This window comes from Lactuca virosa, chromosome 8 (assembly GCF_052849685.1).
Source record: "Lactuca virosa cultivar CGN04683 chromosome 8, Lactuca_virosa_CGN04683_v6, whole genome shotgun sequence".
In the NCBI taxonomy this organism is placed as follows: Eukaryota; Viridiplantae; Streptophyta; class Magnoliopsida; order Asterales; family Asteraceae; genus Lactuca; species Lactuca virosa.
The window spans coordinates 210,953,925-211,098,103 of NC_136433.1; the positions used below are offsets into that span (position 1 = coordinate 210,953,925).

At 39.3% G+C, this 144,179-nt stretch overlaps 2 long non-coding RNA genes across 2 annotated transcripts; both read left to right on the forward strand.

Annotated features, from left to right (window-relative positions):
* The first annotated feature begins 47,634 nt into the window (after positions 1-47,634).
* LOC145128322 (uncharacterized) lies at positions 47,635-48,771 on the forward strand. Its single transcript, XR_013716808.1, has 5 exons — positions 47,635-47,713; positions 47,865-47,981; positions 48,063-48,143; positions 48,359-48,533; positions 48,610-48,771. It is a non-coding gene; the product is annotated as an uncharacterized LOC145128322 (long non-coding RNA).
* Positions 48,772-50,607: 1,836 nt separating this feature from the next.
* On the forward strand, positions 50,608-51,278 carry LOC145133734 (uncharacterized). The gene is made up of 2 exons (XR_013718718.1): positions 50,608-50,966; positions 51,056-51,278. It is a non-coding gene; the product is annotated as an uncharacterized LOC145133734 (long non-coding RNA).
* Positions 51,279-144,179: the final 92,901 nt, after the last annotated feature.

The following is a 144,179-nucleotide window of genomic DNA, read 5'->3' on the forward strand; positions in this document are numbered from 1 at the left end:
GTTATAAAACGTATTGTCATGTATAATTTGATGAGTAAAAGATACAAGCATATGAGTCAACGTTTATTCGTTCCTTTTGCCCTAACCGGAAAAGCGATATATGTGGGCCCCTCGATGATTTGGTGTTGACTTGTATGCTGGGCCCAGCCAGGACTAAATTGATGTGTTCGATTAGAAGTCCTACATCATTACAAATCAGAAATCGGGAAACATAGATTCTGGACAAAGAGATTGATTACATTCCATGTCTTGTGTCTAGGGATATCTTGCAGAACGAAGGATTATATGATTACTTATCTTAGGACATGTAACTGACTGGGTCAGAGTTCAGCAGCAGCTTTTGGAAGCTACAATTTGCTGGTCAAATTTAGAAGTCATACTAGCAATTATAGTTACAGACTTATCCAAGTGGGAGACTGTTGGATTAGGTGTCTAAGCCCATAACTATAATTGGTATATACTTGAATTGATAGCAGCACAGTCCTTTTGGGTTGCCCTCAAACCTAGCAACTGGACAAGGAAATTATGAAAGGAGAGATATTAATTTATAAGATTAATAAATTAATATAAATGATTTATTAATATGTTAAAAGATTAATATATTAATTAGAAATCATTATGTTTAATTAATAGTTAGCCAGAAATTAATCAGAATTAATTTTGGGGTTAAAAGTATTAATTATAAAGTGCAGAGACTAGTTTGCAATTATCTAATAGTTGAGTGGAAGGCTCCAGAACCTCCTTGGAAGGAGGTGGATGAAATCTATAGGGGAAACCCTAAGGATTTCTTCCAAGGGGGCTTGGATAAGGCCTTTGGATTAGCTTAGGCCCTAAGCAAAGGAGTATTAGGGTTTTCCCTAAACCCTAGATACCTCAGCTATATAAGGAGCCTCCCAGCTCCCAATTTCGGCCACTCCTTGTTTGGTGAAACCCTAGGGCCGAAAATTGCATACCCTCTCTCTCTCTCTCTTTCTCTCTCTCTCTCTCTCTCTCCTTCTAGTTTCCTTCTTGCTAGCTTTTGGGTGTGATTCCATTAGAGGCATTACATTTGTGGTGCTAGGCTTCCAAGAAGATCAAGTTCAAGAGGATTATCAATTGTTTACTATAACAATTGAAAGGTATGTAATTCTAAAACCCTAGTTTGTTAATTTCGAAATTAGCCTCTCTCCTCTAGGGTTCTTGTTTTGCAATTCAAAGTTATATGTTCAATAGATAAACATAGATCCAAAGTAGGTTGCATGTGAACTTAGGAATTGTTTTCTAGTTTATTTATTTTACCTAAAACCCATCAGAGGTAGCTGCGGTGTTATGAAATAAGCCTTATGTTGTTCGTAAGGAATCTCCAAAGGAGATCGAAAAGATGAAGCTAGGGAAGATTTACAGTGGGGAATGGTTCGTGGTCTATCAAGCTAGGGAACGAACTGGTGCAGACTTTCGCAAAGGGTGCTTCTTTCTTTCTGACAAACATTTATACACTACGCCCTTTCTTGAGTATATATTGGATTTGGTGAGTAAATGCAAAGGCAACAGTAAGGATGACCTCAAGTGCTTCTCTACTATGGTCTTGTGGTATATTGAAATTCGTCAGGCAATTTTTGGCATCATTCCAAAAGTTTACGAAGTACAGAAGCGAATCCAAGCTAATGGTTCCGTGCCACAATTGACGCAAAGGGGGAGATTGTTGGGTATTAGATGTTGCGTCATTTGGCTTTTATTTTAGTCTTTTATGTAAACGGGTTGGGCCTGTCCTCCTATAGTTATCTACTAGGGTTAGAGTATTTAAGATGCTTGCATGCATCGTATTTTTGTTAACTCTGATAATTATTCTGTAACCCTAATCATGCCTCTACAGTAGCAATTCTCTGTTGAGTTCTTCTGAGGCGTGACACTTAATCATTCAGCATTATTTGAGTCATCATTGTGTTCTTGCTTTTACTTGTTTTGAATCTAAACAATCTTTTCAAGGATTAACATCCTAACAAAGGTTATAAATTACAGAGTTTGTGGTTTCTCGAGTTTCTCTTGAAAAGCACTAAATCCCACCCTCTTTTAACAAAACAAACTGAAAGGTGCTTGTTCGATTGTGAAGGTGGAACGTGGTGAGAAAAGAAAAAAAATATTGTCTATTTCTTCTACAAAGTAAGGTTTAGGGTTCGTTTGCTGAGAAAAGTGGTGGTTTCGTTGTCGGTCTGGCTATGGAACGAAAATGTAGGAGCGGTCGATAGAGGTGATGGCTTTGAGAGTTTCAACAGTAGTAGGCGTCGATCTCATCGGTCGATTAGAAACCAACGATGGGAATCAAAACGGATGAGTTATGAATGGAAGAAAGTTGTAACGACCTCAAAATCGAGGGTAAAAGTTTCATTTTAATATAGTCAAAACATAAATATCATTTATTCCAACATCCAAAACATCGTTAATTAAAACATTTATCATAGCTCATCCCAAAATTATTGAATGCGGAAAACATGGGTGTGTGCACTGCGATCAATCTGAGCCCTTCTTTTCCAAATCAATGATACCTGAAACCAATAAACAAAACTGTAAGCACGAAGCTTAGTGAGTTCCCCAGAGCATACCCCACACCATCCACATAACCACATAATCCACATCAGCTATAACAGCTACATAAACCATATCAATCACATATACATATCAATCACATATCCATATCAGTCACATAACCATGCATATAAACATATACGAATGTCGTGGGCTCCCCCCTGGGTCTTACTCTAGGATGCCATAGGCTCCCCACATGGTCTTACACCTAAGTGCCATGGGCTCCCCCATGGTCTTTAATAGGAAAGCCATGGGCTCTCCACATGGTCTTACATCCGAGTGTCATGGGCTTTCCCATGGTCTTTTAGTAGGAAATCCATGGGCTCTCCACATGGTCTTACATCCAGGTGCCATGGGCTCTCCCATGGTCTTCCATGCAAGTATCACAAAGACAACTAGCATACCACATAATCACTAGCATACCACATATACATGCATACCAGACATATCAATAGTGAATCTAGAATAAACACTACAACTAACTGAATGGGCCGACCTGGTGCCTTAGACCCATTGGTATGGTGAGGAGACTCACCTGGCACTGCTGAAGTCCCGTGGATAAAACTCTAGCTACTGGTTGACAGGTTCCCGAACTGTCAATCATCAAAACGACACCCAATTAATAATTGGGTTCCAATACATAACCATAAATCTACACTTGGGGTAAATGGACCATTTTACCCCTAACCTAGCTTGGTTCAAATCCAAGGCCCAAACTCACACTCTGAAGGCCCAAAAGCCCAATAATCAACTTAGGCCCAACATATGGCCCAATTTTCCAAATTAGGCCCAAACCTCTACACGGGCTTAGCTTAAGGCCCAACCATTTATTCTGTTCCAAACAATTGGCATTCTGATGGCCCAATAGCTAATAATCCTCAAGGCCCAATTATTGCCCACTTATGGCCCAATTTTCCAAATTGGGCCCAAGCCTCTCCAATGGGCCTTATCCTAAAGCCCAATAACTTCCTTAGTCCGTAAATATGTTCCCAATTGGCCTACAAAGGCCCACAGCAACTTAGTCCAATAATTGGCCCAATAAGAACCTAAACCCAATTAGGGTTTTTCACATAAAATGACGATTAGGGTTAAGTCTTCCTACTTAACCCATTAAGGACTTAATCCATTAAGGACTTAATCCATTAAGTCCAAACATATAATGAAATCGGGCTTGAGTCATATATTCACTCCAATGGTCCCGATAAGTTCAAACCTTTAATTCCAAAATTAGGGTTTTCTAAACGCTAATTAGGGTTTCCATCCCATTACAATCCAATTAGGCCCAAAAGCTAAGTCCTTAGTCCCATTAGGGTTTCATTAGGACAATTAGGGTTTTCCTAAGTCGGGCACCACCCACTACCACCTCGGGTAGTGGTGGTCAACGACGACACACGATGGCTCACGGCGGCGGCCACCACCTCACGGTGGTGGTTAGGGTTCTAGTCCAATCGAGTCCAAGCATCCCAAAAGTAATCCAAACACATGCAAAGCACACCGCCACCCAACATGGCGGCAGGAGGCGGCAGCCACAACCCTACGGTGGTGGTTTTGAGTTTTCTTTTCATCATTTCAGTTACAAATTACAATAATACACACAATATCCCAAAAATAAACACCCAATAAATACACACACAACCACCTTGTGGTGGCCGGCGGTGGTAAATGGTGGCAGCCACCACCTCACGGTGGTGGTGGTGGTGGTTGTTCTCGTGGATTCCGGCCAAACAAACACCACATAGATGAAATAACACACAAGACACGTCTTTTGCTTGGAATGAACACGACCACCCACCTCACGGTGGCGTACGGTGGCAACAACAACGACCCAGTGGTGGTTGTGCAATGTAACAGTGGAGCAAGGCAGCAGTCTCTCAGGAGTTTGGCGGTACCGGTGGCGTGGCTGACGACGGAACTGCATAGGAAGTGAAGAGGGTGGCGTCGGCGACAACAAGCCACAACGACAGCGCATCGGCAGGAAAAAGAGGCGCCTGCTCGTGTCCTTGTCGGTGACTGGATAGCGACGACGCTTCTCGGTGGTCTTCGGCTTCCATAACGGCGGCGCATGGCAGCAGCAACCTCCGACTGCCTTGCTTGCTTTCCGACATAGAGGGGTTGGCTCCGGCGGCTGGAAGGGAGTGGGAGGCATAAGGGTGGAGAGATGGTGGTTGTACATCTTTTTAGGGTTAGGGTCTGATACGCGGTGATGCTGGGGTTATATACCCGGTATACGAAACTTCATACCATAATGACATAAATAGTCCCTCCCTTCAGAAATATTTTTGAAACTAACCCATAATTTACCATTTCAGCTCTCAACATTAAAACCCATTACAATTTAGGTAGAATATTTACCATTTACACCCCTGCTTCCATAATTCCTCTCAAATTCGATCCCTAGTTTACCAAACAACCCCTTAGCCTCCAAAATTTCTTCAAATGAAGTCCCAATAATTTACCAAGTAGTCCATGCCTTCATAATTATTTACGAAGCCAATCCGAAACTTACACTTTTAGCACCCGACTTCTAAAATTATGACAATTAGCTCCACGAGGCCAACACCTTGCTATATTACTATTGATTTTAAGGCTACTATACATTCATTAATTTATTTATTTCATTATTAAATAATCAGGGTGTTACAACTCTCCCCCACTTAAATTAGATTTTGTCCTCGAAATTATTCCTTACCATTCCTTTCATGCCAAACCACTTAAGTAACATGGCCACAATCGTAGGTACACCCTAGTCTACCGAGGGTAACCTTAACCAACCCTCGCAGGGTTCTAAAACCACAGATGAATGAATTTCTTGCAACAAGATACCGTTTACTCCGTATGAGATCTATAGTCTCGAGATGGTCTGATTCCCTGACATACCGCTCATACTGAATCATTATCGTTGAATCCAGTCCACTTGTCCCTCAACTGACCACTCAACTTCTGATAACTCGAGGTTACCACTATAAAACAGGATCACAGACCCAATTATTCCTGCAGATCACTTATGCTTGGCCAAGGCTCAGATAATCCCGTTGTGAGTGACTCAGCATAACCCAAGCAATTTGTTACCCATCCATACCTGAAATTCTAAAACACTTATACAAATATTGCTAAAACACTGAAACTGCATGAGACGGTATGCTGCCACATGGCTGCTTCCAAAATCTACCGAGACCTTCCTGGTCTCAATTCATTCGTCAGTCAATCAAGATACTGGGTTCCAGCCCGGTCGCTGAGCTAAAAGAGCTCCCACACAGACATCCCCACATGACTTTCGAACGAAATCCTCTTCTGTCAATAATTGCCATTAGATATCTTACCACTATGGCTCTAACAACTTCCCGATCCAACCGATCGAGTCTACGCGTCGAATCCTGACGTCACCAAATCCAAGGCTAAAAGTGATTGCTACATGACCAATGGTAGCCTTATATCACAAACAACCTTAGCAATCTATTTTTTTCCTTGTTCTCATAACTGCAGTGGCGTTCCTATGATCTTATCACTGGATCAACCAGGTCTAATCCATCTGGGGAAATTCGTAAACCAATCCGTGGACTTGCCACGTCATCACTTTTACACCCGAACTGGTGGGTACTATTGTTCCCTCCGTGATCTAACAACACACTCACACTATGTACCAACGTAGTGAATGGTACGGCTACACCCGCAGTCTCACGACACTCTATCACCATCTGCCAACCTCATGAATGCTACGACTACACCCACAGACTTACAACATTCTATCACTATCTGACCGCTAACGAATGATACGGTTGCCCCCTTAGTCTTACAACACTTTCCATACTATCTGACCAATAGTGAATGCTACGGCTTCCCCGTAGTCTTACAACAGTTTCATCCTAACTGACCATTAGTGAATGCTACGGCTCCCCCGTAGTCTTACAACACTTTCATCCCAACACAAACGCAACCCAATGCCTTATCCCCAATCTATCAATTCGAAACGCATACAGAGTCGAGCAAGCACTAGACCGAACACCCGAACTGAACTCAATTCATGACTGGAGTCCCGACCTGCTTTCCCAAATTCTGTTATCAAGCCCCCAAGAAGACGCGATTCGCACGCTGGGAAGTTTTACCGAACTCCAAACTCACACAACCCTCAAACCAAATAGCCACTTGGGCCGGCATTTTCCTCGATAAGGATGAGAAACCCATCCCGGTCTCATACCTGCCCCTGTCCTGAATACCTACGCGATTCTCCTCCACTTAGATTCGACTAAGTCTTCGCAATACATGAGATTTGAAGGATTCCCAATCCTTTTTACTCTTTAATAACCAACTACTGACAACCTGTTTGTTACCCGTGCGAGTGTTCTATTACTGACCCAAACCCCAAAGACCATACAACTCCTAAATATCTGACAAACACCTTCCGAATCCTAGTGAAACTAATAATCTCAGATGCCTTGAAATGATGCCACACTCATATATTGAAATCTAAATAACCGATGTCCAGACCAAAGCCTCTGCAGTAGACCACTTCCCTTGGTGCTTCCAAACCAACAAAGAGGGAAACGACCTTTCACTAACCTCCCCCTAACCCACGTTATGCAAATGGCATATGACAATGTTTGAAGGTATAACCCAAACACAAGTAGGGAAACAAAACCAGAGATACACTTACTAAAACCCTTGAAACGAAAAACTCCCTCGTGCAGTTTCCCACAAGTATTGCACTGAATTCAGCTCTGCTGGCCTCTTAAAAGCTGACCCGAACTCTTGGGTCTCTTTCCGGGACCCTCCAATATAGGTACCCGATCTGGTCCCCTCTTCCCAATGTGCTTCAAATCAATCCCTGCTCTCGATCTCTAGAAATCATATCACTCAGGGTCTCGCACCCTGACACACTCACCAGCTCAATCGTCCACGACTGAACTGCAGTAGCTGAAGCAACCTCTTCCCTAAACCGGGCTACAAACTACCCCCAAGACATAGTCTCTAATCCCGAAAGTGCAATAGATCGCACAATCAATCCTTGCCGCCTGATATACGAGATCCAAGGCGAATTCAAAATCCTGGCAGTCCTTCCGCTAACTGGCTCACCTCCGGAGCCGGGACCAAACCCTGGTCCTTCCTCATGTGTGCTCATCCTCATCTGGCAAAGCAGCTATCCTCACTATCAGAGCATGACCGAGAATTCTCCTTCCCATGAACTTCTTAGATTCTCCAAGACTCTCACCGATTCGAGTATGGATCCTGTGCTTTCAGTAGTACGGGCCCATACTACCTTCCACACCTATCCATACTTTCCTCAACAATCCTCCTGAATCCTCTAAGTCACCTAACCCACTGGTGCACCAATTATCCGCTAAACAGAAACACAATACCCACCAAAGCAATTCCTAGGCTCCCCCTAGGTTCCCAACCTCATCGAACCGCCCCACTAAACCCATTGGAGCATACCCTAGGTTTTCCTAGGTTCCCAAACTCACCCTGCCATCAACTGCTGAAGAACTCCCCATGATGCCAGCCATCCACCTCCTGGATATCGTCATATCCACTTAGTAGCTGACTCTCATCACTCAAGAGTTCCACAAAGCACAAAGCAAGCAGCATTCGTGCAGTAGCACTTTGATCCAAAGGACTATCATAGAACATTCAGCACACCTATCGCAACTCGCGTTATCCACATCCATCCATCCTCACTTTCGGTTACCTTATGCATGCAAATTATACACAGAACAGGATCTAATAGACTGTCGAATAATAGACTCTACCTTAGGACCACAACCAGACAAGGAACAGGAAATAAGGCCAAATCAATTATTCTAAGGCTATAAGATCCTAACCGTATACAATTTTAAAAGCACACACTTAGCAGTTACTAATATCAATAATCATTCTCATTCAAGCATGGCATACAATATTTCCAACGCTACAAGCATCACATATCAGGCCAATATATCGCTAACTACTCAGCACTAGCATGCAAGTCTACCAGCTCATACAACATATAGAGGCCAATATATCCCTAACTAGCATGCGATTCTCAGATTCATAAACCAAGTCATAATATATAACATATATGGGTATTCTGGGAAACGTACTTGAGATCGGCTGATTGCATGCACCACACCCTTTCTTGTCATAGAAAACTTTTTCCTTGAAAACATTTTTATTTTGAAAACTTTATAGATCCTCAGTTTGAGTTCAGACACATCCAAAATTATGTCTGGATCCCTCAAACCAAGGCTCTAATACCAACTTGTAACGACCCAAAAATCGAGGGTAAAAATTTCATTTTTAATATAGTCAAAACATAGATATCATTTATCCAACATCCAAAACATCGTTAATTAAAACATTTATCAGAGTTCATACCAAAATCATTCAATACGGAAAACATGGGTATGTGCAATGCGGTCAATTCGAGCCCTTCTTTTCCAAATCAATGATACCTGAAACCAATAAACAAAACTGTAAGCACGAAGCTTAGTGAGTTCCCCAGAGCATACCCCACACCATCCACATAACCACATAATCCACATCAGCTATAACAGCTACATAAACCATATCAATCACATATACATATCAATCACATATCCATATCAGTCACATAACCATGCATATAAACATATACGAATATCGTGGGCTCCCCCCAGGGTCTTACTCTAGGATGCCATAGGCTCCCCACATGGTCTTACACCTAAGTGCCATGGGCTCCCCCATGGTCTTTAATAGGAAAGCCATGGGCTCTCCACATGGTCTTACATCCGAGTGTCATGGGCTCTCCCATGGTCTTTTAGTAGGAAATCCATGGGCTCTCCACATGGTCTTACATCCAGGTGCCATGGGCTCTCCCATGGTCTTCCATGCAAGTATCACAAAGACAACTAGCATACCACATACCACATAGTCAATAGCATACCACATAATCACTAACATACCACATATACATGCATACCAGACATATCAATAGTGAATCTAGAATAAACACTACAACTAACTGAATGGGCCCACCTTGGTGCCTTAGACCCAGTGGTATGGTGAGGAGACTCACCTGGCACTGTTGAAGTCCCGTGGATAAAAGTCTAGCTGTTGGTTGACAGGTTCCCAAACTGTCAATCATCAAAACGACACCCAATTAATAATTGGGTTCCAATACATAACCATAAATCTACACTTGGGGTAAATGGACCATTTTACCCCTAACCTAGCTTGGTTCAAATCGAAGGCCCAAACTCACACTCTGAAGGCCAAAAAGCCCAATAATCAACTAAGGCCAAACATATGGCCCAATTTTCCAAATTGGGACCAAACCTCTATATGGGCTTATCTTAAGGCCCAACCATTTATTCCAGTCCAAACAATTGGCATTTTGATGGCCCAACAGCTAATAATCCCCAAGGCCCAATTATGGCCCACTTATGGCCTAATTTTCCAAATTGGGGCCATGCCTCTCCAATGGGCCTTATCCTGAAGCCCAATAAGTTCATTAGTCCATAAATATGTTTCCAATTGGCCCACAAAGGCACACAACAGCTTAGTTCAATAAATGGCCCAATAAGAACCCAAACCTAATTAGGGTTTTTCACATAAAATGACGATTTGGGTTAAGTGTTCCTACTTAGCCCATTAAGGACTTCATCCATTAAGTCCAAACATACAATGAAATCGGGCTTGAGTCATATCTTCACTCCAATGGTTCAAAATGTGGGTCCTAATAAGTTCAAACCTCTAATTCCAAAATTAGGGTTTCCTTAACCCTAATTAGGGTTTCCAACCCATTACAATCCAATTAGGCACAAAAGCTAAGTCTTTAGGCCCATTAGGGTTTAATTAGGACAATTAGGGTTTTCCTAAGTCGGTCACCACCCACTACCACCTCGGGTAGTGGTGGTCAACGGCGACACACGGCGGCTCACGGCGGCGGCCACCACCTCACGGTGGTGGTTAGGGTTCTAGTCCAATTGAGTCCAAGCATCCCAAAAGTAATCCAAACACATGCAAAGTACACCGCCACCCAACACGGCGGCCGGTGGCGGCAGGAGGTGGCAGCCACCACCCTACGGTGGTGGTTTTGAGTTTTCTTTTCATCATTTCAATTACAAATTACAATAATACACACAATATCCCAAAAATAAACACCCAATAAATACACACACAACCACCTTGTGGTGGCCGACGGTGGTAAATAATGGCAGCCACCACCTCACGGTGGTGGTGGTGGCTGTTCTCGTGGATTCCGGCCAAACAAACACCACATACATGAAATAACACACAAGACACGTCTTTTTCTCGAAATGAACACGACCACCCACCTCACGGTGGCGTACGGAGGCGACAACAGCGACAAAGTGGTGGTTGTGCGATGTAACAGTGGAGCAAGGCGACAGTCTCTCTGGAGTTTGGCGGTACCGGTGGAGTGGCTGACGACGAAACAGCAGAGGAAGTGAAGAGGGTGGCGTTCTCGAAAACCAGCCACGACGATAGCAGCATTGGCAGGAGAAGGAGGCGCCTGCTCGTGCCCTCGTCGGCGACTGGATAGCGACGGTGCTTCTCGGTGGCCTCCGGCTTCAACAACGGCGGCACATGGCAGCAGCAACCTCCGACTGCCTTGCTTGCTTTCCGACGTAGAGGGGTTGTCTCCGGCAGCTGGAAGGGAGCGGGAGGCATAAGGGTGGAGAGATGGCGGCTGTACATCTTTTTAGGGTTAGGGTTTGATACCCGGTGATGCTGGGGTTATATACCCGGTATACAAAACTTCATACCATAACGACATAAATAGTCCCTCCCTTCAGAAATATTTTTGAAACTAACCCATAATTTACCCTTTTAGCCCTCAACATTAAAACCCATTACAATTTAGGTACAATATTTACCATTTACACCGCTGCTTCCATAATTCCTCCCAAATTTGATCCCTAATTTACGAAACAACCCCTTAGCCTCCAAAATTTCTTCAAATGAATTCCCAATAATTTACCAAGTAGTCCCTGCCTTCATAATTATTTACGAATCCTATCCGAAACTTTCACTTTTAGCCCCCGACTTCTAAAATTGTGACAATTAGCTCCTCAACGCCAACACGTTGCTATATTATTATTGATTTTAAGGCTACTATACATTCATTAATTTATTTATTTCATTATTAAATAAACAGGGTGTTACAAAAGTCGAAATATGGAAGGCGATAGCAGATGATTGGATGATGAGGTAGTGAGCATAAAGAGACGAAAATGTGTGTCGGTGGATGACGATGCATATTGAAGCCGTAAATCCAAAATCACTATAGATCGGCTAACGGCTTAAAAACTTACTGTTTATAAGCCATACCTAAGATACACATTTATATATAATGAATTTTTTGTTTTATTGTTCACCAACAACAACCTGTTTCGTTAACAAACACATAAATTATGTTGTATTGAAGAGTTTTTAAACCAAATTTGGTGTATAAAATGAGTCTTGGTGTATAAAATAAGTTTCAATGTTGGGGGTAAAAAAATAGCACAACTATTCACATTGTACCATGTAGTGAAAAGAACGGGGAGAGTGGGCGAGGAGTGTGCGGGCACGTGATCTCTTCTTCCCTTTTCATCATCTCGAACCATTTTACCCATCAAGCATTTACCCTTATATGGAAAGTTCATAGAAATTACAAAAATATCACCACCTGATTTAAAAATCGAGAAGATATATATTGATATCAACTATATTTGGTATGACCGGTAACAAGAGTTTTGCATAAAATATAGTTCGTATAATATACGATTTTTGGAATAAAAAAATATAAAAAAAGATTGGTACGGTACCATGTTCATCCCTACATCGAAATCTTAAATGTCTTTGGTTTTTGGGTTGTTGCTGTAAAAGCCCTCAATTTTAAACAAAATGTTTTGTTATGCCTAAAATCAGATTTTTTGTGCGTTAATGTCTCAAATACCGGAAAATTTGTTCACTTTTTCCCCTTAGCCAGATTTGACCTTCTAGGGTCGGTTACACCTTTCGTGGCCGGAGGGAAGTGGCTGAGTCCTTTTCTTCTTTCTTTGGACGGGAAAAACATAAACTATCAAAGGAAATTGAGGCTAGGAGGATTGGAACCTAGGTCTCCAACTCTACAAAGAAGAGCTTCATCTAGTGGCATAGGCATATAGGTTTAAAGGTGGGATTTGGCCCACCCCACATGAATTTACTTTCTTATGTAGTTATGTATAATACATATTTATATAAATATTAATCCTGAGGACCCTTAGTGAACAGTTCTTTACTGTCATTGGTGGGTATTTTTTTTTCATTTTTTTGTTGGTCTACTTTTGGACCACTTTTATATTTTTTTTCTCCAACAGTCAAGGATACTGTTCATTGTGTACACGGGTCGTCTTATGCTTTACCACCACTACTTTCATTGGTTAGGTCCTTCCACGTAACCATCCACCGTCTCAAATCTCTCGCCTCGTACATTCCCATATTTCACATTCAATCTTCGGTCTTCTCCCATATGCATCTTCCATCGATTTTCTGATTTCAATCGATGGAACCCTCCGGAGTTCTACAGGGGAACATCGGCAATAAGGAAGATGACCCTCCCTGTTGCTGTTTGGATTTTGGGTATATTGTCTCTTTCTTCTATTTGATTTTCAATTTCTGTCTGTTGCTGTTGGATTTTGGGTACGTTGACTCTTTCTTCTATTTGATTTTTAATTTCTGTTCAATTGCGTCAGCATGAACACCTACATTGGAGTTGAATCTGTGATTCATCTTTCGCTTAATTTCTAATTGGATCACATTGACGCATGCCTTATCACCGATATTGTGTCCATTGTTTTGATTTACGAAAGTGTGCAAGAAATCAGTGTAGTTACAGGCGCACCAGTGATTATCGGGTAGAGATCGTAAGGTGTTAAAATGAATAATTAGAGAATGCTTCCCACTTTCTTCTGATTCGGACCATGGAACTTTAATCTCCTATAAGGTTCGTCCTATTTATATTGTGTTTTTCTTGAATCGATTCTTACAAAACAATAATTAACATGGGGTTTCTTTTTCTTTTTATTGTAATGATTCATTAGAAGTTGGTTTTTGTAAATAATTGATTTAGTTCTAGGGAGGCTTCCGATCCAATTTCATATGGGTGGAAGTGTATCGATTACTCTAGGAGAAATAAGTTGATTGAATTGGGATCCCCTTTAAGTGTGCAGTACCAGACTAACGATGTGCGTCACCGCCGCTTCCGTCCAAACCCGCTCCTCCCACTCGCCTGCCTACCGCCTATCTTATGCTTCACGAAGGTCACTGGTTCTATGCCTACAGCTGGATCGATCCATGGCAGAATCTGATAAGCCCAGCTCTCTGTCTGAGTTACACTCAACATGATTCTTCTATTTTTGTAGATTTTAGCTAGCATATGTTCCGTTTTCACTTCTTCATCTGATGCGTGTTTAGGTTTTTTTGAAACCTTTCCACCGATTTGTTGTCTATTCCATTAAGGGTCAAACAATTTCAAGGTTAGTAATTTTTTTTTCCAATTGTATGTTTTTTTATGTATGTTGTCATTGTTTTTGTGGACGCTGTCCAACTTCAAATGTATTGTGTTGATGCAGTATTTTGGTAAGCTATGTCGGAAGAAGAGGCTTCTATTCATGAGGAATTTCACATACCAAATCAATCAAAAATCAACACAAATTAGTAGATCTAAATAATGTTGAACGGGCTTAATTAGACGCACAATCAACACCAATGAAACCTATAATGAGAAATTCAGCCAAGTATTTGCATCATGCAACTAATATAGACGTAAATTCATATCATTATTGGTGTTATCATGAGTTGTAGCTACATAAAGTCACCATCTTTCGATCCTGTTGCACTTAGGTACTCGGAGTGTATTTTTGCAGATATGTGATCTTTTTTACCTGAATTGGAGTGGGCATATCAACTTCAATAAGTTTGTCCATTTGTTGGGTGTATTTCATCCAAAAGTTCCTCAAGCAGACAGAGTTTTGTTTAAGAAAGAATGATAAATACTTCCTTTTCGTTTTACTTTGTTATTTGTATAACAGGTTTTCTTGTAGCGTTATGGAATACGACTGGATATTTTGAAAATATAGGAGGATAATTTCATCTATAAATTTGTTTTATATCTGAATAATTATATAAAAGTCATGTTACCATCCCTCATTTCCCTCTAATTTTCAATGAGTTTTCCACGAGAGTCCATACACGTTGATTTTCCCTTTTACTGATTAGCAACATTATCAGCCACCATATAAGAATGTTCCATGTCTTCTAATACTGAGCTTTTTCTTTGGTGTAGGAAAATTTCAAAACTGCATATTCAAGTAGCGATTTCTGCCATGAAGAAGGTCGAACTGTGATTTTTTAGTGTGATTAGATTATCTCTATGTGTTTTTTCTGTAGTAGCAGTTTTATATGACAGTATACTGATTTGACTCTTTTGTTTTTGTTGATTGGTTAATTAATACAGAAGACTGAACCTGGTGATATGAGGCAGTTATTTGAAAGACCGATGAAGGACATTGGAGAACCTCAATAAACCATTCCACATACAACCTATGAAGAAGAAGTGGTGATTTTTCTCTGTGAAGCCAGAAGTTGGTATTTTCATACTACCTATGACCATTTAGTTATTTAGTTCTTACAATAGTGCTAAATATATGTAACACCCGGTTCCTGGTATGTATTTAATTCATAATTATTCATTTTTGTGTAGAAACTCGACAAGTTGGAGGCCCCAAACTCGTCGAGTATAGATGGATTGGGACGTGGGTTAAGAAGTCTACTCGACGAGTTGAGAAGCCTCAACTCGACGAGTAGGCTGGCAAAATGAAACCCTAAATTTCAGGGTTTTGCACCCTATTTATACACCTTAACCCCCATAAGTTGGCCTCATTTCCAGCCTCCATTGTCCCAAACTCTAGCCTTTCAACCCTAATTCATTTTTGAGAGTTTTGAGCCAACTTTTGTGCATTCTTTGTGATTTTGAAGAAGAAGGTTCTTGAAGAAGGAGCAAGGACGTGTAGGAGGAGAGTAGATCCAAAAGGTGGGCTTCATTTCTGGTTCATCTGAGGTATAAAGCTCCTACCTCATCCATAGCATGCTTAGATCTAGTTTTAGGATGCTTTCTTCATGTTTTGGTCCAAGTATGTTAGTTTTTGGGATTTGGATGTCCCATGTGGGCAAACCCTTCAGATCTAGGGTCTTGAGGGGACTTCATGGCATAAAGGTGCCAACTTTATGGCCATGGAAGTCTCATGCAACATTTAGACCATCTTTTTGGTCTCTTGAGCCAAGTAGGTCATGCATGCAAGTAAAGATAGGAACTTTACATGACCAAATTGTCCCTAGAGTCCAGATCTATGACCTCATGGTCTATCTTGAAGTTTCGATGGCTTTTGGAGTTGGATCTAAGCCATTTTGAGTTAGGTTTAGAGCTCATTTCTTCTAGGATGGGTTTTGTAACGCCCGTGTTTCTGGACTAGGCATTAATATTGATGTAATAGTCTAGGTTAACCTTTGTAACTTATTTTGAAATATTAAGAATGTATTATTTGAGTATTATGTGTTCTATGCTTAATTGTGTGGCTTAATTGAATAAAGAATAAAAATAAGCGTAAAAATAAAATGTTAGATAAACCCGATATCGATACATGAAGACGAAGTGGTCGTGACAAGGTTTCCGAATATGCCGAAATCCGAGTTATAACGGAGAAGTTATGACCTGTCGAAGTTTCGTGACAGAACCGGCACGACACTGTATGCCATAAAATACGAATTTAAGATAGAGCGATATCTAGCCTTGGTGATCCAAATGAAAGTCGTAGAATACGTTAGACCGAGAGCGTGCATAAAAAGAACGTCTAAATCTGACTTCGTATGAGGAAGTTATGATTTTTTTAAGTTTCAGCTTAGCAGTATGCAGCCCGAAGTTCGAATATGAGATCGAGTGATTTCTAGACGAAACAATCTAAATGAGAATCGAAGATCTCGTCGATAGTAGTCCAACGGTAAAAAGACAGACGAAAACGGACGTCGGATGAAGAAGTTGTGATTTATAACGGAGTTTTCCTGTCCCGGCCTACTAAAAATAATATAGTAAAAATAAAGGCAAAATTAGCCAACGGAGTCTAAATGAAAGTTGTGGATCATAGTATCACCTACGCGTGGATATAAAGAACGTCGAAAACGGAGCTCGCATGCGAATGTTATGAATTTTTGAAGTTCGAGGCACGCATACCAAATCTTATCCGAATGGAGCCTAGGGATGCGAGGTACGCCCATCGTACGAGGGAGTTACGTGCAGCGTACTACTGCATTATGCGGTCTGAAGAAGAGCCACGTTCCACCACCGAGATTTCGCCACCTGGCACCTTATCCGAAGTACGCCCAGCGTAGGGCCTCGGTACGCCCAACGTAGTTCGAGGTCTCGCTGCTATAAATAGAAGGCCGAGGCTGCCGATCTTTTTTGCTCAAAATCTTTCTCTCTCTCCCATATTTCCTCATTTTGCGTGCAAGAAAAACCCCTGAAGCCCCGGTATCATTCCCGAGACCCGAAGCAAGTCCCGAAGCCCGAAGACCCCGAGAAGTAAAAGTTTTTGAGCCAAAACTCTGCCCACGAGAAGCCCGGTTTTCAAGAAAAGCATCCCGGTTTTATCGAAAACAATTGTTTTAAGAGACGAGGTGCTGTCCGATCATCGTCTTATCAAGTGAGTGTATATTTGTTTTCTTCTAACGCATAGATATGAAGTATTCTTTATAAAATACGTGCTATGTGTTTATATATTATTTGTTTATTTGAACTAGTTGTTGAATGGATGTTTTGTACAGGTTTTAAGCTGTATATAAATGTATATATTTTATCTACTAATATGTTGGGTAGAACATGGGTAGATAGTTGGTGTATGATGAAATAAAATGATGAGAGGCCTCGATGTTGTTGTTGATCTAGTTATCTAGCGGAGTATGGATGACGACCACGGACTCTTTCTAGACAGTCCAGTGGAACGCTAGCAGGCTCATAACCTGTAGGTGTTGTGAACGATGTGTTCACTGGTGTACTCCATCCCCCTCATGGTTGCCTTTAGGACATTTATTGTGGAGGAAACCCCTTCGCAGTAATGTCCACCCCGATGAAAATCTTTAGACTAGGTCCCTTGTGATAGTTGTTTTAGGGACATAAAGTGAGGATAACGGGAATGGGTAATCGGGTTATTGTTGGTTGATGAGCTAAATATAATTATTTATTGTGGGTTGAAAACCCTATATGCTCACCAGGCTCCCAAGCATTTGTAAATACATTCAGCAATATCAAAACCGGTACGAGGAGGAGGAACATGCATGAAACTCAATACGCGTTTCTGTAATCTGTAAGAAAAGGTTGAGATACAAAATTAAAAATGAAAAAGTAAATATTAAATTTGATAAAGTCGTTAAACCTCCAATTTTGATCAATGAAGTGTCCAGTAATAACCATATACTAAATTTTTTGATGCGAGGACTTCCAACAATCAGTTGTTAAACATATTTTCGAGGCAGCTTTTGTAAGGGCTTTCAACTTCTTCTTCTCGTGCTCATATACCTTAAAACAGTCTGATGTAGCTGTAACTCTGCATATTTTTTCAAACAATGGATTGGCAGTCTTCATCATCTTCACATACATGTCATCTTCTACGGTTTTAAAAGGTTGCTCAGTACACAGTAACCAATTAGCTAGGGCTTCCCTCATCTTGTTAGCATCATATTTTGCATTTGGACCTATTAATATTTGAGGCTTACCAAATTTTGAATCCACATTAGCGTCACTTGGCGGAAAATTTAACAATTTTTGGTTTTTTTCGTGTTCATTATGAGGTAAGCAGCTTCTTAGGTGTCTAGCCATTGTGGATGTAGGACCTGATCCAACCTTAGATAATCTTGTTTTATAGTGCTTACATTCGAGTTTTTGCATACCATCTTTGAGGGTAACCACAACAAAATCATTCCATACTTCTGCTGTTTTCTGCCGCTTCCGCTTCAACTGCACTTCATCTTCACCGGTTTCTGGATGTTCTTGTCTCACATTTGCATTTTGAGTGGATGTATTTACATTTGGAGAGGTTGTCTGCTCCTCAACATCAATACGGGCACCAGTTTCACCCACCCCTTGCATTGGACTTGATGGATTTGAAATCACACCATCATCCATAAGATCTGTCAAAAACAAAACTGATTAAGCAAAAAAATGCACAACTTAAAAGTTATGGGAGTTTGGCAACATTTGTGTAAAATGGAAATCAAAATTAAGTCACCTGCAATCTTTGTGTTAATTGTTAAGTGGAATTGAATATTGTAATTTCATTAATTTGGTCACTTTTTGATCAACTAAAGATTATACCGTCAAGAGTAAACAAGAGAAATACAACATACTTGGATACTGATTTGCAACAAATTTTTGGAGGTTTGATTAGAAATACTAGATAATATACGTATAGAACTAATAAGATATTGTAGTTACTGTTTGGGAATCGAGATGATAAAACAACATGAAATCAACTAATTGAAAAATCATACCTCGAGAATGGAGAATGGATACTGGAGTGGCGTAGGCTGGAGATGATCGTCGTTTTCGGTAACGAGTACGGGCCAAGCTTCAACAAATGATATTGAAAAATGGAACCGCGAGGAGGGAAGTCAGGAACCCTAACCCTTTTGCGTGAAAATGAGAGTGAAAATTGAGAAGTTAAAAGCGTAACTCTTAAGTCGTAAAGATCTCTCCTACATTATTTGTATTTTACATAAATGATAAATTGAAAAATAGTATTTAGTTATTTACTTTTTGATATATCATAAAAATATAATATTAAATTATAAGAAAGTAAAATAACGTGAAGTCATTAGCATTACTAGACTTCTAAGTTATATATAGATCATAAACTCGTAACTAGTATTATTATTTTGATATATAAAACAAAAATATATTTTCAAATTATAAGGTATAGACTAGTATATAAAATAAAAATACAATTTTAAAAATATACTTAGGCTCGATTAGGCTCACGAGCCTATACGAGCTTGACAACAAAAGTTCGGGCTCGGCTCGTTTAATAAATGAGCCTTCAAGGTGAGCTCTAGCTCGGCTCAGGCTCGTTTAACTCGAGCTCGAGTCGAGCTATTATCGAGTCGATCCCGAGTAGCTCATGAGTAGCTCGGCTCACTTACACCCCTACCTGACCCACTCAGTTTTCTTTGTATTACAGGTAGTGGCACGAGAACATAAGTTGGATGACATTGTCAAGATATTTTTGGATTATAGACCAGTAGTTATATGTAACTGTTGTAAGGTCTATTTTGTATTGTTTATGCTTTTGGTCTGTATCGGAACATGACATCCCGAGGTTTTGTTATATAATGAAAATACATTTCTTTATGAAATGCTTTGATAAATTCTTATCATATTTTGTTTTGGGAACAAATTCCGCAACTCTTTTAATCAAAGGATTACTCTGATTTTATTTAAAAGCATAAATTAAACCGGTCTTTTCTGGCCGTGATTTTGGGGATGTCACAGTTGGTATCAGAGCATTAGTTTAAGCCAACTAGGAATTTTTAGGATTTCTAGACTTAATCTTAGAATGCTAAGTGATGATCGTGAGATGAGTGTGTACCATATTTTTAGACACAAGCACTAGTTTATTTTAGGAAAGATGCCTAAAATGCTTTTATGTGCTAAATGCGGTATGCTTGCCATATATGATATTATTTGTTCGGATCTATGGTCTGTTGCCGACCGGATCTGGAAACCTTATGTGTTTAGGATTCTAAGCGTGCGACTACGGAATTAGAACTAGCATGTAAACGTTTCGGAATGATTTGGATAATTTAATTATCTATCGTGAATAAGGATCTAAATTCACCTTATTTGGTGTATAGATCAACAATGGCAAGAACAAGAAGCGGAGTTGGAAATGTGAACGAAAACAAGAATCAACCACCTGTAATCGAGCAAATACCTATTGTAGCAGCAGCACCCGAGCCAATGACAATGGCTGGTGTACAATTGATGATGCAGACGATGTTGTATCGTCAGATGGAAGAAACTAGACGTCTGCTTCAACAAAATCGTGAAGAACTTTCAATTCAAGTTGAAGAGCCCGAAGTGAATGGAGGGCCGTCAGAAGGAGGAAACTTCAGTGGGACTGTTGGTCAAGCCAACCCACCGATTGTTAGACAAAACAACCATGATGGAGGAAATGATGGAAGAGGATGTAAATACAAGGATTTTATGGCATCTAAGCCACCGTGTCTATCTAGAAGCCCAACGCCGGTGCAAGTTATGGACTGGATCTCCGAAATGGAGACAATGTTTGAAAGTTGCGAATGCAGCAACAGGCAGAAGACCGCTCTTGCTATCCCTTTGTTAAAATCTGGCGTGTTGAATTGGTGGAAGCTGTTAGCTGACTCGATGCCCAAGGGAGAAGCGAGCAAGATGTCTTGGGAAGACTTTGTAGAACAACTGAAACTGCAATACTACTCAGAGTAGGACCTTCTGGAAATCAATAATGAGTTTCAGAATTTGAAGAAGGGAAAAATGAGCGTTACTGAATACGCTGCAAGTTTCACAGAAAAGATGAAGCTTATCCCATACCTAGTTCCAACAGAACTCTCAAAGGTCAATAAGTTTGCCCTCGGATTACCAGCGGACTATGGTCCAATGGTTAAGCAAGCAACCACATTGAAAGCCGCCATCTGGGCTGCTAAGAATGTTGAGACCCAGATCAGGTAGAAGGGTCTGGAGAGATCAGAGGTTGGTGAGAAGAGGAAGTATGATGGGCCTTCGGGTCCAACAAGAAAAATAAATTCTCAGAGTCTAGTTCGAGAAGAGGAGGAGGCGAAGCGAAGTGGTGCGAAAAATTCAAGAAGAAGCTGATGGGTTTTGAGCATTCTAACACTTCCTAAGTGTACATGCAACCCTAATAACCTTGAATCTATGTTTTCTCTATATACATGCAAATTTCTTTTTCAAGGTTATTTCCTAACTAGCATGGCATGGGGATTACATAAAACATAAAACTAGTAGAAATACATACCTTGTTGTTGCTTGGATTCCTTCAAGACTTTGTGAGCCTAGCACCCCAAATGTTGTGCCTCAAATGCTTCACACAACACCACAAGACTTGGAATAACTTGAGAGAATACTTCTAGCACTCAAAATTGGTTATGCCCTCTCTAGTAACACTATGTCCACTAGGTCACCATTTTGCTAGCCATAGGGTCCCTTTTATAGTGGTGTCACAATTAGGGTTTCATCATGAAGACCCATAATTGCCATGACTCTTCATTTCTCATGACCCATGGGTTTGTAACTCCCATGGACTATCCATGGAGCTCCAAATGGTTACATCCATAACCCATAAACCATGGATCATTTAATCCACCATAAAAGAATTGATGATTATCATAATCAACCCTTATCTATTTAATTAGTCTCACTTTGATCACCAAATTAATACTAGATTAATACTTGATCAATACTAATTAAATAATACTATTATTAATATATTAGAACTTATAATATATTAATAATCATAAGTGCCTTATTCTCTCATTTAGTCTATCCAAGTATTGCAATGTCATGCAACCCAAATGGACCATGCCGGGTCGGGTCAAGTACATACCAAATAAAGTTATGGACTTAGACACTATATCCAACAGTCTCCCACTTGGATAAGTCTAATAACTATATTTGCAAATATGACTTCAAAATCCGACTAGCAATCGTAGCTCTTTCAAAGTCTCAGATGATGATGATACGCCATTTAAGATAAGTGATCATACAATCCTCTGTTCTCATGATATCAGCCGGACAAACACATGGAACATGGTCTTACTTATTGTCCAGCATTTGTTTCTCGATCTCTGATTTGTTTCGACATAGAACTAAATTGAACACATCAATTAGGTTCTGACCGGGCCCGGTACATAAGTCAAAACCAAATCATCGAGGGGCCCAGATATCGCTTCTATTTCTAGAAGGAACAGATAAACTTCGACTGATATGCTTGTACTAACTACTTGTTGAATTATTCACAAAGGCACGTTTTATAACATCGAGTTACCAATGCGTTTTCGTACAATCAATGAATAACCAACTCATAGTCAACAACTCATATCTCTAGGTTTGAAGATTTATATGATATTACCGTCTCACGATCACTCGAGATAAATTCCATGAAGTGATGCAAGTGAGCGTGGGTTGGATCCAATACTCAGCCCTTATGAGTACTCATGAATGTTGTAGCAACCATTGCATTGTCTAAAGCACTTTAGACAAATCATACAACCCAAATTCATGACAGTCTTGATTCATATCTACTTCCAACATATGACTGACTGTGGATGGTTTGAATAATATGATATATACCATAACATAATTATTCTGGAAGTCAAAACATGCAAAGTGAAACACAAGAATAATACTAATCTTATATGGCCCCAACACTTTGAGTGTAAATAAAACACCTTTTATTTAAGCACCATATTGATTACTCATTATTTATGTTTCGATTAATCAACTTTATGCTTGAATTAAAACATTAGTTGTCCCATGCTCCAAGCATGTACACTATGGTTTTCCAAACAACAATTATGCCATACTCCAAGTATGCATACTATGTTTACATATGGTCCTCTCTTTGTGAAATAGATCAATTGACAATATTCCAATGATGCTAATTTCACAATTCCAATCCTCGTTGTAAATGAAAGAATACCAAACTCTTACCATCTACTGTAATCTGTTAGATTCTAAACTTATATGCAATGATCCCCTTGTAATGACTATGCACAGAAGTCACAAAGACTTGGCAACAGAAATTACAAAGTATTCCAATGGAAAACAATTCCATGGAAATGAAGTCTCAAATTCAAAGTACATTCCTTTGAACATCCTTCTTAGCATTAAGTTCTTTAATCTTACACAGATTCAAAGAATAACTTCCACCTATGGAGACAATTCCATATTACCATTTTGACCATCACTTCTGAACAAGAGTTGCCTCTTTTCAAAATATGTCAATATGGTCCTTACTCTATACTTCTAATTGTCCATGAGCAACCAATCTTTGGTAAACCTCAGATTGTCCTCGACAACTTTGCTTAATCATTTTAGTCATTTCCAGTTCTATTTCTTTTTCCATCTTAATGCCCTAGGCATTTGGAAAATTTAGAATGGATGAATATTATAGCACATTTAATCAAACCTATACCCAAAGCATATGGGACATGATTTATGCTATAAAAATTTTTATTTGCCATGTTTTCATAATTCGAACTATGAAGAGGGATGCCGTAATCATAATCGAATTTTGAGAACGCAACATATATAGAATTTCCTTATGTTAAACCATTCCAACATAACATTCATATATATTCTTGACTAAAGTAGATTAAATTCTCAATCTAAGCTTGTAGAATTGGAGTGAAGTATAAAATCCTCTCCCTTAATTATAGCAAAACAACTTTTTCAAGGCGAATTGAAACTTTTGTTTTCTATAATTAACATTGCTAGCCTGCAATATTTAACATAATCGTCATGCTCCCACTAGCATAATGATTACCAGCATAACACTTTATGCTCCCACTAGCTTTGACATGTACTCAGAAATCTACTGGACTTCTAGAAATCAATACTTTATTGACTTTCTTACCAAAGTTCATATTTCTGATACTAGATTGCTTTGATAAGACTTTATCAAAAACATACACCTTTCCTTAGATAGCTCGCATGTTTGTCTAGACCTTTTGCAATTCTCACTAGTTAGTGTGCCGGTTAACCACACACGCTCCACTAACTATATGAGAATGCAAATATCACAACCGCTATCTACTTAAAATCTTCTTAGTGGAAGCGTTTCCTCACCACCATTTTCATGAATCGAAGAGAAACCTTATGACACTTAGATTTTGTGGTGTATGTGTTCCTATCCATGTGAATTTGTCATAACCATAATCACAGGACTAGGTTAGTGACACTTCCAAATTCATAGGGACTGAACTTGTGCAATCTTAATTTCTTGCCACCTGGTAGCACAATGCCCACCATTGCTTCCGGGTTGTTATGCAAACAATTGAGAACTCATAGAACTCACAAGCATAATCAACTTTCAACTGGAACAGACACAGAAACAAGAATATGTCAACACGATAGGTTACAAACCTCAAGTCGTGGGCTAGTGATTAACAAAACTCTTGATTTAGTTCTTGAAACTATTTCAGAATCATTTAGACTCCCACTATCCTCTTGACATATAAGACTTCTCTTTGTCAAGAACCATTCCTTGACAAAACAAATATTCAAGATCTAGTGCGGATTCTTATCAAGTTAAACACTTCTCACTATTGGTCTTAGCTGGTCTTTGTTTTATCCAAAACATCACAACTTACCAATCTCAAATGTACAAGAATAGGAAACATCTTACTCTACATTTGACAAGTGTTGTGAACTTTCTAAAGACTATGTCACTCAAGTTACAATCTTGGAGTATAACTCCAGGATTTGTTTTTGGCACGAAGTATGAATTATCTTTTGATTTAACCATTTCAACAATTCACGATTCCTCTCCTCAGGCAACAAACACACTAAGGTGTCCTTAGAGGATCAATTGTGATATGGTTCCATAATCACTAAGATAATCATAAAACAAAATACACAAGTACTCTCCCATCTCTTCAGATTGGAGAAACTTTTATCTTTCTGCCTTATTTGATTCTTCTTATTCATTCTGCCATACATTGAAACTTTTCCAATGTTTCAGAATTACACTTAAACTCGTAAGCATAACCATATTTACTAAACTTTAGTAAATCATAACGAATAATCTTATCTATCTTTGTGGTGGACCTGACCAGCACACAACCAAGTGTACCCAATCTTTTAGTCCTTCACTTGACTCACATGTACATGTGAACAAGGAATTAGTCTTAATTTCCCAAAGACGAAAACTTCTCATTCATCATACAATACAAGTTGCATGATTCCAAGTTTCTATCTAACTGAAACTTGGGCGATGAGAATCTTTCCTTATTTGGTAAATTATGATACTACCACAAATGAAAGAATCAAATCCATTTTCAAATATTGATATTAATGGAAACATATAATCAACAATTTTTCACAAATGCCATTGTAAGGATACTTAAAATAAATAAAATCAAAACTTTTCTTTATTTTAAAACTTTGCGGAAAACTTATCCTTACAACCCATATGAAAACCTTGTTGTTATCTATTCCTAAGCAATATGTCTCAACTCTTAAGTAATAGCTCAAAATTCTGATCACCGAACCATGCGATCAAAATCCCTCTTCGAGATCAGAATCAGCATATACTTCCTTTAAGTTTCTTCACTTTTCTTTGATTCTTAAAACATCAACATGTGACCCAGTCACATCATGCAATAAGAATCTCAGAATAGAAACTTAATAGAGTTAGACAATGGACTTTACCTGAAGTAGAGTCAAACATTTGACTTTACTATCCTTATGGACTTTTAGGTAAATTTGGCAGCTTCGCAACCAATGCCCTTCCTTTGGCAACAGAAACATATGGACTCTTTGGAAACGGTACACGGGACTATCACAGACTTAGCCTTTCTCTTTACCATTTGGTCAACCGAGTTGACTATGGCCAATCCCTTTCAATTGGGAAGAGAAAGTTTTTCTGGACTTCCAATGTTACCATTGTCAATGTCCATGGATGTGTGGGAAGTTGATCTTCCAATCAAATTTTGCTTTACCAATGCTCCAAATCATTGCTGATTCAGCATCATCAAGCAAATAGGTAAGATCATTAAGGGTCATGTCGTGATATGTTATCAGGGAGTGACCAAGTCAACAGCCAGCTACCTTGAGACTTCGACACCCGACTCTCCCGGCTTGTCAATATGTGACTTAATCTCCAAGACCTAAGCACATATAGACTTTGTTTGCCAATATGGATTGAGTGACTTAGAACTTATCATGTCTTGAAACTTGTGGGATAAGAAGATTTATTGGAGGAGGTGGAGGAAGTGAAGTATGATTTCCAGTCCCACTAATGCATAACAAAGGGATTGATCTTTCACCTTGATTGCCATTCGGGATATCATCTTCATTAGAAAGCTTCTTCCTAAAGATTTGGGAAGACCATAGCTGTCTAAACTAGACATCTATAATGGGAGAAATTCAAGTTAGTTGATTTAAAGTCCTTAATATAACACCCAATATGAAATATTAAGGCTAGGACCCAACAACCTATTTATAACTGGAAGAGGGATGCCGTAATCCAAATTATAAAATAGTTGAAGGTAGGTAAATGACGATTTACCAATTTCCTACCATAAAAACGAAATATAATTAAGTTTTTAATTGGATTTGAAACTCCTAGATCTTTTGAGATACATTGAACTTTCAATGGCATGTTTGAATCTCGATTGTGCCCTCTCAAGTTTGTGACTGGGATGCCGAGGATCACAAACAAGGTGTGAATAACCATACAAATTGACTTGGTACCCTCAACAATATTACCTAATCGATGTGCCGGTTAACCACACACGCTCCACCGATCTATAATAAAGTCAAGTTACCCTTTGCCACTCTTACTAGTCCATGTTAGTGTGCCGGTTAACCACACACGCTCCACTAACGACTTGGTAAGGTACAAAGTGTAATTTTATGGGCTAGCACCAATTTCACATTTTCCTAAAGTAACTAAGATTGGGAATTTATAATGTATAGTTACTTTATAATTCATTATACTTTTAACGAGTATTTAAAGTCGTATCCTACCCGTTCGGCTAACGACCCTCCACCGATCAAGGAAGCGGTGGGTGAGAGTGGACACCCATTAAGTCACCATTTTATAGGCAACAACCTTATACCCCCCTTATAGACCGGCTTCGTGAATGAGGCCTACTAACGGTAAGAATGACATATTCTTATACATATCTATATAATTAAAATTATAATAATAGTATAAGGGTGTATTTTAAACATTTAAAATACTTGGTGGTTTAATCTATTAATTAAACTATACTTAATTTAATTAAACTTAAACCATGTCTTTATGGAATTATTAACTCTTTTAATTAAACACTTTAATTAATTTAATGAAGTCCATAAAGCTTGAATTTTACCTTTAAAAATTCTAAGAGTTCAATTTGGAATTAAAGTGTAAGGCTTTTCAAATTCCAAAACTTGAGGGCAAGAATTGAAACTATTCCAAGTCTCTTCAATTTGTAACTTATGAGTTTTAATGGTTCATAAAATGAAGACTCTTCATTTTATGAAACCTCTTTAGTTCTTTAATTACAATTTAAAGAAGTGACTTTTGGTTATCCATAACTTGAGGACAAGTTATGGACACCATCATTGCCATTAAGATCATGAATTAAACACACATGGAGGTTACACATAATTTCTATGATCTTCTAAAAACTCATAAGAACAAATATTCATATCAAACAATTTCAAGAAAATCATATAAACATATACAATACTTGAAAATTGATATAAGTCATGTAAAATGGGTTAACATAATCATTATCATTTTGAAAAACAGATTTTACAAGTCCAAAACAGATTGGGATAATGATCTTAATCCATTTCCAGCAACAAAACTCGAAAAAACTGCCCAGCACGCTCCTACTCGCTGAGTGCATTATTCTACTCGTCGAGTAGGATGAATTTGTTCATGGACTCGGCGAGTCCTCCCCATGGACTCGGCGAGTCCAGTTGTCAGAATGCAGAATTTTTCGATTTTTAAGCAGTTTTGCATCAAGTATACAGAAAACAATCCTAGGCTCTGATACCACTGATGGGTTTTGAGCATTCTAACACTTCCTAAGTGTACATGCAACCCTAATAACCTTGAATCTATGTTTTCTCTATATACATGCAAATTTCTTTTTCAAGGTTATTTCCTAACTAGCATGGCATGGGGATTACATAAAACATAAAACTAGTAGAAATACATACCTTGTTGTTGCTTGGATTCCTTCAAGACTTTGTGAGCCTAGCACCCCAAATGTTGTGCCTCAAATGCTTCACACAACACCACAAGACTTGGAATAACTTGAGAGAATACTTCTAGCACTCAAAATTGGTTATGCCCTCTCTAGTAACACTATGTCCACTAGGTCACCATTTTGCTAGCCATAGGGTCCCTTTTATAGTGGTGTCACAATTAGGGTTTCATCATGAAGACCCATAATTGCCATGACTCTTCATTTCTCATGACCCATGGGTTTGTAACTCCCATGGACTATCCATGGAGCTCCAAATGGTTACATCCATAACCCATAAACCATGGATCATTTAATCCACCATAAAAGAATTGATGATTATCATAATCAACCCTTATCTATTTAATTAGTCTCACTTTGATCACCAAATTAATACTAGATTAATACTTGATCAATACTAATTAAATAATACTATTATTAATATATTAGAACTTATAATATATTAATAATCATAAGTGCCTTATTCTCTCATTTAGTCTATCCAAGTATTGCAATGTCATGCAACCCAAATGGACCATGCCGGGTCGGGTCAAGTACATACCAAATAAAGTTATGGACTTAGACACTATATCCAACAGAAGCATCATGGGAAATGTGCCGGGGAAGTCACATGCTTCAAATGTGGAAAGCCGGGTCACTATGCCAACGAATGAACCCTCGCTAAGAAAGTTTGTTATGGGTGTGGGGAGGAGGGGCACATCTCGAGGGATTGTCCGAAAAAGAAGGAAGCAGTAAGACCCAACATTCCACCGAAGGCGAAGGCGAGAGCCTTCCAGATGACACTGGAAGCTGCCAAAGAAGAAGCTGATGTTGCTTCAGGTACCTTTCTCGTAAACGAATTGCCTGCCCAAATTTTATTTGATTCTGGAGCCAACTACTCCTTTATTTCTCATGAATTTGGTAGAAAACTAGCTTTGCCTGTCGATAGACTAGATAATGCCTTATTAGTCGAAGTTGCTAGTGGCAAGTTTGTACCTGTTAGCCATTGTATGAAAAACATCTTAATTGATTTGAATGGGAATAAGTTCCACGAGGAATTATTGCCTATTGAGTTAAATGGTTTCGACATTGTGCTGGGAATGGATTGGCTTAGCGCCAATGATGCCGAAATATTGTGCCGGAAGAAGATAGTAAAAGTAAACCTGCTAGGGAAGGAGTCATTTATGGTGTATGGGGACAAACGCAGGGTAAATACTGGAATCATTTCTTTAATGAAAGCCAGAAAGTGTTTGGCCAAAGGATGTACATCATATTTGGCATTCGTGATTGACGCAAAGAAGGAGAAAAAGGAGATGCAAAGCATTCCTGTCGTGTGTGAGTATCCAGAAGTATTTCCCGAAGATCTTCTTGGATTACCGCCTGATCAACAAGTGGAATTCCGTATTGACTTGTTTCCAGGAACGACGCCAATAGCAAAAGCACCTTATCGATTAGCACCAACGGAGATGAAGGAGCTGATGATGCAACTTCAGGAGTTATTGGACAAAGGTTTCATTAGACCTAGTTCATCACCCTGGGGAGCTCCGGTGTTATTTGTGAAAAAGAAAGACGGGAGTATGAGAATGTGCATTGATTACAGAGAGCTGAACAAGGCAACAATAAAGAATAGATATCCGTTGCCGAGGATTGATGACCTGTTCGATCAACTACAAGGTTCAAGTTATTTTTCAAAGATCGACCTAAGGTCAGGATATCATCAGCTGAAGGTGAGAGAGCAGGATATCGAGAAGACTGCATTCAGAACACGATATGGACACTATGAGTTTTTGGTTATGTCGTTTGGACTAACCAATGCTCCAACAACATTCATGGATTTAATGAACAGAGTTTGCAATCCATTCCTTGATAAATCTGTGATAGTGTTCATAGATGACATTCTGATTTATTCGAAAAGCTAAGAGGAGCATGGCAGACACTTGCGAGAAGTGTTGGAAGTCTTGAAGAAGGAGAAGATGTATGCAAAGTTCTCCAAATGTGATTTTTGGATTCAAGAAGTCCAATTCTTGGGTCACGTGGTCAACCAAGAAAGGATAATGGTTGATCCAGCAAAGATTGAAGCTGTGATGAAGTGGGAACAACCGAAAAGTCCCACGGAGATCCGAAGCTTTTTGGGATTAGCTGGATATTACCGAAGGTTTATCCAAGGCTTTTCTTTGATCGTTACTCCATTAACAGCTTTGACTCACAAAGGAGCTACTTATGCTTGGAGTGATAAGCACAAAGAAGCATTCGAGTTTCTAAAGAAGAAGCTATGTGAAGCACCGATTCTTTCTCTACCCGATGGAGTTGAAGACTTCGCTGTCTATAGCGATGCGTCTGGTGTTGGGTTGGGTTGGGTTGTGTTTTGACCCAAAGAGAAAAGGTGATAGCATATGCGTCTCGACAGCTGAAAGAACATGAAAAGAACTACCCCACCCATGATTTAGAGTTGGCAGCGGTAGTATTTGCTCTGAAAATATGGAGGCATTACCTCTATGGCTCGAAGTGCAAACTTTTCACTGATCATAAGAGTCTCCAATATCTCTTTAGTCAGAAGGAATTGAATATGAGGCAGCGACGCTGGCTAGAATTACTTAAGGAATACGACTGTGAGATACTTTACCACCCCGGTAAAGCAAATGTTGTCGCTGATGCTCTCAGTCGGAAAGTCAATCTTGAGAGAAAAAGGCCAAGAGCGTTGAGAATAGAAGTTGTCTCGACAATTGTGGAGGGTATAAAGAAAGCTCAAGAGGAAGCTTCTGAAAAGAATGACCGAAAGGAGGAACGTCTGGGCAAAACGTTAGTGTTTGGTACAAACAGTCACAGACTGAAGGTATTCCAAGATCGAATTTGGGTGCCGAAGTCAGGAGGGATAAGAGATCTTCTGATGGAAGAAGCTCACAAAACCATGTACTCGATACATCCCGGTAGCACTAAAATGTATAGGGACCTAAAACCCTATTACTGGTGGTCGACGATGAAGCTTGACATTGCGAAGTATGTGGCGGAGTGTGTGACATGTGCGAGAGTCAAGGCACAACATCAGAAACCATACGGGAGTTTAGAACCTTTACCTATGCCTATGGGTAAGTGGGAAGACATCATTATGGATTTTGTCACTAAACTGCCCAGAACGAAGAATGGTCACGACATGATTTGGGTGGTCGTTGATCGCTTCACTCAGAGTGTGCACTTCATAGCATCCAATGAGAAATGGTCTATGGATAGGCTTGCGAATTCTTACGTGAAGGAAATTGTGAGGCTTCACGGTGTTCCGTTAACGATTGTGTCAGACCGTGATAGCCGTTTCAACTCGCGATTTTGGAAAATTCTACAAGAGGAATTGGGTACCAAGTTGTGTTTAAGTACAACTTACCATCCACAGACTGATGGTCAGAGCGAACGAATGATACAAACGCTTGAAGATATGCTGAGAGCATGTACCATGGAATTCCAAGGTAATTGGGATGAACACTTACCTTTGGTAGAATTTTCCTACCATAATAGTTTCCACTCGAGCATAAAGATGGCACCTTATCAAGCTTTGTACGGACAGAAGTGTCGTACGCCGTCTTGTTGGCTTGAGGCTGGGGAAAAGCAGTTTATGGGACCGGACATAGTCCATCAAACTGCTGAAAAGCTGAAAATAACCAGGGAAAGAATGTTAGCAGCTCAGGATCGTCAAAAGAGCTATGCTGACAAGAAAAGACGACCGATGAATTTTGAAGTTGGAGATTCGGTTTTGCTTAAAGTCTCGCCGTGGAAGGGACTTATAAGGTTTGGTAAAATGGGAAAGTGTGACATCCCCATTTTCACTGCCAGAAAAGACCGATTTTGTTTATGCTTTATAAAAATCAGAGTACTTCTTTTAATAAAAATCTTGCGGAATTTGTTCCCAGAAAAACATGATAAATACGTTATCAAAGCATTTCCGAAGAAATGTATTTTTATTCATTTTAAAACATTTGGGATGTCATCGTTAATACAGAAACATAAGCATAAACAGAACTTACATTCATTTACACTAGTGATCTACATCTCTTTTAAATCTCTCAGTGTAATGTAACTTCATATCGACACCTGTGATACAAATAAACTGAGTGGGTCAGGTTGGGAAACCTGGTGAGTACATAGGGTTTTCAACCCACAATAAATAATTATTATGTTTAAACATCGAACAATCAACCCAATCACCCATCCCCATTATCTTCTTTACTCTTAAGGATCTACCCTAAGAATCAATTATTCCTCGTTCATTCATTCCTAAGGATCATCCTAAGGAATCAACACGAAGTCCATCGTTGTCAATGACACAGCTGTCAAGCACACCTGCTAGTTCTATCACTTAGGCGCAGCTGCCAGAATTGTGACATTCTATGTGAGGCACAGCTACCAGTATTGTCCTTCGAGCACAGCTTCTAGGCTTATCTCGTTTATTGATAGTATCGTTTTCGAGAGTCCACTCGCAATACATGTCAATGGGTTTTTAGAGTACACCGGTGAACACATCGTTCACAACACCTACAGGTTGCGAGCCTTCCAGTGTTCCACTGGACTGTCTAGAATAGTTTGTGGTTGTCATCCATACTCTGCTAGATGACGGGGCCATCATTTGGGAAAGGCTTCTCACATCGTCCACCTCTCACACTCACCTCGTGGTCTATAACACCTCTCAACTCATCATCCAACTCATATTCCATCTATTACATCTACCCATGTTTTACCCAACATATTCTCGTAGATATATATATATATATATATATATATATATATATATATATATATATATATACAGTTTAAATCATTTAAAACATGTATAAAATCGTTCATCCAGCATAGATAGCAAGTATACAGATAATATGCACACATAGCACGTAATTTATTTAAAATACTTCATATCTATGTGTAAGATGAAAGTAACTATGCACTCACTTGAAAAGGTGGTGATTCCGAACTCAGACAGCGCTTCGCTTCTTAAAAATAATTTCCTTCGACGAAACCTAATATTATTACCACTAGAGTTTAGTATATTATTCGCCGAGACTAATTAATAGTCTAGCTATTATTACTATTATATAAGCGTTAAAAAATACTTATATAACCCATAATAATAGCCCAATTACCTATTATAAGTTCCTAATAACGTTACTATAATTAAATAAAAGCTATATTAAAAATAGCGTAGGTGTAGCTCACTTACATCGGGTTTAATAGAAAAACGGGCTTTGCTTGGAGCAGCGTTCCTGAGCCGAAAAGCTCTTCTTCTCGGAGCCGTCGAGCACTCCGGGGCTTCCGCCTCGTGCTAGGGAGGTTCCCTAGGCTTTGCGGGGGGTTTCGGGGCTAGAGAGAGGTTCTAGAGAGATAGTAAAGAGAAGAAAGAATGCGAAAAGTGTTAAGAAAATGAGGGTAGGAGAGGTTCTATTTATAGGGTGAAAAATGGCTGAACTTGGTGCCACATGTCACCATCTAGTGGCAAGACTTGGGGAGAAAGCAATGGCCAAGATTGTGCCACATCACCCATTTTCGCACAGCACACTTCCGACTTCTAAAATCCGTAACTTTCACATACGACCTCCATTTTTGACGTTCTTTATATCCACGCGTAGGTAAAAATAAGATCTACAACTTTTATTTTGACGCCGTCGGCTAATTCTCGACCGATCTTAAATTTAACAGTACGAGAAGATTATACTGTTAAATGTCCGCGTAAAATTCATAACTTCTACATACGGACTCTGTTTTCGTCTGTCTTTTTACCGTTGAGTTCCTATTAATGAGATCTTCAATTCTCATTTAGGTCGCGTAGGCCAAAAACCGCTCGATCTAAAATTCGAGTTTCGGGCTGTGCACTGTTAAGCCAAAACTTCGAAAAATCATAACTTCCTCATACGAAGTCAGATTTGGGCGTTCTTTTTATGGACGCTCTCGGTTTAACGTTTTCTACGACTTTCGTTTAGATTGCTAAGGCTAAAAGTCGCTCTATCGTAAATTCACTATTTACGTTTCACGGTGTCGTGCCGGTTCTGCCGTAAAACTTCGACGGGTCATAACTTCTTCGTTATAACTCGGATTTCGGCGTTCTTTATATGTACGGAAACCTTGAGACATATTCTACAAATTGGTTAAGATTATTTATTCTAAATAATCTTTTGTCGAAAAGTCGTTTTCGACCCCTATTATCTCTAAATTGACTAGCCCGGATCTACAGGCGTTACAGAAAGTTAAGTCCAAGGTTTATTGGACCGTTTAAAGTTCTTCAGAGGATTGGGGACCAAGCTTACAATCTCAAATTACCCGAAGAACTGAATGGAATTCATAACACTTTCCATGTGTGTTACTTGATGAAATTCACGGGAGAAGTTCCCGACATGATCCCACTTTCGGAATTGAGAATTGATGAGAACAAGAGGTTAATTGAAGAACCAGAGGCAATCGTTGACCGAAAGACTAAGAAGTTGCGACGCAAGATGGTTGAGTTAGTGCTTGTCCGATGGAAACATACGAATGGGCCAAATCTCACCTGGGAAACGGAGAGTGACATGATGAGTCTCTATCCGCATTTGTTTATTGATGTGTGATTCCGGGGACGGAATCATTCTAAGGTGGAGAGAATTGTAACGCCCGTGTTTCTGGGCTAGGCATTAATATTGATGTAATAGTCTAGGTTAACCTTTGTAACTCATTTTGAAATGATAAGAACGTATTATTTGAGTATTATGTGTTTTATGCTTAATTGTGTGGCTTAAGTAAATAAAGAATAAAAATAAGCGTAAAAATAAAATGTTAGATAAACCCGATATCGATACATGAAGACGAAGTGGTCGTGACAAGGTTTCCGAATATATAAAGAATGCCGAAATCCGAGTTATAAGGGAGAAGTTATGACTTGTCGAAGTTTCGTGACAGAACTGGCACGACACTGTATGACATAAAATACGAATTTAAGATAGAGCGATTTCTAGCCTTGATGATATAAACGAAAGTCGTAGAATACGTTAAACCGAGAGCGTGCATAAAAAGAACGTCTAAATCTGACTTCGTATGAGGAAGTTATGATTTTTTTAAGTTTCAGCTTAGCAGTATGCAGCCCGAAGTTCGAATATGAGATCGAGTGATTTCTAGACGAAACAATCTAAACGAGAATCGAAGATCTCGTCGATAGTAGTCCAACGGTAAAAAGACAGACGAAAACGGACGTCGGATGAAGAAGTTATGATTTTATAACGGAGTTTTCCTGTCCCGGCCTACTAAAAATAATATAATAAAAATAAATTCAAAATTAGCCGACAGAGTCTAAATGAAAGTTGTAGATCATAGTCTCACCTACGAGTGGATATAAAGAACGTCGAAAACGGAGCTCGTATGTGAAAGTTATGAATTTTTGAAGTTCGAGGCACACATACCAAAGCTTATCCGAAGGGAGCCTAGGGATGCGAGGTACGCCCAGCGTACGAGGGAGTTACACGTAGCGTACTACTGCATTGTGCGGTCCGAAGAAGAGCCACGTTCCACCACCGAGACTTCGCCACCTGGCACCTTATCCGAAGTACGCCCAGCGTAGGGCCTCGGTACGCCCAGCGTAGTCCGCGGTCTCGCTGCTATAAATAGAAGGCCGAGGCTGCCGATCTTTTTTGCTCAAAATCTTTCTCTCTCTCCCATATTTCCTCGTTTTGCGTGCAAGAAAAACCCCCGAAGCCCCGATATCATTCCCAAGACCCGAAGCAAGTCCCGAAGCCCGAAGACCCCGAGAAGTAAAAGTTTCTGAGCCAAAACTCTGCCCACGAGAAGCCCGATTTTCAAGAAAAGCATCCCGGTTTTATCGGAAACAATTATTTTAAGAGACGAGGTGCTGTCCGATCATCGTCTTATCAAGTGAGTGTATATTTGTTTTCTTCTAACGCATAGATATGAAGTATTCTTTATAAAATATGTGCTATGTGTTTATATATTATTTGTTTATTTGAACTAGTTGTTGAATGGATGTTTTGTACAGGTTTTAAGCTGTATATAAATGTATATATTTTATCTACTAATATGTTGGGTAGAACATGGGTAGACAGTTGGTGTATGATGAAATAAAATGATGAGAGGCCTCGATGTTGTTGTTGATCTAGTTATCTAGCGGAGTATGGATGACGACCACGGACTCTTTCTAGACAGTCCAGTGGAACGCTAGCAGGCTCATAACCTGTAGGTGTTGTGAACGATGTGTTCACTGGTGTACTCCATCCCCCTCATGGTTGCCTTTAGGACATTTATTGTGGAGGAAACCCCTTCACAGTAATGTCCACCCCGATGAAAATCCTTAGACTAGGTCCCTTGTGATAGTTGTTTTAGGGACATAAAGTGAGGATAACGGGAATGGGTAATCGGGTTATTGTTGGTTGATGAGCTAAATATAATTATTTATTGTGGTTTGAAAACCCTATATGCTCACTAGGATCCCAAGCCTGACCCACTTAGTTTTCTTTGTATTACAGGTAGTGGCACGAGAGCATAAGTTGGATGACATTGTCAAGATATTTTTAGATTATAGACCAGTAGTTATATGTAACTGTTGTAAGGTCTATTTTGTATTGTTTATGCTTTTGGTCTGTATCGGAGCATGACATCCCGAGGTTTTGTTATATAATGAAAATAAATTTCTTTATGAAATGCTTTGATAAATTCTTATCATATTTTGTTTTGGGAACAAATTCCGCAACTCTTTTAGTCAAAGGATTACTCTGATTTTATTTAAAAGCATAAATTAAACCGGTCTTTTCTGGCCGTGATTTTGGGGATGTCACAGATTTTAATGGGTAAAGTTGGAAACTTTTCCCTCCTAGGTGTGTTTCCGACCTATATATGGAATATGGGACTTAGATTAGAAGAATGATGGCTTAATACATTAAGAAAGCTTAACAGACTGAAGAACTCGACGGGTTCATAGAGGAACTCGACGAGTTGGGTCGAAGTGTCCCGATTATGTTAAAAAGAAGAACTTGACGAGTTCAAGGATGGACTCGACGGGTTGATTTGAGAAGTCCCGATTCTGTTGATAGGGAGGAACTCGACGAGCTCATGAAAGAACTCGACGAGTTGGATCGCGATTTCAGGGTTTTCTGATTTATGGAACTCGGCGAGTTGAAGGGCCAACTCAGAATGTTGACTTTGACCAGAATTTTGACTTTGACTTTGACCAAAGTTGACCATTAAGGGGTTATGAGTATGAAAGGGGAATTAAGGAAATCTTTTATGTGTAGGGACTGCGTTGGGTAGATTTCAGAGCCGGAGATTTTTCAGCCACATTACAACATTCGAGGTGAGTTACCTTCACGTAGAAGTGGGTCGAAGGCACCAATGTCGGCCCACTAGTATTTGATTATAGTAGAGACGATGTCTTTGTGATAATTGTCTAGTATGCCACTATCTGTAATGCTTTATGTGCTAGTATGCTATGATATTATGTGATAGTGGTAGGAGGGGTGGATTAGACCCCGTGACCGGTTGCGATAAACCGGAGGGTAGGTCGAGCACCCAGATATGCCTGACAATATGGTTATGATATGTTATTATGTGGTAGTGGTAGGGGTGAAATAGACCATGTAGCCTGTTGAGATAAACTGGAGGGTAGGTCGGGCACCCAGATATGCCTGGCAGGGTAGGTCGGGCACCAATATATGCCTGACAGGGGTAGGTCGGGCACCCCGTGTTAGGGCGTGTCAGACCCAACAAATAAAGGGGTACGGTATACTCCAAAAGAATCCCACTATATTGCACTAAAAGGTAGTACAAGGCAAGCAGGGTCGATCCACAGAGACACGTGATAATTAGTCTATACCTCTTTGCGCAAGGTACTATGGTCACCAACAGTAAAGAGGGGGGGGGGGTTTAGAATGAAATAATTAAAACAAACAATTAAAAACACCAGTAATCAACTAAAAGAGTGAATTAAATTCAGAAATGGTAAGGACTCCAACCTCATGTATGACAACTTAGCAATGTGATTCCAAGATAACACGATATTTGCTCAATTCTATCTAAGTTGGTACTTGAAAGTGTTAACAAGCTCTAACACTTCCCATTCACCACATTAATTAACCAAAACAAGCTCTTTGATTAACCCTAACCTTACTAACCTAATCTAAACACGCTCTTAGAATTAGATTGAAAGATTGCATTAAACTTTATGTGAATGTTCCCAACAACACCCAATACTCCTCACAAGCTCGGGAGCGTAAGAGTGTGTGAATAAGATTTACACTAAATTCATTCAATGGAAATCAGTTTAGTGCTTGTTACTTGTTCAATTTCACAAAACAATTACGGATTTTGTAAAAGAGATAACTTGAATAACCTAACCCTAATTCAAATGGCCAATAAGAATCACAATTAGAATCAAACATTCGCTTAAATCAAAATCAAATTCACTAGATAGAAATTAAAAGCAAACATCAAGTCATATGATTAAAATCACAACTAAGAAGTCAAGACATGAAGTTGGAGAAACTAGGGTTCTAGCCACACATGGCTAGAACAAGATCACAAGAATAAAAGATGGAAATAATGTGCAATTACAACTTACAAATACTAGAAATAATGTTTCCAAATGATTACTGATCAAATCCTTGCAAAAACCTTTGAAATCCCCTCTCAAAATGTGCTCTGGTATGTTGTGTGTGTGTAAAAATGACCAAATTCCCGTGATATGAAAAATAGGAAAAACTGTCAAAAGGCAGTTTTTGGGTCGAACACGGCCCGTGTTAAAATAGGCTAAACTGACACGGGTCGTGTTCAGCAGTCAACACGGCCCGTGTTGATTTGCACTAAACTGACACGGCCCGTGTTCAGCATGGTCAACAGCTTCTTCTTGGTCAAACACGCCCCGTGCTCACTTTTCAGTGTAAATCCAACACGCCCCGTGTACCCCTCTGACTCCGAATCCAAACTTGATTTTTCCAACTTTTCCGTTCTTCGTCCGATCATCCCGAAATCTTCACCAATGCTTCCCGACACCTCCCAAAGCGCGTTCTAACCTCCGGTTTACCTGAAAAGAACATGAAAGTGTGCAAATAAGGTTGTTCTAGAGACTAACATGAATATGATGAAATGCAATAAAAATGAAGAATAACTATGCTAAATAGATGCATAAAAAGGGACTAAAAGGTGCACAAAATGCACCTAACAAATCTCCCCAAGCTTATACCTTTCTTGTCCTCAAGAAAGAACAAGATCCGGACAAACATGACGATTTCTAGATGGCAAAAAGAAACCTAGAGCAAAAGGGAAAGAAAGATCCTAAAGGCTGGGAATGAATGCATGCAATGAAAACCATGAAAAAGAAAAATATGTACAAAAGCACTAAAGACACAAAATGAACCAAAGAGAAATTTAAGAACACAAGTAATTTATCTATATAAGTACGATCAGACTTTACATCAATGTGGCTCCAATCATTAATACCTAAGCAACCATCTTGCTTCCTTCCACATATCACAGACTCCCAAAGTGAGGAAAACCCGAAACGGTGTAACCCAATAATCCAACCATAGTTTTATTTAAACTTCATACCTTAATTAGTTTTATGGGCGAAAATAACACAGTCCGGATCTCATGTCCTTAAGACTAGATGGCCAAGAATCAGAATCGACGCATCCTTAAGAACCCGTCACGGCGAATCAGCTTTCGCTGAAACAGCGAGCTCACCCGAAGGGGCCCAACTCCTATGCTTTCACTTTTTCAAGAGCCACAAGTATCATATCACATAGTTCTTTATTCGCCAGATTTGACTTTGAATTGGCTTTTGATTTGATTGAACTTTGATTTGTACTTCGTTTTGAACTTGGATTCTTCAATCTTCATTTTTGGAATTTCTTGAGATTTCTTCGTTTTGGCACTTGAAATTCTGATTTGGGTACTAGATATGACAGTTGTACCCTTCCTTCTTTCTTGACTGTGTGGATCTGATACTTAAGCTCTCTGTTACCGCGGGGGTAACGCGTGTCAACAAATAGGTCCGTGTTCTGTGGGTCCAGAGTTGTCGATAAAGATTCTTTTTATATATTCAGAAGCAAATCATCCTAGAGCTGTTATTACCGCCCAAAAAACGTTTCAATATAAATTATTTTTATTATCTAAGGCTAGGGTCTCGAATTACGGTGTTTGGGTCCCCTAGTTATGACAGCTGATTCTACACTTTCGGTAACTATCTGGTTGCTTCAGTATTTTTTTCATTTTGATTTTTCGTTTTCCCACTTCATGGAGCACTTGTATGTAAAGATTGTCTCATCTCGTACTCCTTTTTTTTTTTTGAAATGCATGCATGAATATGAAATATGAAAATGCAGATGCATGAAAATAATGGAATGCGAAAACTTGAATTTTTTTTTAAATGCATGCATGAATATGAAATATGAAAATGCACCTAATGTACAACTCTACCCCTCCCCAAGCTTAAAGATAAGCATCGTCCCCGATGCTCGGAGAGGGCGGAACAACCTGTTACGGAGGAGGAAACGGGTGGTGCCCGGTTGGGTAAGAGTCCAAACAATCACAAGTGCACACAAATTGAATTTTTAAGCAAAATATAGACGATTAAAGATATGGAAAGAATTTACCGAATCGTTCTTGGAGTCTTGCAGTTGGTGGTGAGAACCTCCTCTTCAACCTCCCCAAGTTTGCCTACATGAAGTATCAAGCCCAAAAGCACAAAACAAATTGTGAAAATTTCGGACCTAGGGGTTCTTGGAAGAGAGAAATTGTTTTGGGGGTGAGTTATGGGTGTATGGGGTGATAAAAGCCGATTTTTATACTTAAAACACATTTGTTCTGCAGCACTACACGACCCGTGTTCTTTTAGTGTAAAATCACACGGCCCGTGTTGGGGGTTTAAAATTCTGAAAATGGCTGAACACGGCCCGTGTTGGGCATAAGGGAAAAATGACACGGGCCGTGTACCCCTCTGACTGCGAAAATGTTTGCCTCGCTTGAACACGACCCGTGTTCAATATAAGGCAAAAATGAACACGGGTCGTGTACGGTTCTGTTTGCCACTTCCCACTTTTTGAACCCAAAAAATCCCCTCTCATTCAAACGAAATGGTTTTGCATCCGGAGGTCCGCTTGGTGATTTAAAAACATTCTTAAATGCATTTGGAACATTAAAAACCAAAAACTCAAAGAAATGGAAATGTTTTTAAAGAAAAAGACAAAAATACCCCCGGGTTGCCTCCCGGTTAGCCGCCCTTGTTTTAAGTCGTTGGCTCGACGTTGCCCCCGAATATGCTTCGTTCTAAGTATGTGGGCCTCTCCAACACATCAATCTTCTTGCCACCTCCTTCAACGGAACCTTCAACCTTCCTTTGGCTTTCTTTTTGCGCATAAACCAAAAAGGACTTAACCCTTTAATATCAGAGATTGTCCACTCAATCCTTTTTTGGTATTTGTTCAGCAGGGTTATCAACTCACTATCTTCCTTCTTCGATAGTTTATTTGAGTTGATGACCGGTTGAGTGCTCTTCTTCTCGACATGTATTAGCTTTAAAGGGTCCGGTGGAGTTTTTGCTCCCGAATCTTGTGCTTGCTCTACCGGTGGAAGGAATTTGGCTTTGGTGGTAGGTGGCTTGGGTTTCATATCATCAGTCCTCATATGCTTCTTGTCATCAATAAACTCCAAAATTTCCAGCACCTCATTATTCATATCAAACTCCTTTGCAATCTCCTTGGCTTTGTCCCTGTCTGGTTTTTGTGACAAAACTAACTCTAGAAATTCATTGTTAGACAAATATAAGCCCTTTTTAGTTGAGGGCTGGATCAAATTCACAAGATTGACAGACTGAACATCGGAAGGAACCTTTTTTGAGTCATGAACATTGAAGTTGATAACTTCACCATCAAATTCCATACTTAAAGTTCCATTGTAGACATCAATTTTTGTTTTAGAAGTTTTAAGGAAAGGTCTACCCAAAAGTATGGAACTTGAACTTGGAGAGTCATCATCTCCCATATCTAAGACATAAAAATCAGTCGGGAAAACAAATTCATCAACTTGCACTAACACGTCCTCCAATACACCTTTTGGATGTACTAAAGACCGGTCGGCAAGTTGGATGATCAAACCGGTTTTGCTCAATGTTCCTACACCCATTGATTTAAAAATAGAATATGGTAGGACATTTATGGATGCACCTAGATCGAGCATGGCTCGAGGTACATAAAGATTCCCCAATTTGCATGGCACGGTAAAGAAACCGGGATCATTGCACTTTGGGGGCATCCTCTTTTGCAAAACCGCGGATACATTTTCCCCAAGTTTTACAATTTGGTTTCCTTTCAATTTCTTTTTAGATACACAAAGATCCTTAAGGAACCTTGCATATCTAGGTACCTGCTTGATGGCCTCGAGAAGTGGAATGTTGATTTGAACTTTTTTGAACATTTGCATAATCTCACTTTCCTCCCGTTCTTTCTTCGTGCTCTTTAATCTTTCATGAAATGGAGCAGGTGTGGCTTTATACTCAGTGACGAAGGGTTTCTTTTCCGTGGTTTTATCTTCCTTCTTCTCTTGTTTGGTTTCCTCTTCGACCACTATTTCTTCTCCCTCTTGATCAACCGACACTTTTGGACCATTGTAACTCTTTCCGTCTCTCAATATGATGGCACACACGTTATTTCTTGGGTTCGTTTCAGTTTGGGCGGACAACTTTCCTTGAGATTCTAGTTTGCTTACGGAAGTAGCAAGCTGTGAAACTTGTTGCTCTAAGTTCTTTATGCTTGCTTTTGTTTCTTGTTGGAAAGCTTGTGTACTAGTTGCCAAACTCTTCACTATGTTCTCTAAGGACATACTTGATGAACCCGATTGTTGAGGAGGCTGTTGTGGCTGCCTTGGCTGAAAGTTCTGTGGTGGAAAAGGAGGTCTTTGTTGGTATTGATGTGGTTGACTTGGTTGATAACTTCCCTGTTGATTTCCTCCCCAACCTTGATTGTTGTTCCATCTTTGATCACCCCGTGGCTGCTCATATCCTCTCTGATTTGACCCGGAATAGCCTCCCATGACTTTTGCTTCTTCATAATCTTCCTCTTGAAGTTGAGGGCACATATCGGTTGGATGCCCCACTTGAGTGCAAATACCGCATGTGCGGGGTGTGGGTTGCACACCTTTGTATTTGGCCAACATCATTACTACTTTTGTGAGCTCGGACAATTGAGCTTCAATCTGAGGAGTTTGAACTTCCTTTACACCTCGGGGTGCATCCGTGTACCATTCTTCATCATGGCTTGAATGTTTAGAATCTTCAGCCATGTTCTTGATTAAGTTGCGGATTTCGGTTGGAGTCTTATCGGGTAAAGATCCGCCACTCGAAGCATTAAGAAGCCTTCTTTCCATTGGGGTCATTCCTTTAATGAAATATTGGAGGAGTTGGTACTCGGTAATTCCATGCTTGGGACAACGAGCACAAAGCTTTTTAAACCTCTCCCAATATGTATGAAAGGCTTCTCTCTTGTGTTGTTTGATTCTAATGATTTCCCTCCGTAGGGCTGAAGCTTTCATCTCCGGAAAATATTTGTCCAAAAACAACCTCGCAAGATCTACCCAAGTAGTTACCGTCCCCGGTGGGAGGTCATAAAGCCAGTCTTTTGCTGCATCTTGCACCGCAAAGGGGAATGCCCTAAGCTTGATTTGATCCTCCGTGACATTGTGTGGTTTCATACCCACACATACTACATGGAACTCGGTGAGGAACTTGTGAGGATCTTCATTCTCCAATCCTCTAAAAGTTGGGAGTAAGTGGATAAGCCCGAATTTTAGTTCAAGGTTTGTGGCAGCTGGATATGTGATACAAAGAGGTTGTTGAGTAACCTCTTGTCTTGACCATTGGCAGAGGGTTTGTTCGGGTGGTGGGTTTGGAGGTGGGTTTCCTCCATGGTTATCCCCCATGGTGTGAGTAGTGGTTGAAGTTTCTGTGGGTATAGTGTTTGGGGTATTATAGGTAGGTGAAGATGGTGGAGTGGTATTTTTGGGTGAGGATGGTTGTGATGAGAGTGAGAGACTTTCTGTTTCTGATGCGGATACACTTGAGAGGGGTATGTCCTCCCAAATGTTGATGACCGGGGGAGTAGATGACGAAGAAGTACCGGAAACCGGTTGCCTCTTACGAAGCTTGGCTTGCTTCCTTAACTTCTTTGCAGTCCTTTCTATCTCCGAGTCAATTGGCAGTGGTGTACCTGTATGAAAAGATCTAGGCATAAACAATTAGTAACACCGTGTCCCCGGTAACGACGTCAATTTGTTAGGGCGTGTCAGACCCAACAAATAAAGGGGTACGATATATTCCAAAAGAATCCCACTATATTGCACTAAAAGGTAGTACAAGGCAAGCAGGGTCGATCCACAGAGACACGGGATAATTAGTCTATATCTCTTTGCGCAAGGTACTATGGTCACCAACAGTAAAGAGGGGGGTTTAGAATGAAATAATTAAAACAAACAATTAAAAACACCAGTAATCAACTAAAAGAGTGAATTAAATTCAGAAATGGTAAGGACTTCAACCTCATGTATGACAACTTAGCAATGTAATTCCAAGATAACACGATATTTGCTCAATTCTATCTAAGTTGGTACTTGAAAGTGTTAACAAGCTCTAATACTTCTCATTCACCACATTAATTAACCAAAACAAGCTCTTTGATTAACCCTAACCTTACTAACCTAATCTAAACACGCTCTTAGAATTAGATTGAAAGATTGCATTAAACTTTATGTGAATGTTCCCAACAACACCCAATACTCCTCACAAGCTCGGGAGCGTAAGAGTGTGTGAATAAGATTTACACTAAATTCATTCAATGGAAATCAGTTTAGTGCTTGTTACTTGTTCAATTTCACAAAACAATTACAGATTTTGTAAAAGAGATAACTTGAATGACCTAACCCTAATTCAAATGGCCAATAAGAATCACAATTAGAATCAAACATTCGATTAAATCAAAATCAAATTCACTAGATAGAAATTAAAAGAAAACATCAAGTCATATGATTAAAATCACAACTAAGAAGTCAAGACATGAAGTTGGAGAAACTAGGGTTCTAGCCACACATGGCTAGAACAAGATCACAAGAATAAAAGATGGAAATAATGTGCAATTACAACTTACAAATACTAGAAATAATGTTTCCAAATGATTACTGATCAAATCCTTGCAAAAACCTTCGAAATCCCCTCTCAAAATGTGCTCTGGTATGTTGTGTGTGTAAAAATGACCAAATTCCCGTGATATGAAAAATAGGAAAAACTGTCAAAAGGCAGTTTTTGGGTCGAACACGGCCCGTGTTAAAATAGGCTAAACTGACACGGGTCGTGTTCAGCAGTCAACACGGCCCGTGTTGATTTGCACTAAACTGACACGGCCCGTGTTCAGCATGGTCAACAGCTTCTTCTTGGTCAAACACGCCCCGTGCTCACTTTTCAGTGTAAATCCAACACGCCCCGTGTACCCCTCTGACTCCGAATCCAAACTTGATTTTTCCAACTTTTCCGTTCTTCGTCCGATCATCCCGAAATCTTCACCAATGCTTTCCGGCACCTCCCAAAGCACGTTCTAACCTCCGGTTTACCTAAAAAGAACATGAAAGTGTGCAAATAAGGTTGTTCTAGAGACTAACATGAATATGATGAAATGCAATAAAAATGAAGAATAACTATGCTAAATAGATGCATAAAAAGGGACTAAAAGGTGTGCGAAAAGGTGCATAAAATGCACCTAACACCCCGGTATGCCTGGCATGGGTAGGTTGAGCACCCATGTATGCTCAGCAGGGTAGGTCGGGCACCAAAATATGTCTGACAGTATGTCTATTTTATGGTATGTGGTATGATGGGGGAACTCACTAAGCTTTGTGCTTACGATTTTCAGTTTTGGTTTCAGGTACTTCTTTTTCGAAAGGAAAGGAGCCGATATGATTGCAGCGCATCACACCATGATTTCCGCACATGGGATCTTTGGGAGTTGTACTCTGATGTTGTTTTATCATGATATGTTTTGATTACTGATACATTGGTTTTGATATGAGTTGACACTATGGATGTTTTCAGACAATTGGTTTTATAATTATTAAATCAAAAATGAAAATTTTGGTCTTAAATTTTGGGATGTTACAATATAATTAATACAATAATTAGAAATATTTAACTATAAATAAAATTAAAAAATTATTCAATTTTATTATTAAATTCCATTCCATTCTCCCGTAAACAAGTACCAGAATATATCATTTTTGAGGTTAGCCAAGTAAAAAATAGCAACACTTTCATTGATTTGTTTCTTACATCCTTCTATTTTCATTAATTTTTGTTCTTACTAAAGCATTGTACTTTGAAAATACAATGCATTAATAAGAAAAAATATTAATGCAACTAGAATGACTGTAATAAGGAAATCAATAAAGCTGTGCGATTTTTTATTTGACTAAACTCAAAAATGGTTTTCATTTTAAATGCAAGCTATAGCAACTTACTATTGTAAATTTCATGTTTTTTTACACACAACACACATAAACAATGATGTTTCAGTTCCACTTCTGCCTCTATCTAAATTCGAGAATGCATCAGATTGTCATAAAAATATTCTTGCCCTTTTTTAAATTTTTAATATTTTTAACTATGTAGAAACCATGGTTAACAAATTGAAAACCCTTTTCCAAAATAACACTTTAGTAATAAAATAATATTAAAAATAAAAGAATATAAAAATATCCGGTTAAAATTTTGATTTGTACGTTATGGTTTTCTTCAAAATAATGTTAAATTATCATTATCAGTTTTTTTATCTGTTAAAAGTATCTACCATTCGTATTTATACATACTTGAAAACTAAAAGGTTAATCTAGAGATTAACATAATAAAAATTTGATGTCATTTATAATATTAATTTTGATCTCAAATACTTCAACGAATATGACCTGATTTACTATACATGCACATCAATCTAAATGATTTGTTTTCACTGTTTTGTTTATATCACCCAATTTGTTTTCAATTTTATTATTTGCTTAAACAATAATAACAAAGTTTTGAAATTATGTAGCTATGATTGGTAGATGGGGACAATTGCTTTTTCAGATAAAATTTGGTGGACACATAATGATTCCATTAGTGTTCCTTTTGGAGGTATGTTTGAAAATATTTGGTTTTAGAAGTTGTCTTAGCAATATAGATGTTATATTTGTTTGTGTTTGATTTTTTTAGATTTGTCATATATTGTGAAATAAACTCATCAAGTTATTAGTCATCAAATTGCGATGTGTTTCATGCTATATAGGTTGTGAAAATTCCTCTCATTAGATACCAGGGCTGCCAAATCACACGGTAACGGATGATGAAGCTCTTTTTTGTTAGAACATGTTGGAATATGAAGGTATACAACAGATAACAAAAGGTGACTTAATATCTTAATCCTTTTCTGTTATATGGATTTTACTTTCATAGTTTCATATCCCTGATTTGGTTCTTAAAACAGCTTAAATGACCAAGTTTATGAAATTGTTGTTGATTAGAAAGATAAGAGGGAGAACCTCCAGAACCTTTCAAGGGGTTGCAGGTGTAATATTTTCACTACTCTTTTAATTTAATATTTTCTCAAAACGAGAATTGAAGTTTGTTGTGGCTTGTTCTTAGTTTGGTTATTTTCCTTATTTTGTCAATTTTTCATAAAAAGTTTCAACTTACAAAAAAATAGTCGGTATAGCACTTTTTGTTGTAGTTTTAGTCCTTAAAATGAACACTACTAACCAAAATTTGTTAAGTCTGCTCCAGATTGGGGAAAAAGTCAGATACATAAACGATTGAGAGGTCGTTTTTGTCAAGGTATTTTCAACACAACCGAGTCAAAAGGGTTTATTGAATGTTTTTATCTGTTGAAGAACGAAGACTCCCTACATGCCATCAAACGAATTTATGATATTTTTCAACTTTGGTTGGGGTTCAATTGGTATGTTGGAACGAAATCTTTGGTTTCAATTGTTCTGTGACGAGATACTTTTACTAATATTAATATCTCCTTGAAGGCTCGAAGGGCGTTTTGGTCACTGAAAGGCATTATAAGGCTTCAGGTCTACAAGAACTTTTGGTAACTCATCTTATTCAAGTTCAACTTTTTCTTTTTTAAATATAAATGGTTTCTTTGTAAACACTTTCGTTGTAAGTATGGTGTTTAACAAAACTCTTGACTGGGTTTTTTCATTGATATACTTGGGATTGACTTTTTTATTCTACATTCTTTCCATTATTTTGCAACTTTGATTATGTATATAGTCAATATGTACTTTTGTTGTTTGCGGAATGTTGTTTGTGTGAATTGAAAAGCCAAGAGTACAATTCAGTAGTATCAGAGAAAGGGATTTATTCTTCTCATTCCAAAAAAAAGCCTTTCTCACAATGCTAAAATACCCTCTAACCCCCACAACTCCAACACCCACAAGCAGGATTCTTCCCTACTTTTTGTTAAGCGAAAGGAAGTTGGGCTCATACTGCCCACCCCATAACAAAACATAAAATTTCATATGAGAGAATACAACGAATTTCACTTTGACGATTAAATACATTTTGTTGAATTTATGTTGCCCTTTGCTTTTTGAATACTACGCTCACTGTTTTCTTTTTCTTTTTTTTTTCTTTTTTTTTTTGTTTTTTTCGTTCATCGTTATTCATCAGCCAACCAATCAACTTAGTATATTATTTTTTTTACTATTAGCTTAATTGCTTAATTACTTCATTATTGTTTTTATTTTCATTATAGATTTTATAATTTTAGTGTAGGCTTCTAATAATTTAGATTATTACTTCTTGTTATAAATTAATTATTTGTATGTTGTATTATATGTATTATTGTTGATAGTCTGAGTCCGTTTTAGATTATTTTAATGATCTAAGAAAACGTCGTGTGCAACTTAAATGAACAATTTGCTTTAGAATGCGTATATTCAAGGCCGGTCCTGAGGAATTAAATATCCTCAAAGGCCCAGGACGAGCCAGAAAAAAGGGTCATTATAATTATTATAAGTTTTTATTTTTAAATAAAAATATATAATGAAAAAATTGGGTAATGTGCAACTGCCTACTTTGCCCCCTCAACGCCCGATATATTGTCACATTTTTTTTTCATTTAAAGTAAGTTTCTATTCGTTCATATTTTGTAAATTATTTGGTCTATCGTAAAACAAAATCCTAGCTATGTCCATTGACTTCATCTATGTGTGTATGTTGCTTCATCTATGTGTGTATGTTGTTGGGGCAATTAAATAATATGTATTATTATTATTATTATTATTATTATTATTATTATTATTATTATAATTATAAAAAACTTATTTATATATTGAATTTAATGCCAAACACGATCAGAATATCTTACATTCATGATTTACATATTTCATTAAGATAAACGTATCTTACACTCGTGGTTTGACTTATTTGGTTCATTTCTCGAGTCATATATCACTTTTTTTTAAGTCTATAATATTATGTGTCCCACGTCATGGAATTAAACGGTGCTATTTTTCTTGATGCTTACATATCCTATTTTGTATTTAGCCAAATATATAAAGTTTGACTATTTCATTATTTATATGAAAATGTTCTGTAGCCGGATAAAAAAAAATTCATAATTAAATTCCACGAGGGTATCATAATCCAAAATTTTAATTATAAAAACTTGTCAGTAACTGTTGCCTTTGTTTCAAGTAGTGGAATCCATAAAAATATAAAAGATATTTGTTAAGTTTCACATGTGACTAGCCATTTGGTAAAGGCTTTATCTTTTAAATTGAAAGCCTTCGGTTCTAATCTGACGAATTTTTCTAGTTAAGATTTTACATGTTCTTTTTTTATTATTATTATTATTAATTCTGATTAGATTTTGGTTTCTAGAGAGCCATATGTCACATTCACAAATGTCTTAATGGATTTGGTAGTACAACTCCATCTAATTAATATTTAACTATTTATAATTAGGTCAGCAGAATATCCTTTTATCTTTATCACATCCTTTTTATTCCATACAAACACCACTTCATTAAGCTCTAATTTGATAAAATTCCCTACAAATTAACTGACCAAGTTAGTTATGTCCTCCTCGATTCCTCAAAACAACAACACTACAGACTCTTCCGAACCTGGCCAAACCGGTTTTGATACAAACACTATTGTAGTTCTAGCAGCCTTGTTATGTGCACTTGTAGCTGCACTTGTACTGAACTCAGTTATACAATATGCTTTGCGAAATAGGCGTCAATCCTTAGAAGCAGCAACTACTACTGATAAACATTCCATAAAGAAGATTCCTGTGGAAGTTTTTAGGTGTGGAGCAGAGATACTAGCAACCGAGTGCTCTATCTGTCTAGGAGACTTTGTAGATGGAGATAAGGTAAGAGTGTTGCCTGAATGTAACCATGAGTTTCATGTCAAGTGTGTTGATAAGTGGTTGGTTGATCATATGTCATGCCCGAATTGTAGGCATTTAGTGGCTTTGCCACCCGGAGGCAATCGAGTAGGTGTTAATCAGAGTGAATATGATAGTGTGGTTATTGATTTCATGGTGTGAAAGAACTCCATTGACAATAATGGGTCATGGTAAATGCTTTAGCTTGTAGAGGTGACGTTTTTACATATTTCATTGTCAAAGTTGCTTTTGTAAATCATCGATCTTTAGCTTTTTATCAAACACCTTTTTAGTACATGTATCTTGTTTTTATTAATATACTAATTTAGCTAACAAATTCATACTTCCCTTGAGTAAATAGTTTAGAGGTGATAAAATTAATGGGTAGATTTGGATTTCGGCACGAGTAAAAACCATTCAAATCACAATGACAGTTCCCAATTGATTTTGAATTTCTTAAATCTTAAATAACCCAGACTAATTGTTAACTTTGATGAATGAAGATCGATGAATGAAGAGAGAAGAATTGAAATTTTTCATTAAGTTTCAGAAACAATTACAGAGATGATTATATACAGCTGATAAACAAGAAGGTAATCTAAGGAACAAAATAACTAACTCAGTGTTAAATTACTGAAATACCCTTGAACAACTATAACAGAATCTAACACCCCCCCCTCAAGCTGGAGGATGTGAAAAGAGTCCAAGCTTGGAAGTAGCTTCTTGATGTTGTGGTCCATATAACGATTTTGTGAACACATCTGCTAATTTCTGTTTAGTGTTTACATGAAATAGTGAAATCAATCCAGCTTGAAGTTTTTCCCGGACAAAATGACAATCCAATTCAATATGTTTAGTGCGTTCATGATAAACAAGATTGTTAGCAATGTAAATCGCAGCTTGATTATCACATTTAAGAGGTATTGGGGTAATATTGTCAACTTGAAATTCAGATAGGAGTCGACTAAGCCAAGCCAATTCAGCACATACTCTTCGCATTGATCGATATTCTGCTTCTGCAGATGATAAGGACACTGTCACTTGCTTCTTTGACTTTCAAGATATTGGTGTATTTCCAAACATAATGAAGAAGCCACTCACACTTCGTCTGGTTATAGGACATGAAGCCCAATCTGAATCACAAAAAGATTCAATATTGAAAGTAGGATTGTTATTGAAAAATAACCCTTGAAATATGGTGCCTTTAAGATATCTCAACACATGAAGTGCAGCTTTATAATGAGCATGACAGGGAGTTTGATTAAACTGACTTAAATGTTGAACTGTGTATGCTAAGTCAGGTCGAGTATGAAGCAAAAAATTCAATTTTCCAATGAGTTGTCAGTAGGTTGTAGGATCTGGTAAAACATCATCCATTGAAGGCAATAAATGAGTTTTAGATGGTAAAGGAGTAGTAGCAATAGGTTGATCTTCCATGTTATAAGCAGACAATAACTCCTTGATATATTTTTGTTGATGAACGACCATCCCTTGATCAATGTTGTTAAATTCGAGTCCCAGAAAGTAATGGATATATCCCAAATCTTTAATTTGGAATTGTTCATGAAGGGATTGCTTTAAAGATGTAATCTCTGCTTCATTATTTCCTGTGACTAAGATGTCATCGACATATATGGCAACAATGACAATATGATGAAGAGTCTTCTTAATGAATAAAGAGTAATCATTTGAAGATCTATAATATCCCTTGATAATAAGAGCAGATGAAAGCTTATCATACCACTGTCTTGATGCTTGTTTTAATCCGTATAGAGATTTTTTGAGCTTGCAAACCAAAGAAGGAGATGAAACAGAATAACCAGGAGGAACACGCATATATACTTCTTCATGTAAATCACCGTGCAAAAAAGCATTGTTAACATCAAACTGATGAACATGCCATCCTCTTTTTACTGCTAAAGCAACCATACATCGTACAGTGGTGAATTTGACAACTGGTGAAAACGTTTCATGATAATCAATGTCTTGTTTTTGAGTAAAGCCTTTGGCTACCAAACGGGCTTTATGTCTTTCAACACTACCATCTGCCCGATATTTGATTTTGAATACCCATCTACAAGCAATGGGTCGTTTTCCTTTAGGCAATTTGACCACATCCCAAGTTTGATTATCATGCAAAGCTTTTAATTCTTTCTGCATAGCTTTTAATATGTAATTAACGAATTTAATTATAAAATCTATTGCTTGTTCATAAAGATAACTTTGTATAGAAATGATTTCTATGTAATAGTAAAATTACCGAAAATGTCTCCCATTAATGGTAGGAAATAAAAATTATAGAAATGATTCATATTTGATAGTAAACATACACAAATGTCCCTGTGAAATAGTGAAAAACAAAATTACAAAAATGGTCATATAACGGCAAATCAGAGATGGGTAATAGAGATGGTCATCATGTAATGGTAAAATTACAGAAATGGTAATTGTATAATGGTAAGAAAAGAAAAAAAAAATACATAAATGGTCCAGATATGTAATAGTAAAATTACAAAAATAGTCACCGCGTCTTTATTTTTTGTAGGAAATTTCGATAGATAATAACATTTTAACTTTTTGTATTAATTTGTTCAATCAAAAATAATTTTTTTTACATATATGATTAATAAACTATCCTTTTTTAAAACTCTCGTTTAAATAAACAGGGATCTTTCAAATTATCATTTAGAATTTAACAAAATAAAACCAATAAGCACAATATTAATATCGAACATATTTGTTACACATATAGGCCAACAATGAGAATGTTGTGCCTTGCGGGTTCTTGGAACCATTATACAAAAGCTAAACAAAAGCTGAAGGTACTAAGAGGGTGTTTGAGATTGTTTTTTAGCCTAAAAAGTCATTTTCAACAAAATAACTTGTTGACTTATAATTTTTTCTAAAAGGAAGATTTAAAATGTGTTTCGATGAACTTTTGAGGGAGGAAATGTCAAAAAGCCAAAAGTCACAGATTCCTGACTTTTAAAATCACTTATTTTTCTACTTACAAAAAGTCATTTTAAAAGGACTTTTAGATTACACATTTTCAAACTTTTAACTTTTTAAAATAGCCAAAAGTCCAAAAATCACTTTGAAAAGGAATCTCAAACACCCTCTAAGTCTATATAGTATGGGGTTTAGTTTTTTTCTTATGGTTTTATTATAATAGATATAGTTAACTTTAATTACTTAGATTTCATTAATATAAAAATAGAAGAAAGTTTTACATAGAAATAGCTAGTAAACGAGCAACAAGCTGTGCCGCAACCCAATATAGGTATGGATAGAAAAGGAACTCTAGTTTTCTTTTTTTCTTTTTGGTCAAAATCACAAATACGAGAGAAAATATAGACGAAGATGTTAATCTTACACCTAGTTCCTGAGTTTTAGTAAAGGAAAAAAAAAGGGGATGAAAAATATGGAGAGAAAAAAGAAAGGGAGAAAAAAGAACAAAACTTGTAATTTGATGTTCCCAAGTTAGAAAGAAAGGAAATAGAACAAGATAAACCCTTATTCAAAATCCGTAAACAAACACACCCTTACGTCTACTCCCCCCCCCCCCCCCCCCCCCCCCAAATCCATCACATTTAGGAGGGAGATTAGGAGAGAAAATCATCCCTTATATTCTCTTCACTTCTTTACAATTCCTTCTAAAAAATAATATGAGCAATAAGATATTTTTTATTTTCTTTTTAGTTTTGTTCATTTGCATTATCTTCTCTCCTTAAGATGGACCCGAGAACAAGGTGTCAGGGTTTCATGAATAGAGTGTGATTGTTGGTGATGGTAAAGACCCATGCCTAGGGATTTTTATAATATAATGAAAAGAGGATCATATATAAGTCCATTAGTAAGATCAAAAACTTAAGAACCATAGTTTTGTGTTATTGATCATTTAAAGGCCATATGTATTGATTTTGTTATATATTGACTTGAAACATTGCTTGAGGACGGCATAAACAGCCTCATATGCTGATAAATCATTGTTTCTATTCAAAGGTTGAGTTTGGGGTCGAATTATGATTTTAATAGGATTCTCTCTGATATTCATCAATCATCCATTATGGTAGTAGTCCTTGATTTTAATAGGAAAGTCCATCAGCCGAGAAGTTAGTCGAGATCTACATGAAGTAGGTGGTTGTACGGCATGGAGTTCCGGTTTCTGTTGTTTTGGACCGTGATGTCCATTTTACTTCCAGGTTCTGGAGGAAGTCTCATGAGGAGTTGGGTAGTTGGCTGCTTTTCGATACTTCTTACCACCCTTAGACCGATGGTCAGAGTGAGCGGACCATTCATACTCTTGAGGATATTCTTTAGGCGTGACTTTTGGATTTTAGTGGGAGCTAGGATACCTACCTTCTTTTAGTTGAATTATCTTACAACAACAACTATCACGCCAACATTTGTATGCCTCCCGTTGACTTTCTCTATGAGAGGAAATATCGGACCCCGATTTGCTGGAGTGAGGTTGGTGAGCGAGTGATGAGCACTGAGGTAGTGCTCAACACTACATAGATGATACAGTTGGTGCATGATAGATTGTGGACTGCGTAGAGTAGACATAAGAGCTATGCTAATCGACGTTGTTCCATTCTCGAGTTCTAGGTTGGGGATTTCGTACTTCTGAAGGTGTTACCATGGAAGGGTGTCATCCAGTTTCGAAAGCGGGGCAATTTGGGTTCCAGATTCATTGGTCCTTTCAAGGTTATTGCCCAGGTTGGCAAGGTTGCATATCGATTGGATCTTCTTGTGGAGGTTAATTAGATCCACAACACCTTTCATGTTTCTCAGTTGCCAAAGTGTTTAGCTGATGATTCTGCAGTGGTACCCTTGGATGACATCTAGGTTGATGAACGCTTGAATTATATAAAGAGACTGATTGCTATTATCGAAATGAAGACGAAAACCTTGCGCAACAAGGTGATTGGTTTGGTCAAGGTGCAATGGAAACACCGGAAGGGTTCAGAATAGATGTGGGAAACTGAAGAGGGGATGAGGGAGCATTAAATCGAGTTATTTACAGTAGCGGATTTTGAGAACAAAATCTGATTCAAATGGGGGGGGGGGAGTTGCAACATGTCACACCCCCAAACCAGGATGGCTGAAACGTCTGGGGGTGGATGACTTCACGAATTATATCACAACATAATGTACAATAGTGACCAAAGCAAACACAACCATCATAAATATAATTGAAATTGTTACAATGTTACCATGTATTGTATGTTTCAAACCAATTACATTATGATGACAAAAATGAATAATATGACGTCGTAACGTCCCGTCCTCAAAAGCCTTGTGGTTACCTGTTTAACGGTTTCCTGAGAATACAAGTAGTTTTGAAAGTGTCAACAATTAAGTTGGTGAGTTCATAAGAATTTTGTATGTGAAAAATCTCTAACTCTTTCCTTGTAAAATGATAGTGTTTGTTCGTAGAAAATCCAATATTTTCTTATAAAATGAGTTGTAGTCTTAAAAACCCTAAGACCAAAAATGTATAAGTATTCCTATACTTAAAATAGTATTACGTAGTTTTATTCTTTTATAAAACCATTTGAACGCATATTACCCCGTAAAATAAATGTATTGTTGATTCCCCATGTGAGTTATTACAACCATGCTAAAACCGTAGTGGGCCTGCTACGACGTTCTTCAGGCGTCAAAATGTTAGACAAATGTCACCCCAGACATGCCGGTCTAGCTGTAGCTCGCAGCTTAGGTGCGGGATTGTCAGTCCCATATAGATCTATACACAAGTGTCACCCTCTCTTACCGAGATTTTGGTTATAATTGAGGACTTTAGTGTGTACTTTGGTAGGTACGGTGAAGACTATGTCTTACATAATTGTATCAACAAGTTTACGTATAGTGTAATGAAAACCCTTTTGTAAGTGAAAATATCACATTTCCATAGTATTTACATAGTGTAAAATAATTATACCTTTATATAATTATCTGTTTTGTCTCAAAACGTTAAAATAGTACTAATGACCCATAAACTATACCCATTATAGTTTATCTTAAATGTTTTGTTGTCCCTATATATACACACACACACACACACACACACACACACACACACATATATATATATATATATATATATATATATATATATATATATATAAGATAACAAGTTTAGATGTTCATAAAAACATATATTATACATCTAACACAAGTATATGAACTATTTGTATGATCAAGTCAGTTTTCTAGTTTTTAGCCTTTTCACGTCATCAAACAGTAAATATTGAGTTATAAACTTTGTAAAGTTTATTTTACCGTTTTGTGGAGACTAAGTCAAGCTATCATTGTATGTTTAAAACATCATATTTTAGGTCAAATTTCACAAAACTAGTGTCATGGCCTAGTCATGACCATTTTTGCTAGAAAACCCATATAGTGTTCATAAAAACCATAGTTTTTATAGTTTTGTTTTTATGACATCTTCTTAAGAACATATAGCATGTTATACTCATTTTTCATACTTTTGCATTTTAAACAAACTTACCACACAAAAATTCTCATAATACTAGGTAAAAACATTATTTCATGCAAATAATACTCTTACAGAACATAAAGAAGAAGCATGAATAACAACTTGTGTTATTATACAAGTTTACTTGTATCCCCCCCCCCCCCAAAAAAAAATTGGATAAGACGAAAATGAGGGGTATGAACTCACCTTGAGTGTGTTTCTTGGTGGATAAAGAGGTGAAGATGAATGATTTTAAGCCAAGAACACTTGAACACACCTAAAGAACACTTGAAGATGGAATTACCCTATGGATATTAACACATATTAATGTGTGTAATTGTAACAAAACTAGTATATTTATGTGTAGAATCACTAGATTAGTGAAGAAAAGCTTACCAAAAGATGAAGAACCAACTTATGGAGAATTAACCTTGAGAGAAGTGACCTTGTTCTTGAGGAAGAAGATGAAGAATGAAGAAGATGGAGAAAATGATGAAAATGAAGTGAGAAGGGGGGGGGGGGGGTAGGGTATGGGGTAAGGTGGTAGGGTGTGGCCTATTGAATATAAAATTCAAGTATGTTCTTTTCACCTTTTTATTAATTCTTTTACAAAAAGTGTGATAATTAAGTAAAACAAAAATGGTCTCTTTTATTTTTATAAAAGAATGGTTAATTTTTATAAAAAGTTGGTGATTTTTTATAAAAAGTGTGGTAAAAGGAAGTATAATTACTTAATTTGAATCATTTACATTCAAATAATTATAAAAATCAATATTATCAAAGATAATAACACCTTACACAAAAGCTAGGATATTTCCTAATTCTTTTCGTTAACTTTTAAGTGTTTAAGCCGGATATAGAATCTGTCGCATTTGGTGACGAATTCACCAAAAATATGTATATGTAACCTATGTTATGAATTTGCCATGTAGCATAAAGTTTACGAACTCAACTACATTATGTTACAGATATTATTTATACCTAAATAATATATAATTGAATTATCGAATCTTTACGATACTAACTCCAATTAGGGTTTAGACTCAATAGTTGGCAATAAGAGAGGTACTTTGTATTATAACTTGTTAATAGTACATTAGAAGCATTAGGGAATATCACATTTCTCCTAAAATTCTAATACAAGTTGAGTTGACCTGATTGACTTTTTTTGACTTTGTTTGACCAAAATTGACGGTTGTCACATCATCCCCGTGTTAGAAGGAATTTCGTCCCGAAATTAGCATTCCGAGTGGGTTCTCAAGGGTTAGGGAAAATATGTAGGTATTTCTGTTTCATTTGGTCCTCACGTTCCCAAGTAAATTCAGGTCCTCGCTCCGCGTTCCAACGAACCTTTACTATTGGTATGCGGCTTTGCTTCGTCCTTTTGACTTCTCTGTCCATGATTTCCACGGGTTCTTCGATGAAGTGGAGACTCTCGTCTACATCGATTTCGTCAAGTGGAATGATGAGGGTCTCACCAGTAAGACACTTCTTTAAGTTGGACACATGGAAAGTGGGGTGCACGTTGTTGAGTTCCTGCGGTAGCCGAAGTATGTAAGCTACCGGGCCGATCCTGGCAAGGATCTCGAATGGCCCTATATATCTTGGATTTAGTTTCCCTCGTTTTCCAAAACGTATCATACCCTTCCAGGGTGAGACTTTCAACAATACACGATCACCAACCTGGAATTCCAAGGGTTTGCGTCGTCTATCCGCATAACTCTTTTTCCGATCCCAGGATGCCTTTAGTCGTTCACGGATTTGAACGATCTTCTCTGTCGTTTCCGTATGATCTCAGGGACGGTAAGGGTGTTGTTAGGAACTTGTCCTCTAGCTAGCTGAGTGTCACCCACCTCAGCCCAGCATAGAGGTGATCTGCACTTGCGCCCATAAAGGGCCTCAAATGGAGCAACTTTAATGCTAGAGTGGTAACTATTTTTGAATGAGATATCGATGAGTGATAAGTGGGTATCCAAATCTTTACCGAAGTCTATCACACAATCTCTCAACATGTCTTCCAACGTTTGAATAGTTCTCTCGCTTTGCCCTTCGGTTTGGGGGTGATATGTTGTACTCGTGTCGAGACTGGTTCCCAAAGACTTTTGTAGTGATTGCCAAAACTGTGAGGTAAATCTGTTATCTCTTTCAGAGATAATGGATATTGGCACACCATGTAATCGTAAAATCTCCTTGACGTACTTCCTTGTGAGTTTCTCCATTTTTTCTGTCTCCTTTATTGGTAGGAAGTGCGTGGATTTGGTTGACCTATCGACAATTACCCATATGGTGTCATGCCCTCCAGTTGTCTTGGGCAATTTAGTTATGAAGTCCATGGTTATCCGCTCCCACTTCCACTCGGGTATATACGGTTGTTGTAGCAAACCCGAGGGCTTTTGGTACTCTACTTTGACCTTGGCGCAAGTCAAACACTTGCCCACATAAGTAGCAATTTCCGCCTTCATGTTTGGCCACCAATATTGTTTCTTGAGGTCTAGATACATCTTATCCGACCTGGGATGAACAGAGTACTTGGTCTTGTGAGCTTCATTCATGATAATATCTCTGTACCCGCCGAATCTTGGTGTCCAGATTCGATTCATGAATTAACGAGCTCCGTCATCCTTGACCTCAAGGTTTTTATCCATTCCTTGAAGAGCTTCATCTGCGACATTCTCAGGTTTCAAGGCTTCAATCTGTGCCTCCTTGATCTGGGTGGACATATGTAAATGGATAGTCATTGTTAATGATTTTACTCGGTGGCCCGAGTACTCCTTTCGAGTTAGGGCATCTGCTACTGTTGGGTTTTAAGCACTATAACACTCCTATGGTGCACATGCAACCCTAGATTCTTTGGATCTATGTTTTCTCTAATTATACATGCAATTTGAATTTTCCAAAGCACACATCCTAACCAACATACAATAGAGGATATACCATATAAAACTCATAGTTAGATGAATGCCTCTTGATGTAGTTTGTAGTTCTTGGCCTTTCCAAGAGCTTAGCACCTCAAGTGTGATTCCTCAAATGGTTCACAAACACCATGAACAAAGGAGGACTTTAAGAGAGAGGTTAAGCACCACCAAAATCGGTTAGGGTTCTCTTAGAACTCGTAGAATGCTTCTTGTAACCGATTTTGGCTAAGGGATAACATATATATAGTGTAGGATTCCAAGAGTCATGGGTAAACCCTAATCCATACACTTAGGTTATGATCCATATCTCATGTGGGCTAGCTCTTCATGGATACTTACATAAAACTTAGCCCAACATGGATTAATAGCCCAAACACTATATATATCACTGATTTACATAACCAGTCCCCGTTAATTTAATTAGTCTCTTTTGATCACTAAATTAATTCCAAATTAATTCTTGATCAATACTAATTATATAATATGATTTCACAATTAATATATTATAATTGTAATATATTAATTAAATCATAAATAACCTCTTTCTCAAATATCCTTCCTATCAAATTGTTCTGGTGAAGGCAACCCAAATGGACCATGCTACTCTCGGGTCGAGTACATACCAATTATAGTTATGGGCCTAGACACCTAATCCAACAGTCTCCCACTTGGATAAGTCTAATAACTATTATTGCAAGAACGACTCCAAAATCCCGACTAGCAATCGTAGCTCTTAAAAGCCGCTGTCGAACTCTGACCCAGTTAATGACGCGTCCATTAGATAAGGTTTTAGGGGCATTTTGGGGTTGTAACTAAGGAGTTGTTTCTTTTTAGTGGTTGAGTAGAGCTTATACGTGGAGCCGGGACCTAGTCAGCTATCATTCAATATTCGAGGTAAGTCTTCTCACTACACTCATGGGTCTAAGGCACCAAGGCCGGCCCATTAATTGATATGAAATGTTTAGTCATGGAATATGTAATGGTTGTTAGTGATTTATATGTGAATTGTGTGGAAACCATGGGAGGAGCCCATGGCACTTGGCAAGACCATGGGAGGAACCCCTGGCCCGGGGATATAATACCATGGGGGTAGCCCATAACATCCTAAATGAAGACCATGGAGGGAGTCCATGGCAAACTTGTATGTATGTGTGCATGCAATTATGTGATTATATGTTTCATGTGTTTTGGGAAACTCACTAAGTGTGTGCTTACAGTTTTGTTGGATGTTTCAGGTACTTCTAGCTCTAAGGGCAAGGGCTCAGCTTGATGGCGTAGCGTGCACTCTCCAACATTTTTCTCCATTAGTTATTATGGACACTCTGATCTTTCTAAATAATATATCGATGTATTGGATCTTTGGGAACAATTTATGATGGGAATTTCTAATCATTAAGCATGTATTGTTAATATTTAGATGAAAATTTTACTTACAAGTTGGTATTAGAGCCTTGGTTTAAGAGATTCGGGCACACTCTTGGCTATGTCAGAACTCAAACTGAGGAGTTGGTAAAATAGTTTTTCAAAAAGAAATCAAAAGTTAAAATTCTCTTGAAGCCGATTTTTGTAAGTAAAATGGGAGAGTGCAATGCGCGTAATCGGCCGAGCTCAAGTAAGTGTTCCTAATGTTTTATCCATGCTATGATATATATGGAAATTGATGTTGAGTGGAGTATTTGCTAAGTGTATGCTATTAAAATTGTAGATGCTTAGGATTGCATAGTCCTAGAATGAGGAAATCTGCATTATTAATGTTCCTTGTCTGGTTGTGGTTTAGGGTAGGGTAGAAGCTTTATTTGACACTCTATGTGATTCTCTTTGTGTATAACTTGAATGCATAAGGCAACCTACTATGATTGAATTGAATTATGATCTGATGAGAATTGAGAATCCTATAATAGTTTAGGATTGAGTTAGTGTTGTATTTGTGGTGGATAATTTAAAGATATCAGGTATGGCCTTGGAGAAGGTACAGGTAGGTGTGGAAGGTAGTATAGGGCCCGTACTACTGAAAGCACATGACCTATACCCGAATCAATGGCAGATCTGATAGCTCTTAGGAGTCTGGCGAGGATGAATCTCTTTCAAATTCTTCATTATTGTTGTCTGCGATGTTTTCAGTTGAGGATGGTGATGATCACATGAGGTTCAGGATCAGGATCGGGATCAGGTTCAGGCTCTGGTACGGAGCCCGTCGATGAGAGGCTGCGCGATCTTATCGCAACTGAGGTTACTCGTGGCATCCTTGATGCTACCCCGGTGATCCTTGGTACCATTAAGGAAGGCATCATGGAAATCATGGAGGAGAGGCTCAGGTCTTTCTGAGCCGAGATTTTTGCGGGGCGGATTGAGGCCCGAGCTCCCTCATTTAGGGAGTTCAAGGTGTGTGAAGCGCCTGAGTTCTTCGGGATCAGGGATCCCATCACTAGTCGACGTTGGGTGGCATACATGGAGAATGCCAAACGCACGAGCTTTTGCTCTGAGGTGGCAAAGGTGGGGTTCGTATCTTGTATGTAGAGGGATCGAACACGAGACTGGTGGGAGGAGGTTACCCGCGAGGTGGGATCAACAGGTGTGGCTAAGATGACTTGGGAGGAATTTGTGTGGAGGTTTGATCATGAGTTTGTACCATCCATCGAGGTGCAGCGTTTAGTGAGGGAGTTCTAGGATTTACAGCAGACTACCGAGACTGTGGCGGAGATCACCACCAAGTTTCGGGAGAGGGCACTATTGGTTTCGCAGTACGATGCGGATGAGGAGATAAAGAGGACGAGGTATCATTCCATGTTGAGGGATGATATTCGGGAGTTTGTGAGCTTTTCGGGGTGCAAGACCCTGAATGGCATGGTGGAGAAGGCTCGAGAGCGGGAAATTAAGTTGGAGCTTTGGACCGAGCGGAAGCCGGAGCAGGATCAGGCAGCTATAGGTCAGGCTAAGAAGCCTAAGACCTCTGATCCTCCCAGCATGGGCCAGCAGGGTCGTGGCTGGTGTGCCAAGTGCGGTAAGCCGCATAGTGGAGCCTGTCGAGCAGCAGGATCGGTATGTTATGCATGTGGCCAGCCGGGTCGCAAGATTCGGGATTGTCCCAAGAAGGGCTTGATTTGTTTCCACTGCAACCATACCGGTCATAAAAAGGTTGATTGTCCGAGGTTGGATAGAGGAGTAGGAGCGGTGGCGGCGCCTGCGCCCGCCACGATGAGGATTACTGATGGCCGCCCGATCAAGGCGGAAGATCATGCGGTGAAGAGCCGTGCATTTCAGTTGACTACCGAGGAGGTCCGAGCAACGCCAAACGTTGTGACTGGTATGTGATCTACTTCTGTCTTTTTTATCTTATTGTTATGCTTATGATGTTATGATTTCATATAGGGACCCTTTTGGTCAATGGTATGCCGACTCATATTCTTTTTGATTCGGGGGCTACCCGGTCATTTTTATCTCTTGCACTCAGCAAGAAGTTCCAAGATGCTCTTGGGACTTTGGATTCCCCACTTGAGGTGGAGATTGCGGATAACCGCACCGTGAGTGCTGCGAGGGTATTTCGGGGGAGTGTTCTGAATATGTTCGGGGAGAGATTTTCTATCGATTTGGTTCTGATTCCCTTGCGAGGATTGAAGGTGATTATCAGGATGGATTGGTTGGGGCCCAATGGGGCCATGATAGATTGCGAGCGTCAGCTGGTGAGAGTTCGAACCCCAAGTGGGGGAGAACTGGTTATTCATGGAGAGAGAGCCTTGCATGGGCCAGCTCTCTGTTCGGCCGCGACGGCTAGGAGACTCCTTCAGGAGGGTTGTTCTAGGTTTTTGGCTTATGTTATGGATAAGAGGGAGGAGGCCACGCCAGATGTGAGCAGGGTACCGATTGTGCGGGATTTTCCTGATGTATTTCTAGAGGAGTTGCTTGGGGTGCCTTCTGAGAGGCATGTGGAGTTCTGTATAGATTTAGTGCCTGGCGCGGCTCCTATAGCTAAGGCGTCATATCTTCTATCTCCGCCTGAGATGTAGGAGTTGTCTACGCAGCTTCAGGAGCTGCTAGATCGAGGATTTATTCGTCCAAGTAGTTCCCCGTGGGGAGCACCGATCCTGTTCGTGAAAAAAGAAGGATGGGTCTGATAGGATGTGTATTGATTATCGGGAGTTGAACAAGCTGACGGTGAAGAACCGTTTTCCACTTCTGAGGATTGATGATTTATTTAAGCAAATTCAGCGTGCATCTTGGTTATCCAAGATTGATCTTCGGTCGGGGTATCATCAAATGAGGATTAGGGATGAGGATATGCCAAAGACGGCTTTCAGGACTCTTTATGGTCATTATGCATTTGTGGTGATGCCATTTGGGCTCACCAATGCTCCGCGGCGTTCATGGATCTCATGAACCAGGTTTAAAGACCGATGTTGGATCAATCTGTGATTGTTTTTATTGATGATATCTTAGTATATTCTAAGACCAAGGAGCAGCACAAGCAGCATTTGAGGGAAGTATTGGAGACCTTGAGGAGGGAGAGGCTTTATATCAAATTCTCGAAATGTGAATTTTGGTTGCGTGAGGTAAAGTTTTTGGGGCACATCATCAATGAAGAGGGTATTTTGGTTGATACGGCCAAGATTGAGACGGTAATGCGATGGGATGTTCCGAAGAAGGCATCCGAGATCCGGAGTTTCTTGGACTTAGCAGGGTATTATCGGATATTTATCTAGGATTTCTCCAAGATCGTCGTACCCTTGACCCGTTTGACCAAGAAAAGTGTGATTTTTCGGTGGGGTCCAGATCAGCAATCGACTTTCGAGACATTGAGACAGAGATTATGGGAGGCCCCGATTCTAGCGCTACCGGAGGGATTGGATGATTTTGTGGTGTATTGTGATGCTTCTACCTCGGGGTTAGGAGTTGCTCTAATGCAGAGAGGGCATGTGATTGCTTATGCCTCAAGGCACCTTAAGCCTCATTAGGCGAATTACCACACACATGATTTGGAATTGGGGGCGGTGGTTTTTCCCTCAAGATTTGGAGACATTATTAATACGGGGTCCGATGCACCATTTTTACTGATCACAAGAGTTTGAAGTATTTGATGGATCAGCAAAATCTGAATATGCGAGAGAGGAGATGGCTGGATATAGTAAAAGATTATGATTGCGAGATTTTGTATCACCCCAGAAAGGCCAATATGGTGGCCGATGCTTTGAGTCGTAAGGCGGCAAGTGCTCCGATCCGAGATGTATGCTTGAGGATGACAGTGATTTCACCTTTGTTGTATATGATCAAGGAGGCTCAGGTGGAGGGTTTAAAAAGGGAGAATTGGAAGATTGAGCGGATTCGGGGTCAGATTATGTTGTTTGTTTGAGATAGTTGGGGTTTATTGACACAATGTGGCAGAGTTTGGGTTCCGCCATTCGGGGGTGTGAGGCAGAAGATCTTAGAGGAGTCGTACAAGTCCAAGTTTTCTATTCATACGGGGGCCACAAAGATGTACCGAGACATGATATTGAGTTATTGGTGTCCCTGCATGAAGAGAGAGATTGCATGGTACGTCGAGCGGTATGTGTATTAGAGTTTGGAGGGAGTTGGGATACTTATCTTCCACTAGAAGAGTTCTCTTATAACAATAGTTATCATGCGAGTATTGACCGACCCCCGTTTAAGATGTTATATGGTCGGAGGTGTAGAACCCCAGTTTGTTGGGGTGAGGTTGGACATAGAGTTATGGGAAGCACCAAAGTAGTACTTAAGACTACTGAGTTGATTCAGCAGGTGCGTGATAGACTGAGAGTTACGCAGAGCTGTCTGAAGAGCTATGTTGACCGGCGTCGATCAGATCTTGAGTTCCAAGTGGGTGATTTTGTGTTGCTAAAGGTATCAGCTTGGAAGGGTGTCATTCGGTTTCATAAGAGAGGCATGCTGGGGCCCCGATTTATTGGACTGTTCCGGATTTCTGCCAGAGTCGGCATGGTCGCTTATCGCTTGGATCTTCCGGATGAGCTGAGTCAAATCCTAACACTTTTCATGTGTCTCAGCTCCGGAAGTGTGTATCAGATGAATCTGCAATTATTTCATTGGATGACATCCAACAGGATGAGAGCCTGAATTATGTTGAGAAGCCTATTGTAGTTCTGGATAGAAAAACTAAGGCTCTTCGGAACAAAGAGGTGAAGCTGGTGAAAGTGCAATGGCAGCACCGTAGAGGCTCCGAATGGACCTAGGAGTCGGAGGACGAGATGAGAAAGCATTATCCTGATCTTTTCGCATCAGCAGACTTCGAGGATAAAGTCTAGTTCAAGTGGGGGAGATTTGTAATGCTTGGTTTAGGCATGAGTTTATCCTTCAAATTGTTGTATTTTCCTTTGGGAGTCGGCGAGTTGGAAGCTTCAACTCAGCGTGTCGAGAAGGCTTTGGCCGCAGAAGTTAATGAACCAACTCAGCGAGTCGAGGTGCTTCAACTCGACGAGTTGGCGGCTGGGAAGAAAACCCTAATTTTTAGGGTGTTGCACCCTATTTAAAGACCTTAAGTCCCTTAGCTGGCCTCGTTACCGGCCTCCTTTGTCCAGAAAACCCTAGAAGCGTGTATCTTTGTCCTTGTGAGAATGTGAGCTTGTGGAGGGCCGTAAGTGTTGACATTTTTGCATATTTTGGAGAAGCTTTGAAGTTGAAGGTGCATAGCTTGGAGGGAAGACTTAGATCCAGAACCTTCCCACTCATTTCAGTCTTTTGGAGGTATCAAGCTTATACATTGCTCTATTATGGTTTAGATCTCCTTGTTTTGAGTTTTAGCTTGATTTTGGGATCATGGGTTGATTGTATAAGAGGTTGCGTGTTCCAAGGATTGTTAGGTTAGATCCAAGCATTTAATGGCCCATTTTGGCTTAAAGTTGCAAAATTTGTTAAGTTCTAGATCCCATTCATGCAATAAGTCCCTTCTTAGCCCATTTTGATCCCTAGGGTTTCGTTTTAGCATGCATGGACGTAAAGATAGAAACTTTACGTGATTTTCTAACCTTTGGATGCCAGATCTGTATTTTGGGACTATGTTTTGGGAGTTTAAGGGCTTAATGGGTCAAGCCTCACTCTAATGAGTCTCGGGTTTGGGTTTGACTCATTGTGGTGGTTTCTAAGGGTAAAGTTAGAAACTTTACCATTCTAGACATCATTTTGGAAGATATCTGAGAATTGGAGCTCCTATATTTGATGGGAACATATTAATGCATTAAGCTGTTGGATTCCCGGTGAACTCGGGGAGTTGACAAGATTTTTCCTGTTTTCTGTAGTTAAAGGAGAAACTCGACGAGTTGAGGACAACTCGGCGAGTTGAATCAACTCAGACCGTTGACTTTGACTTTGACTTTAGCCTTTGACCAAGCTTGACTTATAAGGGGTTTGGGGTCATTTTGGGGTTGTAACTAAGGATTTGTTTCTGTTTAGGGGTTGAGTAGAGCTTATACCGGGAGTCGGGACCTAGTAAGCTATCGTTCAGTATTCAAGGTGAGTCTTCTCACTACACTCATGGGTCTAAGGCACCAAGTTCGGCCCATTAATTGATATGAAATGTTTAGTCATGGAATATGTAATGATTGTTAGTGATTTACATGTGAATTGTGTGAAGACCATGGGAGGAGCCCATGACACTTGGCAAGACCTTGGGAGGAGCCCATGGCTCGGGGATATAAGACCATGGGGGTAGCCCATGGCATCCCAAATGAAGACCATGGAGAGAGTCCATGGAAATCTTGTATGTATGTGTGCATGGCATTATGTGATTATATGTTTTGTTTGTTTTGGGGAACTCACTAAGCGTGTGCTTGCAGTTTTGTTGGATGTTTCAGGTACTTTTAGCTCTAAAGGCAAGGGCCCGACTTGATGGTGCAACATGCACTCTCCAACATTTTCTCTCCACTAGTTATTATGGATACTCTGATCTTTCTAAATAATATATTGATGTATTGGATCTTTGGGAACAATTTATGATGGGAATTTCTAATCATTAAACATAGATTATTAATATTTAAATGAAAATTTTAGTTCAAATTTTGGGTCTGTTACACACCACAAAGGACGATAATTCTATTTGTCATGATTTGCTGATGTTTGAATAGATATGGTTATGTTTATAAGATTAAGCATAGTTCTAATATTTTGGAAAAGTTTCCAAAAGGTAGTAGAATGAATAAGAAGAATCTGTTAGGCAGAAAGATACAAGTTTCTCCAATCTGAAAGGAAAGGAGATTAATTTAGTATCATGTTTTATGATCATCTTAGTAATTGTGGACCAATATCACAATTAATCCTCAAAGAACATCTTAGTGCATTTGTTTGAAGAATCGGATATTGTTGAAATGGTTCAATCAAGAGATGAGTCATATTTTGTTTCCAATCAAGTTTTAGAGTCATACTCTAGTAACTACGAATCGTATCTTGAAAATAATGTCATACTAAGTAGGTTTATAACACCTCATAAAATGTGGAGTAATAATGTTTTCTTACTCTAGCACATTTGGAATTGGTAGTTGTGATGTTTTAGTTAAAACGAAGGATAAACTAAGACCAATTATATGAAGTGTTTTCTTGTCGGGAATCCACACTAACTTTTGAATATTTGTTTTTACTCGCCAATGAATGCTCCTTGAGATAGAAAGTTATATGTTAAGAAGTCAGTGGGAATCTTATTGATCTTGAAGAGTTTCAGGAGTCAGTCAAGAACAAACCTTTTAGTTATCACTAGCACATGACCTGATCTTGATAACCTATCGTGTTAAGTTGACACATTCTTGTTTCTATGCACCTTCCAGTTGAGTTGTCAAAGATTATGAGTTCTATGGTTCTCATTTGATTGCAAAAGGAAGAGAACGTTGGTCAGTGATAGTATATTGGTCAATATGGGTGAGCTGCTTAACAACATGGAAGCACTCGTAGGCCCTTGTGCTACTTGAGGGCAGGAAATTAAGAATAGGGAATGTTTAGTCCATGCAAGCTAAATTTGAATTTGGTTTTTGGCATAAACCTTATCTTGTGATTGTAGGTTGGAAATAACAGATTCACATGAATGGGGACACATACACCATAAAATCTAGGTGGCAAAAGGTTTCACTCTAATTCATGAGAATGATTATGAGGAAACAAACACTTTTGCTAATAGATTTTAAAGATATGATAAACATCATTGTGGTTAGTGGTTGGGTTAATTACGTTCAGAAATTTGTAATATGATTACTCCATCCCTTTTCATAGTTTGAATTGTGAGAAATGGCAAAGAATTGTTTGAGCTTTCAGGACATATGCATATAAGTTCTGAAAGGGTTTGAACACACACACACACACACACACACACATATATATATATGCTATCTAATGAAAGGTGTATACGCTTGAGAAGTCTAGTTGGAGACTTATCGAAGCATCATACATCAAAAATCAACACTTTAGTAAGAAAGTCTAGAGTATTGATTTATAGAAGTCCTGTTGATTTCTGCGTACATATCAAAGCTAGTGGGAGCAGAATTGCTATGTAGATGGAAGTATAATTGTTATTCTAGTGGGAGTATAATTGTTATGCTAAGTGTTTCAAGTTAGCAATACTATTTATAGGAAACAAAGTTTTCAATTTGCAAGTGCAATGTTTGGGAATTATTTCACTAAAGTAAGGCTTAAGGGAAAAGTCACTCATACTTAATTTCGAATCTAAAAGTTTAGATTGATGGATTTAATGGAACTTAGTCTTGGACATATATGAATATCGTGTTGAATTGATTCAACATAGGAAATTCGATATATGAAAATATTATAGCAAGAGACTGAACAAATATCAAGTCTTTATGTAAGACGTTATGAATCGAGTCCCATATGCTTCAGATATAGGATTGATTGCATATGCTGTAATATTCACTTGTTCTGATTTTTCCAAATGTTTTGGGCAGTGAGAGGGAAAAAGGACTATAACTTTATGTGACTAAGGTTGTTAAACAACTGTCAAGAACAATCTGAGTTTTACCAAAAGATTGGTTGCTTGTGGACAGTTGGAACTATAGTAATTTGGACGGACCATATTGACATAATTCTGGATGGAGGTGATTCTTATTCATAATTGATGTTCATATGGGAATATGGAAATGTTTCCATAGTGGGAGTTGGTTGTTGATATCTACATGTGAGTTAAGGACTTTAACACAAAGGAAGGTGTTCAAGGAGTGTACCTTGAATTTGACACTTCGTTACCATGGAATTGTTTTAAGTAACAAAGTTCCAATGGAACAATTTGTAATATCGTTGGAAAAGTCTCTATGACTTTGAACCCTCGATATCAAAAAATGATGTTGCATGGAGAGTTGAAATTCTAATACATTTAGAGGTGACAAGAAGTTGGAATTATAAAATGAGCATCATTGGAATAGTGTCCAGTCGATCCGTTCCCAAAGGAAGGGCCATAGAGAGACATAGTATGCATGTTTATAACATGGCGTGGCTAATGTTTAATTCAAGTGTTTAGTTAATTGATCGAAACATTATACAATGAATAAAGTCTAATTAATATAGTTATTAAATAATAAGACTTTTATTTATATTCAATAGTTTTGGGATCATAGTTAATTAGGTTATTATTGTGTTTCACTTTGCATGTTTTACTTCCCGAATAATTGGATTATTCAAACTTCCACAGTCGATCGTACTTTTGGAAGTAAGTAGAGAATTAAGACTTTCATGAATTGAATTTTATATTGTCTATGGAGATTAGACATAGCAATTGTTTGCTACAATGTTCATGAGTACTTGGAAAATGGGGATTTTGAGTATTGGATAAACTCACATTTAGAGAATTATTTCATGGATTTTATCACGAGTAATTTTGAGACGATAATATCTTATATTCTTGAAACGGAGATATATGAGTTGTTTTTTACGAGTTAGTTGTGCATTGATAATGCGTAAACACATCAGTATCTTGATGTTATAAAACATATTGTTGTGTGTGATTTGATGAGTAAATAGTGCAAGTATATAAGTCGAAGTTTATCCGTTCCTTTTGACCTAATGGGAAAAGCGATACATGTGGGCCCCTCGATGATTTGATGTCGACATCTAAAGCGCTTGGCCAAGCCTGGACTAAATTGATGTGTTCAATTAGAAGTCTGTTTACAGTTGTCATAAATCAGAAACCGGGAAACAAAACTTGGAAAATGAGATTGATTATAATCCATGTCTCATGTCCGTATGATATCTTGTAGAACGGAGGAATATTTGATCACTTATCTTAGGACACGTAACTAACTGGGTCAGAGTTCGACAGCAGCTTTTGGAAGCTACAATTTGCTGATCAGTTTGGAAGTTATACTGGCATTTATAGTTATTAGACTTATCAAAGTGGGAGGCTGTTGGATTAGGTGTCTAAGCCCATAACTATAATTGGTATAAACTTGAATTGATAGTAGCACAGTCCTTTTGGGTTGCCCTCAAACCTAGCAATTAAATAAGATAGTTTTTAGAGAGAGAGAGAGAGACTGGTTTATTAATTTATTACTTGGTTAATAAATTAATTAGAAATAAAAATGAATGATTTGTTAATATATTATGAGAATAAAATATTAATTAGAAATAGTAATATTTAATTAAGAATTAATCAGAAATTAATTAGAATTGATTTTGGGATTAATTAAATTAATTAAAAGTGCAAGGACCTAAGCTGTAATTGTTCAATAGTTGAACAAAGGGTTCCAGAACCTTCCCCAACGATGGTGGATGGTTTTGGAGGGTATTTTTAAGGTTTCTAGAATATCCTTAAAGATAATTAGGGAATTGAATAATTATCTAATTTGAAATATTAATATAAAATTCAAATTAGGGTTTCCAAGGTTTCCTACTATAGATATAAATAAGATCTTTAGCCTCCCTATTTTCGGCCCCTTGACTCCTCAATAGTATTGCCGAAAATCTCACATCTCTCCTCTCTCTCTTCAAGCTACTTGGTCGCTAGGGTTTGGGTGTGAACCATTAAAGGCATGACACTTGTGACGCTTGCTTCCAAGAGTCTTTCAAGAAGGAATTCAAGATTATTTACAATAACAAACTTCAAGGTAAGCTTCTTTTTCTTATGAGTTAGTTTTCATAGGAAAAGTTTTGTAGATTACCCATTCATAGTATGTCGTGAAAGACATAGATCCAATTAGGTTGCATGTGCCCTAATCATTTGAATTGTTTGAATGTTTTCCGCTTAGTGCATTGTGTTGTAACCTCCATAACACATCAAATATATCATACGTTAACTTTTTATACCAAGTACTCTTATATGAGCTCGACCCCCCACGGTTCACATTCATTTGTAGTTCACAGACTTTTCTGTTTCTTGTAGAAGCAGCTAGGTGTTCATCCATTTGGAAATTCTCAATTGCTTTCCTCCAATTATCAACCTCCATATCATGTGGGGAATGGATAATGCTATATCCTCATACCCTTTAATTGTATCGCCCGTGTTTCTATTCTAAGCATTAATAGTATGATGTAATAGTTAGGGTCGACAATTGTAACCTATTTTGAAGTAACGAAGAGGAATTGTTTGAGTATTCTGTGAATTATGTGATTTTATGTGCATTATACTTGCTATTAACAATGTAAAATAATAATAATAAAAATTATCGTCAGAAATAAAATAACAGATAGACCCAATATCTATGAAGAAAATTGAAGTAGTCGTAACAAGGATTTTTGGGATATAAGGAATGCTAAAATCCGACTTATAATGAAGAAGTTATGGCATGGCGAAGTTTTGCGGCAAAACCGGCACGACACTGGGAATCGTAAAAAGTGAGTTTGCGATAAAGTACTTTTTAGCCTGAGCGACCTAAATGAAAGTCATAGTATACGTTAAACTGAGAGCGTGCATAAAAAGAACGTCCAAATCTGACTTCATTTGAGGAAGTTATGATTTTTTTAAGATTTAGCATAGCAGTGCACAGCCCGGAATTCGAATTTTAGATCAACCGATTTTTAGCCGACACAATCTAAACGAGAATTGAAGATCTCGTTAGTAAGAACTCAACGATATAAAGACAGACGAAAACGGACGTCGGATGACAAAGTTATGAATTTTTAACAGACTTTACCTGTCCAGGCCTGTTAAAATATAACTTTAAAAATAAAGTCAAAATTAACCGACAGAGTCTAAATGAAAGTTGTATAGTACGTCGCCACCTACGCGTGGATATAAAGAAGGTTGAAAACGGAGCTCGTATGTGAAAGTTACAGAATTTAGAAGTCGGAAATAGGTTGATGCGAGGAGGGTGACGTGGCTTAATCTGGACCATTGCTTGCTCTTCACAGTCTCGCATCCGAAGCTGACAGCTGCCCCTCGTACGTGCAATGTACTGAGTATTCACAGCATACTCCAAGGGTAAACCCAGCGTACTGCGTAGCTCCAGCCTATAAATAGCATGCGAGGTTCTCCTCAATTCTTCACACCTTCACCCTTCTTTCTCTCTCAAACATCTCTCTAAACCCCTACCAACCCCTAGTACTTCCCAAGTGCTAAGTGGCGAGTCCCAGAGCGCCAGAAGGCTTCAAGAATATGAGCTTTCGGCTCAAAAGTTTTTCCCCCGTAGAGCCGGGTTCCTAGCCAAACCCCTTTAGAAGTGACGTATGCTTACCCTACTCAAAGTATAACTTATGTTTAAATTTATTATTGTTATTATGAACTTATAAACAATACATGAGCTAATAATTTTTCATTATACAAAGTGTTATAATATCTTTTTAACTGCTCGCGGTACGGGGAATCCGGTTTGAAGGGTCGCCTGGGTTGTTGGATTTCAGAACAGCTTAAATACCAAAATGGTCCTACCCTCCGGTGTTTCATGTTTGGCCCCTATCTGTACATAGTAGTTGAAAAGTATTGTTCAACGCTTATATAATACAAGAAAAAAAATATATCTCATAATTAAACGCAATAAATATTAGACTAAAATCTACCGATAATAAAGTAGGTTTCGTCGAATGAAAATAAAATTGTTAGAAGCGAAGCAGTGCTCGAGTTTGGAGTCATCACTTTAACAAGTGAGTGCATAGTTATTTCATCTTACACATAGATATGAAGTATTTAATATAAACTACATTCTATGTATGCATATTATCTGTGTTCTTGATATCTCTGTTGGATGAACAAAATATACATGTTTTACTCGATTTAAACTGTATATGTATTTTATACCTATGATTATGATGGGTAAAGATGGGTAGATGAACTAGATGATGTGTGATGAAATGAAATGATGAGAGTCCTCGATGTTTAAGATGATCGTCATCTAGCAATGTATAGATGACGACTACGGACTATTCTAGACAGTCTAGTGGAGCGCTAGCAGGCTCACAACCCGTAGGTGTTTTTGAACTAAGTGTTCACCATGTGTACTCCATCCCTCTCATGGTTGCCTTTTTTACATAAATTGTTGAGGAATCCCCTGAGCAGAATTGTCAACCCCGATGAAAATCCTTAGTCTAGGTCCCTTAATTTAGATGCTTTAGGGACAGAAAGTGAGGATAACGGGAATCGGTAATCGGGGTGATTGATTTGATGAAATTAATAACCCTAATTATTGTGGGTTGAAAAGCCTATGTGCTCACCAGGCTCCCAAGCCTGACCCACTCAGTTTTTTGTATACAGGTAGTGGCAAGAGAGCACAGGAGTGATGATCTGATGAGAGAACAACGGATTATAGGCCACTAGAATAAATAGATGTTGTAAGGCCTATGTTGTTTCTGTTTATGCTTTTGAACTGTGTTGACAATGACATCCCGAAGTTTTTTTTCAATATACTGAAAATACATTTCCTTGGAAATGCTTTGAGAATTTATTTATCATATTTTTGGGAACAAATTCCACAACATATTTCTTCAAAAGTATATTCTGAGTTTCAAATAGAGCATAAACAAATAGGTCTTTTCTGGCCGTGAAATTAGGGATGTCACACTAACTTTCAAAAAATATTATTTCCCATCATCTTTACGCTCTCGATAACCTTTCAACAAAGTCGCTTAAAAACTCTCTAATAGCATAGCAGCGTCTGGATCCCGGGACATCCGATCAAAATCAAAATTTGTCTACAAAAACAAAAAAAAAGTTATCCAAGTAAAAACCAGTCATAATTAACCATATAAAATATTCTTATATAAATAATTTACCCCTAAATGTTGCTTTACTGTATCCTTTATCGCGGGGGAAACTCTTTTCCAAGTTCTTTTATCAAAAGGGACCATGCGCCACATTATTTTCCCAATTTCGCATGCAAACATGTCATTTGGCTCTCCTACGAGATCTTATGTCATATCCTTATCATAGTTCATGTCAATTGGCTTTCCCTTATTGTTTACGATCGCTCTTTCGAGCTTAATGTTTTTCGCTTTTCCTCTGACTCTCCTGTGTGGCACAACTACAAATATAATTAAAAATTATTAGAAACGGTATTTTATAATAAGTGAATAAAAATAGTAAATAAAATTTATAACAAGACTTATCATCCTGCTCATGTTGACCAGCACATCTAGCGCCTGGGAGAGGTGGGGTCCTCGGCTCCATCGCCCCCATGTCCATGGCCCATAACAGCAACCATGGTGTATAAAAACAAGAGTCATATCGACGTCATTACCTGAAAAATTATAAGATATACAGATATAATTTCTATTACAAATACACATTACATAGGAATAAACATTTCTATTTAAAGTAGGAATCCAAATAAAGTTTCTATTACAAATACACATTACATAAGAACCATTCTAATAAGAATCTTCCTCACATGCTACAGTGTCTTCTTCGGTATCATAATCAGAATCGGTCTCATCATAACCAGTCTCGCAATCAGAAGCATCATTGACTCTACAATTTGGCCGAGGAACTTTAGTGGCACTCTATACATCAAAAATGACTCTAGGAATGTTTTGAAAGTACCTGCTGAAATTGATAAAAAGTGGAGCATTAGATGAAGAGATATTTTGAACTACGTTGACATTTTCAACATTTTTGTGTAAGCCATTGTCAACATTTTGGATAGAGTCATTGTAAACAAGTTGGACATGTTCATCGTTCAATGGTAGATCCCAAATACTTCGATGATTAACATGCTTGATGACATACTGATGGTTATTGTTTTGGTTTGTTCGAGAAGGCTCTCAGATGTAGAACACTTGTTTCGCTTGTGAAGCATATATGAGTTGATCATCTTTGTATGCTTCATGTCGTGTGTCGATACTGGTGAAATTATCACCAGAAATGTTAACGTTACCGTATGCGGCCACATTAAACTTAACGGAAAGCACTGTTGGGACGTTATCAAGCCAGGTCCTTGGCCGGGACCTGGCCTTGGCCCAAGTAGGCCAACGTTGAGCTGGTAGCCCGCTTCCCCTCATGAGGAAAGAGTATTCCTCATTATCTGCTCATTCTCCCACGACCAATCAGGTCATGACAAGGAGACTGGTGACGCCCAGAACTGACGTCACATAGCAGCTAGTTATCGTGGGCATACTCCTCCCAATAAGAGGGCGTCACATATCACTCCTACATGGGAGAGTCACTTCGTTCCGTTAGAAACAGGTATAAAAGGATCTATTCCAGCCTAAGGAAGGGATCCATCATCTTCTCTATACAATTTACCCTAAAATCTCTCTAAGTGGGAACTAACTTGATCGTCGGAGCAACGTCCCGGGAGAACCCCCGATCGTTCTTTAACGATTTTTCTATGTTGTGTTCATAGGAAAAACTCCAGGACAAACCCGTCTACAAGCATCTAATTCCATGTTGAGCATGTCACAACATTTGGCGCCATCCAGACGTATCCTCAGAGTGATACAGCCAATAGACGAAGTTGGTTCTCTGCAAAAGGGGGATTTAAACCCAACAGCATCTGGGACGGCAGTAGAAGATCTATTCAGAATACCGGTGATGGTAAACAACGACCACCACCGCGAGTATGGAACACAGGCCCCAATCCAGGTGCTAATGGCACAGGTCCTGCCGATTACAACAGAGATTGCAGAGCCAGTACTCCAGAGTAGTTTCCGGCACCTGTTGATGGAAGGTTCGCTGCCTCAGACGGTGATCCCGCATCCCGATCTGCTGCAGGATCCTCCGTATGATGGCACCAATGTACTCACTATCTCTAAGTCCCGTAAGAGAAACACAACTCACCAAGCAGAGGAAGAGATACATGTACTCTCAAGAAATCTACTCAATATTAGTTTTTCGAGCAGCGATCCTAGGCCGTTGAACTCGGATCCGCGAGATCCACTCCTCATATCTGGATTAATTCGTCATACGAAAATCCATCGAATATACACTGACAATGGTAGTTGCTCCGATATACTCTATGAGCATTGTTTCAGGCAACTACCAGAGGCATGGAAGGAGGAGCTAAGGCCCCCAACTGGAGGACCGCTGGTGGGGTTCATCGGTCACAGCTTGTGGCCATTGGGTACTATCTGGCTACCCTTAACGTTGGTTGGTCATGACGAAAGGGACAGAATCACAAGAACAATCGAATTCTCTGTGATCCGGTTTCCAGCAGAACACAATATTCTGCTTGGACGGTTAGCAATCTCCCTACTACAGTTCGTGCCATCAACGATACACGACATAGTCAAATTTAGCACACGCCAGGGATCAGCAATAATCATCGCCACAAACACCAGGACGCAGCACTACCATCAGATTATAGCTGCTCCCGAGTTGGTGCGAGCACCAAATAAGTCGAAGGAGGGATGTTCCACCGAACAACACCAAATAAACGTGAAATACCCAGAGCAGCTCGTGCAAATTGGCACTCACCTATCAGGCAAGACCAAGGCACAACTGGTAGGGCTCCTGAAGCAATATTCCACTGTTTTCTCCTAGAAGCCAACAGATCTGACAGGTGTCGATCGACAGGTTATAGAGCATAGTGTCAATATCACGCTTGGAAGCAATCCTGTCATACAAAAGAAGAGGGTTCATACGGAAGACCGGAACAAGGCTATAAATGCAGAAGTAGCCGACCTAGTAAGTGTCGGCATACTCAGGGAAGTAATGTTCCCGGCATGGATAGCAAATCTTGTTATGGTAAAGAAATCCAATGGGTCATGGCGAATGTGCATTGATTACTCAGACCTTAATAATGCTTATCCAAAGGATTGTTATCCCCTTCAGGAGATAGTTCAGAAAGTCCAATCGCTTGAAGGGTTTCAGATCAAATGTTTCCTTGACGCGTACAAAGGCTATCATCAGGTACAGATGAAACGAGAGGACGAGGTGAAAACAACCTTTCATACTGAGAAAGGCACTTTCTGCTACCAGAAAATGTCGTTCGGACTCAAAAACTCGGGCGCTACATATCAGAGACTAATGGAAAAGATATCCGCTGATCAAATCGGCAAAAATATCGAGGTCTATGTTGATGACATGGTAATTAAGTGAAGGGTTTTAAGCATTCTAACACTCTTAAGGTGTACATGCAACCCTAGAAACATTGGATTTATGTTTTACTAAGATACATGCAAATTTGATTTCCAAGATTCTTAACCTATCTAGCATGGCATGGGGAACTTGAATCATAAAAGCAAGTAAGAAAAACATACCTTTCTTGTTTCTTGGATTCCTTGAGAACCTTGTGAGCCTAGCACCTCAAGTGTGATGCCTCAAATGCCTCCTACAACACCACAACACTTGGAATAACCTTGAGAGAAGACACTTATCACTCAAAATCGGCTAGCCCTCTAGTTCTTCACTTAGTGGCCAATTTTGCTTACCATAGGGCTTCTTATATAGTGTGCCACATGTAGGGTTACTCCATATAAACCCTATTGTGCATGGCTTTTCATATTCCATGATCCATGGGTTTATAACCTCCATGGACTATCCATGGAGCACCTTATGGGTTTTAGCCCAATTCATATAAATCGTGGATCATTAGCCCATTATACAAGAATGGATGATTTACACAATCAAACCCATATATTTAATTAGTCTCTTTTTGATCACTTAATTAATTGCAAATTAATTCTTGATCAATACTAATTAAATAATATTATTAATATATTAGAACTTATAATATATTAATAAACCTTAAGTGTCCTTTCTCTCATTTGGTCTATCCAAGTGTTGCAATGCCATGCAACCCAAATGGACCATGCCAACCGGGTCAAGTACATACTAGAAATAGTTATGGACTTAGACACCTTATCCAACAGTCTCCCACTTGGATAAGTCTAATAACTATAACTTCAAGTATGACTTCAGGAACTGATCAGCAATCGTAGCTCTTTCAAGGTCTCACGGAACTGAGATGATGATGATACGCCATTTAAGATAAGTGATCATATAATCCTCTCTTCTAGATATCAGCCGAACAAATACATGGAACAATGTCTTACTTATTGTCCAACAGTTTGTTTCCCTATTTCCGATTTGTTTGACATAGAACTTAATCGAACACATCAATTTAGTTCTGGTCGGGCCCGGTACATGGGTCAACACAAAATCATCGAGGGGCCCAGATATCACTTCTAATCCAAGAAGGAACAGATAAACTTCGACTCATATGCTTGTCCTACTACTTGTTGAATTATACACAAAGGCACGTTTTATAACATCGAGTTACCAATGCGTTTTCGTACAATCAATGTATAACCAAATCATAGTCAACAACTCATATTTTTAGGTTTAAAAACTTATATGATATTACCGTCTCACGATCACTCGTGATAAATTCCATGAAGTGATACAAGTGAGCTTGGGTTGAATCCAATACTCAGAACTTATGAGCATTCATGAGTGTTGTAGCAACTCTTGCTATGTCCAACATCTCAGACATCTACAAGCCAACTCATGACAGTCTTGATTCATATCTACTTCCAACATATGACCGACTGTGGAGAGTTTAAATAATATAATATACCATAACATAATTATTCTGGAAGTCAAAATATGCAAAATGAAATGATAGTAAACGATTGACAGAAGATAGCAAACACTTTACTTATAAATAAACAACAACTTTTATTTATCATCAAATGTCAATTACACTTTACAAATTTCAAAGCTATCTAATTTCCAAAACTAATATCATCCTTTAGCCCTATGCGCCTCGCATGCTGAAGATGCTTAACCCCACTCAGTCCCTTCGTGAGGGGATCTGCTGGGTTCTCATCCGATGATACCCTCTTTGCCACGAGGAGTCCTTCTTCTATTCGATGTCTGATGAAATGGTATTTTCTGTCGATGTGTCTGAATCTCCCATGATCCCTTAGTTCCTTGGCTAAGGCACCTGCACTTTCACTATCACAGAAAATCTCCATAGGCTCCTTTATAGCTGGTACAACCCCAAGGTCTCCAATGAAGTTCTTTAGCCATATAGCCTCCTTTGCTGCCTCGCTTGCCGCTATATACTCTGATTCGCAAGTTGAATCAGCAACTGTCTCCTGCTTGGAATTTTTCCAAGAAATTGCTCCTCCGTTTAAGGTAAAGACCCAACCTGACTGAGAGCGGAAATTATCCCTATCAGTCTGAAAGCTATCATCACTATACCCTACTACTCTCAAGTCATCACTCCCACCGAGGGTAAGGACCCAGTCCTTAGTCCTTCGCAGGTACTTGAGAATGTTCTTTACCGTAGTCCAGTGAGCCTTGCCAGGGTTCCCCTAATATCTGCTGACCATGCTCAACGTAAAGGCCACATCATGACGAGTACAAGTCATAGCATACATGATCGAGCCTACATCGGAAGCATATGGCACTCGACTCATCTCTGCTATCTCAGCCTCTAGACTCGGGCTCTGAGTCTTACTCAATATGGCGTTACTCTGGATCGGTAACTCTCCTTTCTTGGAATTCTGCATGCTGAACCTATTCAACACCTTATCCAAGTAGGTACTCTAACTAAGTCCAATTAGTCTTTTACTCCTGTCTCTCAAAATCCTTATCCCTAGGATACAGGCAACTTCTCCAAGGTCCTTCATAGTGAAACACTTCCCAAGCCAGGATTTCACTTCCTGCGGAGTTGGGATGTCATTTCCTATGAGTAGTATGTCATCCACATACAATACCAAAAAGCTAACTATACTCCCACTAGCCTTGACATATACACAGGACTCATCTTCGCTCCTCGAAGAGCCAAACTCTTTGACTTTCTCATCGAAACAAAGATTCCATCTGCGAGGTGCTTGTATCAATCCATAGATGGATTTCTGAAGCTTACACACTCTATTAGAGTACTCTGTGCTAACAAAACCCTCTGGCTGACTCATGTAAACATCCTCAGCCAACTTTCCATTAAGGAAAGTGGTCTTGACATCCATTTCCAATATTTCATAGTCATGAAATGAAGCAATGGCTAACATAACCCTAATAGACTTAATCTTTCGCTACTGGTGAAAAGGTCTCATCATAATCAACTCCCGGAGTTTGAGAAAAGCCCTTTGCAACCAGTCGTGCCTTATAAGTGTGTACATTACCATCCATGTCGGTCTTCTTCTTGAAGATCCATTTGCACCCGACTGTCTTACGACTTGGTACATTGTCAACCAAGTTCCAAACTTGATTGTCATACATGGACTGTATCTCGCTGTCCATAGCCTCTTTCAATTTAGCAGCCTCAGGGCCTGTCATGGCTTCCGTGTAGCTGTTAGGTTCATTCAGACTTACTAGTGTATTATCACTGATAAGTGTATCACCTTCCGCAGTAATATGGAAACCATAGTAATGCTCAGGTGCATTCCTAACGCTCGTGGAATGCCTCAGAGGTACAGACTCGTCAGTCGGATCAATAGTACTTTCCTCCTCAGGTTGATTGCTAGGGTTTGAGGTTCCTTCACCACTTGACTCTTGAATTTCTTCAAGGTCAATTTGCCTACCACTGTTTCCTTGGCTTATGAACTCTCTCTCGCAAAAGACTCCTCTCCTTGCTACAAAGACCACATTATCACTGGGTCTATAGAAGAGGTAACCAAAGGATTTATGTGGGTAGCCGATGAAAATACACCTCTCACTTCGAGGTTCGAGCTTATCGTGAGTCTCGCGCCTCATGAAAGCCTCGCAGCCCCAAATCTTGATGTGGTCCAGATTGGGAACTTTTCCAGTCCACATCTCATGAGGTGTTTTGACAACCTTCTTTGTATGGACTAGATTAAGGATATGGGCGGCAGTCTCTAAGGCATACCCCCAAAATGAGATTGGTAGAGAAGCTCGACTCATCATGGAATAAACCATATCCAACAAGGTTCGATTGTGCCTCTCAGCCACACCATTCAACTGCGGTGTCCTGGGAGGTGTCAATTGTGAGACAATCCCACATTTCTTAAGATAGTTAAGGAACTCTGTACTAAGATACTCACCACCTCGATCGGATCGAAGCATCTTAATGTTCCTACCCAACTGATTCTCCACTTCCTGTTTAAACTCTTTGAACTTTTCAAAGGTTTCTGACTTATGCTTGATTAAGTAGACATATCCATATCTACTAAAATCATCAGTAAAAGTCACATAGAAGCGGTTAGTATCCCTTGTGGCGGTTCTGAAGGGTCCACACACATATGTATGTATGAGATCCAACAAACCCTCACCCCTAGCATAAGAACCAGTGAAGGGTGACTTTGTCATTTTCCCAAGCAAACAAGATTCACAACTATCATCCGACTTTAGGTCAAATGACTCCAAGTCTCCATCCTTTTGGAGTTGGCCTATGCGTTTCTTGCTTACATGTCCAAGACGACAATGCCATAATGATGCTTTATCCAAGCTAGTGGAAGAATCGATACACAACACATTATTTCCTAGGTTATCTACAACCGACACAGTTTCATACACACCATCACAAGGTAATGCTTTAAAATAAAAAACATTATTAAAGAAAGCATTAATACCACCACATTCATTATCAAACGAAAAGGTAAAACCTTGTTTGTACAAACCATGAAAGGAAATAATATTCCTCGCCATTTCAGACGAGTAACAACATTTATTCAAATCTAATGTAAACCCACTACTTAGCAACAAAGAGTAAACTCCAATCTTGGTGATAGGTGAAGCTTTCCTATTCCCCATGATTAAGTTTATCTTCCCATGCTCCACATTCTCACTTCTTCTTAGTCCCTACAAATCAGTACATATGTGAATACCACAACCTGTATCAAGGACCCAAGAATTAGAATAGGGTGAGTTATTAGACAATATAGTGTAAATAACTGCATGGTTGGGTTTTACTTTCCCATCCTTAACATCTTGCAGGTACTTTGGGCAGTTTCGCTTCCAGTGCGACTTTTCATGGTAATAGAAGCATTCAGCCTCTTTAGGGTTGGCAGAAGGAGTGACATAACCTTTCTTGGTTCCACTTGAAGAGGAGCCATCAAGGGACTTTCCCTTGGTACCCTTAGAAGGGGTCTTCCTCTTCTTTCCTTTGCCTTGCCCGATTGCCAAGACAGGGGTCGCGGTAGGAGTAGGAGTGGTAACAACCGATTTACCCTTAAGACCACTTTCGGCGGTCTTCAAGAGTCCTTGAAGTTTGCTGAGTGTAACTTCCTCCTTGTTCATGTGGTATGTCATTCGGAATTGATCATAACACGAAGGTAAGGAGTGCAAAATAATATCAATTGCCAACTCCTCGAGGAAGTTCACATTTAGTTTCAGCAAACGGTCCACATACCTTTGCATTTTCTGCATGTGTCCCGTGATGGGTTCACCATCCTTCATCCGGGTTGTTATCATGGAGGAGATGATTTCATACCGCTCTTGACGAGCACTCTGATGGTAGCGGTCCATCATGTCCTGGTGCATCTCAAAAGGGTAATAGTCCTCATAGGACTTTTGGAGCTCGGCTGTCATTGTGGCCAACATGATACATCCCACTATGGTGGCATCTCTTTCATGAGTCCCGCATTCAGCGATGTCCTCAGGATTAGCAGACGACTCATCAAGTTCCTTAAGCTCCTTGTCGAGGACATATTCCTTGTCCTCATACCGAGTGACCATCCTGATGTTCCTGATCCAATCCATAAAGTTGGATCCATCAAAGATGACTCTCCCACAAAGGTTTATGAGAGAGAAGGAGTTGGTAGGATTTGAGCCAGAAGCAGCATTGTTGGAAGACATATGAAAATAAAAAAGGACAAGTTTAGATTAGATATAAAGATAGTCCTTAATAAGACACCCAAATGTAATATTAAGGCTAGGACCCAAAACAATATTTTATAACTTAGAAGAGGGATGTCGTAATCCAAGCTATAAAATATTTGAAGGTAGGTGAATGACGATTCACCAATTTCCACCATGAAAAACGAAATAAAATATTACGTTTTAATTGGTTTTGAAACTCCTAGATTCTTTGAGATTCATTGAAATTTTCAATGGCATGTTTCAATCTCGAGTGTGCTCTTCAAGTTTTGTGACTGGGATGCCGAGGATCACAAAACAAGCTGTGAAGTAACCATGCAAATTACTTGGTACTCTTAATGTTTATCACTCAATAGATGTGTCGGTTAACCATACGCGCTCAACCGACCTATGATAAACCTTAACCCACCCTTTGCCTACCTTGTTAAGTCCAGGTTAGTGTGCCAGTTAACCACACATGCTCCATTAACGACTTAAGCAAAGTGCAAAGTGTAATTTCATGGGTTAGCACCTTATTCACATTTTCCTAAAGTAACTAAGATTGGGAATTTATAAAAACATTTAGTTACTTTACATTCATCATACTTATAATGAGGATTAAGTCATTGTCCTACCCGTTCGGCTAACGACCCTCCACCAGTCAAGGAAGCGGTGGGTGAGAGTGGACACCCATTAAGCTGTCATTTTATAGGCAACAACCTTATACCCCCCTTACAGACCGGCTTCGTGAATGAGGCCTACTAACGGTAAAATGACTTGTTCTTATACATATATATATATATATATATATATATATATATATATATATATATATATATATATATATATATAATATTATAAAGTATAAGGGTTGAATTTTAACTTTTAAAATTCTAGGGTTTAGAACTAAAGTTTTTTAAACTGACTTTACATGTTCCAAAACTTGAGGGAAAGTTTTGTAACTTCCAAAACTTTTCATCTTTCATAACTTATGAGTTAATGGTTTATTAAAATGAGAGACTTTTCATTTTATGTAACCTATGTGTTTATTAATGGACTTTAAAAGGGTGACTTTTGGTAATCCATAACTTGAGGACAAATTATGAATTCCATTAAAACACATCAAGATCAAGAATTAAACTAACAAACTATTTGCAAATAATTCCTATGATCTTCTAAACTCATAAGTGTATGAACATTCATGTAACACCCAGATTTCCAGGTATATTATTTTTAATTATTTATTTTTGTGAATCATTGACCTACTCGACGAGTTGGTGCTATAACTCGTCGAGTAGAAGCGGGGTGGCCACGTGAGTTTAATGAACTACTCGACGAGTCCAAGAGTAGATTCGCCGAGTAGGCGCTGTGGGTGGAAACCCTAAATCCTCGGGCTTGTGCCCTATTTAAGGAACCTTATGGACCTCATTTGCGGCTACCAGTCCAGAGATAGAAACCCTAGTGAGCCTGAGCGTGTGGTGTGAGGAGAAGGGCTATTTTAATCCTTGTTGGTGTGGTTTTTACAAAGAAGAAGGAGATTCCAGCAAGAGAAGGTCAAGGGGGTTGCTATTCTGTAGTTTCAAGCAAGGAAACTCCATCTTTGAGGCATTAAATCGAACCCTTCTTCTGTTTTGGGGTAGAACCCTTGAATCTAGGGTTTTCTCTATTCTTTATTGGCTTGGATATGATGCTTATGATGTCCCTTTGAGTGTTAAACTCTGGATCTGGACCTTGAGAGGTCCAGAGAGCCCCAACCTCCCTGATTTATGCTACTTCCTTAGAGATATGAGCCTAGGTTGCCATTTTAGTGGCTATTTCACCAAAAGAAGCATATTGAACGTTGCATGAGTGTAAAGGTCGGACCTTTATGTGTTTATTGAGTAGGGTAAGGTCAGATCTATAGGTTAGAGAAACAGATCTGATCTCAGAAGGTCATTTGAGTGTTGCCATGGAAGGAACTCGCCGAGTCCATAAGGGGACTCGACGAGTCTAGTCGGGTTGCCCCGCGATTCATGACCAGTGGTAACCCGTCGAGTGAAAGGTTAACTCGACGAGTTGAGTGAGGATCTATGAGGGTTCGGAAGACGCCTGGACTCGCCGAGTCACACGAGTGCACTCGACGAGTCTGGTCGAAGTTTGACCATTGACTTGAGTTGACTTCAGTTGACCTTAGGGTTTCGGTCAAGCTGGTTCTAGAGAGAGATCTGGGAGGGGTATAATGGTCTTCTACCCACTCTTTAGAAATGAGGACAAGAGAAAGTATTGATTAGAGATGTTATTGTGTTGATAGGAGGAGGCTAGGTCGGGTTATCGAACACGAGAGGTTATCCGACATCGTACGAGGTGAGTCTTCTCACTATACTTTACCTAGAGTGGTAATATGTGTGACCGGAAGGTCTTATGTGCTATGAGGAGTATGTGATGTATGTTGTTATTTAATATGTATGTGCTATGTTATGTTATGAGTAGTATGTTATGGACCGGAAGGTCATTATGATATGGACCGGAAGGTCATTATGATATGGACCGGAAGGTCATTATGGGTAGGACCGGAAGGTCTACCGGGATTGTGGGACGGAAGTCCACTGAGACACATGGACCGGAAGGTCTTGTAGAGCTATAGCCTTGAGTGGCGTATGTGCGTATGTGGTATTTTGGGGAACGCACTAAACATTTATGCTTACAGTGTTTGTGTGATGTGTTTCAGGTACCAGTGAGGATCGCGGGAAGGCGCCAACATGATCTATACACACTGATGGGATTATGTATTAGAGATCTTGGGATTTGTTTTATTATGATTACATGTGATACAATGGATTCTTATGAAATCTTATGAATGAAATTATGTTTTAAAAATGAAAAATTGTTTTGAAAATTTACGTTATTACAATTCATATCAACAATTTCAAGAATCATAAATAAACCATACAAAGCTTGAAATTTTGATAATAACCTTTGAAATTGGATTAGCATAATCATTACCACATCAAAAACAGGTTTTAAGGTTCAAAAAACAGTTTAGGGTAATGATCCTCATCCAATAGAAAGCAAAACCCTGAAATTCTGCATATAGGGGCATCACCACGTCGTGGTAAAGACTGTCATGTCGTGGTGAGCAGTCGGATGCAAAAAATGCAGAATTTCAACTTTTGAAAAAACATGTAGCATCAAGTATCAAGAAAACAAACCTAGGCTCTGATACCATTGAAGGGTTTTGAGCATTCTAACACACCTAAGGTGTACATGCAACCCTAGAAACCTTGGATCTATGTTTTACTAAGATACATGCAAATTTGATTTCCAAGGTTCTTAACCTATCTAGCATGGCATGGGGAACTTGAATCATAAAAGCAAGTAAGAAAAACATACCTTTCTTGTTTCTTGGATTCCTTGAGAACCTTGTGAGCCTAGCACCTCAAGTGTGATGCCTCAAATGTCTCCTACAACACCACAACACTTGGAATAACGAGAGGTTATCCGACATCGTACGAGGTGAGTCTTCTCACTATACTTTACCTAGAGTGGTAATATCTGTGACCGGAAGGTCTTATGTGCTATGAGGAGTATGTGATGTATGTTGTTATTTAATATGTATGTGCTATGTTATGTTATGAGTAGTATGTTATGGACCGGAAGGTCATTATGATATGGACCGGAAGGTCTACCGGGATTGTGGGACGGAAGTCCCCTGAGACACATGGACCGGAAGGTCTTGTAGAGCTATAGCCTTGAGTGGCGTATGTGCGTATGTGGTATTTTGGGGAACTCACTAAGCATTTATGCTTACAGTGTTTGTGTGATGTGTTTCAGGTACCAGTGAGGATCGCGGGAAGGCGCCGACATGATCTGTACACACTGATGGGATTATGTATTAGAGATCTTGGGATTTGTTTTATTATGATGACATGTGATACAATGGATTCTTATGAAATCTTATGAATGAAATTATGTTTTAAAAATGAAAAATTGTTTTGAAAATTTACGTTGTTACAAATTGGTATCAGAGCCTTGGTTTGAGGGATTCGGATATATCTTCGGGCATATGTGAACTCAAACTGAGGATTTGAGAAAGTTTTTCATAAAAGAAATAATTTTTCTAAAACGTAAAAGAAATTGTGAAAACCGGAAAGAAGCAGTGTGTACGATCAGTCAGCGCCCGAATGGGGATTTCCCAAAATACCCTTACATTATGTGTTACGAGATATGATATGAAATGTTATGCATGCTAGAGTAGGCTAGGTATTCCTATTATGACTACAGTGGCCTGATTTGTGATGCCTTAGCCTAGGAGATTACTGCTGCTATGAGATGTTTCGAGAGTGAGTAGGTAGCAGTAAGGAGCTTATGAGAAGTCTACCGAAGGGTAGCCTATGCTTAGCGAGATGTAGAGTACTTGTCATCTGGGATCCTTGGAGGAGGACTTGGAATGAATGCTGATGCGATGTGGAAGGTAGTATAGGGCCCGTACTACTGAAAACATCGGATCAGTGCGCAGTCCAAGTAAGAATCCTTAGGGTACTAGAGGCCAAGTAGGGTTGAGTTATCGAGTGCAAGTATACTCGAGCAAGTCTCTGATTTCTTTATGTTGTCTTTCAGAGGCATCATGGTTGGGACACGCAGCACTCCAGAGAGCAGTGGGGTTAGCGAAGAGGAGATTCACCGATTGATTCATGAGGAGGTGGCCGCAGCCATCCGGGCGGAGATTCCGGAGATGTTTGGGTTAATCAAGACCACCTTGATTGAGACGTTTGATGAGTGATATGCTGCTCTGTCGGAGGCTGCCGTTGATGCACCCACCACAGCTATCGCTGCTGCGAGGCCACAGGGGGGTGACTCGTTGCTGTACCAAGAATTCAGCAACGCGAAGCCACCAGAGTTCGATGGGACTCAGGATCCGATAGCTGCGATGAGGTGGATTTCTGACATTGAGGGATGCTTCTACACGTGTTCATGTCCGGAGCATCTAAGAGTACGGTTTGCGCTGAAACAGTTTCGCTTGGGGGCGAAGGACTGGTGGAAGTTTGTGTCGGTGGATTTCACCCCTGCTGAGCTTACTGCGGTGACCTGGGAGAGGTTCACCACCATGTTTCGTGATGAGTACGTTCCCCCGGTGGAAAGGGAAAGGCTGGCCCAGGAGTTCTTGTCCCTCAAGCAGGGTACTGATTCTGTTACTGTGATCACCAGGAAGTTTCATGAGAGGGCGATGTTTTGCCCTGAGCATGTGTCTACCGAGCAGGCACGCATCAGCCGGTATCTGATCATACTGAGGAGAGACATTCGCGAGTTCGTGGCGAACTCGACGTACCGGACGTTTGCCGAGCTTCAGGTACATGCCCGGAAGAGGGAGATTAAGCTAGAGACTTGGGCCAGGGAGGAGGCCAAGTCTCAGAGGAGTGACAGGCGACCGGTACAGGTACAGCCGGCAGCCAAGCGGGCTAAGCCCGTTGATACGAGATCTGGAGGCCAGAAGGGCCACACTTGTGGGAAGTGCGGCAAGGGACGTGATGGAGTGTGTCGGGAGGGTGCTTGCTACAAATGTGGCAAGGAGAGGCATATAGCCAAGGACTGCCCCAAGGGATTTATGGTTTGCTTTCATTGTAACCAGACATGTCACCGGAGGACCAAGTGCCCACAGCTGTCACAGGGATCAGCGCAGGGATCTGCCCCTGCTACTGCACAAGCTACTGAGGGTCGGCCAGTGAAGGCCGAGGCACCGAAGGCTCGCGGGAGAGCCTTTCAGTTGACAGTGGAGGAGGTCCGCGTAGCGCCCGATGTCGTGGCTGGTATGTATTCATTCATTTATTTATGCTGAGTTGAGATATTGTGCTTATATTATGATATGCGTAGGTACTTTTCTTGTGAGTTCTGTACCTGCTTTGGTGTTATTTGACTCGGGTGCGAGTCGATCATTTGTGTCGTTAGCGTTTAGTCAGCACATCAGTATTCGACGAGAGGCGTTGAGTCGACCTCTACGAGTTTCCAGAGCTGACGAGCAAGCGGTGTATGCTACTGACGTGATTCGAGGATGTGTACTTAAGATCTTCGGTGTTGAGTTCCCGATAGATCTGGTCCCGATTGCGATGGGGGACGTTTGCGTTATGGTGGGTATGGATTGGTTGAGCCGATTTGGGGCGGTTATAGACTGCGAGCGGCAGTCGGTGACGATACGAGACCCTAGTGGGGGAGTGCTGACTGTATGTGGCGAGGGTACCCCACGTGGGTCAGCATTTTGTTCGGCTGCCAGAGCAAGACAGAGTATACAGCAGGGCTGCAGCGGGTTTGTAGCTTATGTGATGGATACACGAGTGGTCGCGGAGAGATCGAGTTCGATTGATGATGTTCCGATAGTGCGTGAGTTCCCGGATGTTTTTCCTGAGGAGTTGCCGGGTGTGCCTCCCGAGAGGCAGGTGGAGTTCCGTATCGATTTGGTTCCGGGGGCAGCGCCTTATCGCCTTGCGCCGCCAGAGATGTAGGAGTTATCCTAGCAGCTTCAGGAGCTGCTGGGGAAGGGGTTTATTCGACCGAGTAGCTCGCCGTGGGGAGCACCGATCCTTTTTGTCAAGAAAAAGGATGGTTCACATCGGATGTGCATTGATTACCGGGAGTTGAACAAGTTGACGGTCAAGAACCGATACCCCTTTCCAAGGATCGATGATCTGTTCGATCAGTTACAGGGAGCGTCTTGGTTCTCTAAGATAGACTTGAGGTCTGGATATCATCAGATAAGAGTGCGGGATGAGGATATCCAGAAGACGGCGTTCAAGACTCGTTATGGGCATTACGAGTTCGTGGTGATGCCTTTTGGGCTCACCAATGCACCGGCAGCGTTCATGGATCTCATGAACAGGGTGTGCAAGGCGATGTTGGATCGATCGGTGATCGTATTCATCGACGATATTCTGGTGTATTCGAGATCCCGAGAGCAGCATGAGGAACATTTGAGGGAGATCCTTGGGGTTTTGAGATCGGAGAGGCTTTACGCCAAATTCTCCAAGTATGATTTCTGGTTACGAGAGGTCCAGTTCTTGGGGCATCTCGTTAATCAGAATGGGATATTGGTCGATCCGGCCAAGATTGAGGCGGTGAGGAGTTGGGAGGTGCCAAGATCCCCCACCGAGATCAGGAGTTTTCTGGGGTTGGCCGGCTACTATCGGAGATTTATCAAGGATTTCTCCAAGATTGCCGTGCCACTCACTAGGTTGACCCAGAAGGGCATTGCTTTTACGTGGGGTCCAGAGCAGCAGACCTCGTTCGAGACTCTTCGCCAGAAGCAGTACGAAGCCCCGGTGTTATCCCTTCCGGAGGGAATGGAGGATTTCGCGGTGTATTGTGACGCATCGATATCGGGGTTGGGTGCGGTGCTTATGCAGAGAGGGCACATGATAACATACGCATCGAGGCAGCTGAAGCCTCACGAGGCGAGGTATCACACCCACGATTTGGAGTCGGGGGCAGTGGTGTTTGCCCTCAAGATATGGCGTCATTATTTGTATAGGGTTCGATGTATCATATACACGGACCACTAGAGTTTGAAGTGCTTGATGGATCAGCCCAACCTGAACATGCGCCAGAGGAGATGGTGGGATGTGGTAAAGGATTATGACTGCGAGATCCTGTACCACCCGGGCAAGGCTAACGTTGTAGCCGAGGCCCTGAGCCGTAGGGTGGAGAGTGCCCCGATACGAGATATATGTATGAGGATGACGGTGATGACTCCGGTGTTGGATACCATCCGAGAGGCCCAGACAGAGGCTGTGAGACCAGAGAACTGCAAGAGAGAGCGGGTGATTGGGCAGGTATCTGAGTTTGTTTCCGATAGCCGGGGGCTTATGACCTTTCAGGGTCGGATTTGGGTATCGTATGCGGGCGGGGCACGTACCATCCTGATGGAGGAGGCGCACAGATCGAGGTTCTCGATCCATCCCGGGGCCACTAAGATGTATTTGGACCTAAAGAGAGATTATTGGTGGCCCTGTATGAAGAGGGATGTTGCGTGGTTCGTTGAGAGGTGCTTGACCTGTCGCAGGGTTAAGACCGAGCACCAGCGTCCGCATGGGAAGTTGCAGCCACTTGAGGTTCCCCAGTGGAAGTGGGAACAGATTTCTATGGATTTCATCACCAAATTGTCGAGGACCGCGAGGGGTGTCGATGCAATCTGGGTGGTCGTTGACTGGCTGACGAAGAGCGCTCACTTCCTTGCTATTAGTGAGAGCTCTTCCACAGAGAGACTGGCAGAGATGTATGTGAGAGAGGTGGTATCGCGGCATGGAGTACCGATCTCGATTGTGTCAGATCGAGATGTACGTTTCACTTCCAGATTCTGGAAGAAATTCCATGAGGAGTTGGGTACGAGGTTGCATTTCAACACTGCTTACCACCCACAGACGGACGGACAGAGTGAGCGGACGATTCAGACGCTCGAGGACATGCTCCGAGCATGTGTGTTGGACTTCGGAGGAAGTTGGGACACGTACTTACCATTGGCTGAGTTTTCCTATAACAACAGCCACCATTCGAGTATTGGTATGCCTCCCTTCGAGTTGTTGTATGGGAGGAGGTGTCGGACTCCCATCTGCTAGGGAGAAGTAGGGCAACGAGTGATGGGTAGCACTGAGATAGTGCTTCAGACGACTGAGCAGATACAGCAGGTCAGACAAAGGTTGCTGACAGCTCAAAGTCGCCAGAAAAGTTATGCGGATAGGCGACGATCCGAGCTCGAGTTTCAGGTTGGTGACTTCGTACTCCTGAAGGTGTCTCCGTGGAAAGGAGTGATCCGATTCAGGAAGAGGGGCAAGCTGGGGCCCCGGTACATTGGTCCTTTCAGGGTGTGCGCGAGGGGGGCAGGGTAGCGTATCGTTTAGAGCTACCTGCGGAGTTAAGCCCGATACATGATACCTTCCACGTGTCTCAGTTGAGGAAGTGTATAGCCGACGAGTCGGCGGTAGTACCACTAGAAGATATTCAGGTGGATGCGAGCCTGAATTATGTTGAGAAGCCGAACGCGATCTTGGATCGGAGGATCAAGGTTCTGAGGAACAAGGAGGTGTCCCTGGTTCAGGTCCAGTGGCAACATCGGAAAGGGTCCGAGCTGACTTTGGAGCTGGAGTTGGAGATGCGGGAGCAGTATCCAGAGCTGTTTGCAGACCGAGACTTCGAGGGCGAAGTCTGATTCTAGTGGGGGAGAATTGTAACACCCGGATTTCCAGGTATATTATTTTTAATTATTTATTTTTGTGAATCATTGACCTACTCGACGAGTTGGTGCTATAACTCGTCGAGTAGAAGCGAGGTGGCCACGTGAGTTTAATGAACTACTCGACGAGTCCAAGAGTAGATTCGCCGAGTAGGCGCTGTGGGTGGAAACCCTAAATCCTCGAGCCTGTGCCCTATTTAAGGAACCTTATGGCCCTCATTTGCGGCTACCAGTCCAGAGAGAGAAACCCTAGAGAGCTTGAGCGTGTGGTATGAGGAGAAGGGCTATTTTAATCCTTGTTGGTGTGGTTTTTGCAAAGAAGAAGGAGATTCCAGCAAGAGAAGGTCAAGGGGGTTGCTATTCTGTGGTTTCAAGCAAGGAAACTCCATCTTTGAGGTATTAAATCGAACCCTTCTTCTGTTTTGGGGTAGAACCCTTGAATCTAGGGTTTTCTCTATTCTTTATTGGCTTGGATATGATGCTTATGATGTCCCTTTGAGTGTTAAACTCTGGATCTGGACCTTGAGAGGTCCAGAGAGCCCCAACCTCCCTGCTTTATGCTACTTCCTTCGAGATATGAGCCTAGGTTGCCATTTTAGTGGCTATTTCACCAAAAGAAGCATTTTGAACGTTGCATGAGTGTAAAGGTCTGACCTTTACGTGTTTATTGAGTAGGGTAAGGTCAGATCTATAGGTTAGAGAAACAGATCTGACCTCAGAAGGTCATTTGAGTGTTTCCATGGAAGGAACTCGCCGAGTCCATAAGGGGACTCGACGAGTCTAGTCGGGTTGCCCCGCGATTCATGACCGGTGGTAACCCGTCGAGTGAAAGGTTAACTCAACGAGTTGAGTGAGGATCTATGAGGGTTCGGAAGACGCCTGGACTCACCGAGTCACACGAGTGCACTCGACGAGTCTGGTCGAAGTTTGACCATTGACTTGAGTTGACTTCAGTTGACCTTAGGGTTTCGGTCAAGCTGGTTCTAGAGAGAGATCTGGGAGGGGTAGAATGGTCTTCTACCCACTCTTTAGAAATGAGGACAAGAGAAAGTATTGATTAGAGATGTTATTGTGTTGATAGGAGGAGGCTAGGTCGGGTTATCGAACACGAGAGGTTATCCGACATCGTACGAGATGAGTCTTCTCACTATACTTTACCTAGAGTGGTAATATGTGTGACCGGAAGGTCTTATGTGCTATGAGGAGTATGTGATGTATGTTGTTATTTAATATGTATGTGCTATGTTATGTTATGAGTAGTATGTTATGGACTGGAAGGTCATTATGATATGGACCGGAAGGTCATTATGATATGGACCGGAAGGTCATTATGGGTAGGACCGGAAGGTCTACCGGGATTGTGGGACGGAAGTCCACTGAGACACATGTACCGAAAGGTCTTGTAGAGCTATAGCCTTGAGTGGCGTATGTGCGTATGTGGTATTTTGGGGAACTCACTAAGCATTTATGCTTACAGTGTTTGTGTGATGTGTTTCAGGTACCAGTGAGGATCGCGGGAAGGCGCCAGCATGATCTATACACACTGATGGGATTATGTATTAGAGATCTTGGGATTTGTTTTATTATGATTACATGTGATACAATGGATTCTTATGAAATCTTATGAATGAAATTATGTTTTAAAAATGAAAAATTGTTTTGAAAATTTACGTTATTACAATTCATATCAACAATTTCAAGAATCATAAATAAACCATACAAAGCTTGAAATTTTGATAATAACCTTTGAAATTGGATTAGCATAATCATTACCACATCAAAAACAAGTTTTAAGGTTCAAAAAACAGTTTAGGGTAATGATCCTCATCCAATAGAAAGCAAAACCCTGAAATTCTGCATATAGGGGCATCACCACGTCGTGGTAAAGACTGCCATGTCGTGGTGAGCAGTCGGATGCAAGAAATGCAGAATTTCAACTTTTGAAAAAACATGTAGCATCAAGTATCAAGAAAACAAACCTAGGCTCTGATACCATTGAAGGGTTTTGAGCATTCTAACACACCTAAGGTGTACATGCAACCCTAGAAACCTTGGATCTATGTTTTACTAAGATACATGCAAATTTGATTTCCAAGGTTCTTAACCTATCTAGCATGGCATGGGGAACTTGAATCATAAAAGCAAGTAAGAAAAACATACCTTTCTTGTTTCTTGGATTCCTTGAGAACCTTGTGAGCCTAGCACCTCAAGTGTGATGCCTCAAATGTCTCCTACAACACCACAACACTTGGAATAACCTTGAGAGAAGACACTTATCACTCAAAATCGGCTAGCCCTCTATTTCTTAACTTAGTGGCCATTTTTGCTTACCATAGGGCTTCTTATATAGTATGCCACATGTAGGGTTACTCCATGTAAACCCTATTGTGCATGGCTTTTCATATTCCATGATCCATGGGTTTATAATCTCCATGGACTATCCATGGAGCACCTTATGGGTTTTAGCCCAATTCATATAAACCATGGATCATTAGCCCATTATACAAGAATGGATGATTTAAACAATCAAACCCATATATTTAATTAGTCTCTTTTTGATCACTTAATTAATTCCAAATTAATTCTTGATCAATACTAATTAAATAATATTATTAATATATTAGAACTTATAATATATTAATAAACCTTAAGTGTCCTTTCTCTCATTTGGTCTATCTAAGTGTTGCAATGCCATGCAACCCAAATGGACCATGCCAACCGGGTCAAGTACATACCAGAAATAGTTATGGACTTAGACACCTTATCCAACATTAAGAGCCGTATCGAAGAAACTTTACTCCATGACGTGGAAGAAACTTTTAAAATGCTACCTAAAGCGCAGATGAGGTTAAACCCGGCTAAGTGTAAATTCGGTGTAGAGAAGGTCAATTCCTTGGGTATCAAATATCCAAGGAAGGGATTCTGCCCAATCCCTCTAAAATCCAAGAGTTCCTCGAGTCGAAAAATCCCCACAACTTCAGTGGTTTACAAGAGATCAACGGTAGGCTAACGGCATTGGGAAGATGCATCGCCAAATCAGCAGAAAAGGCGCTTCCCTTGTACCAAACCCTCAAAGGGTGCTTAGATAAAAAGCAGTTCAAATAGACGGAAAAAGCAGACGAAGCATTGCAACGACTGAAAGACGCCTTACACCAACTACCGACTCTTGCTTGCCCGCTACCAAGGGAGAAACTACAGATGTATTTAGCCACTTCGAAAGAAGCTATCTCCTCCGTGTTGGCGGTGGAAAGGGAAGGCAAATAGGTCCCCATCCACTTTGTGAGTAGGGCCTTGCAATGGCCAGAGGTTAATTACCCGGCCTTAGAGAAACGGGTCCTCGCCCTGGTATACGCTGTCAGGCGGCTACAACAGTATTTTCAAGCCCACAATGTGGATGTCCTAACCAGCTATCCAATAAAACAAGTTCTGCTAAGGCCGGAAAAGTTTGGGCGCATGGCCAAGTGGGCCATAGAATTAGGTGAACACGATATCAATTACCACCCCCGGACTAGCATCAAAGTCCAGGCCCTCGCAGACTTCTTAGTTGAAATCTCAGATACTATCAAGGGAGTACCGACGACAATCTCTGTCGACCCATTGGAACTTGAAGCCGGCAAAGAACTCTGGAAGTTATACACCGACGGTGAGACAAGTAAGGAAGGCACGGGCATGGTCCTTCAAAGTGATGGGTTTTGAGCACTATAACAATTCTATGGTTCACATACAACGCTAAATGCTTTGGACCTAAGTTTTCTCAAGTTATACATGCAATTTCATTTTTATCCAAAGCATATACCCTAGCTAGCATGAAATTGGAGATATACAACACAAAAACTAGTTGGATGAATACCTCTTTGTTGTAGCTTGTAGTTCTTGGCCTTTCAAGAGCTTAGTGCCTCAAATGTGATACCTCTAATAGTATTGCTAACTCGCAACACCTATCATAATGATTATGCTCCCACTTAGCATAATAATTACATTCTTACTAGCATAACAATTATGCTCCCACTAGCTTTGACATGTACCCAGAAATCAAATGGACTTCTAGAAATCAATACTTATTGACTTTCTTACCGAAGTTCAGATTTCTGATACAAGATGCTTCGATAAGACTTTATCTAGGCTTCTCAAACTCCTACACCTTTCCTTAGATAGCTCATATGTGTGTCTAAACTATTTCAGAACTTACAACAGTAAGTCCTGAATGTTCAGACTACTTGGCATTTCTCATAATTCGAACTATGAAGAGGGATGTCGTAATCATAATCGAATTTGAGAATGCAATTAACGTAACTGCTATCTCTTTAAATCTACTTAGTGAAAGCGTTTCCTCACAATCATTTTCATGAAGGAGAGAAACCTTTTGCCACTTAGATTTTATAGTGTATGTGTTCCTATCTATTTGAATTTGTCATAACCATAATCACAAGACAAGGTTTGTGACAAATCCAAACTCATACGGACCGAACTTGTTCAACCTTAATTTCTTGCCATCTAGTAGCACAAGGGTCCTACCATTGCTTCCAAGTTATTTTGCAGCTCACCCCTACAAATCAATGTACTTTCCATTGATTAAGGTGCTTTGCCTTATGCATTGAAATGAGAACTCACAGAAATCACATGCATAGTCAACAGGAATGGGCACACAAAAAAGAATGTGTCAACACGATAGGTTATAAACCTCAAGTTGTGTGCTAGTGATGAACAATAGGTTTATTCTTGATTAGTTCTTGAAACTTTTCAAGACCTTTAAGACTCCCACTGACCTCTTGACATATAAGATTCTCTGTCAAGGAACATTTCTTGACAACCATATGTTCAAGAGTTAGTGTGAGACCTTATCAAGACAATACTTCATGTAATTGGTCTTAGTTGATCTTTGTTTTATCCAAAACATCACAAATTCCAATTTCAAATGTACATGAGTAAGAAAACTTTTCTACTCTACATTTCATATGTGTTTATAAATCTATTTTAGAACATGTCACTCAAGGTACAACTTGGAGTAACTTAGAGTACGATTCTAAAACTCGAATTTGGAACGAAGTATGATTCATCTTATTGATTTAACCATTTCAACAATTCCTGATTCCTCTTCTTAGCCATACAAGTGCACTAAGGTGTCCTTAGAGGATCAATTGTGACATGGCTCCATAATCACTAGGATGATCATAAAGCACGATAGTAAAGAACTCTCCTTTCCATACAGATTGGAGAAAACTTTTATCTTTCTGCCTAATTGATTCTTCTTATTCGTTCTACTATACATTGAAACTTTTCAAGGTATTAGAATTACACTTAAACTTGTAAGCATAACCATATTTACTGAACCATTAGTAAATCATGACGGATATCCTTTATCATCCTTTGTGGTGGATCTGACTAGTGCACATCAATGTGTACTAGATCCTTTCATCTTTCACTTGACTTACATACATATGTAAACAAGGAATTAGTCTCAATTTCCCAAGTACCAAGATTTTCATACATCACATGATTCAAATCATATGATTCCAAGTTTCTTTCCAATTGAAGCTTGGGCGATGAGAATCTTTCCTTACTTAGAAAATCACGACACTACCACAATCGATATAACTAACCATTTCTATTGATAGAAACATATGAATAACAATTTTCACAAATGCCATTGTAAGGAAAAATAAAATCAAATCAAATCAAAATTTTCCTTTATTTATAAAATTGCGGAAAAACTTGTCCTTACAATGCAAATTCAAATGAAAATTATGTTTCTAAATATTCCTAAGCAATTTATCATAACTCCTAAGTAGTAGCTTCAAGAATCTGATCATTGAACCATGCGATGAAATCCATCACTTCACGATCAGACTCAGCTAACTTCTTCTAAGCTTCCTTCTTTCTTTTGGATTCTACAAGACATCAAAATGCAATCTTATCACATCATGTATTAAGAATCTATAAATAGGAACTTAATAGAGTTTGATAGTGAACTTACCTGAAGTAGAACCATACAATTTGATTCTACCATCTCTTAGATCTCTCAGGTAGTCAGGACAGCTTTGCTTCCAATGTCCCTTCAAATGGCAGTAGAAACAAGTGGACTCTTTGGCATTCGCACATGGAACTATCTCAGAACTGGCTTTTCCCTTATGGTCAAATCTTTTGACCATGACCAATTCCCTTCCCATAGGAGAAGAGATTATTTCTGGATTATTTATTTCATTGACTATGTCCATGGCAGCTTGGGAAGTAGATCATCCAATGAAATTTGCTTTACCAGTGCGCCAAATCATATATGATTCAACATCAATTAGCAAATAGGTAAGATAGATAAGGGTCACGTCGTGAGCTGTCATATAGTAATCTTCAACAAACTGACTATATGAATCGGGAAGTGACTGAAGAATCAAGTCAACAGCTAGCTTCCTTGGGAAAACGACACCCAACATTCTTAGTCTATCAATATGTAACTTCATCTTCAAGACGTGAGCACATACAGCCCTTCCATCTTGGTGTTTGCGTGCCAATAGGGCTTGAGTGATCTTGAACTTTTCAAGTCGACAAACATGTGGGTCAGGGAGAATTACTGGAGGAGATGGAGGAAGAGAAGTATGATTTCCAGTTCCACCTTTGCACGAAGAAGGGATTGATCTTTCACCTTGATCGATATGTGGAATATCATCTTCATGAGGAAGACCATAGTTGTCAAAACTAGACATCTCTAAAAGGGAGAAATTCAAGTTAGTTGATTCAATCCTTAATATAACACCCAAATGAGATATTAAGGCTAGGACCCAACACAATAATTCACAATTCGGAAGAGGGATGACGTAATCCAATTGTAAACTATTTGTTGGTAGGTAAATGACGATTTACCAATTCCACCACGAAAACGAAATTTTAAACGAATTAGGTTTTAAATGAAATTCCTAGATCTTTTGAGATTCATTGAACTTTTCAATGGCATGCTTAATCTCGATTATGCCCTTCAAGTTTGTGACTGGGATACCGAGGATCACAAATAAGGTGTGAATAACCATGCAAATTTGATTGGTACTCTCGAAGTCATTTATAACATTTAAGCCCATGGCTAAAGTGCATCTCTAAGACAGAAGGGCAGACGCTCCTGGAAGAAAGTCATTCCGGAGACGCTGCTACACACGAATGTGCTCGAGCGATCACGGGCAATGTTGGGTTTTGTATACTACAACATCCTATGGTGCACATACAACCCTAATGCTTTGGATCTATGTTTTCTCTAATTATACATGCAATGAAATATCCAAAGCATAAGCCTACAACTAGCATATGATTTGACACTTGAATCATAAAATATAGTAAGAATAATTACCTCTTTGTTGTAGCTTGATGTATTTGGCCTATAAGAACTTAGCACCTCAAATGTGATGCCTCAAACGGTTCACAACACACCCTTGAACAATTGGATGACTTTAATAGAGATTACTAGGCACACAAATCAGTTATGAACTCCAAGAACACTAGTTGTAACTGATTTTAGCCATGAGGTTATATTATATATATGTAGGAATCCAAGAGTCATGGGTAAACCCTAATCCATACACTTTGGGTTATGATCCACATTTCATGTGGGATAACTGTTCATGGTAACTTACATAAACTTAGCGCATCATGGATCAATAGCCCAAACCATATATATATATATATATATATATATATATATATATATATATATATATATATATATATATATATATATCATTGATTTACATACTCAGTCCCCGTTAATTTAATTAGTTTCATTTGATCACTAAATTAATTCCAAATTAATTCGTGATCAATACTAATTAAATAATATGATTTCATATTAATATATTAGAACTTATAATATATTAATAAATCATAAATAACCTCTTACTCAAATATCCATCCTCAAATTGTCCTGGTGATATGCAACCCGAATGGACCATGCTACTCTCGGGTCAAATACATACCAATTATAGTTATGGGCTTAGACACCTAATCCAACAGTCTCCCACTTGGATAAGTCTAATAACTATTATTGCAAGTATGACTCCAAAATCCCGACTAGCAATCGTAGCTCTTAAAAGTCGTTGTCGAACTCTGACCTAGTCAATGACGCATCCATTAGATAAGGGATCATATATTACTTCATTGTAGATATCGTATGGACTGAGACATGGATTATAATCATTCTCTCTATCCATATGTTGTTTCCCGATTTCCGATTTATGACGACTGACTAATTGAACAAATCAAATCAGTCCAGGCTTGGCCAAGCGCTTCGGGTGTCATAACTAAATCATCGAGGGGCCTACAGATATCGCTTTCATCCACATGGGGTAAAAGGAACGGATAAACCTCGACTCAAATTCGTGCTTGTACTTACTCATCAAATCACACACACCAATATGTTTTATAACACCAAGTTACTGGTGCATTTACATATGTTAATGTGCAACCAACTTGTAAACTACAACTCACACGTCTTGGTTTCAAGAATATAAGATATTATCGTCTCACAATCACTCATGATAAAATCCATGAAGTGATTCAGATGATCGTGGTTTTAATCCATTACTCAGACCTTATGAGCACTCATGAATGTTGTAGCATTCTTTTGCTATGTCTAAGCACTTTAGACAATCTACAATCCAAATTCATGACAGTCTAGCTTCAATACCTACTTCCAAAGTATGATCGACTGTGGATGGTTTGAATAACCTAGTTATTCGGGAAGTCAAAACATGCAAAGTGAAACACAAGAGTAACCGAATCCAATATAGTCTCAGAACTTATGAATATAAATAAAACCTCTTTTATTTAATCACCATATTGATTACACATTATTCATTGTATAATGTTTCGATTAATCAACTTAATACTTGAATTAAAACAATAGTTATCCCATGCTCCAAGCATGCACACTATGTTTGCCTATGGCCCTTTCTTTTTGAAATAGATCAATTGAACACATCTTCAATGAAACTCATTTCACAACTCCAAATATTTATCACAAGTGTAAGAATGCCAAATTCTTGCCACTATTGGAATGTGTCAGATTCTGAACTATTATGCAATGATTCCTTTCGTAATGTCGGGGGTACAAAAGTCACAGAGACTTTGCCAACGAGATTACAAAGTATTCCATTTGAGATTGTTACAAGACAATTCCTCGGAAATGAAGTCTCACATTCAAAGTACACTCCTTTGAACATCCTTCTTGCATAAGAGTGTCTATCCTACACATAGATTCTTAATATCCAACTCCCATTATGGAAACATTTCCATATTTGCTATATGACAGCTCATTAGTAATAGAATCCTGTCTATTCATGATAATGTCAATATGGTCCATCCATTACAATACTTCCAATTGCCCACAAGCAACCAATCTTTGGCGAACCTTAGATTGTTTTAGCAATTGTTTAACAACTTTAGTCATATCTGGTTCCGGTCCTTTTTCCTTCTTAATGCCCTAGGCATTTGGAAAAAATTCAGACCACATAAATATTATAGCATATGCAATCGATCCTATACCCGAAGCATATAGGATACGATTCATAATGTCTTACATAAAGACATGATACTTGACCAGTCTTTCGCTATAATATTTCCATATATAGAATTTCCTTATGTTGAACCATTCCAACATAACATTCATATATATCCTTGACTAAATTTGATTAAAATCTCACAATCTAAGCTTTTAGATTTGTAATGAAGTATGAACTCCTCTCCCATAATTATAGCAAAACAACTTTTCAAACTCTGCAACTTTGCAAATTGAAACTTTTGTTTTCTATAATTAACATTGCTAACTTGCAACACTTACCATAATGATTATGCTCCCACTAGCATAACAATTATTTCTTTAATAGCATAACGCTTATGCTCTCACTAGCTTTGACATGTACCCAGAAATAAGCTGGACTTCTAGAAATCAATACTTGTTGACTTTCTTACCAAAGTTCAGATTTTTGAGACGAGATGCTTTGATAAGACTTTATCTAGGCTTCTCAAAATCAAACACCTTTCCTTAGATATCTCACATGTGTGTCTAAACAATTTTAGAACTTACAACAATAAGTCTCAACTGTTTAGATATTTTTCCATTTCTCACAATTCAAGCTATGAAGAGGGATGTCGTAATCATAATCGAATTTGAGAATGCAAATATCACAATTGCTATCTCCTTAAAATCTAATTAGTGAAAGCGTTTCCTCACAGTCATATTCATGAATTGGAGAGAAACCTTTGTCGCTTAGATTAATGGTGTATGTGTTCCTATCCATGTGAGTTTTTCATAACCATAATCACAAGACAAGGTTAGTGACAAATCCAAACTCATATGGACTGAACTTGTTCAATCTTAATTTTCTTGCCACCTGGCAGCACAAGGGTCTAACATTGCTTCCAAGTTGCTATACAAACAATTGAGAACTCATAGAACTCGCATGCATAGTCAACTTTAACTGGAATGGGCACAAAAACAAGAATATGTCAACACGATATATTACAAACCTCAAGTCGTGTGCTAGTGATAAACAATAGGTTTATTCTTTATTAGTTCTTGAAGCTATTCAAGACCATTAAGACTCCCACTGACCTCTTGACATATAAGATTCTCTTTGTCAAGAAACATTACTTGACAATAAATATTCAAGAGTTAGTGCGGTTTCTTATCAAGAAAAAACACTTTACACAATTGGTCTTAGTTGGTCTTTGTCTTATCCAAGACATCACAACTTACCAATTTCAAATGTACAAGAGTAAGAAACATTTTACTCTACATTTGATGAGTGTTATAAACCTTCTTTAAGATTATGTCACTCAAGGCACAATCTTGGAGTGTTACTCTAAGACTTGATTTTGGAACGAAGTATGACTTATCTTCTTGATTTAACCATTTCAACAATTCACGATTCCTCTTCTTAGCCATATGAATGCACTAAGATGTCTTTAGAGGATCAATTACGATATGGTTCCATAATCACTAAGATGATTATAAAACACGATACTTAAGTACTCTCTCTTCCTTTCAGATTGGAGAAACTTTTATATTTCTGCCTAATTTCTGCCCCACATTGAAACTTTTCCAATGATTCAGAATTATACTTAATCTTGTAAGTATAACCATATTTACTAAACTTTAGTAAATCATAACGAACAGTCTTATCGTTCTTTGTGGTGGACCTGACCAGCACACAGCCAAGTGTACCCGATCCCATAGTCCTTCACTTGACTCACATATACATGTAAACAAGGAATTAGTCTTAATTTTCCAAAGATGAAGGTTCTCATTCATCACACAATACAAGTTGCATGATTCCAAATTTCTATCCAACTGAAACTTGGGTGATGAGAATCTTTCCTTATTTGGTGAATTTTGACTCTACCACAAACGAAAGAATCAAATCCATTTTCCAATATTGCTATCAATGGAAACATATAAACAACAATTTTCACAAATTCCATTGTAAGGAAACTTAAAATAAGACAAAAATCAAAAAATTTTCTTTTTCTTTATAAAAGTGCGGAAAACTTGTCCTTACAATGCAAATAAAAATGAAAACTATGTTGTTATCTATTCCTAAGCAATATATCATAACTCTTAAGCAGCAACTCAAAATTTTGATCATCGAACCATGCGATCGAAATCCATCTCTTCACGATCAGAATCAGCTTACTCTTCCTTTAAGCTTCCTTTCTTTTCTTCGATCCTACAAAACATCAAAATGTAATTACATTACATCATGTATTTAAGAATCTCCAAATAGGGACTTAATAGAGTTAGATAGTTGGCTTACCTGAAGTAGAGTCAAATATTTTGACTTTACCATCCTTGCGATCTTTCAGGTAAATATGGCAGCTTCGCAACCAATGCCCCTTCTCTTGGCAATAGAAACATATGGACTCTTTGGAATGGTACACGGGACTATCTCAGACTTTACATTTCTCTTTACCATTTGTTCAAATGACTTGACCATGGCCGATCCCTTTCCATTGGGAAGAGAAAGTTTTTCTGGACTTCCAATGTTGCCATTGTCAATGTCCATGGCAGTTTGGGAAATAGATCTTCCAATAAAATTTGCTTTACCAGTGCGCCAAATCTTTGCTGATTCAGCAGCAACAAACAAATATGTTAGATCAATAAGGGTCATGTCGTGATCTCCCATATAGTAGTCCTTAAAGAACCCGTTCTATGACTTAGGAAGTGATTGAAGAACCCAGTCAACAACTAACTTCCTCGGTACAACAACACCCAACATTCCCATCCTGTCAATGTGTGACTTCATCTCCAAGACATGTGCACACATAAACCTTCCATCTTGGTGTTTGCTAGCCAATAGGGCTCGAGTGACCTTGAACTTTTCAAGTCTTTGAACTTGTGGGCCAGGGATAATTATTGGAGGAGGTGAAGGAAGAGAAGTTCCACTACAGCACGAAGAAGGGATTAATCTTTCACCTTGATTGTCTTGTGGAATATCATATTTATAAGGAAAGCTTTTTCCAAAGGATTCAGGAAGACCATAGTTTTCTGAACTAGACATCTACAAGGGAGAAATTCAAGTTTAGTTGATTTAAATTCTTAATATAACACCCAAATGAAATATTAAGGCTAGGACCCAACACAATAATTTACAATTCGGAAGAGGGATGTCGTAATCCAATTGCAAATTATTTGAAGGTAGGTAAATGATGATTTACCAATTTCCACCATGAAAAACGAAATTGAACATTAGGTTTTAAATGAATTGAAATTCCTAGATCCTTTGAGATTCATTGAACTTTTCAATGGCATGTTTAATCTCGATTATGTTCTTCAAGTTTGTGACTGGGATACCGAGGATCACAAACAAGGTGTGAATAACCATGCAAATTAGCTTGGTACTCTCGATGTCATTTATCACCTAATCAATGTGTCGGTTAACCACACACGCTCCATCGATCTATGACAAACATCAAGCTACCCTTCGCCACCCTTGTTAGTCCAAGTTAGTGTGTCGGTTAACCACACACGCTCCACTAATGACTTGGCATGGTGCAAAGTGCAATTTCATGGGTTAGCATCAAATTCACATTTTTCCTAAGTAACTAAGATTGGGAATTTGTAAGGCATTTAGTTACTTAATATTTCATTAAACTTTTAATGAGAATTAATGTCCTATCCTACCCGTTCGGCTAACGACCCTCCACCAGTCAAGGAAGCAGTGGGTGAGAGTGGACACCCATTAAACCACCATTTTATAGGCAGTAACCTTATACCTCCCTTATAGACCGGCTTCATGAATGGGGCCTACTAACGGTAAGACTGACTTGTCTTATACATATATATAATTATTAAACTTTTAATATTATAATAGTATAAGGGTGTATTTAAACTTTTAAAATACTTGGTGGTTTAATCTTTTAATTAATCTATACTCTTAATTTAATTAATCTTAAACCATGTTATTATAGATTTATTAAACTTCTATTTTAATTAAACACTTTAATTAATTTAATAAAGTCCATAAGGTGTAATTTGAACTATCCAAAAACATCAAGGTTCTAAATAAAAAAATTCAAAATTAAAAACTATTTAATTAATTTTTTAAATTTATGAACTCAAGAGTTACACATTTTAATTACAAGAGTTTCTTAAATTGAGACTTTTCAAATACCAAAACTTGAGGGCAAGTTTTGTAACTCTTGAAAACTTTTGGTTTTCCATAACTTATGAGTTAATGTGGTTTTTATGAAAAAACTTTTAATGTTTCATAACTTGAGGACAAGTTATGGAGGACTTTAAAAAACATTTAAGATCAATTTTACCAAGCAAAATTATCATATAGTTTTTCATGATCTAAATTAACTCATAAGTCAAGACAATTCATATCAACAATTTACAAATAATTATCTTATTATCTTAAAATTTGACAATTGTCCTTTAATTGGATAAGGATCATCATTACCAAATCAGAAAATAAAATTTTTATGATTACAAAACGGTTTGTGGTAATGATCCTAGTCCAATTCTGGCCAAAAACTTGAAATTCTGCAACCAGAAGCACCAACTCGACGAGTGCATGAACCTGACTCGTCGAGTTGGCCTTTTACTACGTGGACTCGTTGACTCAGCCAGTGGACTCGGCGAGTTCATCAGCAGAAGCCAGAAAATCAATTTTTCAGCTTTGAAAAAATAACAAGCATCAAATATAACAGAAAACAATCCTAGGCTCTGATACCACTGTCGGGTTTTGTATACTACAACATCCTATGGTACACATACAACCCTAATGATTTGGATCTATGTTTTCTCTAATTATACACGCAGTGAAATATCCAAAGCATAAGCCTACAACTAGCATATGATTTGACACTTGAATCATAAAATATAGTAAGAATAATTACCTCTTCGTTGTAGCTTGATGTATTTGGCCTTTAAGAACTTAGCACCTCAAATGTGATGCCTCAAACGGTTCACAACACACCCTTGAACAATTGGATGACTTGAGAGAGATTACTAGGCACACAAATCGGTTATGAACTCCAAGAACACTTGTTGTAACCGATTTTATCCATGAGGTTATATTATATATATGTAGGAATCCAAGAGTCATGGGTAAACCCTAATCCATACACTTTGGGTTATGATCCATATTTCATGTGGGCTAACTCTTCATGGAAACTTACATAAACTTAGCCCATCATGGATCAATAGCCCAAACCATATATATATATATATATATATATATATATATATATATATATATATATATATATATATATCATTGAGTTACATAATCAGTCCCCATTAACTTAATTAGTTTCTTTTGATCACTAAATTAATTCCAAATTAATTCTTGATCAATACTAATTAAATAATATGATTTCATATTAATATATTAGAACTTATAATATATTAATAAATCATAAATAACCTCTTACTTAAATATCCATCCTCAAATTGGCCTGGTGATATGCAACCTGAATGGACCATGCTACTCTCGGGTCAAGTACATACCAATTATGGTTATGGGCTGACACCTAATCCAACACAAAATACTCCACCTAGGAGTATATTGGTCGGACATATACAATGAGGCAGCAGCCCTAACCAAAAAATGCAAAGAAAGCCAGACTTTCACTCCTTTCCAGAATCATCCGGCCATGCCGTTGACCAGCATCACCAGCGCCTGGCCTTTCCATCAGTGAGGGATTGACATAGTGGGGCCATTTCCACCAGCGTCGAGGGGTGTGAAATTCTTGTTAGTTGTCGTAGATTAATTTACAAAGTGGATAGAGGCAGAACCGCTGGCCACTGTCACAGGAAAACAAATGATAAAGGTCATGGTCAAAAATATCTTGGCTCACTTTGGTACACCCGGAGTTCTTATAAGCAACAACGACACACAATTTGAAGGGAACCCCTTCAAGGAGTGGTGCAAAAACAAGAAAATTCATCGTCGATTCACGTCCATGGCACACCCCCAGGCCAATGGACAAACTGATATATCAATAAAAACCATAGTGAATGGTTTGAAGAAAAGGTTACTCAGATCAAAGTCTGCCTAGGTGGATGAGCTCCCGACAATGTTGTGGTCATATTGTACCACTGCATGGTCAAGCATGGGAGAAACGCCATTCAGCCTAACCTATGGGACGGAAGCAGTCCTCCTATTGGAAATAGTGGCTAGCTCACTGCGAATAGAGAGTTTCGAGGAAACCGCCAATGAAGAAGGGCGACGCCAAGACTTGGACATGCTAGATGAAAATGCGAGGCTGCACAGATGCGTCAAGCATTGTACAAATCGCACACAGAGAACTAATACAACCTCCAAGTCCGGGTCAAAAATTTCAAAGTTGGAGAATGGGTGTTAAGGAAAAACGAGTCCAACCATGTCGAGCCATTGGGAAAACTCAGTGTCACTTGGGAGGGACCGTACAAAATTGTGGAAGCCAATAAGAATGGCGCTTACGTACTAGAGGCCCACGACGGGCGTGCAATCCCAAGAACTTGGAATGGGCAAAGCCTGCATCATTTCTATTCTTAAAACGAGTGTCAAAGATAAACTGAATGTTAGCAAAGGCATTGTGTATTAGTTTTGGAATGTAAATTTAGCCAACAAAAATTACTTTACCACTTCTAGTCTTATAACACTCCAACAATAAAATTAGAAAAAAGAGAAAGAGCAATTCAGATGCTCCTTATTTTCAAGCTTGAAAAATAAAATAAAGAGGTTGTGTACATTTACCATGTGACAACAAGGATTGATCATCCAACGTCACATGAGCGAAATCGATACAAGGGGGCAGCCAGGGGGTATATATAAAAAAGGTTCATAACCTTTCCCCCAAAACATGTTCATCACTCACATTATAGCAAACGTTCCCAAAAAAAACGTGCAAAAGAACATGTAACATAAGTGTAAAAGAGTCATAACCTTACACTAATGACAAAAGCACAGCCAGGTGGGCCTCAAGATGACGATCTTGGCTACACCTAGGGTCTTTAAGCAGCAAGTTACAACAGATTTCTCAAAGACTAGCTTGAGTAAAGCACAAAGGGTTTACAAGTAGAAGGACTCAGACTAGGGATTTAAGCAAGCCCTGCATAAATACTATGTGATAGCCAACATAAACCATTTACAAAGAAAAGAATATATGCGATAATAGGAAACATTCACATGCATGAATTAAAAGCCAAACATTGTCAAATCGCTGGACTCTCGGACTTTAGGACTGCCATTAAGGGCAGCCAAGACAAAAAAAAATTGTTCACAAAAGTTACATCAAAACAAACCAGGCAAATAACATTACTCGTGGGCAGGGGAAGTACCATCACCAGGTGGACAGCTTGGGCCAGGACCCGACTCATCACTCTGATCATCTTGACAAAGAACACAGAGCCCGGCCAAATCTGTGTCGCCAAGTTGGAGATAGCCAGCAAAATCTGTCTCCGTGAACGCCGCAATGGCGTCTTCCATCTCCTGAGTCTTGGTGGCCACATCCACCTCCACCTCTGGATCAAAATCCCCGGTAACCACCAGTTCTCTTGAAGCTCTTTTCCCCTGCTCTACGCGTGCCACAACACAAGCTGCCAGCACATACACCAACACCTTGAGAAACTGGGGGCTTTCGATCACCCTGTCCACAACTCGGCTGAGCCCATCACGAAGGATCCTCGAAATGTCCTTCTCCAACACCCCTCTTGCAGCGCTTTCCCCGACCACGTCTGCCTCCAACTCTATCGTTCACTCGCTTAGGCCAGTCTTTTCCAAGGTCAGGGCCCCCCACACGATCGTTCAAGAGCTTCACCTCCCCGTCCAGCTTTGCCACATGTTCTTTCAGGCTTGCCTTCTCGCACAACGCAAGATCTTGTTGGGCCTCCCAGTTGCGCTTGTCGGTTTCCATCTTCGCCACCTAGGCCTTCAACTCTGCACATGCAATGCTCATCTTGTCCACATAAGACTGGATAGCCTCTATGTCGGAAATGCGCTCGGCAGCTGAAACCATGTAATATGACACTTGGGCGGCGGCATAGCGAAGACCGTCGGCCATATGCTCATTCGCGAAGACGGACAAAGCTTCAGTTGTGGCGGGTGGAAAAGCATGACAACACCACTCAAGCGCAGTGTTGTGGTCGGACATGAGGTCTCTAGGGGTTAGACTCCAATATGGCCTGTAGGCGCCTGAATGAGACCCTGCAGGAGGAGGGACAGTTCCTGTTTTACCAGAAGAAGTTGGCGCAAGACCCTGAGAGGGCGCAAATCCAGTCTTCACCTTGGCTCCCTAAACACTAGGATCAGGGCCGATCATGTCGGTGTTTCCTTTCTCTGTATGGCCGAGCAGCTCAGTCGCCCTTTTGTGTGCCCCCTCCAACAGTTTCGGAGGACTTTCATCGGGGGAACTAGTGGAACCCTTGGAACCCCCTAGCAAGAAACCCAGATTATATTCCATGTGAAGAGGGGGCTCGGTGCTAGCCGTCTCCGTGCTACCGCCGGAAGAGGCTTCCAACAACATGAATCGCCTTTTGACACGACGGAGACTCCTTGGGGACCCGAAGGGGATAGGATCCTTCTGAGAAGCACCAGTAACAACAACGTCCTGCAGATCCGGATCCTTGTCAGAGCCAACAACACTTTCAGAACTGACGATAGCCTCAATTCCCCGACCAGAAACAGGGGGTGGAAGAGTCTCTATAAGGTAGACGTTGCGAAACTCAACATCACCATCAAATAAACCTTGAAGAGCTTTCTCTAAGGAGATAACTTCCTCCACACCTGACAACAAAACAAAGACAGCAATGGTTAACAAAATTACCGATTTTAACGCGCTTTACTGAGTAAAAAGGGGGGAGGAGCGCAAGAGAAAATAGAAGAAGAAACATCACACCTTCTTTCTCGACGAAAAACTCGGCATTTTTCCACGAGCCCTCCAAGCGGCGCTCATCCCGCTAGCGGCCAAGAAGCAGTCGAGCCAGTCCTCACCATTGATGCTAACCTTCCCTAGGGCATCAGCCAGCTCTTTGTCAGCACCAAAGAGTGTTGGATCGCGGTCCACATATGCCTTAGTCCTCGGATAGCTAAGCACCACAAGGTTGTTGTTCACCCACAAAAACTTCTCCTGCCAATTCTTCTTGGATTTTTTTTATCATGAATGAGGGTAGGGACTCCTCGCCGACGAAAAAGGGTCCGAGTCCCATACTGGGTGGAAGCATTGAAAAAGTGCTTGAACGTCGGGACAGTTGGCTGATGGCCTAGGGCACGACAGAGAAGCTCAAAGCCCACTATCTTGTATATGGCGATTGGGGTCAGTTCCCTCACAGAAAACCCATATTTACGGATGATTAGGTTGAAAAAGTATGTAGTGGGTAAACGCAGACCCGCCTTGAACAAGGCAATCAAAATGTTGACCTTGCCCTCAGGAGAACTATAGAGTGATGCATTGGGAAGGGGAACTTGAACCCCATGTTCGGGGACAAACCTAAATCAGAACTAAAAGGACTCCCATTCCTCAGCAGTAAGTTCCCTTCCTAAAGGACGAGCGGTAGCCATGGAAGAATACAAAGAAAAGGTCGAAAGGGTTCTTTGAGGCAAGAAAGCAAAAATAGAAAGGCTGAGAGTGGGGAGGAAACGCCTGGAGGATCAAGGGTTTAAATGCTACTACAGGAGTAGGGAATCGTCTCATGATAAAACCGCCAAAGAACGACGACTTCGTCCTGACAACCGCACAAAATAGCAATAGCAGTCTGCCACGTGTCTATAGGTAGAACAGAGCGACTCTGCTACGTCACAAATGCAGAAGCCTACTGGTCTAAGGGACTTGTTGATTTTACCGTATGCGGCCACGTTAAACTTAACGGAAAGCACTGACGGGACGTCATCAAGCCAGGGCCTTGGTCGGGACCCGGCCTTGGCCCAAGTAGGCCAGCGTTGAGCTGGTAGCCCGCTTCCCCTCATGAGGAAATAATATTCCTCGTGATCTTCTTATTCTCTCACTACCAATCAAGTCATGACAAGGAGCCTGGTGACGCCCAGAACTGACGTTACCTGACAGTTAGTTATCGTGGGCATACTCCTCCCAATAATCGGGCGCCACGTCTCACTCTCACATGGGAGAGTCACTTCATTCCATTAGAAACATGTATAAAAGGATCTCTTCCTTCCCAAGGAAGGGATCCATCATCTTCTCTGTACAATTTACCCTAAATTCTCTCTAAGTGGGAACTAACTTGATCGTTAGAGCGACGTCCCGGGAGAACCCCCGGTCGTCCTTTAATGATTCTTTTGTGTTGTGTTCATAGGAAAAACTCTAGGATAAACCCGTCTACAAGCATCTAATTTCGTGCTGAGCATGTCACAACAAAATATAACTCTTGTTCCAGTATCAAACCACTTACACCGAAATAGTATAGTTGAATAATCATGTCTATACCGCAACTCTATAATCTCTTCTAACTGACCATAATATTTCTTTCCTTTCTCACCCACCGCTAAAACCCCATAGTTTTTTGTTGTGCGTTGTGCGTCATGACTAAGTACCATAAACCTAACACCATTGACTATGCATGTAGTGTAAGTATAAGAATTCATTTGCGGACCCACTCTTTTCATCACTTTAAGGATGTTCAGATTTGAATTTCCTACGTTGATGAAAAAAGATATAGAATTCATAGATGTAAAAAGTTAAAAAAAATTGATAATAAAAGTTAGAGATAAGAAAAGTTACTCGATATACTGTCTGACTTCTTCATAGCTATTCAGTACAAACCATTCCATGTTACGCGTTTATGTTAAATTAAAAGTTTTGATTTGAGTTGCGCTGGCCGATCGACATTTATAATTAAACATCCAAAACTTTTTTTTCAACGACGACATCTTCATTTCTTTCAGGACGATTAAACTGAGTTTGCAAATCTCGAAGGTACATTAAACAAAATGATAAATCTTTTTCAGCAATATAACCCTTGGCTATAGAACCTTCAGGCCTCGCTTTGTTTCGGACAAAGTCTTTTAGTTTTTTCATATAGCTTTCAAAGGGATACATCCATCACATACATATTGGGCCTCCGACAATCGCTTCATCAGGTAAATGCAAAACTAAATGAACCATAATGTCAAAAAAACGTTGGAGGATAAATCAATTCTAACTTGCACAAGATTGCAATAATGTTTACTTTTGCTTTCCTCATATCCTCCACCTTCAGTGTTCTGGAGAAGTTGCTTGAAAAACGTACAAAGATATACAATAGGTATATAAGTGTATTTGTCTAACAACCCTTTAACTCCAATCGGTATCAAATGTTACATAAGAATGTGATGGTAATGAGCTTTCAACCTAATAATGTTAGTATTCGTATCGTTAACTTTCTTACTGATGTTTAACCCAAACCCATCTGGTAGTTTAACATCTTTTATAAATTGACATAAGAGTTGTCGACTATATTTAAATTCTCAAGTCCTCTCGTGCATTTGATGTGTCTTTACTTTTATCATTCATTAGAAGAGTACCTAAAAAACTCTTGTCTACATTTTTCTCAACATGCATAAAATATATGTTGTGTTTCAGCTGCAGAGAAGACCAATACTCGAGTTCAAAGAAAATGCTTCATTTCGACCTATTCATATTGTGTATGTTTACTCGGTTGACGAGTTAACATACGACCTAGTTGCTCTTGTATGTCGTCATTACTAACGTGTCTCGGAGCGGTTCTTGTCTCCTCCAACCTGTTATAGTCCAACCTCTTTTTTAACGGATCATTAGCATCTAGGAAATGACGATGACCAATATATACGACTTTATTTGTTGCACGGTATGAAGGAGTGTCTTCATTGCAAGTAGGACATGCTCTATACCCTTTCCCATGCAACCTGCTTGCTCCAACTTGATAGACTACTACGAGCTGGAAAGTCGTTTATTGTCCACAAAAACATAGCTCTCATCGTGAAGAATGTGCTTTTCGTCACATCTTTAGTATGTACCCCCGAGTTTCAGTAAAGTTTAAGCTCTTCCACCAACAGCCTAAGGAAAATATCCATATCCTTACCAGGTGTTTAGGGTCGGGAATCAACAAAGTCAACATGAATGTATATGTAACATCCCAAAATTCGGGGCCAAAATTTTCACTTTTGGTTAGATGATTTATAAAATGGTTCATCAAAACGTTGCCAAAATCATGTCAATACATAAAACTATAATATCATGTCTCAAAACCAAATCATCTGGAATAACAAAATATCATAGTACAATCCCAGAAAACTCTAAGCAGAAATCATATGTGTGCGTGTGTGATGCGTTGCTACACCGCTGGCTCCTTCCCCTTGGACGAAGAGGTACCTGAAACCAAAACTGAAACTATAAGCACAAAGCTTAGTGAGTTCCCCCATCATACCACATACCATACGATCACATAGCATACATACTGCCGGGCAATTCTGGGGCGCCCGTCCTACCCATGTCAAGCCATTCTGGGGTGCTGACCTACCCATGACAAGCCATTCTGGGGTGTTGAACTACCCATGTCAAGCTATTCTGGGGTGCTGACCTACCCATGTCAAGCTATTCTGGGGTGCTGACCTACCCTCCGGTCTATCTCAACCGAACTCGGGGACTATTTCACCCCTACTACTAACACATAATATCATATCATAATCATGCTGTCAGACATATCTGGGGTGTCCGACCTACCCATTGGTCCTAGCGACCGAATCAGGGACTAGTCCCCTTCTACTGATACTATCTCACATAACATAGTAACTAGCAAACTAGCATACTCACATATCCAACAAACTAGCATACTCACATATCCAACAATAACAGACCAGACAATTATCACAGAGATAATCGTCCCAACTATCAATCACTAGTGGGACGGCCTTGGTGCCTTGGACCTACTTCTACTGGAAGGTAACTCACCTCGATGTCGCGTAGTGTCTGAACTGTCCTCGGCGTGAAGGTCGGCTCTCCTCGACTCCTCAATCCCTACACGACAACCCTGAAGTCATCAAACAGAACATGTAACCCTAACCAGGGTCAATGCCCAAAACCAGGTAAAGTCAACATTGGTCAAAGTCAACACCCAGTTGACCTGACTCGCCCAGTTGTTCTACCAACGCGTCGATTCCATGCCCCACTAACCCGATCCAACCCCGACTTCACTCGTCGAGTCTAGCAAGAACTCGACGCGTTCTCCTTCATTCAAACCATCGGGACCATCTTCATCCGACTCGCCGAGTTCTTCCTTGAACTCGGCGGGCTCATCCCCCTCATAAGAATGTGTCCGGTCTACGACTCGCCTAGTTGTATGAACAACTCGTCGAGTCCATCTTCAAAGATTGGGAGATTGCCTTGGACTCGCCGAGCCTGATCATACACTCGTCGAGTCCCATGATTCCCAGGTCCCTTTTCGCGTCTAAACATCTACGGGACTTTCCTCCCTCACAACTGGTCCATCCACATAAATGATTTGGTGCTCATTACACCGTGACTCGCCGAGTCCCAAGAACAACTCGGCAAGTACATCCTTGACCAACACTATACAGTCGATTTAGATGAGCCTTAACACCTCAAAACCATAGATCTGGCCCCCTAATGTCCATTTCATACGTAAAGCTCCAAACTTGGTGCACATGCATGGGGGCTTTGGCTCAAAAAGCCATAAAAGGTGCTCTACAAGATGCATGGGGCTCTCATGGCCATAAAGTTGGCACCTTTATGCCATGAGACCCTTCCAATGACTCATATATGAAGTCAAGACCTCATATAACACTCCACAAATCCGAATATGGCTTGGAAAGCCCTAAATGTGTCCAAAACCCAAGTCTAAATATGAATAAACACATAGAATACCAAGGCAGAGGCATTTTACCTTGATTGAGATGAAAATGGAACTAGATCCCTGAATCTCTAAGCCCCAACTCGAACTCTCAAGCTTCTTTCTTCTTCTCCAAGCTACACTAACCACCAAATGTACCAAAATGGCCTTAGAACACACAAAAACGGCTAGGGTTTCGTTACACAACTTTCTGGGAGTGATAAGGGCGATGGAGGCTGAGATAAGGTGTTTAAATAGGGTGCAAACCCTCATATTTAGGGTTTCACTCAACCAACACCTACTCGCCGAGTCAGTATTCCGAATCGTCGAGTGGGTCACTTAAACTGTCCGCGGATCTCGACTCTACTCGTCGAGTCCCAGAGAAAAACACAAGAAATGCTTGAATTAACTGCGTACCAGGAATCGGGTGTTACAAATCTCCCCCACTTATCTTAGACTTCGTCCTCGAAGTCTGCCGCTGAATCCGGAAAAAGCTCGGAGTAATGCTCCCTCATCTCGTCCTCCGGCTCCCAAGTCCATTCCGAGCCCTTGGGGTGCTGCCAATGCACCTTTACCAGCTCCACCCTCTTGTTCCTCAGATCCCTTGACTTCCTGTCAAGGATTGCCACTGGCCGCTCGATGTAGTTCAGGCTGTCATCAACCTGAATATCCTCTAGAGGCACCACCGCCGAATCGTCTACCAGGCATTTTCGCAACTGGGAGACATGAAATGTGCTATGAATCTAACTGAGTTAGGCTGACAGATCCAATCTATATGCCACCTTGCCCACCCGGGCCGTAACCTTGAAGGGTCCCATATACCTGGGGCCTAGCTTGCCCCGCTTCCTGAATCGAATGACGCCCTTCCAAGGCGACACCTTCAGGAGCACCATATCCCCGACCTGGAACTCCAGATCCGATCGACGCTTGTCGGCATAACTTTTCTGCCGACTCTGAGCAGTCTGAAGCCTGTTGCGAACCTGCTGGATCCTCTCTGTAGTCTTGAGTACCACTTCGGTACTCCCCATGACTCTCTGTCCGACCTCTCCCCAGCATATCGGGGTCCTGCACTTCCTCCCATACAACATCTCGAAAGGAGGACGGTCGATGCTCGCGTGATAACTGTTATTATAAGAAAACTCCGCCAACGGAAGGTAAGTATCCCAACTACCTCCGAAGTCTAAAACACACGCCCGCATTATATCCTCCAAATTTTGGATGGTCCGCTCGCTCTGGCCATCCGTTTGCGGGTGGAAGGCGGTACTAAAATGCAGACAAGTACACAGCTCGTCATGGAACTTCTTCCAAAACCTGGAAGTGAACCGCACATCCCTATCGGAAATCACTGAAACTGGCACCCCGTGCCGCGCCACCACCTCCCTGATATAGATGTCAGCCAACTTTTCGGCCGAAATACTCTCCTGGATTGGAATAAAATGGGCGCTCTTGGTCAATCGATCAACGATGACCCAAATCGAATCCACTCCTCACGCGGTCCTGGGAAGCTTCGTAATGAAGTCCATAGTAATATCCTCCTACTTCCACAGCAGGATATCCAACGGCTGGACCTTTCTGTGTGGTCTCTGATGCTCATCCTTGACCTTTCTACAGGTCAGGCACCTTTCTATAACCTAAGCTATGTCCCTCTTCATACAGGTCCACCAATAATCGATACCAAGATCCCTGTACATCTTCGTCGCCCCGGGATGGATAGAGAACCTGGATTTGTGCGCCTCTGCCATCAATACATGGCGCACACCCCCATAATAAGGGACCCACACCCTACGGTGAAGAGTCAACAATCCCCGACTATCATAGTCGAAGGAGGAAACATGACCCACAATTCGCTCACTCTTCCGATGTTCCTCCTTCATGGCCTCCTGTTGGGCCTTCCTAATCTGCTCCAACAGCGGGGCCACAATTGTCATCCTCAGACAGATGTCCCTGATTGGCGCTGCCTTTCGGCTAAGCGTATCGGCCACGACATTAGCCTTCCCCGGGTGGTAGAGGATTTCACAATCATAATCCTTCACCACATCAAGCCACCGACGCTGCCTCATATTCAGATTTGGATGGTCCATGAGATACCTCAGGCTCTTGTGGTCCGTGTAAATGGTACAACGAACCCCATAGAGGTAATGGCGCCAAATCGTGATGGCGAAAACAACAGCCCCCAGTTCCAAATCATGCGTCGGGTAATTCACCTCACACAATCTCTGTCTCAATGTCTCAAATGCGGCCTGCTGCTCAGGCCCCCAGCAAAAGACCACGACCTTCCTCGTCAACCGGGTCAGGGGTACGACTATCTTGGAGAAGTCCTGAATGAATCTCCGATAGTAGCCTGCCAGTCCTAGAAAGCTCCGAATCTCAGATGGAGACCTCGGAACCTCCCATCTCATCACAGCCTCCACCTTGGCCGGATCAACCGAAATCTCGTCCTGGTTGACAAGGTGCCCAAGAAACTGCACCTCGTGCAACCAGAACTCACACTTGGAGAACTTAGCATACAAGCTCTCCCTCCTCAAAGTATCCACAACCTCTCGCAAGTGCTCCTCATGTTGCTCTCGCGTCTTGGAATAAACCAAGATGTCATCGATGAAAACTATCACAGACCGATCCAACATCGGCCTGCACACGCGGTTCATGAGATCCATGAACTCGGCAGGAGCATTGGTGACCCCGAAAGGCATCACCACGAACTCATAGTGTCCATAACGCGTCCGAAACGCAGTCTTCTGCACATCCTCCTCTCTGACCCTCATCTGATGATACCCTGAACGCAAATCAATCTTGGAGAACCAAGATGCTCCCTGTAGCTGGTCAAAGAGGTCATCAATCCTCAGAAGTGGGTAACGATTCTTCACCGTTACCTTGTTCAGCTCCCAATAATCTATACACATCCGATGCGACCCGTCCTTCTTCTTAACAAACAGAATCAGGGCTCCCCAGGGTGAACTGCTCGGTCTAATGAATCCCTTGTCTAACAACTCCTGCAGCTGTGTAGACAACTCCTTCATCTCAGGAGGAGCCAACCGATACGGTGCCTTGGCTATCAGAGCCGCACCAGGGACTAGGTCTATCCTGAACTCTACCTTCCTCTCCGGAGGTATCCCGGGCAACTCCTCGGGGAATACATCCACAAACTCTCGTACCACGGGCACATCGCCCACCGTCGCCTTACCTGCCTCTCGGGTATCCATAACATAGGCGACAAATCCTGTGCAACCCTGCTGAAGGTAGCGCCTAGCTCTCGCTGCTGAACATAAAGCTGGTTCTCGCTGTGGCCTCTCGCCCTAAATCACCAGCTCTCCCCCACTTGGGGTCCTGATCCGCACCAACTGTTGCGCACAGTCAATCACTGCCCCATTGGGGCTTAGCCAATCCATACCAATAATAAGCTTGTTCCTTGGCAAAGGTATGGGAACCAGATCTACCAGATAACGCTCCTCAAACAGCCGCAAAACACAATCTCGGTAGACCTCTGATGCTCGCATTGACCGGTCGTCCGCAATCTCGACCTCTAGAGGGCAACCCAACACGCCCGAAGACTCAGGAAACTTCTTGCTAAGCGCAAGAGAGACAAACGATCGAGTAGCACCAGAATCAAACAATACCTGAACTGGGATACCGTTCACATGGAACGATCCTAAATAGAGCACACACATAACATATCAAAATCACAACGTCATAACATAAAAGTATAAGAACTCGTACCCGTCACCACATCGGGTGCAGCGCGTGCCTCCTCGGCTGTCAAATGAAATGCTCGACTCCGCACCACCGGAGCCTCTGCCTTGGCCTTCCGGCCATCCGTAACACGCGCTGTCGCTGGAGTTGGCGCCGCCGTTGGCGCTGCTGCTGTCGTTGCTGTCAATCTAGGGCAGTTGGCCTTCTTATGGCCCCTCTGATTGCAATGGAAGTAAATCAGGTCTGACATCTGCATTGTGGGGGCGGGGGCAGTACAATCCCTGCCAAAGTGCCCCGTCTTGCCGCACTTGTAGCAGCCCGACGATCCCGCTCTACACGTTCCCTCATGCGGCCTGCCGCATTTGCTGCAGCAGCTCTGGCCCGGCTTGCCCTTCGACCTAACGTCGGATCCCTTGGCTTTCCTCTTCCTAACGTACTCCAAATTGAGCTCCCTCTCCCGTGCCCTGGCAATCATGGACTCCAGGGCCGGGCACGCTGAATAGCTGACATGCTCCCGGATATCATCCCTCAACATATCATGGTAGCGGGTTGTAACGCCCGCAGATCCGGGCTAGTCAATTTAGAGACATTAAGCATCAAAAATGAGTTTTTGATGGAAAATTATTTAGAAGGATTAATCTTAACCAAGTTGTAGTTACAAGGGTTCAGTACATATAAAGAACGTTGAAATCCGAGTTATAACGAAGAAGTTAAGGTCGGTACCCGGTATATAGGGTAATGTTATGCTAGTGACCGGTTAGGTCGGAATCCTGGTTAGGATGTTGATATGCTATGTGATATGTTAGACTGATAGTCTGGTTAAGGATTTGTTATGCGATTGATTGTTTTATGTGCACATGGTTGTTTGACGGGGGTTGGGTTGAGGCGGGTCCTGCTTTGTGCTGAAGGCCAACATACCCAGGGCGGACCAGATATTCCGAAGGCCCAGCGAGCGGTCCGGATAGGCTGAAGGCCCCAAGAGGGCGGACCAGACGTGCCGAGGCTCGGAGAGTGGACCAGGCCGACTGAAGGCCCGGTGCGGGCGGACCAATCATACTGTAGACCCAGGGAGTGGACCAGGTGGATTGAAGGCCCGGTGCGGGCGGACCAATCACACTGTAGACTCGACGTACATGGCTAGACTCGGAGGGTGGACCAGGTGGACTGAAAGACTGGTGCGGGCAGACCAGTCACACAGTAGACCCAATGTGCATGGCTGTTCTGTAATGTGATATGTTATGAGTATGTTTATGTGTGGTTGGTATTCTGGGGGTAACTCACTAAGCTTTCGGGCTTACAGTTTCAGTGTATTGTTTCAGGTACTTCAGGAGATCGTGGCAAGGCAAAGGCGTGATCGTACCGCTCCTCATGTTTTATGATTTATATGATATGGTTCTTGGGGATACTCTGATGTTTAAACTATTTTGAAAACGAATTGTATGAACGTAATGGTTTTTGAATGATTTAAAATGTTTTAATTTGGCTCAAATTTTATGGGTGTTACACGTCTGTTAAAGATATGGACGAAACTTGGTCCCTACTCTTCGAGCGCGATAAATTCGATACAGTTTTGTAAATCTGAAATAGAATGAGAATTAGCTGACGACGTCTAAATGAAAGTTGTAGTACTCGTAAATACCAACGCGTGGATATAAAGAACGTCAAAATGGAGTTCGTATGAACGAGTTACAAATTATAATAGCATATTTACGTATTAAAATAAAGTATAAATCATATATACGTAACCATATATATACAAATGTATATATCATTAGTACAAATATCGTTAAATCTATTTAAAATAGTATAATGAAGGGGTGTTTAGTCGTTTATATAACTATAAGGTCATTAAGTAATTATGGAGGGTAGTTTTTGTAAATTCAATTACCATAAATAAGAGACTTGGGCTCTCATATTTCTTGCACCATTCTCTTGATTCAAGAGTCTTTCTCTTCTTATCCCCCGAGCATTTCGGTCCCTCGTGATTCGACTTCTCTTTCTTTAGTTTTAGTATAGTAAGGTGAGCGCTGAGGCGCTGCACGAATCTTTCTTAGAAAGATTCAGCGAAGAAGTTCTACCCCTGCAGAGCCCGACTCCTAGCTAAAACCCCCTTGTAAGTAAGTTATGCTTACCTATTTTAATATAGCTTATATTTAAAATTAGTATTGTTATTATGAACTTATAATAAATATTTGAGCTATTATTATGACTTATATAAGTGTCGTTATAATATATTTTTAACTACTCGCGGTACGGGGAATCTGATTTAAAGGGCCGCATAGGGTTGTTGGATTTCAGAAGTGCTATATGCCAAAATGGTCATGCCCTCCGGTGTTTTATGTCTGACCCCTGTCTGTACATAGTGGTTGGAAAGTATTGTTTAAACGCTTATATAATGATAATAATAATAAGACTAATAATTAGTCACGGTAAATATTAGACTAAAATCTAGTGGTAATAATACTAGGTTTCGTCGAAGGAAATTATTTTAAAGTAAACGAAGCGTTGTCCGAGTACCAAGTCACCACCTTATCAAGTGAGTGCATAGTTACTTTCATCTTACACATAGATATGAAGTACTTTATATAAACTACGTGCTATGTGTGCATATTATCTGTATACTTGCTATCTATGCTGGATGAACGATTTTATACAAGTTTTATATGATTTAAACTGTATATATATATATATATATATATATATATATATATATATATATATATATATATATATCTACATAATATGTTGGGTAAAATATGGGTAGATGAAATATGAGTTGGATGATCAGTTGAGAGGTGATATAGACCATGAGGTAAGGTTGAGAGGTGGACGATGTGAGAAGCCTTGTTCCTAAATGTTGTTCCGGTCATCTAGCAGAGTATGGATGACAACCACGGACTATTCTAGACAATCCAGTGGAACACTAGCAGGCTTGCAACCTGTAGGTGTTGTGAACGATGTGTTCACCCGGTGTACTCTAAACCCTGGCGATCATGCAGACTTGGTGCCTAAACCTTGGTGATCATGCAGACTTGGTGCCAAAACCCTGGCGACTATGTGGACTTAGTGCCTGTTGTATAAACCCTGGCGACTATGCAAACTTAGTGCCTAAAACCCTGGCGACTATGCGGACTTAGTGCCTGTTGTATAAATCCTGGCGACTATGCAGACTTAGTGCCTAAACCCCGGTGATGATGGACTTTGTGCCGATTCCTTAGGATGATCCTTAGGAATGAATGAACGAGAAATAGCTGATTCTTAGGGTAGATCCTTAAGAATAAATAAGATAATGGGGATGGGTAATTGGGTTAATTGTTTGATGATTAAACCTAATAATTATATTATTGTGGGTTGAAAACCCTAGGTACTCACCAGGTTTCCCAACCTGACCCACTCAAGCTTATTTGTATCACAGGTGTCGATATGAAGTTACATTACACTGAGAGATTAAAGAGGTCTAGATCACTAGTGTAAATGAATGTAAGTTCTGTTGATGCTTATGTTTCTGTATTGACAATGACATCCCAAATGTTTTACAATGAATAAAAATACATTTCTTCAGAAATGCTTTGATAACGTATTTATCATGTTTTCCTGGGAACAAATTCCGCAACATTTTTATTAAAAGAAGTACTCTGATTTTTATAAAGCATAAACAAAAAAACGGTCTTTTCTGGCCGTGAAAATGGGGATGTCACACGGGTCTTCCGCATCTCCTCATCCCCCGCATACTGGGGTACCAACAGGGCCCTCTCCCTGAACTTAGCGGTGATCTCCGCCACTGACTCAGTCGTCTACCTCATATCCAAAAACTCCCTGGCCAGCTGCTGAAGCTCCACAGCCGGCGCAAACTCAGCCCTGAATCTTGTCACGAAATCTGACCACACCATAGCCTCGAAGGCTGGGGCTCCCAACGAGTCACCAACCGACTCCCACCAGTCTCTAGCTCTATTCCTCAGACATCCCGCAACAAAGCGGACCTTCGACCCTTCGGGGCAGAAGCTCGTCAACTGCGCAGACTCAATGTCTGCGATCCATCTCCTGGCAACAATGGGGTCCTTCACCCCGTGAAAATCCGGCGCACCACTCCCTCTGAAGTCCTTAAAGGACAGTGTGCGCGTACCTGACTGGCTGGTCGCCAAGTCACTCCTGAATGCTCGGAGGCGATCCTCCATCAGCTCAACAATCCCTTCCTTGATCGACCCGAAAATAACCAGGGTTGACTCAAGGATGCCTCTCGTGATCTCAGACGCGATGAAATCACGTAGCCCGTCATCAACCTGCTCGGTTCCTGCACCCGAGCCTGATCCTGATCCTGATCCTGAACCTCCCACTCCATGTCGTGTGCTTGCCATACTGCAAATAAACACATAAACGTCAGGATCATACATGCTCTCGAGAGGTCTCACATACTCTCCGAGTTCTCTGGTTCCATCTCGGCCCTCCCTGACTCGAGTACGGATCCTCTGCTTCCAGTAGTACAGGCCCATACTACATTCCACATCTATCCGTACTTTTCCTCAAGGATTGCTTCAACTTCACCAAGTCCCTTTACTGATACCCTTTTCCACTAATCTCGTCCTAGGCTCTCCTAGGGCACCCTCCGACCTACTCTCCGCTATCAGCTGCACTAGGAGTCCCTGCTTTCCTTCCCTAACTAGCTTGCGAATACTGTTACATATCCGCTCACTAGTTAGTTAAAGTTAGTCGGGACCCCTTTAGCACAAAGCAAGCAGCATTCGTGCATTGAGTAACCACATCAGGCATAACCTAATCAGGCTATCCTCCGCTGGCTAAACTGTCCTAGCATACAGCTCATACAACAGGCATTCCAGGCATCCTCCTAGATCCTTAGCCCTACTCTAGCATGCAGTTCTCAGAATCATATATCAGGCATACAAGGCATCCTCCTAGATCCTTAGCCCTAATCTAGCATACAGTTCTCAGAATCATAAATCATATACATAACATAACAAGTATGGGTATCTTGGGGAAAACTTACTTGAGCTCGGCCGATCGCACGCCTCACACACCTTGTCCTTTCTCAAAATTTCTTAACTTAAAATTTTAGAAACCGTTTTCTTTGTAAAAATCTTTCAAGCCCTCGGTTTGAGTTCAGACACCCCCGAGGGTGTGTCCGAATCCCTCAAACCAAGGCTCTGATACCAACTTGTAACATCACAAAATTTAGGGCCAAAAATTTCACTTTTGGTTAGATGATTTATAAAATGGTTCATCAAAACGTTGCCAAAATCATGTCAATACATAAAACTATAATATCATGTCTCAAAACCAAATCATCTGGAATAACAAAATATCAGAGTACAATCCCAGAAAACTCTAAGCGGAAATCATATGTGTGCGTGTGTGATGCGCTGCTACACCGCCGGCTCCTTCCCCTTGGACGAAGAGGTACCTGAAACCAAAACTGAAACTGTAAGCACAAAGCTTAGTGAGTTCCCCCATCATACCACATACCATACGATCACATAGCATACATACCGCCGGGCAATTCTGGGGCGCCCGTCCTACCCATCTCAAGCCATTCTGGGGTGCTGACCTACCCATGACAAGCCATTCTGGGGTGTTGACCTACCCATATCAAGCTATTCTGGGGTGCTGACCTACCCATGTCAAGCTATTCTGGGGTGTTGACCTACCCTCCGGTCTATCTCAACCGAACTCGGGGACTATTTCACCCCCTACTACTAACACATAATATCATATCATAATCATGCTGTCAGACATATCTGGGGTGTCCGACCTACCCATTGGTCCTAGCGACCGAATCGGGGACTAGTCCCCTTCTACTGATACTATCTCACATAACATAGTAACTAGCAAACTAGCATACTCACATATCCAACAAACTAGCATACTTACATATCCAACAATAACAGACCAGACAATTATCACAGAGATAATCGTCCTAACTATCAATCACTAGTGGGATGGCCTTGGTGCCTTAGACCCACTTCTACTGGAAGGTAACTCACATCGATGTCGCGTAGTGTCTGAACTGTCCTCGGCGTGAAGGTCGGCTCTCCTCGACTCCTCAATCCCTACACGACAACCCTCAAGTCATCAAAAAGAACATGTAACCCTAACCAGGGTCAATGCCCAAAACCAGGCAAAGTCAACATTGGTCAAAGTCAACACCCAGTTGACCTGACTCGCCGAGTTGTTCTACCAACTCGTCGAGTCCATGCCCCACTAACCCGATCCAACCCTGACTTCACTCGTCGAGTATAGCAAGAACTCGACGGGTTCTCCTTCATTCAAACCATCGGGACCATCTTCATCCAACTCGTCGAGTTCTTCCTTGAACTCGGCGGGCTCATCCCCCTCATAAGAATGTGTCCGGTCTACGACTCCCCGAGTTGTATGAACAACTCGTCAAGTCCATCTTCAAAGATTGGGAGATTGCCTTGGACTCGTCAAGCCTGATCATACACTCGTCGAGTCCCATGATTCCCATGTCCCTTTTCGCATCTAAACATCTACGGGACTTTCCTCCCTAACAATTGGTCTATCCACAGAAAGGATTTGGTGGTCATTATACCGCGACTCGCCGAGTCCCAAAAACAACTCGGCGAGTCCATCCTTGACCAACACTATACAGTCGATTTAGATGAGCTTTAACACCTCAAAACCATATATCTGGCCCCCTAATGTTCGTTTCATACGTAAAGCTCCAAACTTGGTGCACATGCATGGGGGCTTTGGATCAAAAAGCCATAAAAGGTGCTCTACAAGATGCATGGGGCTCTCATGGCCATAAAGTTGGCACCTTTATGCCATGAGACCCTTCCAATGACTCAGATCTGAAGTCAAGACCTCATATAACACTCCACAAATCCGAATATGGCTTGGAAAGCCCTAAATGTGTCCAAAACCCAAGTCTAAAGATGAATAAACACATAGAAGACCAAGACAGGGGCATTTTACCTTGATTGAGCTGAAAATGGAACTAGATCCCTTAATCTCTAAGCCCCAACTCGAACTCTCAAGCTTCTTTCTTCTTCTCCAAGCTACACCAACCACCAAATGTAGCAAAATGGCCTTAGAACACACAAAAACGGCTAGGGTTTCGTTACACAGGTTTCTGGGAGTGATAAGGGCGGTGGAGGCTAAGATAAGGTGTTTAAATAGGGTGCAAACCCTCAGATTTAGGGTTTCACTCAACCAGCACCTACTCGCCGAGTCAGTATTCCGACTCGTCGAGTAGGTCACTTAAACTGTCCGCGGATCTCGACTCTACTCGACGAGTTGGGCCTCCAACTCGTCGCGTCCCAGAGAAAAACACAAGAAATGCTTGAATTAACTATGTACCAGGAATCAGGTGTTACAATATATATATATATATATATATATATATATATATATATATATATATATATATATATATATATATATATATATACACCCGAAGAGCAAAGAGAAAATGACAATCAAATCTGTCTTAAACAAACAATCATGTAATACATTTTCACATCTTAGATGGGATAAAGTACTCAAAAAGCAGTCTCAAAACGGGGACAACCTGAAATTAATTTATAAATCAGTTTCAGACGAGTATTTCTAGGCTCATGATGATTACAAAGAAGAAACAAACGAATAGAATTTGGAAGATTTTTTTTGTTATTTATAGCATCTTACTTTTGTATGTTTTTGTTATTTATGGTATTTGATTTTGTTTTAAGTTTTCTATAACACCATTGTACTTTAAATATTACATTGTTTTTTTCTATTTGTGAATTGTACTTTTTTTATATTTTTGTTATTTATAACATTTTATTTTTGTTTTTTTTTTACAATTATTGCATTGTATTTTAAACAATTATATTATGATGTTTTCTATTATAGTGGTTTACTTTATGTGTTCATTGCTAATAATAGCATCCTACTTTTTTTTTACAATCCATATTGTTTTTATTAAAAAGCAGCATTCTCAATAATAGCATCTTACTTTATATGTTTTTTTCAATAATATCATCCTACAATAATAGCATTCTCAATACATACATCAAATACATAATAGCATCCTACTTAAAAACACATACATTCACATACATACATAATAGCATCAAATACACATACTTTCACATACATATACCACATATACACTAAATACACATAAATTCTCAATACATATATCAAATACACAATAGCATCCTACTTATACCAAAAACACATACTTTCATATACATACATAATAGCAAATACATATACTATATATACACCAAATACACATAAATTCTCAATACATACATCAAATACACAATAGCATCCTACTTATATAAAAAACATATACTTTCACATACATACATAATAACATCATACTTATACCAAATACACAAATTTTCACATACACACACACAAACATACACACACACATATCTTTACTATCTTATAAAAGAAATCTCTCTGTTTCTAAAAATAGATTGAATAAACTAATATTATTTTTTAAGACGTCCAAACCATTAAGCTAAGAGTACAAACAATAATAAATAAAATAATATTAAATTTTAAACTTAACTCATATAACCGCTCTTATCATACGTATCCTTGACCTGACTTTTTCTCTCTGACTTTTTCCATTTGAATTGTCACTTAATTCGCGACTTTGTTGATAGAACACCTAACAAACATCGTAAAATAGTCGCATATGTATTATGTCAACCTGTAAATCTTCTATAAATCGGGAGAAAACCTAAAAACACTATCACCGGCATCACCGAATGGCCTGCCCACACCACCGCTACTCCATCAGACCACCATCTCACCACAATCTCTCCACCAATGCACAACATAAAACCCTAGCCTAGAGCTCATCGTTGCACACCTACTGCAAGAGGCCGACCTCCATCTGGGGTTGATTTTAGGTTTGGAATGTCCCTCTCTGATCTGTTTTGGGAAAGGAATAGGTAATCTATGTTTATCTTTGCCTCCTTTCTCACGCAAGAAATCCCTAACGGATCACCGGTAACCACTATGTGTTTGTTTGTGTATAAAGGCCTGAGTCTTGGCCGTCTCCTCGTATCAATCTATATCTAGGCAAAAGGAATTGAATCTTGGATATCACTCCTCCGTCGATCTTAAAACACTTTAGTATGTGGTAGACTTTGGCAGATCTGCAACTTGGTTTTATTTATCTTACCAGGTAAACAAAACTTAGAAAGTTCTGGCACATTTGATTTCTTTTTGTTTCATATTTAATGTTAATTTTTAGTACTTTATTATGCTTATTACTGCCTAAACTTATTAGAATTGCAGCCAAAATATTCTATTAATTCTCAGGATTTCAAAAATGGAGTTGCACGCATGAAGGTTGTGGAGAAGAAAGCCTTGTTATATCTACTTTCGAGAACACCCACTACCCACTGCAATTAACAACTTTTTACCTGGTAAGATGTCCGATTTTTTCACTTCATCTAATACTTATATCACTTTCTACATCCATCGCCCTCCTTCTTCCCATTTGGTATGTTTATATTTTATTTTTGCAGGGGTTTGAAATTTATTACTATTTGAAGCCTATCAGGTTAGTATTATCTTTTAGCTTTGTTAGATTAAATCAATTTTATGTTTTATTTTCAACTGGCGTTTCTTCACATTCTCGATTATGGTCTCTATCTAAGTAAGTATGTTATATGGAGTTATTCTACACTGAAAATCCGCCTTAATCATTTTTCTATCACTTTCTTACATGGCCCGATACAATTTGTTACTTCCTATTTGTTGTTAAGTTTTCATGTTAACTGAGATTGATGTTTATGCCATATGCTCACAGTAAGTGCCTTCAATATTGGTGAAATTTCAACCACCATCACTATTTCATTAGAACGACCCCACACACTCTATAACATCTCTCTAAAACCCTAGAAACTACTACCATGGTATCAATCTTGTTGGACCAATATTTGAACTTGTGGATGCTTGCTAATGTCTTTGCCATTGAAGTTTTAGTAAATTACGAATTTTCCCTTGTAAATAATGTTGATTTGGTCTTGGCTTTGTTTATAATATGAATCGATTTACGTTTCAGGTGGATGGGTAAGTGGATTTACACAAAAAAACAATGATTGTGTATGATATCTGATATCTTTATTATAAAGATTAAGAATATAAAAATCTATATATAAGTTTTTGATAGTTAAATGTTGCAGGTAAACTAAATAGTGGTTTTGTTGACTTGAAGATTATGCACTACTATCGAAAAGGCAAGTCTTTGGTGCTAAATGTGAGTTATTTTAGAGAAATGGGAACGTTTTCATTATTGGTTAAATAAAAATGGGTTGATGAAACTTTTACCTAGATTAGTTGGTAACATGGGTTATTATTTATCTACCTATTTAGAGTGCAAGTCTGTTAAAGGAAGAAAAAAGGATTTTATGGTTAACTTAACACATTTAGATCTTTACTTATCTCTCTTTCATTTTCAAATTATCTTTTAATCGTGTATATGATAAATGGAACAACAGGTTTTATATTTCGTTTTTCTTCATTTATATTTTACAATATGGTAGTATTCAACAAAGTTTTTGAAGGACAGATAGAGGAAAGTTTAATATTTTTTTTCATTTTATTACAACAGTGTAGTACAACAGTTTCTGTTTTTTCTTACTATGGCATTGTACTTTGAAAAAATCTACTCACATATTTTTTGTTTGAATGACATTGCTAATATTGGGTAAAGTTTTCGAAACACATTGCCATAATAAGAAAAAAACCATAGGGGGATGTTATAATAAACGAACAACTAAAAGTAGATTGTTATTTTGTCTACTGATTCTTTTCTTTAAAGATAGATAGATCAACCAATCTATAATAGCCTGTGTGTTTTTGGTGAAATGATAGTAGGGTGATATCTATGTGTGTGTAATGAAACAAAAGTAGGCTGCAATGTATTGTGTATTTTCCTTTTGTCCAACTAATGTGTCTAATATTTGTATTTTCTTGCAGCTTGAGTACAGAGTGTTTAAAAAATATTGAAAGAAAACCTCATGTTCATTACTTTCTTCATTATTAAATGATCCAAAAATTAAAAAAGTTTCCCTAGAGAATTAGATACTTGAATGGGTTTTTTTGTCGAAAATGATTTGTCTGTAGGTATTTGTTTTCCGTAAAATAACAACATACTTTCTGAGTTGTTGAGATTTTTTTTGCTACTGTAAATTATGTTTCAACTAAGATTGATGTTGAAGTATGCATAAATAGACAAGTTGAACTATTCATTTTGTAGTTCTGAAACCCGTTAATTAATACAAGCTGCATCAAACGGGTGCTTATCATGTAGATAAAATGAAAAGATTTTATACTAATTTAAATAAATAAACAATAAAGCGAATGAACAAGGAACGCAATTAATTTTGTAGTGCTGTTTTTATATTAGTTTATCTATTTTAAATAATATTTTTTATGCAAAAGTAGTAAACGTTTTGTAAACTTTAATATAATATGATAACTTATATCTAATATTTCTTTTACATCAACCTTTTGTCTTGTAATTTGAATTCAAAAAAATATATCTCTAACTTCCAAAAGTTATTATTCCAGTTAAGATTTTAAATGATGACTTTGATTTTGCTGTTCAAAAAATATTTTTATATTAACTTTATATTTTCGGTTTTAAATTATGGTAAAATAGATGAATAAAGTAGTTCAAAGTGATTCAAAATTCCCCAAACTATACTTTCATATATATAATCTTGCAAATTGTTTTATTTAAGAAATTACAATATTGTTGTAATAACATAGTTTTTTTATAACGTATGTTCATCTTCATTTAACTGTTAGGTTATTAACATAGTCAACATAAAGGCAAATATGAATCTGTTCACTGTTTTTACCGAGAAACTATTTGAAGTCCGTGAAAAAGAAAACAATCACTGGAAGGAAAATCTTTCCCGGAGCTAAACTACAAAAACAACCTGCATTCATCACCCGTCGTGTTTTGCAGGTTCGTCCGCTACTTTTTCTTTGGAATAAAAAGTTCTTATTCACATTCGATCAATAGATTAAAAACACATACCCAAAATCCGCAAAACCGACCTTGTACGTCCGCTGCTTATTCGTTGGAATATAAAATGCTCCCGGAGATAAACTATTCAACGTCGTTGGTTTGGAAATGAGTTCTTACTATGTAATTTCTTTTTTATTTTTTTTTTTTTAATTTGGTCCTTTTATGTTTTGTAATTTGGTTAATACTTAATAGTTTAATGATTTGATGTGATAGCTACAAAGAAACTGTTCACCTAAATGAACTAATAACCGTTGGAAAGAAAACGAATCGTCGAATTGAAACTAACGCTTAGTGATATTTGTCAATACATTTAAATTTGGAATGTTTCCTAAAACAAAGTAATAGTTAAACCGGAGCAAACCATTGTCCGCAAAAAATATACTAATTGCCGATAAAAACTATTCGCCGACCGCCGCTTTGCGCGGGTATACGACTAGTATATATATATATATATATATATATATATATATATATATATATATATATATATATATAGGGCTAGGTTATAATGTGGGTGGACAATTATTGTGTGGACGTGTGGACAGTGCTATTCTATGACAATTACTAAGAGAATAAGTTGTTTAGTAATGCGAATACGTTAAACCTTACAAAAATATCGTCATTTTCATGTATTCTCAATAATTCTTATTCATTTTTGTTCTCAAACATCGTTTTTCACTCATTTTCATTTGACAGAATAGGACTCAATAAACATTCTGACAGAATGAGAATAATAATAAAAAGTCTATAATAACCTCATAGACGATTTAATTAGTGAGAATTCGTGTTAATGACAATAGTTATGTAAGATTGAACATATTCATATTATCAAAAAACTTATTTTCTTTGTTATTATCACAGAATAGCATTGTCCACACGACCACACAATAGATCTCAATCCACATTTGAACCTAGCTCTATATATATATATATATATATATATATATATATATATATATATATATATATATATATATATATATATATATACCACATGTACACCAAATACACATATTTTTGCAATTAATCTCCAAAATCATAGTAAATAGAACTTGTGGTGGCCAGAAATTAGTGATTGATGTAGTGTTGGTGCTAGTTGTCGCCGGTGACAACAACAGTCAGCGGTAGCGGCGGTGACAATGGACGAAAAAGCTTTTTGAAACAAATTTTTGCAATTAATTATAAATGCTCTTGGAAATCGACATTAAAATAGAAAGGGAGAAATGAGGAAGGAAACACGAACCTTGGAGGAAATCGACAACAACAGTACCGGCGGCCTAAAGGCGTCGGAGATGTCGAAGTGGGGAAGTTTTCGGTGGCCTAATGTCGTCGTCAGTATCTCTTCTAACTATAGGACTGTCGATTGAGCGAGAATCATCGGAGAGCGAATGGAAAAAACAGACACCAAATGAGAGCAGAAAGCAGAAAGAGGAGGTCGTTGTGTGGTATATTATCTGCGTCGACCAATAGCGGCGGCATATAAACATTTACCGGTGACAGCATCCAATAGCGGCGACTTACACGAAGGGAAAGATGTTGCGTCTTATTCGACCTTTAGTAGCGATAACTTTTTGCCTTTAGCGGCGACTTTCTTTCACCGGCATTGGTTTTGTGCGAAAACGAGACCTCAATCATTGGATTAGATACTCGATCGAACGGTTGGGGTTTATCAGTAGGTGATAACGCGGATTCGGTCCACAAGGCATTACTGACGACATTTAATAATTAAGAATTTGAGTAGATAACTATGATTTTTTTTAAACAACAATAGATAACTATGATTAATGCTAGTCTAATATCATGAGGTTGGAACGATAGTTGGATTGTTGCTCAGTGTATTTTAATTTGTTGTTTATTTTTTTGGAAACGGCCATTAATATCAAGAAATCCAGCTTTAGCAAGTAACTAGGCAAAGGGACAAAAACAAAGTACAGAACATAGATAACAAATATTACAGGAACAATTTAAGAGATATTCTAGTAATTGTACTCTTCACTCTTCACTCATCAATGACTTTTGTTTTCTTCTTTGCTTTAGTGATGAAGAACTTGTAAGCAATAATTCAAATTCAAATGTAAGAACATTTAATGAATTGCAGTAAATGAAAAAACAACCGTTTTCTATGACACAAGTAAAATTGAAACAGTAACATATATGGTTGTTGCTTGTTACATTTTATTCATAAGTAAAACTGTGTATAAGATTAAACAAAAATTATAGATGTTTTAAACCCTTAGAGACCTACTAAATGCCTTCATAAACTTAAAATCCTTTTGAACATTAATGCTTTCTTTTCTTTCTTCTTTCCGGCTGCCAAAGATGGGCCTAAACAATTTCTTCAATACCTTCTGAAACCTCAACCCACGGTGGTGATGTTGGTGGCGCCGCCCTTGAGTCACCTTGGATTCCAACGGTGGTGGTGGTGGCTGTGGCAGCGGTGGCAGCTGATACCTAGGTGCTCGAGGCTCTGAGAAACTCCTACCAAGAATGGCTTGATTTAAATGTACCTCAAATGAAAGCCTTTCAAACCTGTCTAGTAATGTGCTTTGCTCATCCCCAAATCTCTTCTTAACCACTTCCACTTCATCTATCGCCTTTGTTCCCATCTCTCACTCTCTCTCTCTCATGCACTCTCTTCAACCCCGGCTCTTATATACACATATGTATATTATATATAAATAATATATAAAAATATATATTATAATATTCTCTCGCTGTATATATAGAGAAAGATTTATAGGTATATATATTTTACTATGTTGTGTCTATCTCTCTCTTTCTCCCTGTAGCAAGACATAGAGTTGAGTATGATGAAAGGTGGGAGCTTTATTGGGTTGGCTATGGCTTGAAGGAAACCAAGGGGATAAAAAGATTTAATGTTATAAAAGAAACAATATTTTGAGGCTTTAATAGACTTAAATAGTTCATAATTAGTTTTTATTAAAATTCAAAAATTAAATCATACTAATATCTTCTTGGAAAAATACTACATTTTGATTCTAAAAAAAAAAGTTACTCTTAAGTTTTAAATAATATATTTATTTTAATTAAAGTGTATCAAATTTCTGTATTAAATATGGTCTTCAACACCAGAAAAATTGGAATTAAGAGTCGTTTGGTGTAGAATTTTAATAGCATTTAATATATATGATCTTGAAACTCATTATGAATTCATTATTTTCCTTTTTCGTGTATCGTAAGGACGGCATTTAATATCTGTGACATTGTTTTCAAAGTTTTGCTCATCTGAATTCATAACTTTCTATATTCTGATTTTTGACTTTCAAGATAGTCTTTGGTGTTTATCATGTTGGTTTTTTAATTTACTTACTAAAACTTATAAAATACAAGTAAATATTAACTTTGAAGATATTCTATGTTTCTATGTTTTCAATACAAAAGCTGCTGCGTGCGATTTGCTTTATTCTGCCGTGGATGTGGTTTATTCCTTAATTTTAACTTTGAAAGCGACTTATCCCTCACAAAAGTCTTTGATAGATATACGATTTGTCTACTAAATGTTTCAGAAGATATATATATGTACGATGTGTCCTATGTTTGCGTGTTCTCTCGGAAATAAATATTTGCTCTTTTTTTTTTTTTCAATAAAGATATAATAACAGAAGTGATATGACGTATAAATCATTGCGATCTGTTAATTTTATGGATTAGAAATCATTACAGAAAAAAGAAGATTTTGATTATGTTTTTATATGTATTTTTTTAAGACTTAAAGCAAAAATATAATATTTTCGGAAATAACCATTCATTTCATCGGGGTCTTGTAAAATTGGCTAAAACCGTTACAAAAACACAAAAAACTATATCATTTTTGTTATTTTCGTAGGGTTTTTTGTTATTTTCACGGGGGTCCTTTGAAAATAAGGGTGCCCCGATTTAACAAGTATAAACCCTTAATCTTTATATTTTAACTCAAAATTCTCTAGCATAATCTCGCATATTTAGATCTAAACTTAGATGGCATTCATATATTAAACACGAATCAAAGTTCAAAGTTCATGTCTCAGTAATAAATTACATTTTCGAAAGTATTCCTGCAAAAATATTATTTATAAATGAAAAATGGCATTTTTGCATTAATAACTACCAAAATATCAGTTCTTATCGAAAAACGTCTTTCTGAGAAACCACCTACAAAATATTAATAAAATAAAGACAAAACTTCAAAAATGGTCCCTGTGGTTTTCGAAAATATCAAGTTTAGTCCCTAAGTTCAAAAAACCTCATAGATGGTCCCTGTGGTTTCAAAACTTTTAACATTTGGTCCTTTCGGCTCACTCCGTTAGCATTTAGCCGTTAAGTAAGGGGCATTTTTGTCATTTCACTACCCAATGACCATTTATGAGGTTTTATTACTTTTTTTAGAAAAAATAAATAAATAAATAAAATTTAATATGCAAGGGGTCTCTCTCTCTCTCTCTCTCTCTCTCTCTCTCTCTCTCTCTCTCTCTCTCTCTCTCTCTCGAAAAGAAGCTATACCATCTGGACCACCATTTCTTTACTCTAAAGCTTGTGTATAACAAGAAAAATAGAAGATCGGTATCAAACAAGATCCATATGTTGTTATTCACCTGACTTTGGCCTTGAACCACCTCCCATAACCATACGTGCAATCGATCCCACTGCCTAAGCCATCGCCCTAAATTTAGACCTCAACCCAGTATCATCGGAGTCACTGGAGCCATCAGGAAACACGACCAGAACCCACTGAAAAACCCATGGATCGTCATTTACTCTACCTAAGCCGCCTCTCTCTTGTTTGTACTCCTTCTTCTCCCCTAGATTTCCCTCTTCTCCATTGATTTCTCTCTACGTAGTTGCTTCTCTCTACCATCACCAGCTTCATCTATTTCATTTATGAACTCCTCTTCTAGCTCTTTATGAGCTGCGACAAACACTAAGCTTTGGACAACATCTGAACATTGACGATCGCCTCCTCCTTTCAGATACCTTTTCTTATCAGCTACCACAACAGTGCCATCAAAATCAAATGATTGGTTCCTATTGAAATCGATGGAGGAAGATCCCAACCTGGTGAGCTTGTATTGACGAAGCTCGCAGATGCAGAGATTTTAGAGGAAGGCGACAATGGAGATGATGCTTTCGATTTAGGTCAAATATTACACACAGAGCTTGAATCTAGGTTTCAATTTTAGATTTTGATTTGGGCTTACCAATTTAGGTCAAATTATGGTGATTTTGCTCCAATTTTGGTGGTGTCGGAGAAATAGAGAACGTGAGGGTGATGGGTGAGGGCGGCTATTTTATTTTTTCTAATGGGAGCAATTTATCGGATTTTTTGGCGAGTTTCGACGTGATCCAGTTCGTGAAATCTAAGAAGGATTCGGAGAAAGGAGAACCAATCTGGGTTCGGAAAATCAAGAGCATTTCTATTTCGAATTCCAGCAATGGTGGTGGGACTGAGTTGACTCGAGTGAGTTATGGATCAGTGGTGGGTTTGTCGTCGTACCTCCTTGGCGACCTTCTTGGTGTTGCAGATCTTGCAAGAGTATGACATCTTTCAGATGATGTTGAGGCTTATATCGGGTATAATTGTGAGAGAGACAGAGCAACAATGGCGGTGGTTGGTGGTCTGAAAATTATAGTGGCGATGGTGGTGCTTCACCACCGGTAGGTGTGGGTCTGATTGGAAGGAGAAAGAGTGCAGATCTGGGTTTTTTTCCGCTTTGATTCTTCATCCCTAGAGAGAGAGAGAGAGAGAGAGAGAGAGAGAGAGAGAGAGAGGGTGAGACCCTTTAATATTAAATAATTATATTTTTTTTCTTTTTTTTAAATAAGGCAAAAACTTCATAAATGGTCCCTGTAGTAGTGAAATGACATAAATGCCCTTCACTTAACGTCAAAAGCTAACGGAGTTAGCGAAAAGGACCATTTGTTAAAAGTTTTGAAACCACATGGACCATCTGTGAGGGTTTTTGAACTTAGGGACTAAACTTGATATTTTCGGAAACCACATGGACCATTTTTGAAGTTTTGTCTAAAATAAAAAACAATATAAAACATATAAATAAAATAAAAAATGAAATAAAAACAAATAGTATTTTCGTTGGCCTTCCTGAAAGAATATAATTGCAAAAATTGTAATTCTGAAGCAGAGATGGTATTTCGCAAGAATTTAAAATACCTACGATAATATCTACCAAATAAAGTATTTTCATATTATTTGTGTAAATGTTAGATATAAGAAAATATCATCACGACTTTGAAAAACACTTGCAAAATTAATATTTTCGCATCTAAAAGATGATTTTTCGCAGGAATGCCTCTATATATATATATATATATATATATATATATATATATATATATATATATATATATATATATATATATATATATATATATATATATATATATATATATATATATATATATATTGCAGTCCTATTATTTGTTGTGTAAATGTCAAATATACATATTCAATGAGAATAAATCATTTGTAGTCCTTTAATCCTTTTACCCATTTTTCCCGAACGTTTTTAGTGTGACTACAAAAATAATAACCATGTATTTGTCCATCAATATTTAAGAGAATCATTATATGAAATAGGTTGACATAAACTAGTAAATACTCCAGGAGAATTGATTTTGTTGTATTCTACAACTTGAACGTACCAATATTTATATTAAGTAATTATGATATGATTTTGGCCTAATGTGATCTACTAAATTATAATGGTTTTGTTGGAACATATCATTGACGACTTTACATACCGACTATATTATTTAATCATTCAAAAAGGATAACTGTATCGAATCTAAGGATATGTTGTTTTTTTATGTGGAACTTCAAAAACAAAGTACAACAGTTATACGAGGGTTTTTATCAACAAATGTCTATAAGAGCATCCATAACCGTACTTTCAATAGTTTTGCAAATAGGGTTGGAAGAAGAACGATAAGGTCGAAAGGTCTCCCTTACACATTTGAAGGTTTATGGATGTATGTATGACAATGTAAAAGACATTGAAAAAGACAATGTTGTAGCGAAGGCGAATAAATGTTTCTTTATTGGGTTTGGTTTGGATGACATGGGGTATCACCAGTGTTGCAAATATCGGCCTAGGCAGCCGATTAATCGGCGCCTAGGCACTTGGCGGTCCTCCGACGATAACGTTTATAGCTAATCGGCCTCTATAATCGGACGTGGTCAAAGCCGGTCAAAGGCGGAGATAATAGGTTCTAGGCGGGTCTAGGCGCCCTAATCGGTCAACTGGTCAACGTAAATTGAAAAACTTTTAAGGGCAAAGTTGTTAAATTGATGCTAGGGTTCCTTCCAATTTCGCCATTCCATCGCATTCGATCAGAATTTTGTTTTTGAAATTCCCTCTATCGTCTCAAGGAACGAATGGAAGAATGAAGTGATCGTCGATACCACTTGCTCCTCCTCCGACGCCATCTTCTTCTTCCAGTGAACGTCGACGTCGTCGCAGTCCATCTCGTCTTCAAAGCACACCAGTCATCGCTTCTGAAGCTTCCACACCAGTCACTGTTTTGCGATTTTAGTTCTCCTCCGACCATAGTCCGTCTAAAGTGAACGCCGACCATATCCAGACTCTCGTCGACACCAGTGTCATCATTTTCAAAGGTTATTCTCCACTTCTACTTGTTTAATTTACTGATTAGTGATTATAGGGAGGGTTAATTAGAAGGAACCGGTATCGACTTCTGAAGCTTCTCCACTTCTTTTTTTATTTACTGGTTCTAGGGAGGGTTAAGTTGATTTTGCAACACATGTATGAACTCCTAAGCTTAGGTTAAATATGCTGGAGTTTTTAGATTTTTTTAATCAATTCGTTCATCTTTTTGATCATGCATAGTTCTGATTTTGATTTTGATTTTTGATGTCTATAGTGCTTACAACTACAGTATCTTAGTTACGAATTGAATTCATAGTTTACTATTATCCGCACACATTTAGACAATTATCTGGTTTAAATTCTAAATCAAGGTTAGTATCCAATTCCAGGCCTGTGCATAATGTTGACATTGATTTCTGGTGGATTTACTGTCAAAACATATTCAAATGGAATTTTAAAAGATGCACATGTGGATGGAATTATAGAGCTGATGTCTTGTATTTATCAGCTAATATTCCAAGAGGGATTCCATTCCTGATTGAAATTACAGCAGTTGTTGGTGTCCCTGGAATCAAGTGTGCTGTCAAAACTCCAAACACAGAAATGGCCCCCTTGTTCTTTGTGTTGCATTAGGTTTCTAAGCCCATAACTATTTTGGTATGTACTTGATTTGATTATGAGCATGGTCCTTTTGGTTTGCCTTCACCATAGCAACTGATAGGATGAATTATGGAGAAAGATGATTAATTATGATTTATTAATATATTATCATAATAATATACTAATTGAGAAATCATATTATTTAATTAGTATTGATCAGAAATTAATTTGGAATTAATTTGGTGATCAAAAGACACTGATTAAATTAGCGGGGACTGGTTATGTATATCAGTATTATTTATAGTTTGGGCTCATGGACCTTATTGGTATAAGGTGGACGAAATCTCTATGAGACTCCATAAAGAATTCATCCAAGGCTTGTCCAATGAGAGTCCATATGTTGCTTAGGGCCTAAGCAAGGGAATTAGGGTTTTTAAGTTGAAAACCCTAGTACTCCTCAACTATAAAAGGAACCCTTATGGCTCTCAAAATCGGCCTATGCCTTTAGAAGGAACCCTAGCCGACTTTTGAAGCCTCCTCCTCTTTCTCTTGTTCTTCCTTGTTGCTAGTGGTGTTTGTGACTCCATCAGAGGTGCAACACTTGGGGCACTAAGCTTTCAAATGTCAAGTTATTCTTGTTATTACTACATAACAAGTTGATGTAATCATTCTAACTTGTTTATTATGTCAATTTCGAAATAAGCATGCTAGATTAGGGTTTATTGTGTATTCATAGTTGTATGTTCAAATTAGAAAAACCTAGATCAAAGCAATTAGGATTGCATGTACACCATAATAATGATGTTATGCTCATAACCCAACAATGGTATCAGAGCCTAGGTCATTTTTCTATTGAATAGATGCAAAAGTGAACTGCCAAAAGATAAGAAAATCGAAAAATCTGTTGTCTGACTGGATGACTCGCCGAGTCCATGTATGGACTTGACGAGTTGCATGAATTCGACGAGTTCCATAGTGGACTCGACGAATTGAGTGTTCTAATGCCGGGATTTTCGATTTTCTGGCCAGATTTTGATTAGGATAATTACCAAAACTCGTTTTTCTTGCCTAAATTCGATTTTTTAAGATTGGTATGGATATCCTTATCAAAATTGGTGGATTTGGTTAAATATGGATAATATAGGATTATTCTGATTCAAATATTTAACCTAGTAAGTTTGAAAAGTTTCAATTTACACCCTTTAGGTTTTATAGTTTAAATTTGAACTTAAAAGTTTTAGTTTTTGAAATTTAAATAGTTAAACCCTAATATTTTGAAAAGTTTCAAAATTTGTCCTCAAGTTTTGGAATTTAAAATTTAATTAAAAGGTATTAATTTTGAAATATTAAATTCTAAAACCCTAGTGTTTTGAAAAGTTCAAATTACACCCTTATGGATTTTATGAAATTAATTAAGTGTTTAATTAAAAAAGAGAATTAATAAATCCATAACAATATGGTTTAAGATTAATCAAATTAAAAGTCTAATTTATTAATAGATTAAACCACCTAGTATTTTAAAAGTGTAAAATACACCCTTATACTATCTAAAATTAAATGTCTAATATGTTATATATGTATAAGTAAAAAGTCAGTCTTACCGTTAGTAGGCCTCATTCACGAAGCTGGTATATCTGGGGTGTTTAAGGAAGCGGCATGTAAAATGACCGACATTGGGTATCCACTCTTACCCACAGCACCTTTGACTAGTGGAGGGTCGTTAGCCGAATGGGTAGGATAGGACACAACTTTCCATTATAAGTATAATGAAATACGAAGTAGCTAAACACTTTTATAATTTCCCAAATCTTAGTTACTTTAGGAAAAATGTGAATTTGGTGCTAATCCATGAAATTCCACATTGCACCTTGTTGGCCGTTAGTGGAGCTTGTGTGGTTAACCAGCACACTAATATGGGACCAATGAAGGATGACAATGGGTAGCTCGTAGATTATCATAGATCAATGGAGCGTGTGTGGTTAACCGGCACATTGATTAGGCGATAAACATCTTCGAGAGTACCAAGCTAATTTGCATGGTTATTCGCACCTTGTTTGTGATCCTCGGCATCCCAGTCGCAAACATGAAGGGCATAATCGAGATTAAACATGCCATTGAAAAGTTAAATGAATCTCAAAAGATCTAGGAGTTTCAATTCATTTAAAACCTAACTTTAAATTTTTAGTTTTTCATGGTGGAAATTGGTAAATCGTCATTTACCTACCTTCAAATATTCTGCAACTGGCTTACGGCATCCCTCTTCTGAGTTGTAGAATATAGTGTTGGGTCCTAGCCTTAATATTTCATTTGGGTGTTATATTAATGATCCAATCAACTAACTTGAATTTCTCCCGTTTTGTAGATGTCAAACACTAACAACTATGGTCTTCCTGAACCCTTTGAAAAAGCTTTCCACAAGAAGATGATGTTCCACGATTGGATCGTGGAAATGAAAATCATGTTTCACTTCCTCCACCTCCTCCAATAATTCTCCCTGGGCCACGTGTTCGTCGACTAGAAAAGTTCAAGGTCACTCAAGCCCTATTGGCAAGAAAACACGAAGATGGAAAGTCTATATGTGCTTACGTCTTGGAGATGAAGTTGCATATTGACAAGTTGGGAATATTGGGTGTTGATGTCTCAAGGAAGCTGGCTGTTGACTTAGTTCTTCAATCACTTACCGACTCATATAGTGAGTTCAAAAGAGAGTATTATATGATGGACCATGACGTGACCCTCATTGATCTTACATATTTGCTTATTGCTGCTGAATCAGCAATGACTTGGCGCACTGGTCAAGCAAATTTGCCTGGTAGATTGACCTCCCAAACTTCCATGAACATTGACAATGGCAACATTGGAAGTCTAGAAAAGTCTTCTCTTCCCAAAGGAAAGGGTCGGCTGAGGTCAAACCGTTTGACTGGATAGTAAAGAGAAAGGCTAAATTTGAGATTGTCCCGTATACCAGTCTGAAAGAGTCTGTGTGTTTCTACTGCCAAGAGAAGGGGCGTTGGTTGCGAAGCTGCCATATCTACCTGAGAGATCAGAAAGATGGGAGAGTCAAGATGTATGACTCTGATTCAGGTAAAATCCACTATTTAACTCTATTAAGTTTATGTTTGTAGATTCTTAATACATGATGTGATAAGATTGCATTTTCACGTTTTGTAGGATCGAAGAAAAGAAAGGAAGCTTAAAGGAAGAAGCATGCTGAGTCTGATCCCGAAGAAATGGATTTTGATCGCATGGTTCGATGATCGGATTTTTGACCTGCTGTTTAGGGGTTATGATAGATTGCTTAAGAATATTAAT